At 37.8% G+C, this 121,896-nt stretch overlaps 9 protein-coding genes across 12 annotated transcripts; 8 read left to right on the top strand and 1 right to left on the bottom strand.

Annotated features, from left to right (window-relative positions):
- The first annotated feature begins 2,837 nt into the window (after nucleotides 1-2,837).
- Nucleotides 2,838-10,764, top strand: LOC143890967 (uncharacterized). Its single transcript, XM_077395633.1, has 7 exons — nucleotides 2,838-2,905; nucleotides 6,719-6,898; nucleotides 7,422-7,489; nucleotides 7,658-7,734; nucleotides 8,345-8,948; nucleotides 9,894-10,026; nucleotides 10,279-10,764. The coding sequence occupies exons 1-5, from the start codon at nucleotides 2,838-2,840 to the stop codon at nucleotides 8,426-8,428; spliced, it is 477 nt and encodes a 158-aa protein (XP_077251748.1). The 3' UTR covers nucleotides 8,429-8,948; nucleotides 9,894-10,026; nucleotides 10,279-10,764.
- A 1,849-nt stretch (nucleotides 10,765-12,613) lies between these two features.
- On the top strand, nucleotides 12,614-17,123 carry LOC143890810 (protein FAR1-RELATED SEQUENCE 5-like). The gene is made up of 4 exons (XM_077395490.1): nucleotides 12,614-14,977; nucleotides 15,071-15,147; nucleotides 15,264-15,318; nucleotides 16,677-17,123. Exons 1-3 carry the CDS (start codon nucleotides 13,640-13,642, stop codon nucleotides 15,265-15,267), a joined length of 1,419 nt encoding a protein of 472 aa, XP_077251605.1. The 5' UTR covers nucleotides 12,614-13,639; the 3' UTR covers nucleotides 15,268-15,318; nucleotides 16,677-17,123.
- Nucleotides 13,028-13,573, top strand: LOC143890966 (protein FAR1-RELATED SEQUENCE 5-like). The gene has a single exon (XM_077395632.1). It carries the CDS (start codon nucleotides 13,028-13,030, stop codon nucleotides 13,571-13,573), a length of 546 nt encoding a protein of 181 aa, XP_077251747.1.
- A 7,646-nt stretch (nucleotides 17,124-24,769) lies between the features above and the next one.
- Nucleotides 24,770-38,597, top strand: LOC143890809 (wound-induced basic protein-like). The gene is made up of 2 exons (XM_077395489.1): nucleotides 24,770-24,936; nucleotides 38,296-38,597. Exons 1-2 carry the CDS (start codon nucleotides 24,866-24,868, stop codon nucleotides 38,366-38,368), a joined length of 144 nt encoding a protein of 47 aa, XP_077251604.1. The 5' UTR covers nucleotides 24,770-24,865; the 3' UTR covers nucleotides 38,369-38,597.
- A 3,678-nt stretch (nucleotides 38,598-42,275) lies between these two features.
- Nucleotides 42,276-45,350, top strand: LOC143889793 (galacturonosyltransferase 8-like). Its single transcript, XM_077394145.1, has 4 exons — nucleotides 42,276-42,536; nucleotides 42,879-43,420; nucleotides 43,579-44,287; nucleotides 44,914-45,350. Exons 1-4 carry the CDS (start codon nucleotides 42,351-42,353, stop codon nucleotides 45,187-45,189), a joined length of 1,713 nt encoding a protein of 570 aa, XP_077250260.1. The 5' UTR covers nucleotides 42,276-42,350; the 3' UTR covers nucleotides 45,190-45,350.
- Nucleotides 45,351-53,158: 7,808 nt separating this feature from the next.
- Nucleotides 53,159-70,411, bottom strand: LOC143890808 (putative magnesium transporter NIPA2). The gene is made up of 9 exons (XM_077395488.1): nucleotides 70,341-70,411; nucleotides 69,885-70,016; nucleotides 69,235-69,291; nucleotides 65,878-65,968; nucleotides 65,646-65,806; nucleotides 62,164-62,291; nucleotides 61,931-62,068; nucleotides 56,504-56,596; nucleotides 53,159-53,865 (listed from the first exon to the last, which is right to left on the bottom strand). Exons 2-9 carry the CDS (start codon nucleotides 70,009-70,011, stop codon nucleotides 53,707-53,709), a joined length of 954 nt encoding a protein of 317 aa, XP_077251603.1. The 5' UTR covers nucleotides 70,012-70,016; nucleotides 70,341-70,411; the 3' UTR covers nucleotides 53,159-53,706.
- Nucleotides 70,412-73,010: 2,599 nt separating this feature from the next.
- Nucleotides 73,011-88,524, top strand: LOC143889791 (nuclear transport factor 2-like). 3 transcript variants are annotated; one of them, XM_077394142.1, is made up of 10 exons: nucleotides 73,011-73,211; nucleotides 74,123-74,183; nucleotides 74,299-74,436; nucleotides 75,241-75,529; nucleotides 75,621-75,853; nucleotides 76,305-76,467; nucleotides 76,567-76,688; nucleotides 76,778-76,843; nucleotides 86,806-86,875; nucleotides 87,924-88,524. In XM_077394142.1, the coding sequence occupies exons 2-10, from the start codon at nucleotides 74,136-74,138 to the stop codon at nucleotides 88,211-88,213; spliced, it is 1,419 nt and encodes a 472-aa protein (XP_077250257.1). In that variant the 5' UTR covers nucleotides 73,011-73,211; nucleotides 74,123-74,135; the 3' UTR covers nucleotides 88,214-88,524. The 3 variants fall into 3 exon arrangements, with proteins under 3 accessions (XP_077250257.1, XP_077250256.1, XP_077250258.1); XM_077394141.1 differs by having other exon boundaries at nucleotides 73,012-73,211; nucleotides 76,299-76,467; XM_077394143.1 differs by lacking the exon at nucleotides 87,924-88,524 and adding an exon at nucleotides 87,134-87,373 and having other exon boundaries at nucleotides 73,012-73,211; nucleotides 76,299-76,467.
- Nucleotides 88,525-103,557: 15,033 nt separating this feature from the next.
- On the top strand, nucleotides 103,558-115,468 carry LOC143889790 (cyclin-C1-1-like). The gene is made up of 9 exons (XM_077394140.1): nucleotides 103,558-103,715; nucleotides 103,833-103,939; nucleotides 106,125-106,164; nucleotides 110,883-110,927; nucleotides 112,189-112,307; nucleotides 112,410-112,527; nucleotides 113,419-113,463; nucleotides 114,873-115,020; nucleotides 115,122-115,468. Exons 1-9 carry the CDS (start codon nucleotides 103,684-103,686, stop codon nucleotides 115,224-115,226), a joined length of 759 nt encoding a protein of 252 aa, XP_077250255.1. The 5' UTR covers nucleotides 103,558-103,683; the 3' UTR covers nucleotides 115,227-115,468.
- Nucleotides 115,469-117,636: 2,168 nt separating this feature from the next.
- On the top strand, nucleotides 117,637-121,486 carry LOC143889789 (glycine-rich RNA-binding protein 4, mitochondrial-like). 2 transcript variants are annotated; one of them, XM_077394139.1, is made up of 5 exons: nucleotides 117,637-117,765; nucleotides 120,004-120,156; nucleotides 120,335-120,403; nucleotides 120,850-120,956; nucleotides 121,094-121,486. In XM_077394139.1, the coding sequence occupies exons 2-5, from the start codon at nucleotides 120,021-120,023 to the stop codon at nucleotides 121,250-121,252; spliced, it is 471 nt and encodes a 156-aa protein (XP_077250254.1). In that variant the 5' UTR covers nucleotides 117,637-117,765; nucleotides 120,004-120,020; the 3' UTR covers nucleotides 121,253-121,486. The 2 variants fall into 2 exon arrangements, with proteins under 2 accessions (XP_077250254.1, XP_077250253.1); XM_077394138.1 differs by having other exon boundaries at nucleotides 117,642-117,765; nucleotides 119,996-120,156.
- The last annotated feature ends 410 nt before the right edge of the window (nucleotides 121,487-121,896 follow it).

The following is a 121,896-nucleotide window of genomic DNA, read 5'->3' as shown; positions in this document are numbered from 1 at the left end:
TGCACTACGTACCTCGGAAGAGGATCAAGCCAACGTAGTTCGAAACGAACTCTCCTAATTGCTACCTCTAAAACATTCAACACTTTAGATATTTGATATTTTTTTTAATGTTTTGATGTTTTTAAAGTTTTTCAAATGTTTTTGAATTTCAAATTTCTAATGTTTTTGGGTTTTAAAGCTTTTCAAATGTTTTTTTTTTAAGTTTAAAGAGTTTTCACCCTTTTGGTCAAAGACCTAAGGGAAAATACAAAGCAAAACCCTAGGGCAAAACCTTAGGGCTAACAGGGGAAACCCCTAAACCAAGTAAACTAATGCCAAAGACAAGGGAATGGTCTAAGACCACAAAAAGAAAAGCTCTAATGAAACTGTGCTAGTCTCTAACAAAGAAGAACGACGACAACACTAAGGAGAAACTCCTAACAGATAATACCAAGGAAGGAGCACAACTGAGACCAAGGCTCTCCAACAATACCACGAAAAGATGAATGAGTCAAAGACTCTCCGATAATACCAACTAAGAGACGAAAGCGTCAAAGACGAATGAGTTAAAGACTCTCTAATAATATTGCTAAAAGAATAATGAGTCAAAGACTCTCTAATAACCATCTAAAGACAACTGAGTCAAAGACTCTCTAACAACATTACGTGAAGGACGAGGGAGTCAACGACTCTCTAACAAAGCTATCCAAAGGACGAGTGAGTCAACGACTCTTTAATAAAAACCACTAACGAAAACAAATGAGCCAAAGGCTCTCTAATACTACAACTTAAAGGAGGAATGAGTCAAAGACTCTTTAAAAGGGTGCTCTAATATAAGGCTGGGTAAGCCTCCTAACAAGAGAACTTCCTAAATGAGACAAGGCTTGTCTCAAAATAGAGGCTCTATAAATGAGGCAAGGCATGCCTCCTATGGGTATACTTCCTACCAAACTAAGTCAACCTCCCTAAGGGTAGGTCCAAAATGAGACTTGTCTTCAAAAGAGAACTACCTCAATGAGACAGAGTGTGTCTCCTAGCACGGAACTCGCTAATAAGACCACAATGGTTTCCTAAATGAGGAAGAGAAACTACCACTTAAAGGTTTCTAAAAGACTAGAGAAGTCTCTAAATAAAAGAGAGGAAGCTCTACTAAGACTGAGCAAGTCCCTTGAGGCCGGGCTTAGGCTAGCGCCTTCATCGCCCTGCAATAATATGAGGAATAAGATACTCCAAAGATTTAACAAGTCTTCTAATAAATGGAACAAGAATTCCTCTTGCAGGAGAAAAACCGACACTCTTCTCTCCTGGCTCTCAACCATACAAACCTGAACAAATTCATATTTTCTCTCAAAATGATCGGATAACCTCTAAAAGAACAAAAATATACGACATCCTAGTAAATGCGATGAACTTCCATTTATCAAATGATATAAAGTCTAAGTGATTTAAATATTTCCTTAATGCACAGGTTAATGAGGTTCTCATAACCATATTCCAACATGAATGACTCTAACCTGTCTTTTCCTTTAGCGGGATCCGCTGAAATCGCTCCCAATTATAAGTAACACCAAAAGATAAATGCAGAAGATAGGTGTGACCAAAAGATTACGATAATTTGTGAACTCCAATAATAGAAAATAAAATGCCCTATCTGCCAAGTTCAAGATGACCATCAAATGGGAGAATTTCAACAAAACCGAAATTAAATCTTGCAAACGATCACATCAATACCAGCAATGAACATAGATTGAAATAACTAAAGCTAAAACATAATGAGCTCAATTATGCTACTGCTCAAATACCCAACAGAGTAAACTTGTGATGCTTGGAGAGTAACCAATCATAATTCCATCCCCTTGAATGATTTCGCACAGTAGGCTCACACCTTTTCAATGGCCAATACAAAGACACAAATATATATATATATATATATATATATATATATATATATATATATATATATATATATGAGGAAACTGTTGGTGAGCTTAAGCTCACCAAACTTATGGTGAGCTAGCTTGCCCAATCACATGGGTCCCACATTTTGGGGAGTGATCCAAACCATTCATTTGCAAGGCCTTATCATAGATAGGGGGTGTACCAAAAATCAGCTCCATAGGATCATCCTAACCTCTCCATTTGTGGAGGACAAAAATGGGGCAGATTTGTGTCTGTCCATTTTTGTCCTCCACAAATGGAGAGGTTAGGATGATCCTATGGAGCTGATTTTTGGTACACCCCCCATCTATGTAAGGGACTTTCAAATGAATGGTTTGGATCATCCTAGCAAAGTGGGCCCCCATGTGATTGGGCAAGCTAGCTCACCATAAGTTTAGTGAGCTTAAGCTCACCAACAGTTTCCTCTATATATATATATATATATATATATATATATATATAATCAGAGAGCAAAGCATCCAACCCATGCTCTTGAGATTTCTAAAACCAAATACTCCTTATGCCCCCTTTGGAAAATCACAAAGAAAACTATCATATGATTTCAAAATGGGAGCAAGATACTCTTATACAAAGAGATCTTAAACATTCAACTGAGAAACCATTGGCAAAATAAAGAAGAGATTCATGCACAGGACTCGCTGAACTGCAAGAACATTATCAAATCAATTAGTGCTAAGCCGAATCAAGCAGTTCCAACCGATGATCACATAGACAAAACAATGAGCACAATTCGGTGAATATTTACCCCTCAATCAATTTCGCACAAATTTTTAGAGCAGAAATCAAACACAAACCACGGGCACTCATTAAACATGAATTTAAAGAGAGGAAAAATAAATTACCTGAGGTTTCCTTGAAGATTAAGCTCAAATTGGGTTTCTCTGTTGGTGTCGGATTTAATGGAGTTCTCGATTGGAGCTTCAGGGGGTTTGCCAGAAACAATGGAGGGAATGGGTATTACGGCTAGGTTCTAGAATAGAGGGAAATTGAGGTGCCGGTTATGAAATAAAGGAGAAGAAGAAGGTTTTGGTTGGATCTGAGATGGAGATGGAGATGTAGAAATAAAATGGGTTTGGGTGGTGGAGAGGCCGGAAGAAATGGTAAACTTCGAGGTGAGATTCGCCGGAGAAGAAGGGTTGGAAAAGGGAAAATGAGTCAAGGTTTGGGTAAAGAAAGGAAGACAAGTTTGTTGAGGCTGTTGTTGTAGTGGATGCCAAGATGATGTGATGGAAACCATGAAATTGATGGAGATTCCGACCGGATTCAAACAAAATCCCGCCGGAGAAGATGACCGGAATCCGGCATAATCCTACGAAGAAGATAATCGGATAAGAGAGGAGGGAAGCTAACTTGGCCTTGCTTTTCTCTCTCCCTCTCTTGCTCTCTCTCTCTCTCTCTCTTTCTCCCTCTTCTCTCAGATCTGAGATTTCAGATCTCAGATCTGAGATTTCAGATCTTAGATCTTGGATCTGGCAATGATCGACCGGCTTGGAGATGGGAGAGATGGCGGTGGAGGAAATAGAAGAAGAAGAAGAAGTGGAGGTGGTGGTGGGATTTGAAACGGAGCTCCAGCAAGGAGATCGGAGAAGAAAAAAATGGAAAACCCCTTTTCCAATGACTCTTTCGCTCTTCCTCTCTCTCTAAATTTACAACGAAAATGGGAAATCCTTCCTCTTCTTGATTTTTTTCATTTTCTTTTTTTTTATAATCTTGAAAAGACCACTGATATTGGTACTGGGCGCACCAATAGTGATGGGCGCGCCAAATAGTTGCGTAGAAAACGAGCTATATCAACCTCCTTTTGTAAAAAGAATAGATTTGTCTCATTTTATTCTCACAGACAGCCCTTCCCTTGATTAATTCAACCCCCTTTCTACTTGTACTGCGCTTCTTGCATCGCTCGTCTTATTTGACAAATATGCTTGGATTTTGATGAGATTTGACAGGGCCCTCGATGGGACCCTAACCCAACTTAGGATAGAATTCGGGACCTTAACTCACTAATTTGACGAGGACTCGCACAAACACTACCAACCTGGGTCCGGTCAAAATGGGGTGTCTACAATCGCCAACCATAATCAGTCTATTAGTGTCAATATCATCAATTGGTAAACCAAAATCTATATAGTAGTCTCTATCATCCATTAACTCGAGTACACTTCTCCAATCCCTTCACTTCAAGACAATCAAATAAAACAAAAAACATGTAAGCCAAATCAATGTCAATTACATAATATTAAACCAAAGCATAAGCATAAGCACAATTCTATAGAAATGCTTGGTCTATCCAAATCACCAAATAACCAACAGGAACAACAGAAAAACCCATGAACTCCAAATCTTTTTAAATACAAAAAATCACCACATCCAGATACATTACTCTATCATAGCATCGACATCCAAGTCACCAACAAAAGCCATTAAAACACAAAAAACCCCTCAAAATAAGTTAAAAACCCCACCAAAAATATGTTAAAATGAAACGGATATTTTCCCACACCATGAAAAAACAGATACACCAGTTATTTTTCTAGAGGAATCTACACAAACTTGGAACAAAATTTGATGAAATTGCAAGAACAATGAGTTAGAGGCAAAAATCACAAAGAAAACAGGGAAGTAAAACTACAAATAGCATACTAAAAAAAATCAACTGCAAATACCTTCAAAACATAAATTGATCTACCTGAAAGGCTCTAAAAAAATCAAAAATATTTTCAAATGGTGCCTTACAGAAGAAAATGTGTATTCTATAAATATGAGAAAGAGATCTCACATTTATAGAATCCAATAACATTATGTATTGAACTCACAATAAAAAAAAATTAAAATCCACGCCCTCTACGAATTTCAGCAATAAAATGTGCTGGTCTCCAAGGACCCAAGAAACCAAAAAAGCGTAAATGAAATCCTAGAAAAGGGGAAAAAGACAAAAAATGAAAAATAGAAATTACCTTGGGAGGAGAACGACGTCTGGTTCGTTGGAGGAGAAAACACTGTGCGGAGATGGCAGATTTTGTCGTTGGAGGGGAAAAAAACAAAAAATGAAATTATATATATAACCTGGGAAGAGAAAAAGGGAAAAAAACAAAAAAAGAAATTACAAACTAACCTAGGAGGAGAACGGCGGGCGTCTGCTCCTTCGTTGGAGGAGGAAAACCGGCGGAGATGAGGGTTTCTCTTTGGAAAATCTGAAACCCTCGTCGAAAGAGAGACGATCGGCTCTCTTCTTTGGAAAATCTGAAACCCTCGTCGATCGGTTTAATCTGTGACGAGAAAGAGAGACGATCGGCTTTTTTTTAACGATCGTGGATTTTCACAGGCGAGAAGAAATGGCAGAAGGGATTTTGGGCGCCCGTCGAGAAACACAGAGATCCGATCGTCTCACTTTTTCTCAGCCGGATTCTCGACTTTGTTTTCTTTACATTTTGAAAAGGGCAAGGAATGGCCACGATCATTTGAGCTCGACGGCTCTGAAGCTGCTGCGCATATAACCTTATATGAGCGACCGCGCATAGTCTTTCCCCATATATATATATATATATATATATATATATATATATATATATATATATATATATATATATATATATAGAGAGAGAGAGAGAGAGAGAGAGAGGAAAGTGAAAAGTGAAGCTACACCGCCGGTGTAGCTAACTTAACTACACCGCTAGCTTAAAATACAATGGGCCCACATTGTTTTGGTGATTCAAACCATTCATTTGATTGGCCCTCACATAGATAGGGTGTCCACCAAAAATCAGCTCCATAGGATCATCCCAACCCTTCAAACTGTGGAGGCAAAACTGGACAAATTTGTGAAGGTTTTTACACGTTCATTTTTGCCTCCACAAATCGTAGGGTTGGGATGATCCTATGTAGCTGATTTTTGGTGGACACCCTATCTATGTGAGGGCCAATCAAATGAATTCTTTGGATCACCAAAACAATGTGGGCCCATTGTATTTTAAGCCGGCGGTGTAGCTAAGTTAGCTACACCGGCGGTGTAGCTTCACTTTCCTCTCTCTCTCTCTCTCTCTCTCTCTCTCTCTATATATATATATATATATATATATATATATATATATATGAGAAAACGGTTCCTACACATATGTGTAGAGAGTTCTCTACACACTAGCTTAAAATACAGTGGGGGCCCACATTGTTTGAGTGATCCAAGCCATCCATTTTAAAGGCCCTCACATAGATAGGGTGTTTACAAAAAATCAGATCCATAGGATCATCCCAACCCTACGATTTGTGGAGGTAAAATGGATGTCTTTAAACCTTCACAAATTAGTCCATTTTTGCCTCCACAGTTCGAATGGTTAGGATGATCCTATGGATCTGATTTTTTGTGGACACCCTATCTATGTGAGGGCCTTAAAAATGAATGGTTTGGATCATCCAAATAATGTGGCCCCCACTGTATTTTAAGCTAGTGTGTAGATAACTTATCTACACATGTGTGTAGGAACCGTTTTTTCTATATATATCCTTACTATTCTAAAAGCGTAAACCAAGGAAAATTCGTCAACCAACTTTTGCACAAATCCCATTTAAGTCCCACTTCTGATTTCCTACAACTTCCGGATATATCCCCTTTCCTTAGGGCCTTATCGTCGTTTCAGTCTGTGCTTTTACCCCTAGAATACGTCCAAAAATCCTGCCAGTTGTCTCTCCTTTTGCTACACTGCTACGGGTATTTGCTAGGTGTCTCGCATGCATAAATCCTGCCAGATGTCTCTCCTTTTTTGTTTCTGCTCTGGGTATTTGCTAGGTGTCTCTCATGCATTTTCATCTTCTCGCCAGGTGACTCGCATGCATATTTCAACTACAGCTTTACTTCTTTATCGAAACAGCAGACTTCTCTAGGGCTTTTTTTGGGTATCAAAACGCATCTCTACTCTCGGGTTTCCTCTGTCGCGAGTCCGGCAATTTTTACCAGCGATTTTTCCAGGTATTCTCGCTCTCAATCTATCTCTATATCTGTCTTTCTCAATCTCCCCTCTCTCAGTCTCTCAATTTCTCTCTCTTTCAATCTCTCTTCAAGGGTTTTCTTTTTCTTTCTTTTTTGTTTCAGAACAAATTCTTTGAAATCTCTGCTACCTCTTTTAAAAATATAATTGTTTAAAATCTATAAAAATCTAATACTTTAAAATATCTCTTAATCAGAACTTCAAAATCCATCCTCAGATCTTTACTTGGTTGGAACAACTTCCTCTGAATATTCCTGTTTTGTAATGGAAATGCTTTATCTTATAAATAACATTTGGGTATATTACTAAATGATTTTTTTCCATTTCTTTTCCCATGCTCATTTCATGGCACTTTATTGCTAGCGTTATGCAAAATTGACAAGATATAAATAACATTTGGGTATATTACTAAATAATTTTTTTTCCATTTCTTTTCCCATGCTCATTTCATGGCACTTTACTGGTAGCTTTATGCAAAATTGACAAGAAATGTACGCTTTGTAGAGAATGTATTCATGGAAATGATTGCGAGAAGTACGTGGAGCTAAGGCCTATTAAAGATCACTTCATCTGTAAGTAGTCCAACAGAAAATAAAATTATTGGATCACTAAATATCTAGACATAGTATCTCTTTGAGCGATAGTGGTAATTATATTTTATGTGTAATTAAATTACGTTGCAGAAAAATGCAACTATGTAATGAAGCATACTAAGAAGGAACATCTGTTACATTTGGCAGGTTCAATGGGTGAGGATTTGGAAGAGGAGGCAATGTTTTTGGACCTATCAGTTTCAGATCATTTCATTGCTTTTTGGGTAATTTGTTTGGTTTCAGATCGTTTCTTCTTTTGTTTTACTACATTTTGGTTTCACATCACTAAATATTTATTGTTTTGGGCAATGGCTTTGGGTTTGGGTTTATAGCATATTTGACCATAAACTGCATTTTCTGTAGCCATGTAATGATCTATTCACAAGGTCTTTTATCTCATGCGTGGCCAATAAGTTCTGTAAATTTCATTCTCTTAGGCTTGTGTTTCATTTTATTGCAACAAATCTTACTCTTCTATATGTTTCAGTTTTTAATATCTCTCGTGTTTGTAGGTTTCATTTTTGAATCTCTCTTGTTTGTAGGTTTTATTCTTCTTCTTCTCCGTATTCTTTTCATTTTGTTACAACAAATCTGAAGCTTTCTTGTGATTAAAAAAATCTGATTCTTTCTTGTAGTTATTTCTTGATATATCAAGAGTTTGGTATTGCTATGCTCCATAGTCCATTCAGTAGTGTTTTATTCACATAAGTATCTTTTTTATATTTACTATTAAATAAAGTTGATTTACTTCAACTTAACGAAAATATTATTGTTGGTTAGTTCATGATCGAATATCATACTTTTAACTAATTTGCTATCTCTCTTTTTTCCCAGATTCTGAATTGTATCTGTAGCTACTTAGAAAATTCTCAGACGGTAGAGTGGTTCATGAGTGCCTTCACACTATTCAAGGGCTAATCACAGATAACGAGTCAAGAATTTAAGGAATCGGTCTTGGGCCATTTTACTAGATCTGGATGCTTGAGCTCATGCAATAGAACGAGTCATTCCAGCGTGGATAGCTTTGAAACTGAGTTAGAGTCTGTTCTTCCCAAAAGAGTGTTGGTTTTGTTGAAAGGGATATGTGATGGAGAGGTTGCACCTTTTGTGAGGAAGATTTGTACAAGCCTTGGCAAGAAGCAGCAGCTCAAGCTTCAATACATCATACAAAAACCTCTGAATCTCTCTGTTTGATCCATCAGGGATGTGATGTGGAAAGAAATCAGCTGGACCTTGTTCTTTTATATATATTTTGAGGGATATAAGTGCTTTGAAATTCAGAGAATGGGAGGCTATTGGGCTAATCTTATTGATAAAATTGGTTGTGACACTAAATATTTAAAAAGTTCTACCTCAGAAATCAAATGAACCAGATCCGTGGTGAAATATTGCCGGAAATTTTCATCAATTCATATTTTTTGGCTATCATCTTTCCTCGGTGAGTAATTGAACTCAGCCCCATCCATTATTCAACTCACATTCAAGAATTGTCTTTTCCTGATCATTATTTTTAGCTAATAATGATCATTGGACGTGGCAACATACAAGATCAAGGGTTTTACTTTTATCACGGGTGACTTTTGTGAGAAGCATTATCTTGGTTAATTTTTTTTTGGGATTGATGTGTGAATACTATTGTTTGCATCCCTCTGTGAATGGGTCTGAAATTTGGATTTTGGATGGCCCTTATGTCTCCTCTCTTGTTTTCTGTACATGGTTATCCAAGTATCTTACTATCTCATTTTTTATTTGGTTATCTTGATATAACAATGTATATATAGGTTCATAGTATCCTGAAACTCTATTCTTTTCATTTCCTTTTAATCTGTTTTAGTTTTATTCAACAATCATATCCATTTTTATAGGTGTAAATTTTAACTTGTAATTTGGCCGTTTTAAAAATTATTGATTTATTTCTTACATTAGTTCATAGAATGTATGTTGTAAACTTCTATCTAATTTTATTACTCATTTACTGTAAGTGTATTGGGCTGGAGCCTATGTATTTTGGATGGGGACACCTTGTCCCCTCTTCGCTTTCTATATATTAATAAAAGCCAATTTTCAAAAAAAAAAATCTTCTATCTAATTTTATTTAGATAAATTTGCTATTGCTCATTTTTTGTATTAGATCTTTGTCATTTTTGCTATACTTTTTATATTAAACCTTGGTAGCATAGATATGGGCTTTGGTTTTAGCTGTTTCCGATTATGGGAACGGATACATCCAAAAGTAGTGATGGCCTCAAAAATGTGTAAACTGGAACCTTACAGCATAGCACTGGACAGGATAAAGTCATAATCCATGTTTTCTTTTTCCTATGTTTGGTTTGCCTTTACACATTTTTAGTGGATTTAACTGATGAGCCAACGAACATATTAGGCAGCAGAGGAATGTACATCGGTGCTTGAGCTGGATCAGAAGCACACTGGAGCCTTGATGCTACAGGCACAAACATTGGTCACCCTTTAGGAGTGTCAGTCAGCACCTACAAACGTGACTCAGGACACAACTGGTATGTGTCTCACCTGCTTTATTCCCCAATAGTTTGATACCTTAAATGGCCAATTTGCATGGAGACTTGCATAACATTAACTACATGACACTGGCATGTCAACGATGTATCCAATAGGATGAATGTGAGCAATATAATGAAATGATGATATAATAAAAATACAATGAGATGTTGTTGTCTGTTTCATTTTTATTTTCATTTTCATGAGGAGCTTGTAGGGGAATTGGGGATTTATTTCTTGTTGTTCGACAGATCTGGAGTGGTATGGTGAAATCAATCGGTGAAGGGTGAAGGGTGAAGGCCAAAGTTTTCGATATTCAAGAAGTGGCAAACCAGCTGGAGATGGGATCAGGTTTTATTTGATCATAATTTCTATGGGTGGTTGCTCTATTGCCTACCGCACATGCATGATAATCGTACTGCTTTCTTTTGTTAATGTTGAACTGAAGGTGCCCTTGCAAAAAGCCAGTGACGCCTTTGCTGTCATTAGCAGTGACCCAGACAGTCTTTAACGATTCCAGAGAATTCATTGACAAAATTTGTACATAAATGGATGCCTACTGACGAGTAGAATCTTCGCCATGGATAAGATTAGTACATAAATGGATCGTGCCAACTGAAGAGTAGAATCTATTCGTTTACTAGGATGCTTCTTATTTGAATTGTGATGTTATTAATATAACTGTGAAGCAAGTCTTTACTAAATTTTATTATTTAATACCTTAGTTTCACGTGCAACGCACGTGCACTTTTACTAGTATATATATATATATATATATATATGAGGAAAAAGATTATACGCTTGAAGCGCATTTCGTTAATTACGCTTGAAGAGAGAGAAGTCGTTTGATTGGCTGAAATGGTGGGCCCGATTTCATTTTTTTTTAAAAGAAAGCGGCGTTACGGAGGGTGCGTCTTCGACGTACCCTCGAAAAAAAAAGAAACTTCATCTCTCTCGGTCGTTCTCTCTCTCTTCACTGTGTTTATTTTCTAAAAAAAAACCCAAACCCATATGGGTTAATTTCTTCCCCTCTCTCTCTCTCTGTCTCAACCATATGAGAAAACCCATCGGCTCTTCATCTCTCTCACTCGTTCGTTATCTCTCTCACTGTGTGTTTTTTTTTTTTAAAAAACCCAAACCCATCGGTTGCTGCTACCCCAATCTCTCACTGTGTGTGTTTTTTTTTAAAAAAAACCCAAACCCATCAGTTGATGCTACCCCAATCTCTCAGTGTGTGTGTGTGTTTTTTTTTAAAAAAAACCCAAACCCATCGGTTGCTGCTACCCCAATCTCTCACTCTGTGTGTTTTTTTTTAAAAAAAACCCAAACCCATCGGTTGCTGCTACCCCAATCTCTCACGGTGTGTGTTTTTTTTAAAAAAAAAACCCAAACCCATCGGTTGCTGCTACCCCGATCGTGTTTTTAAAAAAAAACAAAACCCAAACCCTCGAAAGAAAAAAAAAGAACAAAATTATTTCATCTCTCTCACGGTTTGGGTGTTTGGGTTTTGGCTCTCCATCTTCATCTCTCTCACGAAGTTCTCTCTCTATCTCTCACTGCGTTTTTTTTTAAAAACAAAACCCAAACCCTCAAAAGAAAAAAAAAGGAACAAAATTATCTTCATCTCTCTCACGGTTTGGGTGTTTGGGTTTTGGCTCTCCATCTTCATCTCTCTCACGGAGTACTGTGTTCGGGTGAAAAAAAACCCCAAATCGCACAGGTACGCTCTCCTCTCTCTCTCTCTCTCTTTGTAAAAGAAGAAGGGGTTTTTTTTTTTATGGGTTGAAGCTTAAGAATCTCGATCTGAAACTCCCTTTTGTTTTTCCTTTTACGAGTATTTTCCCATGATTTTTGTGGGTTTCTGAGATGGAGGGTTGATCAATCTGTGTTTTCACATTTTAGGGTTGATCATAAAATTAGACAAGTAACGATCAATCTGTGTTTTTTGTTTTTCACATTTTAGGGTTCATCAATCTGTGCATTGGGGGATGAATCTGTTTTTGTATGAAATTGGTTTTTAGGTGGGATGGGTTCCATATCTGTGGCTATTTGGAAATTGTGTAGATTTCTTTTTCTTTTTTAGATAATAAAATTAGACAATTGGGCATGACTGGGAGTAACATTTGGTGAGAATACTCCCTTTTTTTTTAATTACTTTTCTGGGATATTTTATATATTTTTATCTTGGAATATTGGTTGTTGGATTGTAGACTTCTCATGGCCATAGTTTATGTCAGGTACATGTTTTACAGGATTACCCTGTCTTTAGACTTTTATCCATTTGTTCTCATGGGGATACATATTTTGAGTCTTATAACAATTGCCCTGTTCAGAGTTTCTTGAAAAATATGTAATCTGATTCTTTTGTGTGGTGTCAATAGATGGATCCATTTTTTTGGTTTTATTGTTGGCAATGTGGAAAAAAAATGTCATTATCTTTATCATCTATTCTTGTCTCTGATTTTCTTAGCTGTACATTTAACCATTTCTAATTATGATGATGGGTCATGTCTACGTTGTATTTTTTAGGTATAAAAAATGGATCCATCTATTGACGAAGTAGATGCAAATGGTTTAATTGAGTTTGGCGATGGATTTGATCTCTGTGATGATAATTTAGTATGGGAAGGGTCTACGGTTGAGGTTAATGATGGGGTGAATCTCAATGATGATGAGCTAGTATCGGAGGGTAATGATGGGAAAGACGGAGATGAGGGTTGTAGTCACGAAATTAGTAGTCCCAACGAGGTTGCCAGTCAGAAAAGTGTTATGAATAAGCCGTTTGTGGATCAAGTTTTTGAAACTTGGGAAGCTGCATATGAGTTCTATAATAATTATGCGTACGCTTCTGGTTTTGGACTACGAATATCTAGTACAATGAAGTGAAATATAACGAAGGAGGTGATATCGAGACAATATGTATGTGACAAAGAGGGACAGAAAAGAGTTAAGGAGAAGAGAGATGATGTGAAGGAGTTGAGGGAGCGTCGCCTTACCAGAATGAATTGTAAAGCGAAGATAATCATCAAGTTGAGAGATAATCAGTGGAAAATTACAACTTTCGACGACATTCATTCTCATGAGCTTACTTCTCCAGTTAAAAGGCAAATGCATCATTCACATAGTCAGTTCCGTAATAACAAAAGTTGTAAGAATTTGATTGAACAGCTCGGTGGAAGTAATTTCAAGCCTGCTCAGATAAAAAACGCCATTAACTCTACTTCCAATGCTCCCGTGGTCTCAACAAATCAAGTTATTGCCCATTTGAGAGCACTGAGGGAGAACAATATAGGTAAAGAAGCGGTGACAGTGACAAACCATTTCCAAAAGAGAAAGTCTGAAGACCCGAACTTCTATTTCGAGTTGGAGTTAGACGCGAATGGGACTTTGCGTTCGATGTTCTGGGCCGATTCAAGAGCGAGAGAAGCATACCTTACCTTTAGTGACGTGATCATATTTGATGTCACTTACAAAACGAACAGGTTTAAAATGCCGTTCGCACCGTTCACTGGAGTTAACCATCATAGGCAGTCGACTCTATTTTGATGTGCACTTCTTGCAGACGAGAGAGAGGAGACTTTCACCTGGTTATTTGAACAGTGGCTCACGTGTATGTTTGGTAAAGCTCCAGGTGCTACAATAACTGATATGGACGGAGCTATGCGAAATGCAATTAGGAAAGTGTTTCCACAGACCATACATCGATTTTGTTCGTGGCACATAAAGAAGCATCTCCTTGAGCATGTTGCAGACATGAGAGATGCCGACAGTAATTTCTACAAGGATTACAATCATTGGTTTTTTAGGAGGAAAATAGAGGATTCTGAGACAGAATGGAAAACTATGGTTTATAAATATGGTATTGATGAAAGTCATTGGTTAGGGAAAATGTGGGATCTCCGTGAGCATTGGATCCCCGCCTATTGGAGAGACACATTCACAGCAGGAATGACATCTAGTCAACGGAGTGAAAGTATAAATTCATTCTTTGATGGTTATGTTAACCAGAACACCTCTTTAGTTGAATTCTTGAGTCAATACGATAAGGCACTAGTTGAGCGGCGTAAAGCTGAATCCGAAGAAGATTTTAAGTCTAAAAATACAATTGCCAAATTGAACACAACCAGCCCATTGGAACAAAAGGCTGGGGAATTCTATACGAAGAAGATGTTCACCATATTTCAAGATGAGATGATGGGTAATTTTGCCTTATGGAAAGATAAGTTGGGAAAGAACGGTAATGTTGTGGAATACAGTGTAGGAATTAGGACAGATGACAAGAAGAAATACGTCAGGGTTCTGTTTGACATTTCTAACGATGCAACTGCGACATGTGAATGTGCTAAGTTTGAGAGGGAAGGAATATTATGCAGACATGTCACTCACGTTATGGATAGAAAGCAAGTACCTACTATCCCCAAACGCTATTTATTAAAGAGATGGTCAATTGATGCAAGGTATCGAGCTGGGGGCACAACATCTGTAACCCAAGGAGATACTAGTGGCGTGAATGGACTGAAGAGGTGGTGTCTAATGTCAACATGGCAGCAACCGATTGAAAAGGTTGGTAATGACGAGATTCTCTTCAAGAAGATGACTGATTTTTGTACAGAGCTTGCTATAGAAGTTGAAAAGAAGGAGAAGGAGATTGTCTCTCCGCAGAGTGACTTGGTAACAGTTGGTAGCCAAGTGCAGTCAAACATTGGTCCTAGTCAAATACCTCAGTCAAACATTGGTCCCAGTCAAATACATCTGTCAAACATTGATTCCAGTCAAATACTTAGGTTTACAATTCACGACCCCGAAGTTGTAAGGACGAAGGGCAGGCCAAAGCGTGCAACGCGTCATGTATCTGGCATAGAGGCCACTCAAGCAAAAAAACAGCAACGCCAGTGCAAAAACTGTGGGGAATATGGACATTACAGAACAAGCTGTCAAAAGAGGGCTAAGGTGAAACAAAATATGGTTATTACTCGTCATTTTTATTATGCCCCGCATTTTTTTCTTTTTTGTTTAAATATCTACTATTGTGCTTGCTAATAGGTGGCTGCAAATGAGAAGAAAAATGATGATAAGGGAGAAGAAGTTGAGGGGGACCAAAATGTTGAAAGCATTGCCATGTTTGTGCTCTCATTTACTTTGATATTAAGTTCATAAAATTGTTCTTGACTTTCTTTGCAGCCATCATAAGTATATTATGCGTTGTAAGTTTAAAACAACTGCCTTTATTTTTCAGGTGAAAATGAGCATTTCAATGGAGAAAATAAAGGTGGAGAAGCATCACATTTGAGGTAAGTGTTAATATTCTTCAAATTACTGTCAATTCTAATGGGGTATTATGGGGACCATCCTAAGGTCCAAGTTTTAACTTTTTAGGTGTCTTTTAAGTTCCTTTAGTTATATTAGGGGTACCTTCTCTTGTATTGTTCTTTAGTAAAATTTTCCTCAACATTAATGACATTTTTGTTGGGGATTTTCAGTAGTATTACCTTGATCTTTGTCTTTCTTCTTTATATTCATCAATTGGTGTCAAAATTTTATTATTCAAGATTGGGTAGCCTTCCTTTTCCTTAACATCAATGCTATTTTTGTTAGTAGAGTATATCAGATAGTTCTGGGTTTTACCTTCTGGAGACGTTTGGACGCTTAAAATTCAAATCCCAAGACCTTTTTTTTCATTTTTAGGTGTTTTGGTGTTCTGGGTTTTACCTTGTAGAGGGTTTGGAGACTGAAAATTCAAATCCGAGAACCTTTTTTTTTTTTTTTTGCATTTCAGTTTTTTTAATCTTCTGGATTTTACCTTGGAGATGGTTTTGACACTGAAAATTCGAAACCAAGAACTCTCTGTCTCTCTCTCATTGTAACATTGGAGTACAGTTTGGTCAGAATTTTCGAAGGAAATTAAAACTTGCAATGCATGCAAAACTACAGCATTTCAGTGCACATATGTCCTCACTAAGAAAAAAAGAGCCCTCCATCTCCATGTCCGTCTCTCTAGGACTCAGCTTTTCAGTTTCACAGTCCTTGTATGTAACCTTCTGGACTTGCGAGAGGGAGAAATGTATGTGTGTTAAGTGCAAGGAATTGAATGAATGCACTTTCTCTTTCTGTTCTTTAAGACTCCCAGACCTATTTATTCTTTTTGGGTTGCATTTATTCTTCTTCTTATGAGTTGCAATGGTTGCACCTTCTTCTTATCCTTTTTTCTGTTTTAATGTTTTCGAGGAAATGAAGGAGGATGCAATATCAGTTGTGTTATTTTAGTCTGTTATGAACTGAACTTCTTGGTAGATGCTCAACAAACTAATGATGGCATGTTGGTTTTCTTTGCAGAGATGCAATCATCCAAAGAAACTCTTTTTCAGATATGTATATGATAATGGCTACTGAGATTTTTAAAATGGCCATCTTTTAATTATTTTTTCCCATCTTCTGAACTGATATTTTCTATGCTAACGATTTCAAATCTCACCACTTCAGCTACCCAAATTTCATTTTATCTCCTCAAGGCCTTTGCTGAAGTACCTGTGCTAGAAACTATCATAAAATTGTTGCGTGATACGACCTTTTCGTATATAGGCCTCCAACTTCCAAATTAACTTTTCATAACTGCTATTAATTTTATTTTATTTTTGCCTCTGGTGTGCAGTGATGCTGGGTGTGCGCAAAATGGAAGGAGTAATGATACTTTGGAGCTGATTTTCGAGCTTAGATGATTAGGAACGGTGCCAAGAACCTTTCATGATACAGAGACTGTTCTGGATGGGATCAAGACCACTTCTACAAGATCAACTGTCTTAATTACACGCACAAGATCAACAACGACCAAGCAAATAACGTAAAAATGCTCACCTTGCTAAGGAAGCTGTTGGGTCTCCCTTAGAGATTTAGATATTTGTTCAGAGAGATTTTTGACATGTTGAGGGACGTGGATTGTATATTCTCCCATATTCGTATAGAAGGCAATACCACTGTTGATCACCTTGCTAACTATGGTGTTTTGATTTCAATGTTGAAGTGGTGGCAAGGTTTTCCTGTTTTGTATTGGACACTTATATGTGCAGTCTCTGATATATCTGTGGTGTGCACATGGCTCCATATTTTCCACAAAGAAATATCCCTCCACCCATTCCTCTCCTTTTCCTGTGAGGTTGACCAATTTTGATTACTTGTGCTAAAAATATACACGCAATATGTACTTTAAAATTTTAAATACATGCATGCATGCTTCCCTCAGATCACACTCCAAAACAAATAAGTAAAGTATGTTGAGGACATGTAGTCGCACAAACCCTAGGACTGTTTTACCTCATAAATATGGCCAATGGCAACAGTCAGCAATACCAACAGAATACCCTCTAACGTGCTTGTTCTCTTGCAGTGTGGAAATGCTACAAGGCGATGTTGAGGCTTCAAAGAATTAAAGTTTGGTAATTAGAACAAACAACAAGGGAAAATATATTTTGTTATCTTTTTATGACATGGTGGACATTGGTTCATCACTCATGTGGTCAAAATGAGACTTTGGATCAGCTGGTTAGTAATTGGTCTCTGTGGGCCAATGCCTCAATTAGAAAGGGCCGGAGATAGATCTGAACCGATGGTTGCAGAGAATAGGTACAATGGGAAATCATTGGAATAATGACAAGGTATATAGGGAACATGGATGACCAATAGTTTCCAATTTAACAATAGCTTCGGCCGGCCCTACTTACTAATATGTGTCTCAGAAATGTCTCAAGAAGGGTGAATCTCAAGATATTTTAGTTTTTTTTTTGTTGGTGTCTGATTTAAATCGGAAACACTCAAAATTTGGGCATCTGTTGAGCAAATCTACCGTGCGAATCCGATCCAATCGTGCACAAATTAAATTGAAAGTAGAAAATAATAAAACAAGCCACAATATGAACACCAAGATTTTTTCATTTCTCGTGAACCATAAGTTATACAATCAGAGTTCGATGTCACTTCATACAATTACTTGATACTACTACAACTTACCTAACGGTAGAACCATACAAAAAGATACTACTACTACTACTACCTAAAGGTAAAAAGGCACACGAAAAACACAAACATAAACCCCATAATTACAAACATAAACCCCATAATTACAAACCCTTTAAACATGTTAAATTCATTCTTCCGCATGATATTCTCATTCTCGAGTGCTGTTATGCGGTCTTCGATCCCTCTATTTTCGCCAATACTTTCTCGTCGATTGTGAATCCTTGGGTAAGTGGGTGACTCAGTACCGTCGAAATCAAGGTCAGCCCATTCGAAAAACTCACACCTGTAGCCCTGCATGTCGTTTCCAACATTAAAATTTATACATGTTAAGAATTAAATAGATAAAAAACTACCAAATAACATACTCACTTTCATTCCAGCGCATTTGTAATATGGTCGGCCTCTATTGTTGTTTGTGTTACTGCGAGTAATTTTGCGAACTGCCATCTCTTTACAATCACATTCGGGTGGTCGCATGCCCCGTGAATTAGCACTGTAGTTGCTTGAGGATGCCATTTAATACGCTTCTCTAAATAGAATATACAGTCGTGAGTTACTTCTTCTTTCGAAATAGGCAATGGCATAATCAGATTACATATTTTTCAAGAAACTCTTAACAGGGCAATTGTTATAAGACTCAAAATATGTATCCCCATGAGAACAAATGGATAAAAGTCTAAAGACAGGGTAATCCTGTAAAACATGTACCTGACAGAAACTATGGCCATGAGAAGTCTACAATCCAACAGCCAATATTCCAAGATAGAAATATATAAAATATCCCAGAAAAGTAATTTTAAAAAAAGGGAGTATTCTCACCAAATGTTACTCCCAATCATGCCCAATTGTCTAATTTTATTATCTAAAAAAGAAAAAGAAATCTACACAATTTCCAAATAGCCACAGATATGGAACCCATCCCACCTAAAAACCAATTTCATACAAAAACAGATTCATCCCCCAATACACAGATTGATGAACCCTAAAATGTGAAAAACAAAAAACACAGATTGATCGTTACTTGTCTAATTTTATGATCAACCCTAAAATGTGAAAACACAGATTGATCAACCCTCCATCTCAGAAACCCACAAAAATCATGGGAAAATACTCGTAAAAGGAAAAACAAAAGGGGGTTTCAGATCGAGATTCTTAAGCTTCAACCCATAAAAAAAAAACCCCTTCTTCTTTTACAAAGAGAGAGAGAGAGAGGAGAGCGTACCTGTGCGATTTGGGGGTTTTTTTCACCCGAACACAGTACTCCGTGAGAGAGATGAAGATGGAGAGCCAAAACCCAAACACCCAAAGCGTGAGAGAGATGAAGATAATTTTGTTCTTTTTTTTTCTTTCGAGGGTTTGGGTTTTGTTTTTAAAAAAAAACACAGTGAGAGATAGAGAGAGAACTCCGTGAGAGAGATGAAGATGGAGAGCCAAAACCCAAACACCCAAACCGTGAGAGAGATGAAATAATTTTGTTCTTTTTTTTTCTTTCGAGGGTTTGGGTTTTGTTTTTTTTTTTAAAACACGGTCGGGGTAGCAGCAACCGATGGGTTTGGGTTTTTTTTAAAAAAAACACACACACACAGTGAGAGATTGGGGTAGCAGCAACCGATGGGTTTGGGTTTTTTTTTTTAAAAATCACACACAGTGAGAGATTGGGGTAGCAGCAACCGATGGGTTTGGGTTTTAAAAAAAAAACACACACACACACTGAGAGATTGGGGTAGCATCAACCGATGGGTTTGGGTTTTTTAAAAAAAAAACACACACAGTGAGAGATTGGGGTAGCAGCAACCGATGGGTTTGGGTTTTTTAAAAAAAAAAAACACACAGTGAGAGAGATAGAGAACGAGTGAGAGAGATGAAGAGCCGATGGGTTTTCTCATATGGTTGAGAGAGAGAGAGAGAGGGGAAGAAATTAACCCATATGGGTTTGGGTTTTTTTTTTAGAAAATAAACACAGTGAAGAGAGAGAGAGAACGACTGAGAGAGATGAAGTTTCTTTTTTTTTCGAGGGTACGTCGAAGACGCACCCTCCGTAACGCCGCATCTTTTTGTTTTAATTTTTTTTCGAGGGTACGTCGAAGACGCACCCTCCGTAACGCCGCTTTCTTTTTAAAAAAAAATGAAATCGGGCCCACCATTTCAGCCAATCAAACGACTTCTCTCTCTTCAAGCGTAATTAACGAAATGCGCTTCAAGCGTATAATCTTTTTCCTCATATATATATATATGAGGAAAGTGAAGCTACACCGCCGGCTTAAAATACAATGGGCCCACATTGTTTTGGTGATCCAAACCATTCATTTGATTGGCCCTCACATAGATAGGGTGTCCACCAAAAATCAGCTCCATAGGATCATCCCAACACTTCAAACTGTGGAGGCAAAAATGGACAAATTTGTGAAGGTTTTTACACGTTCATTTTTCCCTCCACAAATCGTAGGGTTGGGATGATCATATGGAGCTGATTTTTGGTGGACACCCTATCTATGTGAGGGCCAATCAAATGAATTCTTTGCATCACCAAAACAATGTGGGCCCATTGTATTTTAAGCCGGCGATGTAGCTAAGTTAGCTACACCGGCGGTGTAGCTAAGTTAGCTACACCGGCGGTGTAGCTTCACTTTCCTCTCTCTCTCTCTCTCTCTCTCTCTCTCTCTCTCTATATATATATATATATATATATATATATATATATGAGTTAAGTGAAGTTACACATACGTGTAGCTAACTTAGCTACACCAACGGTTTAAAATACAGTGGGCCCACATTGTTTGGGTGATCCAAACCATTCATTTGATAGACCCTCACATTGATAGGGTGTGCCCAAAAAATCAGCTCCATAGGATCATCCCCACCCTTCAAACTGTGGAGGCAAAAATGGACAGATTTGTGAAGGTTTTTATGCGTCCATTTTTGCCTCCACAAATCGTAGGGTTGGGATGATCCTATGTAGCTGATTTTTTGGGCACACCCTATCTATGTGAGGGCCCATCAAATGAATGGTTTGCATCACCCAAACAATGTGGGGCCCACTGTATTTTAAGCCGTCGGTGAAGCTAAGTTAGCTACACGTCACTTTTCTATATATATATAGGGAAAGTGATTGTGAGCGGCCCCTCATATAAGCTTATATGATGTGACTGCTAAAAACATGGTGGGCTCATATTTTTGGGGTGATCCAAGCCGGTCATTTGATAGGCCCTGACGTAGATAGAGGGTGCCCAAAAAATCAGCTCCATAGGATCATCCCAACCCTACTAACTGTGGAGGTGAAAGAGGGGGAAATGGGTGGGTATAAATTTGCCCACTTACCCGTCCATTTTCCCCTCTTCCACCTTCACAGTACGAAGGGTTGGGATGATCCTATGGAACTGATTTTTTGGGCACCCCTTATCTACGTCAGGGCCTATCAAATGACCGGTTCGGATCACCCCAAAAATGTGTGCTCACCATGTTTTTAGCCGTCACCTCATATAAGCTTATATGAGGGGCCGCTCACAATCACTTTCCCCTATATATATATATATATATATATATATATATATATATATATATATGAGAAAACATTTCCTACACACTTGCGTAGGTAAGTTACCTACACACTAGCTTAAAATACATTGGGGGCCCACATTGTTTGGGTGATCCAAACCATTCATTTGAATGGTCCTCACATAGATAGAGTGTCCACAAAAAATCAGATCCATAGGATCATCCCAACCATTCAAACTATGGAGGCAAAAAATGGACTAATTTGTGAAGGTTTATACACGTCAATTTTACCTCCACAAATCGTAGGGTTGGGATGATCCTATGGATCTGATTTTTTGTGGACACCATATCTCTGTGAGGACCATTCAAATGAATGGTTTGGATCACCCAAACAATGTGGGCCCCCACTGTATTTTAAGGTAGTGTGTAGGTAACTTACCTACACAAGTGTGTAGGAAATGTTTTCTCTCTCTCTCTCTCTCTCTCTCTCTCTCTTTATATATATATATATATATATATATATATATATATATATATAGAAAGAGAGAGAGAGAAAACGATTCCTACACATATGTGTAGAGAGTTCTCTACACACTAGCTTAAAATACAGTGGGGGCCCACATTGTTTGAGTGATCCAAGCCATCCATTTTAAAGGCCCTCACATAGATAGGGTGTTTACAAAAAATCAGATCCATAGGATCATCCCAACCCTACGATTTGTGGAGGTAAAATGGATGTCTTTAAACCTTCACAAATTAGTCCATTTTTTGCCTCCACAGTTCGAATGGTTAGGATGATCCTATGGGTCTGATTTTTTGTGGACACCCTATCTATGTGAGGGCCTTAAAAATGAATGGTTTGGATCACCCAAATAATGTGGCCCCTACTGTATTTTAAGCTAGTGTGTAGATAACTTATCTACACATATGTGTAGGAACCTTTCTCTCATATGTGTATATATATATATATATATATATATATATATATATGAGGAAAGTGAAGCTACACCGCCGGTTAGGGCTGCAACTCGAGCCGGGTTTTACCCGACCCGCATTGACCCGACCCGAAAATAGCTTGGGTCGGGTTCAGGTTTCATGGGTTTCGGGTCGAGCCGGGTTCAACATTCAAAAGCCCGCATGAATCTCGGGTCGAGCCAGGTTTGAAGGGGCCCGACCCGACCCGACCCGAGTTACATAAGTTACAGTATGTACATTTTTTTCTATTGTTAGTTAAAAGTTAAAGGGATAATTACATTTACACCCCCTCTAGTTTCTGACACGTCCACTTCCACCCCTATAGTTTAAAACGTGACAAATACACCCTTGTAGTTTCAATTTGTTTAAGGTAGGCCCCCTCAGCTGAAGGTTTGTCCATAGATTGAAGGGTTAGGATGATCCGATGGAGCTGATTTTTTGGGCACACCCTATCTATGTCAGGACCCATCAAATGAACGCTTTGGATCATCCAAACAATGTGGGCCCACATTATTTGGATGATTTTTTGGTAGTGTTTGGATTCAGGTAGGGGCCCACATTATTTGGATGATCCAAAGCGTTCATTTGATGGGTCCTGACATAGATATGGTGTGCCCAAAAAATCAGCTCCATCGGATCATCCTAACCCTTCAATCTATGGATGAACCTTCAGCTGAGGGGGCAAACCTTAAACAAATTGAAACTACAGGGGTGTATTTGTCACGTTTTAAACTATAGGGGTAGAAGTGGATGTGTCAGAAACTAGAGGGGGTGTAAATGTAATTATCCCAAAGTTAAAAGTGAAAACCCACGCACCCACTGTTACCGTTTGTGAGTGTAATTTCTGCTTCTATGAGTTGAGTTGATTAAAGTGTTTGATTCAGCATTGTTTGATTGTAATTACAACATTGTTTGATTACAGCATTGTTTGATTCAAGTGTGATGTGAGTGTAATTACATCATTGTTTGATTCAAGTGTAATGTGAGTGTAATTTCTGCTACTATGAGTTGAGTTGCTTTGCCAAACAAGAATTTTCCTTAAAAATTTGCGTCAACGTGAAAAAACCCGACCCGACCCGAACCGACCCTAGATTTATCATGGGTAGGGCCGGGTTTGGGAATCGTGGGTTTTTCGGAAAAAAACCCAACCCGACCCGAGTTGCAGCCCTACCGCCGGTGTAGCTAACTTAGCTACACCGCCGGCTTAAAATACAATGGGCCCACATTCTTTTGGTGATCCAAAGAATTCATTTGATTGGCCCTCACATAGATAGGGTGTCCACTGTATTTTAAGCCGGCGGTGTAGCTTCACTTTCCTCTCTCTCTCTCTCTCTCTCTCTCTCTATATATATATATATATATATATATATATATATATATATATATATATATATATATATATATATATAGAGAGAGAGAGAGAGAGAGAGAGAGAAAACGGTTCCTACACATATGTGTAGAGAGTTCTCTACACACTAGCTTAAAATACAGTGGGGGCCCACATTGTTTGGGTGATCCAAGCCATCAATTTTAAGGGCCCTCACATAGATAGGGTGTCTACAAAAAATCAGATCCATAGGATTATCCCAACCCTACGATTTGTGGAGGTAAAATGGATGTCTTTAAACCTTCACAAATTAGTCCATTTTTTGCCTCCACAGTTCGAATGGTTAGGATGATCCTACGGATCTGATTTTTTGTGGACACCCTATCTATGTGAGGGCCTTAAAAATGAATGGTTTGGATCACCCAAATAATATGGCCCCTACTGTATTTTAAGCTAGTGTGTAGATAACGTGTAGGAACCGTTTTCTCATATATATATATATATATATATATGAGAGAACATTTCCTACACACTTGTGTAGGTAAGTTACCTACACACTACCTTAAAATACAGTGGGGGCCCACATTGTTTGGGTGATCCAAACCATTCATTTGAACGATCCTCACATAGATAGGGTGTCCACAAAAAATCAGATCCATAGGATCATCCTAACCATTCAAACTATGGAGGCAAAAATGGACTAATTTGTGAAGGTTTATACACGTCCATTTTACCTCCACAAATCGTAGGGTTGTGATGATCCTACGGATCTGATTTTTTGTGGACACCCTATCTATGTGAGGGCCTTAAAAATGAATGGTTTGGATCACCCAAATAATATGGCCCCTACTGTATTTTAAGCTAGTGTGTAGATAACGTGTAGGAACCGTTTTCTCATATATATATATATATATATATATATATATAAAGCATGTTATTCAGTTAGAATTTTGAACTGAAATCTCACTCTAGGGTTTTGAAAGCCTTTCAGACAGGATCCCTTTTACGTTTCTGGAACCCTAGCAGCCACCATGATTTACGACGTGAATTCCTCCCTCTTCAGATCTTTCCTCAGCCAGAAAGGCGGTGCCTCCGATAAGAGGTTTTTTTTCTCTCCCCATTAAATTCAATTGTTTCTCTTTTATTGCTTCCTTATTTCCACGGATTAGAAATACCTCGAATCTCAATCTCTATATACTTTTCCTTTTTCTGTTTCCTTGGTATTTGATTGTCTTCATCACAGTATTTTCAGTTTCGATCAGTTTCAACTGTTATTTTTGGGTTCTTGGAAGTTATCTTCATCCAGATGAATTACCTCTTGATTGAAATTGGGTTTTTCTTTTTCCCTTGAGCTTTCGTTTGATTTTTTTTCACCCAGTAAGGAATCTCAATAAGGATTTTGATGGGTTACCTGCATTTCGCATCGTCAGGGTTACAGAGCCCCCTAAATAGATTCATTCCGCAGGGAAAAAAAGCCATCACTACGCTAGCCTTGATTGCACGTAAATAGTTGGTAGAGCTGACCAAGGTGGTCAGAAATTAGACAGAATAACAGAAGGAAAATCGATACAATGAATAATATGCCTCCTGCCTTTAGTTACAAAACCCTCTTTAAACACAAGCGATTCATGAGTCATGACCAATTCCATCTATGGCCAAGGAATCTGCCCTAGAATTGGCTGTTCTAGAAATGTGAATGAGAATTGCATCAATGAGCAGATCTAGGGTCTTCTCTACTGGGTTGGTCAACCTTCAAGGGAAAGTTTTATTTGACACCCATTCAATTATGTTGCTCGAGTCACCTTACACAATATAAGGGCTAGTGCTACCTCACTGGAATCAATTAACTCCTAAGTTATAATAGTCCAAAGAAGTGTGGTAATCGCTCAATCTCACTGTAAACTTTTGATCTCTCATAAAGAAACACCCCACCCCCCCCCCCCCCCAAATACCTGTTGGTCCAGAGCTGCATAAATTCGGGCTGTTGACATTGTGTTTTAGCATTCCAAAATGGTGTGGCTTTCACATGAGTCCTCTAATGATGAGACCAACTACTCATTATATCCTTCCCAGCATCTTCTAAAATTTTGAATCTAAACTCCTTGGCTTTGCCTAGGACCCACTAAGGCCTCTTTTTTTTCTATCTGTGCTTGGAACGATCTCTTTCTAATGTTGAAAAATCTTGCGATTGTGCTCCTTCTAGAATTGTTTAAAGTTAGCCAGTGAGCTTAACTTCCACATGGTAAGAAAAAAACCAATTACTCTTGGTTTAAGGCTCTCTGTGAGCCATTGAGGATGATACCTTTGATAACTATCCTTAGATCAGACTATGCACTAACTTCTTTTATTTGGGATCATGCTTAGGTAGATGCCCTCAAGGGTATAAGGGACCCTAAGTAAGTCATTTTCTCATTTTTCCAGTTGGACAGAGACCTCGTGCACCTAAAAAAAAGAGATATCCTCTGGTATGTTAGCATGGGTGTTCTGTAATCCTAGAAGGAATGGCCATTCTTGTTTTGGTTACAGTGACAAATTTTGTTCTCATGATTTCTCAGTCAAGGAAAGTCTCCCTAGGTTTTAAACCTTTTGAATTTCTAAGTTTTTTATCGAGAAAAATAATACAAAGGAACAGTAACCTAAAATTTATGTCAGAAAACAAAAAGACCTAATATTAAAAATTCATGAGAGGTTGAAAATGTAGCGGTATCTCCAAATATTATTACGATATTCTTGTGTTTTTTTTTACAAATAATCTTGTGATAATATCACATGAATCAATTTATCATGATGGTTTTTTTTCAGAATCACATGAAAATTTAACTTCTTTTTTTCTCTGATTTGGGAGAAAGTGTGAATGCACTCTGGAGATTTGAAGCTCACCAGAATATCTCTAGGTTGCAACCAGATATGATGGAGGAAGAAAAATTTCCAGCGAAATAATGTTGGACCATGAAGTAATTTCCTACTGTAATATAGTAGAATAAATTTCTTTATAATCTTCGTATCAAAACTAGAAACAAAGGCCATTGCTTTCCAGCATTTTGTTTCCAAGTAGTTGAAATCACTCCGCAACCATCATACTTAGTAGAACTCAGGAATAAAGTCAGAAAGGCGTAGAGAAACACACTTGATGAGAACCATTACACCGACCTAAAGTTGTGTAGCACCACACCACACAAATTTGAGAACCACTCGCAAAGGAAACTAAAATATCAAAATTGTTATCAAGTACAACAAAAAATAAAGTTTATGTTTCAACTCAAACCTTATCCAAAGTCCCAACCAACTAACTAATAGCCTTTTGTCTAATAGCCACTCAATGTAGAGTCCAAAAATCTCCTCGTGTGGTCTGTGTAGAAACCCAATGAAACTACTCTCTCGTGTTTTTACAACTTAAAAACTGCTAGGGCTCTTAACATCCTTTCGTTTGTATGACTTCTAAAAGTCCCAAAACCCTTTTGAGAAGGTTGAAAATCCTCCACTTTCAACTCATAGGAATTGCATTAGATTGGGCCACTTGTATGTAAACCTAGAATAGCTTAAGTTACACTTTTGAGAATACATTAACTACCCGTATTCCAGATAAGCCCATTTGAAACCTGCAACCTAACACAAATGTGGGCTATGAACTTTGATTCTTAACTACTTTTAAAGGCCCATACCATGTCTGACATGCCACAATGCCCAGGTACTCTACAAATATTTAATGGATAGTTCTGTTGATCAAATAATTGTCCTATTACAAATACACGTCTCTCTATTTGAATTAGCTATCATGTTTTTTGCTTGTTTGTCTTATATTTGCAATTATAACTTTAGTATGTGTCTTACAAATGCTACTTTAAATTAAATGCTACTTTAAATTTATTATACCTCAATCATCTAAGTTAAATCTAGTTAAGTTTTATGATATTTTACTTATAGATGCCTTTTTTTGTCTTATCTCATAGCATGGGGCAACCTTATCTGTATGTGTCCTACATTTTGAAAAATGCTGAGTCATATTTCTATTATTGTTTTCACGTCAACATCTGTATCCATATATGGGTTTCATAGGCTATTACACAATTTATAATTTTAAGACTCAACTATAAAACAAAGTGATCAGATATGGTGAGCTTGTTGAAAAACCTTGGCACTTCGTCCAATTTTCTTATTTCAAATGATGGTTTCTCCCGCTATCTAGCAGTATAGTCAATGCCATTTGCCTAGGTGCTTGGGTGTCGGTGATTGCCTGGACCATTAATTTTTTTGAAATGGTGCCTAGACTATTAATTGAGTCAAATAATTTGCCAAATGTCAACATCAATGAATTGAGTTGAACTTGTTACACATGTATAGATATTCATTTTTCCTAATGACCAAGGGAGAAACCATTAAATAATAAATTAATCAACTTTGTATGCTTGTCCTATTGTAGAATTTTAATGTAGAATTTTAAATAGGTAAAAAGGGATGTATTTGTTCCACCATTGTGCTTAAAATTCTTTTTTACTTCTAGGCTTGCCCATTGGGCTATTACCTTGGTGTCCGGTTGATTGCCTAGGTGTTGGGACTTGGTATTGTGAACACCAATGATGCTTTTTTGGTTCCCCGACTACCTTGGTTGCTAGCGGAAGAAAAAGAATTATGGAGCAATTTTCCAGTTAATATGACAGTGGAGAGTTTAGGGACTTGTATGGGCCAAATCAGGAACATCTAGCACCTCACCTTATATGGGGCGATCCTTACTTCCCGAAGTGCACTCGTAATCCTTTCTTTTTAATGAAGTGTATATATTTATAAAAAAGGTTTAGGGACTTGTAAGATGTTAGAAGATTCTAATACGTTTATGGAGATGCTAACTTGGAGGTTGATTTGGTTCCAAGGAGTGAGTAAATGTACCTGGGTTGTGTCAAACTTTGGATCTTGCATCTTTCTAGAAGCCCCGAAAATCGACAATGTAGGTTTGTTTGTTCTGAGAAGGAGCTCCCTTGGGCTTTTGTTGATATTCCCTCTAAAGACCAATCGAAAATCGACGATGTAGGTGTCCTAGATCTAAATGACATCAACATCAGAGAAGTCCTTTTACCTTGGTCGAGTCCTCCGAGTTTTGCCATACGAAGTCAATCAAAACTCCTTTGACCCGCCCTAGTTATTGAAACATTTACTGTGTCAATCATTGACTCAGTCGACTCTTCTTTACCTTGGCTGAGTTCTCATCCGAGTTTTGAAACACTGGAATGTGGAGCAAGATTTGACCTTGGAAAAGCGTAGAGGGGCTTCTGTAGATTTAATTTTTGTCATGCATGACGATGTTTCCAATTCTTGCATTGTTGCATGCAAGATGCAACTAGAGGATCATTACAATCCAGCTTGGCTCCCTCTCTCTATTTTTTAAAGTTTTAGACTGCATGGGAATGAGGATTTAATGAAGAATAACTTGAAGTATATGGCCTCTGGCTGTGAAGCTGAAGATAGAGGTCCCTAAGGAGCGTGGGAGTGAGGATGTGATCCTTAAGAGTTTGGTAAGCAGTGCAAATGGGGATTTAATGAAGAATAATTTGAAGTGTATGGCCTCTGGCTGTGAAGCTGTAAATAGAAATCCCTAACGAGAGTGGGAATGAGTATGTGTGCAAACACATATAGAAATGATCAAACGAATCCAGAGAAAAAGCTATCTCTTTTCCCTGGTCAATTAAAACAATTGCATCCGTTTTTCTTTTGTTAGCAGTGGGAGTGAGGATACAGTCCTTAGGAGTTTGGTCAGTAGTGCAGCAATATAGAAGAAAAAATCAAAAGGATCCAAAGAGCAAACTATCTTTCCTCCTTGGTAAATTATCACAATTGCTGATATTGTTATTCTTTTGGTAGCCTTGCTGATTTTGTTTTTCTTCTGGTAGCCTTGCTGATTTTGTTTTTCTTCTGGTAGTACCTAGACTTGCCGCTACTGTTTTTCTTTTGTTTTTATCCTTTCGCTGATCACCTTGATTGGGTCTTATATATCTTTTGGTTTTTTACTATTGATGAAGATTTTGTTGCCATTCTGCTACTGTTTTTCTTTTCTTTTTATCCTTTCGCTGATCACCTTGATTGGGTCTTATATATCTTTTGGTTTTTTACTATTGATGAAGATTTTGTTGCCATTCAAAAAAAATAAAAATCACAACTACATCTGGCTGGTTAAGCATCCTCCCTTAGGTAGGTCTTTATCTCACTGTGGGGAATAATGTGAGTTTGAGATAGGAAGATATTGCATCAGTCTTCTGCTGGAAGACTGATAAGATTATGGTGGGGAAAGGGGCCAGGAGTAAAGCATGAGAAGCAACCATGCTTGTCAATGGTCATATCAACCTCTAGCAATTGATAAAATTGTTTTACAAAGAAGGGATCTAACTAGGCCAATCCTAGCACAGTTCACTACTTCTCTTGTGATAACCAAAAAAATATAGCTTAAAGGCTATGTATACTTTAGATGACTATGATAAGCTAATTAATGAAGCATCTCGAGAGGATGAATTATGAGCCATGGACCATTTTGAAACATAGTGCTCGAATCTTTCCTACGATCTTTAGGCACGGCGCAAGTATCTCTCAATGACTCATTCCAGCCCTGTGCTCAAATCCCAAACTTCAAGGGAAGTTCAAGGTATTTGAGGTGAAAGATTTCCTTTTGGTTTTGATTCTGAGAACTAAATAGTTTCGAAAATCAAAACTTGTCTCGTGATGTCAATGACAAAGAACAAGAAAAAGGGACGGTCAACATGCTCTAATGATGTTTCGATTAAGCGTGCATAATCAACGCATTGTAGGTGAGATGTAGATGAACTGTTGTTATGAGGCTTTCAGTAGGCTGCAATTTGTTTCCACATGAAAAATAAAAATGTAGCTAATAGTTTCAGTTGTAGGGTGGGTTAACAAGAGAGGGGAAAGGGGTCCCTTTCTCAACCTTTGAGGCAGTCTTAAGGAATCCAACCTTTTGCTCTCATTGGTCATGGTTCGAAACCTGATTGTAGATATACAGTACCTGACACATTCTCTCCAATTGATATTAAAATTCATTCTTTTGAGGGTCTCTTCAGAAGGGACTACTTGAGTGTGGGAGTGTAAGAATGATATACACTACCGGACTGCCATGTTTAGTGATTGATGTTCTAGTTCTTTGGTAGCTTTCTAATAATATAGAGAACCTAACTCTCCTAAACCGGGGGTGCTTGTTTATTACATGAAAGCATGAAAGAGATAAGAGAGGCTGCTAGAACACTCTTGATAAGGAGAGCATAGAGAGTGATTCCTATTCATTGGAGATGGTGAAGTGAAGGGTTAAAACGAAGAGGAAAATTAGTTTGGGAGTGTAAGGTTGATAACCTTAATGGGCATCAACTTCCCGTCGATGATTTGGTGATTGGCAACAAACCCGGTCTAGTTATGGGCCATTAGGAGGGCAACAATGCATTTATTTGAAGGGAAATTGATCTTACGCTTGCCCTTAAGGAGGCTAATGATAAAATAACTGTTGTGGAATCCAACCCCATGATACGGGCCTTACACCCACTACAGGAGTCCTTTTATAATAGAAAATGAAATGGCTAGTTGGGTGAGTGAAAAATGAAAAAAATACAAGAAAGGGAGAGGAGAGAGAGAAGGAACAGAAAACAAGGGTTTTTTGTGTGGGTTTGTAGGATTTGTTTTGGGGTTAAAAACCTAAGGGCTTTGGGCACACTTCTTGGAGATTTTTGCCGCCTTTGAAATCTCTTAATGTACGGAGACTTCAGGAGGATTTGGTTTCTCCTATTTGAAGATCAAAATGCGTATTTTCAGTGAGAAATTGGGATTTGTCATTTTCTAAGAAGGTAACCCTTGTATCACTCTAATTTCTTGTATTTCCTCAAGTTTTGGGTGAAAACTTGAGAGAGATGTTGTATTTACCCATTTTAATTAATGGAGATTTCTTCGGATTTGTCCCGTGGTTTTTCCTTCTTCATTGGAGGGTTTTCCACGTAAATCGTTTTTTGATGTGTGATTGCTCTCTGTGTTTCATTCGTTAATTCACACATTGACTTGCTTTGGAAATTTTATTGGTTTTTCTTCGGCAAAAAACGTAGAAGTGGTATTAGAGCTTTGGTTTTTTTGAAGCGTAGTTGTTTTATGGATTGGAATGGAGAGTTCTACAAGAATCATGATCAAGCTTATGTATAAAATTGGATGATTTAGAAACTGAAAATGGAGGATATCCTTTACTGCAAGGATTTGTAAGAACCCATTGAAGGTGATGAGGCTAAGCCGATTAACATGACTGATAGGGATTGGAAAAACCTGAATAGAAAGGCAATCAAACATATTAGGCAATGGTTGGATGATAGCTCGTTCCACCATGTGTCTAATGAAACATCTGCACGGTTTCTTTAGAAGAAGCTAGAGACCCTTTATGAGGGAAAGACCGTCGGGAACAAAACTTTCCTAATTAGAAAGCTTGTGAACATGAAGTTCAGAGAAGATGGTTCGATTGCAGAACATTAGAATGAAGTTCAGAGCTTAGTTAACCAATTGTCCTTAATGAATATGGTGCTAGATGGTGAGTTGTAGGCTTTGTTGCTTGTTGGGAGTTTCAAGCGAAAACAAAAGATCACACATCGAAAAAGTGAGAGATGTGAATTGGTTGATAAGGGCTTGGGCACCCTCGACTTAACTGCTAGCTTTTAAGGGTGAGTTCTACCCGAGTCTGAACAAGAAAAATGAATCAAATAAACAAAGCTATCACACAAGAGAAGACAGAGATTTATGTGGAAAACCCTCCAATGAAGAAGAAGAAACTATGGGATGAATCCGACGAAATCTCCACTAAATAAAACGGGTAATACGTTTCTCTTAAGTTTTTCACCCAAAACTTGAGGAAATACAAGAAATTAGAGAGATACAAAAGTTGCCTTCTTAGGAAACGACATATCCCAATTTTTCACCGCAAATATGCATTTTTTTTTTTGAAATACAGAGAAAAAATGCATTATGATCTTCAAATATGCATTTCGATCTTCAAATATGAAAACCATATCCTTGCGAAGTCTCCATAATTTGTACAGCAAGAGGATTCCATTGTCAAAGAAAATCTCTAAGAGGTGTGTCAAACCCTAAGGTTTTTAGCCCCAAAGCAAAACCTACTAACCCACACAAAACCCTTATTTTCCCTTTAGTTCTCTCTTTCTCTCCCTTTTCTCGTCTTTTTTTTTTTTTTTCCGTTTTTCACTTACCCCACTAGCTCACGATTTCATTTTCTATTATAATAGGACTTTTGTAGTGGTGTGGGGCTCATATCATGGGGTTGGAGTGTTGGACCCCACAATAAACTCCCCCTAGGCTCGTGAGGGAACACCAACCTTAACCCCTCACTTGGAGTCCATACCGGCTATATTTATTTCTATTGGAACAACCTCAGTTATCATATCAGTCGAGTTCCTGTCGGTATGAATTTTCTTCAACTGCATCAACCGCTTCTCGATCACATCACAAATCCAGTGGTATCTAACATCAATGTGCTTGGTACGGGAGTGGTATGTAGCATTCTTTCTCAAGTAAATGGCACTCTGTCATAGTAAGTCATGTGCTCTTCTTGCTTCAAACCCAGTTATTCGAGAAATCTTTTCACCCATAGCATCTCTTTCCCTGCTTCGGTAATAGCGATGTATTCTATCTCTGTCGTAGATAAGGCAACACTCTTCTGGAGTTTCGACCACCAAGAAACGACTCCCCATAAAAAAGTGAACAAATACCCAAAGTTGATTTTCTACGATCAAAGTCACTTGCCATATCAGGCATCTGTAAAGCCTTCCAATACTAGGTTTGAACCACCAAAATTCAAGCACAATTTGAAAGTTTCCCTCAAGTGCCTCATTATCCATTTCACTGCTTCTCAATGTTCTCTTCCAGGATTAGAAAGAAATTTGCTCACTACACCTACTGCATGAGCAATATTAGGTCATTTACAAACCAATGCATGTATAAGACTCCGTAGTCCCTAACAGAGTAGTAATGAATCTTTAACATCTCTTCCTTAGTAGTAAGACATGAGTTTTTACTCAACTTGAAATGATTGGAAAGTGATGTACAAACTGGCTTGTTCAACTTGAGGAAGACGGTCTTGACATCTAACTATTCAAGCTTAAGGTTTAAGCTAGCTGCCAAACTTAAAATCACTCGAATGGAGGTCATTTTCACAACTGGAGAGAGATCTCGTCAAAATCAATCTATTTCTTCTGCCCAAAGATTTTAATCACCAAACGAGCTTACTACTTCACTAGCTTCTTTTTTTTGTTGAAAGATTACTTCACTAGATTTTCACTGCCGTCCTTTTTCAACTTGAATATCCATTTGTTTTTCAAAAATTCTTTTTGCCCTTTGAAAGTTCAACTAACTCTTAAATATCATTCTTTTGCAAAGAATTCATCTCATCCTGCATAGTAGTCATCCAACTGTCTTTGCCTTGATGAGATTGTGCCTCCTGGAAACTTTCTGGCTTCCCCTCATCCGTAATTAATACATAACAAGGTGGGGTATCTCGATGATGGTCTATGCTCCCTAGTAGATCTTTTCCCAACTATCGAATAACCCTTTCTTTACCTGAGAAACACCCATTGCATCATTCTTTGCCTAACCAACCGAGAAGACAACCTCCATCTCACCCGTAAGCATCCCAATAACCTATCTTTATTGCCTAGCCTAGAACACCCAAACTACCCTATCTTGATAACGTATTTACCTTTTCCCCTCTTAACAACCCTTCTCACTTCCTAACCATTCTTTGTAACTAAATCCTCCTTCCTTCTTAAATCTTTTTAACATCTTCTTGATCAACTTTCTTCATTTCTTACTACACAAGAATGACCACGCTGTTTATTCTTTTGCAACCAAGATCCTTAAAGAACCTTTCTTGAATATTTAAACTCCCTAACTTCCACTTTAAACCATTCCAACAACTAGAGCATTTTCTTCTTTTCTTTAAGCACCCTAGCAACCTTGAAACCCATCAAGATGACCTCCATTAGATTACTCATAGAATTCCCTATACAACCACCTTCTTTTCAGGAATGATTTCCACTAGTTTCATGTCCTTTTAGTTCTTTTAGTGCCATTTCCAACTTTTCCGCATCCTTTTCCCCTTTTCTCTTCCTTTCCCTTTCCCTATAATTAACCTAATACCTTACCCTAACCTATAGTGCTTCCGCATCCAATACTGTGCATCAGGTATCAGAACTTCCACTATCAGCCGCTACGTCAGGTGTATAATACAATTTCATCAAGGCAATGTGCAAGCATGGTGTATAATACAATTTCTTTCTTGTCTCCATTAACTTTGCCATACCTTACACATAAGCAACAGAATTGTTCGTAACAATTCCGACAACATATTCTTGACCGATCACTTCATCCACATTATCAATATCAGCTTGACTAAAACCTTGAACTCGCCCAAGGCTCCCAGTTCAATATACACGAAAATAAGAACCATCCTCTCTGGTTCTACAATTTATCTCTTCACACTTAACATGTCTTGGGAATTGATAGGTAAGCTGGGTTCGAACCTCCAACATCAAGGTTGAAGGCCAAAGCCTTCACCATTGAGCTAGAGGCTCAATCCCATGTGCCCCTAGCTAGAGGCCCTATCTTTATTATGAAATCACTTAAGTGACTTAAAAGTGATTTAGGTGATTAAAGTCATTAAACTACCCTTAATGTCTTAAATAACTTAAAATGTATATAATATATTGCACTAATGATGGGCCTCAACATCATTTCTTGTTTTCTTGACATTCTTTGTGAAGGATGGTTCCCATCATTTAGGAAACCTAGAAGTAGGTAGCTCTACTCTAGTTGTGGGATTTTCTTTTTTATTTTATTTTATTTTCCGCACGTGACCTTTTAAACATTGCCCCAGCCAAAACCTCTTCCAATTTTTATTTTATTACTAGTATTAACACTATTATATTTTTGGTGGGATGGGGGCAGATGGGGAATGCAGTTATGGTTTTTTAGGAACTTGGAAGCTGTATGTCACAAGGAGTTTGTCTTTGGAATTTGGATACAATGCGCTTACTTATTTAAGAGCTCTGAACATATCACCATCTTTTGGGGATGGTTATTACTCGTTCTTACCATAAATGGGGGACACATTTGGTGATTGGAACCATTAATCTGATGTACCGTCACTGGTGACAATGGGTCTTGGTCCTATATCGGAGATCCCGCTCTTTGGATCCAGGCTACAAACTCTTAACAACTAACTTTTCATGGTAAAACCTCAAACGACACTTTTTGATAAGGGGTTCGCAGTGGAACAACTGTGGTGGACCACATTTGTGATAGCCAGCATGTCAACAGTCCCAAATCATAATCACTGTACCCATGTGCCCTGTTGGATGGTGGGGCATCCTAGTTGACATGGATGGTGACTGTTCCAATACATTATTGTTATTTAAATTTGTTGGTCCTCGGATGATCTCAGTTAAGTCTGATCTGAAATCTTTTATTTGTCTAATTGGATAGTTTGCGGGAGAATTATGTTATTGATTCTTGCTTTCTTGTAATAAAAGGAGAGCTTGGGGATCAATGTCACATGCTTCCATATACCCTCTATGAGGCAGTCATATTCTTCTGCTGAATAGATGTATGCTTGTGCAATCTATTTGAGCTTTATCTACTAATGCAATCCCAAAAGTTTCTGCTGGGCTTATCTTTACACAGAGTTTTAAGGGCTGTTTGGATTCGTGGATTTTAGAATCCAGGTTTTAGTTTGAAACCAATGTAAAACAGGGGCGAGAAATCAGAAAACGACGGAGGTCTGCTTCTTGAAAATCTTGGATATCAATTGTTCTCTTGGATTTTAAGTACAGAAATCTCTTCCCCACGCTGAGATTTCTAAAACTTGGAAACACAGGATGATCTCCTACTCTCTCTATCGACGAAAAGAGGGGCGAGAAATCAGAAAACGACGGATGGGCTGCTTCTCTCGTCTCCCATCCAGGATTTTGAGGAAATCCAGGATTTTAAAATCCTTGTATCCAAACAGCCCCTTAATGTTAGAGGGAGTAAATCAAGTGAAGAGTATGAATATTTGTTTATAGGGACTAGCTCGACTGCGATGAAGCGGGTGCAAGGCTTCGGAGTATATTGGGCAAAAATGATGTTAAAGATGAAGGTAATTTTCTGGAATACTAGGGGATTGGGTTTGGAAAGAAAGAAGCTGGCCGTAAAAGATACGTGCAAAGCCCTGGCATAGCTGCGATAATTGAGGCTATAATGGACACGGTAACGGAGAGCACTATTAATATTATTTGGGGAGGAAACTGAACTTTGATGCTAGTGCCTTGGGAAACCCGGGGAGGGCGAATGTTGATGACCTTTACGGGCCTGCTGGCATGTGATGCGAATGAGGCTGAAGCGAGGGGTTTACTACTTGGTCTCAAATGGTATGCTGCAAACAATATCGAAGGGGATTCTTCTATGGGTAATGTACTGGGAATGGGGATGGGTAGCATATAACGGATACGTAAGCTACTTCTACTCTATGTAGAGGGCGATATGGTTGTAGCCTGTTAGGGTACAACTTGTCCCTTATTTGGCACCTTTTGGAATAATAAATGTCAATTTATTTTAAAAAAAAATTTGTTTAATTTGGAATCTTTATTCCAGCGTGCTCCTCATCATGCAGGAAGCTTGCATGAACTGGAACCCAGAATCGCTTATGAGTCCTCTTTTGGGTTAACACTAATGTCAATCCCTGACGTCTGAACACAAGGTTCAAGACTTGTACAACTGTAATTGATAAAAACAGGCACACCAACATTTTCTATCTGCCAGTTAAAACTGGCCCAGAAATTGTAAAGTCATAAATGTCCAATCACTGTCCTTGATCGTTTTGAGCAGCTCTCTAAGGGCATGGTAACTATTAGCTTTGTCAACTCAAAAATCATGTTTTTTGTTTTATTTTGTTTCTATTGATGTGAAATATAACTGAAAATATGGTAAAAGCTATCCAGAATTACATTTTTTATGCATCTGTTGTGAAATGTAAGTATTGTGCTGGGCGCGTGAGTCTCTCATTTACTCTTCTGGCTTGTTACATAAATGGATCTTGACGATAAGTATTTTCAGCAGAAATCGAGTTTCTGACATTTGGTAACCCCTTTTTAGGTAAAAGTTTTCTTGTTCTTTTTTCTTGAATGGAAGGTAAAAGTTTTTTTCCCAGGTAAAAGCTTTTCATCGTAAAACTTAGGGAGAAAAAAAAGCATGCTAATAGCTGTGTTTTGTTTTTTGTGGGGAAAGTTTTTCACTATTTTTTTTCAATGAAATATTTTTTTGAGTTTATGGAAATGCATAAAATTCTTTACTAAATGGCCACAGTACCTAATATGTGCAGTATGGATTCTGACTGTAGTGACTTTTTTTTGCCGTATTTGATTGTTTCATGTGGTTTTGTTGGGTCTTCCAGGAAAACAGAGGAGCAAAAGCCCAGGGAGCATAAGCCAAAAGCGAGCGAGAACAAGCCAATAATGACAGAATGACAGCTATAGCATAAGCATTGAGCTTTAGTATCTGTATGCAGTGATGTGAACTCCAATAAGTACTCTCTTAGTTGGGTAAGCAACTCTTCTGGTTATGAATCTGTATACTGTTAAAACTTGATTTTGATTTTGTGTTTTGCATTGCTTTCGTCACACTGTCTTCAAACCAGCACATTTAGTTAAACAGTTCTGCATCCTTTTACAGATAACCATATATGGTTTTATTTGATTTGTGGTTTGATTGGATGGTTGTCATGTGTGGGATCACCACTCCATATGTTTGTGGGACCCACATCTGATCAGCTTCTGGTATCACGCAAATGACAACCCTCTGTTTTACCACTTATACTCTATCGTTACTGTTATTATTTCTTAGATGCATTGCCAATATTGTTATTTAATCAGCCACTTATTCGATGCCCTTCGTTCTATACCGCCGGTGTATATATATAAATGAGTCTGAAGTACCTAACAGAGACTGAAGTAGAGGAAAACATGTATGTTGTGGAGAACCAATGTACCATTGTTATAGAAAGGACCAGACTCAGTCCGGCCGAACTGGGTTCAATAGGGGCCGGTCATTACAGTGGTTTGGTCTAGTTAAATATTCGAAAATCAGCAAAAACTTCTAAAAAAAAGGGTTGGAACTGGTTACGACAGTTCTGCGTCTTTTCTTCACCCATATTTTTATTTTCTTGTATGATGTGGATACATTTTAGATGTGTTTTTTTTCCCTAAACTGGTGTGTGAATGTTTTGCTCTGGTTATGAAATCTGTGTTTCAAACTAAAGAGCCTTCTTTTTTAATTTTTTTGGCTATTGATATTCACACTACCATTGATTGCACACCTCAGTTTGTGTTTTCTGTTTTAATTGGCTTCTGTTATCTGTATGAGAACTGTAAAACTCTGCCAGCTGTTTAAATAATAAAAGACGATGAAATAGTGCAATTATCAAAACATGGTAGTGCTAATATTAGTATCCATTTTTTTTTCTTTATGGGGCCGTTTGGATATTCGGATTTTAGAATTCAGGATTTCTTCAAAATTGTAGCTAAGAGACGAGAAGAAGCGGACCAGCCATCGTTTTTTACTCGTGTTTGACTTCTCGCCCTTTTTTCCGTCAGAGTAGCAGATCCTCTCATATTTCCAGGTATTAGAAATCTCAGGATGCAGGACAGATTTTCAAAACCTGAATTTCTCACTTAAAATCCAAGAAATGCTGCCGGGACAGCATGCATTAGCTTGATCATGAACCTCTTTTACACTGTTTTCAAACTAAAAACCTGGATTCTAAAATCGGCGTATCCAAACGGGGCTGTTTGGATATGCGGATTTTAGAATTTGGGATTTCTTCAAAATTGTAGTTAAGAGACAAGAGAAGAAGAGGACCAGCCGACGTTTTTTACTTCTCGGCCTTCTTTTCGTCGGCAAGAGAGTAGCAGATTCTCCCATATTTCCAGGTTTTAGAAATTGCAGGATGCGGGAGAGATTTTGAAAACATGAATTTCTCACTCAAAATCCAAGAAACGATGCCAGGACAGCATACAGCAGCTTGATCACGAGCCCTCTTTTACACTGTTTTCAAACTAAAAACCTGGATTCTAAAATCAGCATATCCAAACGGCTCCTAACTGTTTTTGAAATGATCTAGAGTTCTTTTTGCCTTTTATTTGGAGAAACATAGGTTTGTGTTCTTTGTAGAGATAGATTACTGTTGGTTTTCAACTTTTGAGACAGGGAAAGATCATTTTGAAAAGATGGAACTGTTCATAGTTTCGGAAGAGGGCTGATGTTGTCGCCCCCATAACTTAATTGTTACAACCCCTATTGATTATTTTGTGAAGCTTGTAATTACCCAAACTTGTAGTTTAGTAGCCAAAAAAAAAAAAAGAAGGGATTGAAGCAGGCTGTTATAAAAAGTATTATAACAAAGTGAGTAGTTCCATCATCAAAATATTTTTGTAGTATTTAACCCATGGTTTTACATTTCGTCTGAAATCCGATTCGCTAACCCAAATTTCCCGAAATTTCGAGAAATTCAATTTTTTAAAAAATAAATTAATATTTTTTACTATATTTTGGACATAATTTCGGCCGAAATTTTGTAAAAATTAATTAATTCCTTTTTTGTACCGGATTTCAGCTGAAATTTTGGGATTTCGGGCAAGGCCGAAATTTAAATCGAAACCGAAATTTAAATCAAAATTATGACACGAGTTGTTTTTCAAGATGAGGTGAAGACCATGTGGGTCTCCTACAAGATCAATGTTCTTGATCTCTTGATCTCATGGCCATGCCCCTTTGTGAGACTCAGAAATTGCCTTTTTCTATGTGTTGTTAACTGAGGATGACCACACAGAAAGTCACTTTTATGATAAATGGAAAATGACAATTTGCGAATGCTATAAGAGGGCATAGGAGAGCATGTATGCAAAATCAAGACCGTAGATCTTGTAGACGGAGAAAGATACTTTTATGATAACTGGAAAAAGACAATTTGCGAGTCTTATCCAAGGTTTTAAATTTCGGTTTTGGAGGTAATTTCGGTCCAATACGAAACCGAAATTCGGCAACGGGTGCTCGAAATGTCATTTTTTGGGCCGAAATTTGGTACGTTTTGAGAATTTCAGTTTAGAACGTTTCGGTTTTTGTGGCTGTAATTTTGGATTTCGGTCAAAATTGAAAACCTTGGCCCTATCAGAGGGCATAGGAGAGAGAGCATGTGCAAAATCAAGACTGTTGGGCGTTTGGATTTTGGAAAATATTATGAATTTTTCCAATGGAAAAAACTTTTCAGTCCAGTAATTTTGTGAGCAGGGAAAATTGTCAGTTTTGGAAAATAAAATTCATGGAAAAGGCCCATTTTAAGTGTGATAGGCCCACATGAAATATTTGCCGTGGGTAGAGGTGTAAACGGATCGAATTCGGAGCGGATATGGCTATATCCGAATTCGATTACAATATACACTATCCGAATTCGAATTCGGATTCGACGGATATTTAATATTTATTACCGAATTCGTATCCGCCGGATACTGTTCGAATTCGGATATTATCCGTATCCATTTATCCGGTAAATTCGACCATTTTATTGCAGCACTTCCTATTTTTTCTCCTTCTTACTCGAATGAATTTTTCAAACCCTAAAACTAGACCTCTACATTCTCTTCACAAAATTAACTCTCAAACCCTAAAATATATGAGATCCTCTTCTTCCTTTTAAAACAAAGGCAGAGAGAGAGAGAGAGGCGGTGGGGATGGATGATAGTGGTCTTTGGATTTTTCCTTTTTTTTTTTTTTTTGTATATGATGGAATGGGTTTGACCTATTTTGATGGAATGAGTTTAGGCTATTTTTCTTTTCTTTTAGAAACAAAAGGTAGTGTTTCATTACTAAAAATAAATATTAATGATATTATTAATAATAAATAAAAAGGATTTACTTCTCGGATTCGGATGTTAAACGGATCGGATATACTATTTACTAGATTCGCATCCGTTAAGAGGCGGATATCTCATAAACGGATTCAGATAATATCCGCTTGAAACAGATTCGGATAATATTCACTTTAAACGGATTCGGATGCGGATGGTAATAGAATTTCCGAATATCCATTTACACTCCTGGCCGTGGGGCCCACATGAACTATTGACTGTGGATCATCCGATTGAGGTGCTATGGACGGTTGGATCCTCACAAAAACAAGGAAGAAATGTGGCCAGTAACTGGGGTTGGTATGTTCGCACTCCGTAGGCGTGGGTTGGGTTTACGACTTTACGTGTAGGTTGACAGAAAAGATGGGGTCTACATAAAGTATTCACTGTGGGGCCCACTTGTGAATTATTGACTGTGGGGCAGGATAGAAAACGACCTCTCCAGGTAAAACACCCGAGTTAGCTCCTTTCCGTTTACATCACTCCGTCTCTCTCTCCACTCTCCAGCTTTTAAAACGCGAAACTAGAGAGATCTCTGTAACTCCAAATGGCGAATCCCATTCGAAGCTCTCGATCTCTAATCCCGGAGAGAAATGGCGGAATTCGAAGCTTTATCTCTTCCTACAGGCTCTTCGTCTCTACAGTCGCCATCTCCCTCTCTCTCGCTACTCTCTTCCTTTTCTCCGATTCAAACCCTAGAACAACAACAACAACAACAACAGATCTAGACTCAGTAAGCTCAATCTCTCTTCTAAACTTCCTTTTTCTCACTTGATCTCTCATTTTTTCTTGTTTTCTACTCTTCTTTTTCTCGTGAATCTGGTCTAGATGCGGTATGCCCTTTCCTTTTTCTCATCTGCATCTCTCATTTTGCTCGCTTTCTACTCTTCGTTTTTTTTTTTTTTTTTTTTGAAAGGCAAATTTATAAGTTTCTCTGCAATTTTAGCTGGATATCTCTTTTTTCTCGCTTTCTAATCTTCGTTTTTTTTTAAAGGCAAAATTATAAGCTTCTCTGCAATTTCAGCTGGATCTCTCATTTTTCTCGCTTTCTACTCTTCGTTTTCCCGTGAATCAGGTATTGTTCTCTGCTTTGGATGGCCGATCATCCGATGGCGCTCGCCGATCTGTCCTCGCTCTCAAATCCGACCCTCTGAAAGCTAGATTTGACCAGATCTACAAGCAGGCCAATGATCACAAATCTCTCGTGGGCGCCTATGCCGCCTACGCTCGCAAACTCAAGCTCGAGAACTCAAAACAGGTCCGGATCTTCGCAGATCTCGCTCGGAATTACTCAGATCTGATGTCAAAAACCTCCTACCGTTCTCTCTTAGACCTAGACGATCCTTCAATCGATGAATCTATCCTTCGCCAGTTTGAAAAAGAGGTAAAGGATCGGATCAAGGTCACACGGCAACTCATCTCTGAAGCAAAAGAATCCTTCGATAATCAACTCAAGATCCAGAAGCTTAAAGACACGATTTTTTCAGTAAACGAACAGCTAACCAAGGCGAAGAAGCAAGGGGCTTTCTCAAGCTTGATTGCCGCGAAATCAATTCCTAAAAGCTTGCATTGCCTCGCAATGCGACTTATGGAGGAACGGATTGCGCATCCAGATAGGTATGCTAAAATTAGATATTTCACAAAAACTTTGATGATTACAAAGAACCTAATAAGTATTTATGTAGAACACTCAAAAGGATAAAGCATAGAAAGATTAGCATGTATTGTAGAATGAGATAAAGATAGAAACATTCTAATTTACATTTTCTTACAAGGTACTCTGAGGATGGATCGTTGCCGCCAGAATTGGAGGATCCAAAGCTCTATCACTATGCAATTTTCTCAGATAATGTGATCGCGGCTTCAGTTGTGGTGAATTCGGCTGTGAAGAATTCGAAAGAGCCTTGGAAGCATGTCTTCCATGTAGTCACTGATAAGATGAATCTCGGCGCAATGCAGGTCCTGTTTAAGATGAGGGATTACAATGGAGCTCATGTTGAGGTGAAGGCAGTGGAAGATTACAAGTTCTTGAATTCTTCTTATGTTCCGGTGCTTCGGCAGCTCGAATCTGCGAATCTTCAGAGGTTTTATTTTGAGAATAAGCTTGAGAATGCGACTAAGGATACGACTAACATGAAGTTTAGGAACCCTAAGTATTTGTCAATGCTTAATCATCTGAGGTTTTATTTGCCGGAGATGTATCCGAAATTACACCGAATTTTGTTTCTTGATGATGATGTTGTTGTTCAGAGGGATCTTACGGGGTTGTGGAAGATTGATATGGATGGGAAGGTTAATGGGGCGGTGGAGACGTGTTTTGGGTCGTTCCATCGCTATGCTCAGTACATGAATTTCTCGCACCCTCTTATCAGACAGAAGTTCAATCCAAAGGCATGTGGATGGGCGTATGGGATGAATTTCTTTGATCTTGATGCTTGGAGGAGGGAGAAGTGTACGGAACAGTACCATTACTGGCAAAACCTGGTAAGATTGAGCCCTATACAACTTCTTTAACTAGGTATATTTTAATTGAATTAGGGCTTTGCTATACATATGTCTGTGGTAGCCTCAGGTGCTTAACTGAAACTAGTGTGTTTGAGCAATGGGATTCATGGATGGTCATCGCTATGCAATTGCAAAACATGGTTGCAGTTGCAGAGCATGATGCACCTGGGCTCATGGGAAATGAATTTTAGCCAGTGGGTCCAGTAATACACAAAACTCTTACTAGTGCAGGTGAGATATTCTCAGATTAGAAAGGAATGACTTTAAGGCCATAGCACTATTATTCTAACGCTCCAAGGGGTAGGTGAAGTGCCATCTATGTGGAATTACAACCCACTTGCCAATAACATGGATGACCACAATGCATGCTTGCATGAGCCTAAACATCTCTAATTTTTGTTGGCATTAGGAAGTTTATGTCTTACTGTGGATGTGTTTTCTATCATTATATTTTGTTCTACTTCTACCTTCTTGTTAATCAAGGTAAATAATGCAGAATGTGGACAAGACCTTGTGGAAATTATAATGTATAGTCTATGAAATTTCTTTATAAGGTGCTTAGTAGTGTTTTTTCTTACACCATCTGTTACATTGTTTTCTTGCAGAATGAGAATAGGACCTTGTGGAAATTGGGAACCCTACCGCCGGGCCTTATCACATTTTACTCCACAACAAAGCCTTTGGACAAATCTTGGCATGTGCTTGGACTGGGTTATAATCCAAGCATAAGCCTAGATGAGATTCGGAATGCTGCAGTTGTGCATTTCAATGGGAACATGAAGCCATGGCTTGATATTGCCATGAATCAGTTTCGACCCCTTTGGACAAAGTATGTTGACTATGAAATGGAATTCGTTCAGATGTGCAATTTTGGTCTTTAGAGGATTATGTTAACCGTTCAAGCCTCTGTTTGGATCCAGAGAAGCATAACCGTCTGCACCCAGTAATTATTTTGTGAGGTCTGTTACAATTGTAAACAAATTCTGATACTCTTATTCATTGTGATAGATATTTAAATGCTGTGTCCAACTGTAAAATTCCATTACGTTGTCTTAAAATATCTTGTGTATATGTTTAGCATTTAGCTTAGTTTTGCAGAGGATTGACTAGTTGGAGGGTACTAGTTTGGCATATAGCATGGTTCGCCTCCACCAGTGTGTTGGTCCTTCTACGAATGGATACATTTTTCAGAATCTTCAAATGGAATTTTTGATGAAATTATGGACAAATGACAGTACCTTTAAGATAAATTGTCGTGCGTTCTTCCCTTTTCTGGTTATATTTTTGGTTCCAGAGACACCATGTGTATTCCTTATGGTAGTTATTACATCTAAAGAAGCTTCAGTTACTTTATGTCTTGAACTCTACCAATTCACCTCACCTCCATTTTCAGCCAAGCCATCTTTCTCAAACCGTCTCCCTCTCTCTACGGTGTCCTAACTACTCTCCTAACTGCGAGAATTTCGGCATCACCAATAACCATGCCATAGTAGACACCTTCTGCTTCTACATCAACACCATATCATCATATACTTCTTCTTCATTCTTCAACAACATTGTAAGAGTGTAAAGGTGGAAAGACGCGGAGCCATTTTCGTTGTCAAGAAACAAATTTTTAGTGATTGCCTCAGAGAGCCGGGTTTTAAGGTTGATTGTGAGCAATGGTTTTCTATTTCTTGGTTTTATTATTGTGATAATTAATTTATGTGTGCTTACCATATTCACTTGTCTTAATTATTTGGTCGAAATAGAGTTGAGTACTTAATCATTCCCAACTCAACTAATTAACTTGTGTTGTTAAGTCACTATTTGTGTTTATCAATATAACTTGATTAATAACACTAGGTAGCTATAGGTAAAGAAGCAAAATTTTAAAAATGTTAAAATTGTTTAAAGAGAACCAATTCACCCCCTTCTTGGTTGCAGAACCGGTATTTCAAAGACTTATGAGCACGTTGAGGGGAGTTCAAAGACTTGTGTTGTTAAGTCACTATTTGCAGGATGTACTTTGACTCAAGATGGTGACTTTGCCTCTTTCTTTATTATTATTAATGGCAGCTCCGAGGGACATTTTTAAGCGTTACAAAGGCCTGAGTCAAGGTGTGTCCCCTCTTTCTCGCATCCTTTTCACTGCGGTCGGGCAGAAGGTATTGATAGAATGTGGACTGAAGGCTTGGAAAAGGGCCTTATTGAGCCGCACAGCCGGCACTGGTCTTATTTTAAAACCCTTAAAATAAGAAAGGGCTTTGGTAGCTTTCATTAAAGAAGAGGCCATCATGTCAACAGAGTTTCCTCAGATTTAGTGAAGAGTTAGTCTCCATACCAAAAGTAGTTTTCCCTGGAACCTTGGCACTGTAGTTTAACATTGAATTTTAATAAAAAAGGGGACTGATTTTCCCCCTGTGACGGATAAAATCACCCCTCTAACGTTATCCGTTAAGTTTTAAATGCAAAGAAAAACTCTATTGTGGTGACTAAATAATCGAAAAACAGAGATTTTGTTACGTGCATTTATGGGTCCCACTTGGATGAAATAAATTAGTTTAGATTTTGTTGCTTTTGTAGTTTGCTCTCTTAGTTGTTTGGAATTGCTAGGCCTCACTCCGTTTGGTTGCCAGTAAAAATTTTGTCCTAGGAAGTTTTAGTAAAATTTTGGTCAATTCCCATGTTTGGTTGCCTTTTAGCACTAGAATTTTTTTAATCTCACTCTTGTGATGATTGCCTTTTCATCCAATCCCAAAATAATCCCAGGAACCAAAAATAAGCTCGAGAAGATTTTTTTTCTTCCCAACAGTTCAAGCAACCAAACAAGACGTAATCCGGTCAACCAAACATGGGTTTTTTATTTTACCAGAATACTTCTAGGACTTTTTTTTCCCACCAATCTCCTTGGATTTTTTTTCTCCCACATAAATCGCAGGAACCAAAAAAAACCCGGCAACCTAGAGATAAGGATTTTGTAGAGTAAGGATTTTCTATAAATAACATGTATGCCTTTCTTAGATCAATGAAGAAAATAGTTTCTGAAAGTGTGTCTTATGCACAAAGGAGGACTGATTCTTCCCTCGAAGTGAATCAAGAGGCCAATCTTCCCTCTAAGAATATCAAAACCGTTGCGAACCGATTTCGGTTCGTAACAGATTTTGGCTTTTGAAGCTGTACAATCGTCTGAGGATTGTATAATCTACATTTATATGGGGTTCGATTTAAGAGATATATGGGGGTCGAATTATCACTCCCCTAAATTTTTCTTCTGACTTGGTGGAATAAGTTCTGGAAATTTTACTTCCATTTTTACGTGGGAAGGAACGGATCCTTAAATATAAAAAAACCCGAAAATACCAGTTAGATTTGTTTTTGTGTTAAATGACAAGAGGGGTGTGTCATACTAGAAAAAGACTCAAATACCCTTGCTTTTTTAATCTGACTTTTCTTCTTCTTCGTTCTTTCTTGGAAAAATCATTAAAAAAATGCAAAGTTTATGCGAAATTGTGAACAAAGGGTTTTGAATTGAAATTTATAAAAAAGGTGTTGTGAGGTGAGAAAAGATGGCTTTTAGGACAAATATACCCCTCCTACCGCTCCACCTTTTTGCACCTATCCCTATGCACTTATTACCTTCTCACCTACCACCTTCTTCTTCCTCAAGACTTTTCTAAGGTGGAAAACTCCATGGAAGGGTTTTGAAGGTTGCCATTTACAACAGAGTTTGGTAATCATGAGGGTTTATTCATGATAAACTTATCGAAGCAGTGTTACAAAATGCAAAGAAAATGAATTTTGAGCTTAAAACTGAATTTTGTTATTTTTCCCATTTCCAAGATAAATCCATTTTCTTTGCATTTTTTTATTCTAAAACATCAAAATCAAGCTTCAATTTATGGTTGCCTCCATGACACTAAGATCACAATGTATATCCCTATTATCCTTCGAATTTTTACTCAATTTGAAAATAAAAATCTTTGGAATTATCCCTATTCTACTGGCTTCCGTCGGAAGACAGTCAAACTTTGTAGTTCGGTAATTGTTATATGTTAGTGCATCGTTTTGGTATTTTTTTCTTAATTTTAATACTTTGCTTCCATTTTTTCGTAATTTTTCATTTAAAACTTAGCATTCAGCCACAAATCCGTAATGATTACTATTTTTTGCAAGTAAGGATTACTATTTTTTACAATTATGCTTTTGCTAGCCACCTTTGCACCCATATTACTTCTGCCAATCTTTACATCAAAGGATGGGTCACAAGACGAGAAGTTGCCTCGGCAAAGGTGGCTAGCAAATTCCCATACAAAAAAGGGAAATGTTATCCACACTACTGTATTTTGATTAGGGCACTCCTCATTTAATTAAAAGTACGGTATGGCCCCCCATAGGATGATCCAAAGCGTCAATTAGATGGGCCACAACCTAAATTGGTTGTGTCCCAAAAATCATTTCCATAGGTTGATCCTAACCCTCCGATCTATAGAGGGTTAGGACCGACCCTCTAACATTCTGATAAGAGGGTTAGGATAAACCTACGGAAATGCTTTTTGGGGCACAACCTATTTAGGCTGTGGCCCATCTAATGGACGGTTTGGATCATCCTATGGTGCGGGCCATACCGTACTTTTAATAAAGTGAGGAGTGTCCTCATCAAAATACGATAGTGCGGATAACATTTCCCAAAAACATCTTAAAAAATACGGCAAAAATCCAGGTGACACGCGGGTCGACCCGGCCCGTACGGGGCCGGCGTGGGAACCACATTTTCTACCCCAGAACCACTGGGGAACCAAATTTTATACCTCGAAACTACTAGGGAACCACATTTTATACCCCGGAACCACTAGGAAACCACATTTTCTACCCCGGAACCACCAGAGAACCACATTTTATACGCCGGAACCACTATGAAACCACATTTTATACCTCGGAACCACTATGGAACCACATTTTATACCCCATAACCATTACAGAACCACATTTTTTACCTCAGAATCACTATGGAACCACATTTTATACTCCCCAAAACCACTAGGGAACCACATTTTATACCCTCGAACCACTACTGAACCACATTTTATGCCTCGGAACCACTAGGGAACCACATTTTCTACCCCGGAATCACTAGGGAAACACATTTTATACCTCGGAACCACTAAGGAACCACATGTTCTACTCCGGAACTACTAGGGAACCACATTTTCTACCCCGGAACCACTAGGGAACCACATTTTATACCCCGGAACCACTAGGGAACCACATTTTATACTTCGGAACCACTACGGAACCACATTCTATACTCCAGAACCACTACAGAACCACATTTTATACCCCGGAACCACTACGGAACCACATTTTATACCTCAGAACTATTAGGGAACCACATTTTATACCCCGAAACCACTAGGGAACCACATTTTCTACTCCGGAACCACTAGGGAACCACATTTTATACCCCGGAACCACTAGGGAACCACATTTTATACCCCGGAACCCCTAGGGAACTACATTTTCTACCTTGGAACCACTAGGGAACCACATTTTATACCCTGGAACTACTAGGGAACCACATTTTCTACCCCGGAACCACTACGGAACCACATTTTATACCTCGGAACCCTAGGAAACCACATTTTATACCCCGGAATCATTAGGGAACCACATTTTATACCCCGGAACCATTAGGAGGGGTATATTTGTCCTGAAAGACATCTTCTCTCACCTGACAACACCTTTTTTATAATTTTCAAATCACTACCCTTTATTCACAATTTAGACAAAACTTTGTATTTTTTTAATGATTTTCCCTTCTTTCTTTCATTTTCTCAATTTACTCCTATTTTTCCTACATAGAATTTTAAAGAGAGATAAAACTTAGTGGGGTGAAAATGATTAAGAGTGGTAAAACTTATGTAAGAGAGAAAAACAATGTAGCGCGGTAAAAAAAAGTTTTTAAGAGCTGTAATATGGTCATGAGACGCCATTATCATATTTCCCTCTGTGAAGACTTAAATGAATGTAGTTCATAAAAGAAGAGGAAGGTGATTTTGGAGGGTTAGGATCATCTTATAGAGACGATTTTGGAGCACGGACTATTTAAGGGCCCAACAAATGAACGGTTTGGATTGTCCAACCATGTGGGCCCATGATACTTTTGAAAAAAATCCGTGCAAGTGTGTACGGACTGGATCAAGAATCATTATTATTTTGATAGCTTTCTCGGCTCTATTTCATTAGGCTCTGTTCTAATGAGGGTAAATTCGAGCGCTTATCCCATTTCCGCGTAAACTATTTTGGAAATAGGCATATTTGATTTCCCCTGTTACACTAACCACATATTATAGAGGTAAATATATAACTTTTCTTAGTCATCCATTTTATACCAAGTAAATCAGTGGGCTAGGAGCCTAGGATCATGGCGAGACCACTAAGTGAATGGTTTAGATCATCAAAATAAGCAGGCAGGGCCCCATTGCATGATCCATTACTAAGCATAAGCTTGGCTGGAGAGAGAGAGAGAGAGAGAGACTTACTCTGTTTCTAATTACTATCTCTGTTTGGTTGCTTGTTTTGGGGGGATTGTAGGAGTTTCAAATGCATGAGATCTCCCCAAAGCATGTTTGGTTGTCATTTACACTTTTGACCACTAGACAACTTCTAGACATCATTATTGGTTTTTATCCTAGGTGGCGCCTACGTGGCGGAGATGCCCCCCCCCTCCCAATAATCTTCTCCCCTTTTTTCACCAAAATGAAACTTGTTGGGGGAATTAGGAGAAATTCTTGTCTTATTCTCTCTCTTTCTCTCTCTTCCACCTATATTTTGATAATGACACCCTACATCTTCCGCTAATTTCTCGCGCAACCAAACACTACTCGCAAATCTCCCTCCCAATATTCTCCCCATCTTCCATTCTTGTCTAATTCTCTTTGACTTATTTTTCTCCTATTCTCCCAGCCATCTACAAGCCAACCAAACAGAGCAGACCCCTCATGAGGGTTAAGTTGTATGAAGTATGGCCACTGAAACAACTACCAGTTTTCATAGGGGTAAATGAATTTTTTACCCCTCATTTACTACCACTATAACATACCCTATTCGCACCCTATTTTGCAAATAGGGTTTCCTTGATAATTGTAGCATTCTTAGCTATATTTAGTTTCTTATGGGTATTGAGTTTGCCCTAGAAAAAACTATAGCTTAGAAATTTGTTGCATTTTTATTCCCACCAACTAGACACTGAAAATTTCCTCTCTCCATTTAAAAAAAAAACTTCTATAAGTTCTATTTGATCAACGAGTCACTTCATCCCATTGTTTTGGTTTGTCCACTCCTGCTTATGAATCTAAAGAAACAATCTTAATATACATTTGAATTAAGTTTAGATTATCCCGTTGTTTTAAGATATTTGTGATGGTTTTTCAGATCTTTTTTTTAGATTTATTGAGAAAGAAAAACGAGCAACATTTTACATTCAATTGGCAATAATAATGACTAAATGGTTGGCACCATTTGGTTGTGTGATTTTTGGACGATCTAATGTGGGGTCCACCAAATGGACGGTTTGGATTTATAATAGTAGGACCCGCCTATAGATTGGGTGATTAAGGCCATTTCCCTTGCTTTGATATTGGCAATCCTCTTTTTATTTTACTTTTTTTCCTTCTCATTAGCTGTTTAAAATTCAAAAAAGAATAAGATAAAAACTATAAATAGCCAGTTAATGGACATGAGGAATGCTAGATTCACAGGCGCCCTTGCAAAATAGGGGCAAAGGGTGCTCCCATTGATCAAATGGCATTAAAGGTGGCGCAGAAAATCACAATCATAACTGCCTTTAATGGTTTTTGACCAATAGGAACGCCATTTGCCCCTTCTTTTGCAAGGGCGCCTGTGAATCTAGCATTCCTCGAAATTGAGGTTAATAAAAGATTAGAGAAGTGCCAATATCAAAACAAGGGCATGTGAATATCATCTCCCCAAAGGGCAGTAGGAGGAAAGTGTTGTGAAAAACCCCCAATAGCAATATGGAATTTCAATGACAAAGCAAAACGAAAGAACGAAACACAAGCAAGCACACAAAGATAAAACAATTTACGTGGTTCGGCGAAGCCTACATCCATGGCGAGGTGACTAGAAAATTCACTATAAAGCAGAAGATTACAAGAGAAGATCAGTCTCCCTAACCAAAACCGCGAGAAACCCTAGTACACCCTTCCCTCCCCCCTTTTTGCTCTCAACCATAGCAAAGAACAAGAGAACCAACATAAACCCTAAAGCCTCTTTATATTTTTATAAAGCGGACCGAAACTTACTCGAATTGGGCCGAAATCACTTAAAATGTGCCTGGCTGAGTGGGCAAAGCCCACGCATTGCCCAATAAATGGGCTGCATCCAGGTCACACACTATATTTCGGATCCCACAGGGTTAAACTCAAGTCATCCAACTCAACAGAAAGTAAAATGACATCATAGTAAAAACAAAGTACAAGTAAAAATGCTATTTACTTTCCCTTTCTTCTTGATTTAGGAGGAAGCTCAAAAGGCTATTATTTGAAAAAAAATCCTTGCAGACAAGGGAAGCAGAATGAACAGTGTATGACAATCAAATGCCTCAGGGAAAGATAAAATGAGGTCATTTTAATTTACTCCCCGAGACAAGCACTATTTCAGTGGCAACCAAATGGAGAGAGGTTCTCTGATTGGGCAAGCCCCACCCATATGGCATCTGCTCTTCATTTTGTTTGTGTATGGGCCCCACTGTCATGCTATCATGAACACATCATTTTTTAGCAAGATCGATCCAAGCGATCACGAAATACGAACCATAACACATTAAGTCCAATATCTAATGTTCTTCAGGCACAATATCTAGTAATCTTCAGTTAAATTAGCATATGATATGATCATGGTATGATACGATCATGGTAAATAGAACAACAACACTTACTCTTAACTCTTTTCAAACTGGTCAGTAAATGTCTTTTTCTGTATCTAAAATGAAGTTAAACAGATGAGTGCCTAAGCAAACATTTCAAATGAACAGGCCTTTCGGTATTTCTTTCTTCAAAGAACCTTTCCTTTAAAACACCATCTAGTCTTGAAGAATGTACTACTAACCTGTCAAATTCCGCGAACAAGTTGCCACATTATCTATCAGTTGAATAAAAACCCATGTACATGAGTGTCAAAGATGTGAATCTCCAACAGCTTTTGTTCTTGTGGATGTTTCGAACTCCTGGAACCTGAAAATTATGGTGAGTGTCATACTTAGGGTCATAAACTTCCTCTGCAACAATCTCTCGGGCTGGTGAGGAAGATGGTTGAAATTGCAATTGGAGTAGTCGTCGCCTTGGAGGGAGGAGCTCAAAAATGGTAAAAAGAATTTCCTAAGTATGATACAGTGAGATCTATGTTGATGCAGTGTTTGTATTTGTCAACGTGACTGGTTCTGTAGGCTCACTACCACCCATATCTTTAGTCTTGTGAAGAAGAAAAGTTCCAGAGAGAATTGTTACAAAGCCACACAATTGAGTTACTATCTGTGATGCATTTTGTGTGTCCCAGTCCTGGATCAGAAATGAGGAAAATATATCAAAACCTTGACAATGTGGTAATCAAATTTAGAGCAACGCAATTTCTCGCTAATTCAAATTTCATAAGCATGCAAACGAGCATGGAAGTGTGGTGAGCCAGGGCGTATATGTTGATTGTCAATTGTTGATCAGGAATGAGACTGTATATCAAATATTATACAAAACAGCATGAAAATGTGGTTTGACATTGTGTTGAAGCTGATTTCAATTTTAATCAAGAATCAGATTGTATATCAAACAATAGAAGGGATTTATAGTGGTTAGCCATAATGGAAACCATGAAAGAAAATCTTCATAGTTTATGGTTTAATTGTCTATCACAGGGAAAAGATAATATGGAATTTGGTCAGTGACCTGTTAAACTAAAATTTGCAGCAGTTGGCAAGATTTACTGATGTAAGAAAGGGGAGAAAAGAGGAGAAGAGGAAGAGAATAAGAATAGAAGAAGATATCAGGGGAAGAAAGGGAAGAGGGAAGAAGGAAGAAGAAATCTGGGGGAGAAATCTCAATCAATCTTTAATAATAAAAAACTAATAATCCCTAATACATGAAGCCTATATATAGGCAATTGAAATCAAATTCCATGGAAAATAAATACATTTCCTAATTTTAAATAACATGAAAAATAAAAGCCCTGGAACTAAAGACCATGGATTTGTGGAAATAAAATTTTTAAATAACATGGAAATAAATTCCTAAAAGTCGTAATGGACAAATATGCCACTTATTGGGCCCACAATCCGTATCATTTACACGGGATGAATGGACAAATATGCCACTTATTGGGCCCACAATCCGTATCATTTACACGGGATGATTGGACATACACATGGTAGATAATTCAACCTTGAACTGGGTTTTGGTACAAATTTTCAACTCAATCAAATTTCCTCTCGAGATTATATATTGTGTGTGTACAAAAGTAGTGGCACTGCACACTTTGTTTTAGACTTTTTAATTAGCTTTTCACGAATGCACACTTTGTTTTGCGTGTAGTTATTAGTGAAATTTAGTGCTGACAATGGGGCAAGATGGCCCAACGGATCGAAGCAGTCATTAGTCAGCTCTGGTCACAAAATCCCAACGGATCATTCACAAATCCAATTGCAAGGTTTGATTAAATAATCAGGCTCAGGTCATATTCAGCTCTGTGTCGGTGATAATTGTTGCCTCTGATATAATGTAAAACAAAATCTCTCCCTTACAACACCATTCAGCCAGAGAATGCTTCTCTCTCTCTCTCTCTCTCTCCAAACATGGAACTTAAACCCAAGACCTCTCTTGACCTCAATCTATCTAACCTAGAGTAGTCACTGAGTCCTCTTCTCCAAGTGCTGAGCCTCAAGTTTTCTCAAGTAATACCTTTAAAACAAAATTCTAAAGCTATAAGGTTTTGGGTGACCACCAAATTGTGCACATGTTCAAGTCCACATAGCTAAAAGAAGCCAGGTTGTGAGCTTATCCATCAAACTAGATGGGAATCCACCAATTAAAGGGTTCAAGCAAACATGAGAGGATGTGGGTAGATATTGTAGGACAGAAAGGTTTAATTTTGGCAGAAAGGGAGGTGTCTTAACCGGAAAGTTTCATGTGAGGATCTCAACCAACTCGACTTATCAAAAAAGGCTTTGAATTATTAGCTCTTTTTAATTTTCCCTTTGGTATATTTTCTCAATTGAAAATGTATGATATGAAATGATATTTTATGGGCATTCAGATCTGTGATTGAAATGCTGGATATCAATTGATTTCCGGTAGGGATTTGAATGTGATTTGGATCAGTCTTAGATCGGAATCAAATTCGATCAGATCCAACATGGTCCGTAGCAAAGGTCAGATTGGATCCAAACATCTTAGGTGGGATATAATGAGGATTTAATTCCAGACCAATGAGGATCTAATCCAATCGTTACACAAACATTCCTAGATATGGCCCTAACCAGCTCGTTGACATCCCTAGTGAAAGAGTGACTTAATATCCATCAAAGCTCAGTGTTTTTTATTAGCCCTGCTTAAGTCTTCCAACATTGGAATTGCAAAAAAAAAAAAAAAAGTTTAGTGTTCCATCTTGCTCATTTATTAGTCTATTCGTAGTATTTATTACACAGGTTTTTAAGATTTATATATGTCATATTTCGCGTTAAAGACATATTGTAGTTCCTCTTTATTTTTGTTAGTCATGCATTTAAGCAATTTATGCTTTCTTTTGGTCACTGAATCATACATATCAACACCCACAAGCCCATGAAACAGTCTGGTTGAAAATCATTTATGTTTAAGACATCATGATAATACAGGATCCACATGATGCATCAAGGGAGAAGCATATCTAATGTTGATATATACAATAAACAATCATGTGAATCTTTTCAAGACTAATATCAATATGAAACAAATCAAAAGGGACGGAATATTAGCAGAACTAGAAGCATTTTGGAGTATAATTTCTTGAAAAGATTAGGGTAACATAGTGCCTAATTTATATACACAGCTGACGGGCAGATATTTCAATTCATATTATCAATGGGTGTCAACCCCTTGAACATAAGATATAGTTCAATTATTAAGCTTCACAAAGAAGATCCAAGCAATTTCTATGTATTGAAATTACCTTAAACATGATCATGCTAGCAAGGATGGTGAAAGAAGTGAACATTACATAGTAGACAGGAGATATCACTGCAGTGTTAAAGGTGTCCAATGCCTGCATATATGAATCCAACCATTAAGAGTAGACAAGCATTTCCCTGTCTAAAAATAAAAATTAAGTATAGCCTCACGAGAACTTGCAAAATGTAAAAACCTTAGTAAAAAGTTAATGGTTACAAGTAATTCTCCACGATATTTTGAGATGCAATGGGAAATTCCGCCTATGTTGACTATCAAAAGAAAAGTTGACAGAACCTTTTCTCCTGAACCCAGTAAGACTCAATTCCCAATTGATCCTTGAGCAGAACACAATTGACAATTGCTTTATAGTATTTAACTTTCACAAATCCTTTGAATACTTATATATATGTGTGTGTGTGTGTGTGTGTGTGTGTGTGTGTGTGTGTGTGTGCGTTTTTACACAATTCTCGTGAAGAACTTTTGTAGGCTGCCGAGTGGAGTGAAATTCTTCAAAGCGGGCAGTTAAATCTGATCATTTTATCCTACCCAAAGAAGTATTGGTTGAATATTTGAGCATATAGTGATGCTAATTAGGCAGGTCATCCAGACATTAGAAGATTAATATCCAGGCCTTGTGTTTTGGTGGTGGTGGTTGATTAATATTATCAATAGCAAGATACAACGGACAGTGCATATTAAGGGCAAAAGAAGAATTCGGTAAATGGTCATTTCATTTGATGAATTATCTTAAATTCGAGACATGGAGCAATAGTTGTGCATACTCCTTACCATAATAATTAGAGTGCAGTCAAACTGTCTCATAATCTAGATTTTTTACCAGGGCCAAGCATAATGAAATTGACTAGCAATTTGTATGAGAAATGGTAGAAGATGGTGACTTCAAACCAGCTTACAATATGCCCCTTGGGGGGCGAAGAAAAAAAAAACTCAAGGTGCCCTCTGGCTACACCTTCTCTAGCTAACCTATCCGCTTATCCATTAGTTAATCTTCTATCATGTTGAAAGGAGATAGAAGAGCCTGCCACTCGCTCCTGAATCCTGTCTATCCAGGGAGTGAGTCTCTATGAGAAAATGTGATTTCCCTTCAACCATATGATGATGTTGAGGGAATCAACATCCAGTATTGTTCTATCAGGGAGGCTCCTATCGATCATCCTGATCCCTAGGAGAGCTACTCTGGTGCCCGCTTCATTTGAATCTGTCCTCCCATTGGGACCCGAGAAGGCCCAAGGAGGCCACCGACTCTTGTAGGACCAGAATTCCCCATGCTGGAACCATTAGCTTGAAGGTACCTGGGCCAGGTGGGGCCCCAGCCTGGGATGGAGTGACACCAGGTCGCCACTATTGCACATTTCTCACCTCCCAACCCTTGCCACAAGTCGTAGGCAGAGACAAACTTGAAGCTTGGAAGGATCTTTACCCAGGATATAGTTAGCACAATCACTTTTAAGAAAAGAAAGAGAGGGCTTTTAACCAATTCTCTGAAAATCCCAGCATTCATTTCCTTCCATATAGCCCATATCGTGGCTAATAGTGAAACGTTCCATAGAATCCTTCGTCTCCTGTGCCAAGGTGCGGAAGACCGTCACTAAAATAGATCAGTAAGTCTCGTGGGGAAAGCCCAAGAGATGTCAAATCTATTCAAGATTCGGGTCCATGTTTCTCTGGCTAGCCTGCAATGGAGGAACATATGGTCTATTGACTCCGCTGCCTCCACACATAGTGAACAATGGTCGACGATCAACATTTGCCGATTTCGCAGGTGGTCCACTGTAAGTATTTATCTTGGCACGTTGTCCATCCGAATGCGCATACTCTGGGCAAAGCTGGAATGCTCCACACTCTATCAAGAAGCAGGACTGGAGGAGGACTCAGGTACTAAGAAAATGATTTGGCGCTAAATACCCCAGATGAATTTCAGGTCTAAACCCTTTTGTCTTCACCAGTCTTCTTGATGTAACAGGCCTCCAACTCTTTTATTAATCTCGCCACCCTATCAAGTTCTCTATCAAAGAAGTTTCTTCTGAAGTCAATTTCCCATGATATCTCGTATTTTGTCCACTCAAAACAATCTTTAACAAATACCTCCTTATCAGCTACCACTGCGAATGAATCCGAAAAGTCTCCTTGAAAAGGACGTCTTGACACCAATTGTCATGCCAAAACTTGATCCTATTTCCTGAATAACCTTTGAATCTGATCCCTTTCATAAATTTCTATTTTTGCCTTAAGATTCCCCTCCATACATTCAAAGTACTGTATCTAGGAATATCATCTGAAATCCAATGTCCCGGCCTCGGACCATACTTGATTTCGATAACTTGAGTCCATAGTTGATGACTTCCCTCTCCATATCTCCAAAGCCTGTTTCCTGTGTTTACACTTCTTAGACTTCTGATACCCAGGCCCCAAGCTTTAAACGGTTCGTAAACTTCCTCCCAGCTCACTAGATGCATTTTGTCTGTCTTTTGATCCCCCTGACAAGAATCTCCTCTGGATTTCTTCAATTCTTTTTACCACACTCGTAAAAGATCTAAAGATCGGCGAATCTTTCCTACTTTTATAAACAATCTCAAATCGGATCCCAACAATTTCGTAAGCCATTTCTATTGGGCTACCGATGTGATCCATTTTTATAGGAAATACTTAAGACTGGGGTGATCAGTGTCGATCTGAAAATGATGACCAACCAAATAGGGGTGCCACTTCCCCATGGCATACACAATAGCCTACATCTCCATTTTATAAGTAGAGAGGCCTAAATTTTCCATTGAGAGAGCCTTGCTAAGGAATGCAATGGGCCGTCCTTTCTGCATCAAAATGACTTTAATTCCTGATTACTAAATCCACTTCAGCGCATCCTTCTTGAGCATATGAGTAATTGGGCGACTAATTTTCCCATACTCACGTACAAATCAACGAGAACAACCAGTTAAACTGAAAAACTCATACATGCTTTTTTGGAGTCTTGGATTTCAGCCAGTTCACCATGCTTTCAATCTTTGAAAAATCGGTTGCCACCCCGCAATTTGAAATCATGTTATCCAATTCATGGTGACAAAATATGCACAGCTTGGCATAGAGCTGATGTTGTCGGAGGAGCGTCAAGGTAGGTGTTGTAGATGTTCTTGCCAACTTTTGCCATACACCAAAATATCATTAAAAAAATCAATATATACTTGCGCAGATAGGGCAAAATATCTCGTTCTGTAGGCTCTGAAATGTCAAGAAGCCATTTGTCAAGCCAAAGGGCATAACTAGAAACTCGAAATGCCCTTCATGAGTTCATAAAACTGTTTTTTGCACATTGGAAGGTTGCACCAGAATTTGATGATATCCGAAGCGTAGATCTAGTTTTGAAAAAACTAGGCTCCATCTAATTCATCAAGTTCATGGTGGATCGCCAGTATGGGCAATTTGTCCTTTATAGTATCATAATTCAAGGCCCGATAATCCACACACATTCGCAACAAGTGAAAGCCCCCACAAAGTAAAAACCTCCATAGAGTGGGCCACCGAGGACGGCGGATGCAGAAGCATGGTGGAATGTTACGGTCCTGAGCGGAGGCCTGCCTAGGAATGGGATTGATTAGGTGAGACCTAGAATGATATGGGACAAGTTTAAAGGGCCTAGCCTAACGTTTTCCATCTGCTCTACAGCTTTTGGCGTACTGGTTGGGTACCTAACAGAAAAGAAATAGTTGGGAATCTATCAGGCTCAAGAAGGTAATTCATTGATCAAAATAATTCACTTTTCTGTTTTGAAAAGTTTGGTGATGTTTTGTTGTAAAACTGTTCATCTTATTCATTTTTCTAGAAGCATAAGGATGGAGTAACAACAATACTAGTTTATTACATTGATGTTATTCTTACCAGGAGATAAAAGAAAATTTCTTTGGAAGAGACAAAAGGGAGCAATTGAGCACGGCAATGATACTAAGGAGCTTGAGCCTCTCAAGTCTTGGAACAGAGTTAGCTATCCAAGAACATAATACTTTTCTTATAGTGGAAATATACCTTAAACACCCCAAGGAAACCGATAAACTTCAGTCAAAACATATTTTACACACCCATTGAGCAAAATATACCTTAAACACCTTGTTAACTTACCAACTTCTCCAAAAGCTTAAGCTGTTGGAGAAAGGCGTTATTCATCTTTTATACTTTAACACTCCCCCGCACGTGTGGCCCACTTGGCAAACACGTGGCACATGTGGTCCCACTTTGGGCCGACCATCGCATGTGGATTTTTGCTATCCGGGAGGTTTGAACTCGAGACCTTTGTCTCTGATACCATGTTAACTTACCAACTTCTCCAAAAGCTTAAGCTGTTGGAGAGAGGCGTTATTCATCTTTTATACTTTAACACACCCTAAGGAAACTGATAAACTTCAGTCAAAACATATTTTACACATCTATTGAGCGAACTCGTCACCTTACTCTAGATGATGGTGCCTTGTTGGAAAACACAAGGTTATATCTGAAGCTAGTAATATTATCAATCTCACCATTACCAATGACACCATTCATATGGAGTCAGCTCATGCATCTGCTGTGCATTTCCCACCTAGAGGCAGTTTATCGAATTTTGAGATATTTGAAAATGTCTTCAACCAAGGTATTTACTATGCATTTCATAGTTGCTTCCATATATCGGCCTTCTCTAATGCTGATCAGTAGGATCACCAACAAATAGGCATTTTACCATTGGTAACTATACATTTGTGAGAAAAAATCTAGTTACATGGAAGAGCAAAAAACAGATTGTTGTTGCTAGATCGAGTGTAAACCTGAGTATAGAACCCTGGAACTGATATCTATGAGCAAATCCAGACCTCTATGAAGATTTTCTATGACAACCACATCGCAATTTAAATGCATCTCCCAACCTAGATTTGAAGAGAGAACAAAAGAGGGGAATACATACATACATTTATGTACACACACATACGTATGTAGGTATGTATAGGGGGATTATCATTATGTGAGGGAAAGAGTAACAAGGAGATGCAACTCCCTATACCAAAATTTCAATTGTCGGGCATTTAATAAGAGATTGGGAAGAAAAGTTGAGTGTAATAGTTGAAAGGCTAGGCATGACGGACGGACATCAATGATTGAGCTTGAGGGTGAGTGTTGAGAGTATGAGGTTAGAGTTGTAATTTATTATAGTTTCCTGGTTTTTCTCTTTTCTTCCTCAGGTTATTTTAGTATAAGGACATTCTTGAAATGATGTATTTTGGCATCTCTTAATAGAAGATCGTCAGAATGAAAAATTAACTCTTTCTATTTTGCCCTGTACTTTCCAACTCTTTCTCAACACCTTTTAATATTGAATTGACATAATCTGCAAGGCACTTACTAGTTTCATTTTTTTCATGCATTGCAAAACAAGTTTGTGAGTTACCTTGTTCAAATAGTTCATCTGCAGAAGACAACAAATCACAACAACAAGTGTAAAAAACCAAGTCTGGAGATAGACAAATTGATTCATTCCCGAAAATGTTAGCTTTAAAGCAATCCCCAATGCCTTCACACTCATAACCTACACTCAAAACGTGTGAAAGAAGAAAATTAGAAATATGATGAGCAAAAACGATGAGCCAATTTATATTATGAAGTAAATGGTAGTAAACATACCGTAAGAGAACCCATAAGTGAGCAAATTCCGATGTATACCAGCATATGTGTATGGCCATAACGTGGAACAAACACGAAAATGAGGACAAGAACTAATACCAAAATTATGAAGGAGTAAACAATGAAACCTGTAGGAACCAAGGAAGGGTTTATCAGCTTTGAATAATTCTAAGCATAAGTTGCACAGAAATTTATAGCATGCATGTGAACTACTGTATCAAAGAATAGACTGCATGTGAACAATTGTATCAAGCAACAAATCTATCGAAAAAAATCCTTGGAGATCTCCAACTTTACCCATTATGAAAAAACCAAGAAATAGCAAAAATGTTGTGACAGTTGTATCCAAAACAAGAATGTATGTGTATTGTATATATACATATGTGGGATTTGCTAGGGACCATCGTAGAAGGCATTTCACTTTTCAACAGATTTTGTCTTATTCATTCAATTCATCTGAGGTGGCTGCTCTCTCATGCAACAGACGGCCCACGAAATGCCTTTTGCTATGGTCCCTAGCAAATCCTTACATACATACATGCATATATATATATATATATATATATATATATGAGAAAAGTGTAGCTACACATACGTGTAGCTAACTTAGCTACACCAACGGCTTAAAATACAGTGGGCCCCACATTGTTTGGGTGATGCAAACCATTCATTTGATGGGCCCTCACATAGATAGGGTGTGCCCAAAAAATCAGCTCCATAGGATCATCCCAACCCTACGATTTGTGGAGGCAAAATTGGACGTGTAAAAACCTTCACAAATCTATCAATTTTTGCCTTCACAGTTTGAAGGGTTGGGATGATCCTATGGAGCTGATTTTTTGGGCACACCCTATCAATGTGAGGGCCTATCCAATGAATGGTTTGGATCATCCAAATAATGTGGGCCCACTGTATTTTAAGCCGTCGGTGTAGCTAAGTTAGCTACACGTACGTGTAGCTTCACTTAACTCATATATATATATATATATATATATATATATATATATATATATATATATATATATATATATTGTTAGACTATATGCCCTGAAAAGCCAGCAGAATGACATTTATAAATTAATAAAGGTTTATTTCATGACATGAATGGGTAATTATAATAATGAATGTGTGTGATGTGCTTGTTTATTGACACATGTTCGTCCTTAGGTAGCATAGTAGAAATGTCATGCTCAAAGGATTCACAGATCCAAGGGAGCAAGGAGATATGGCATCTCGGTTCTTTGCAAGCCTTAATAGTTCCTAGTTGGGAAAGAGACTGGGCATCTCTTTCTGTATGCAACTAGTACCAGTCTTGCCTACATGCACGTGAAGTGACTTATCTTGGTCATCTGGGCAGTGGACCCTATGCAGGAAGAGTGGGTGCGACGATTGGATCGCGTAACCGAACCGGATAAAAAAAAGAACAACTTGTGGACAAGAAAGTATAAAGTTGTTCTTCCAGACAGGACCCTTCACAAGTCCTTAAACCTGAGGGTTCTTATTGGTCTGCCGGTCCGTTATAGGGTCTTAGTCTATCTTATAGTGATTCTGTTTTTAGAGTCACATTCGGATGGAGCTATATCCTAGAGCAAACCCTCGAGACCAATAGTGATACTCAACAAGGGATTCTTCACCCTAAAATTTAGGGATTGACACCTACAATTTTGTCAGAGCGGTAAGCCTATTAAATAGCCTGACCAGGCGGATTTGATAAAACGTTTATCAAAAAGTTTTATGAAACATTGAATTGTTTTCAAAGGATTTTACAAATGCATTTGGAGGCCGAACACCGCTTGACCAAAATGGTATACCAAGAGTGGGCCAAGGGGGTAAATGGTGTCCACCTCCCATATGACTTAACTCAGTAGATGTGGTTACGAAGAAATGACTTGCACATACGTGATGTGATTAGGGGTAAGATGATCTAACGGTCATCTTCAGGTTTACTTTTCAATGGAGGCCACTGACCTAATGCGAGTGTAGTTTAACTACAGAGCGAGATCGCAATGGGGCCCACCATAGGGTTCTGCAGGATTGACTGTCGGATCCCTACGACGATCCCACTCACAACTCGAATGACCCGGTAACATCCAAATGGATCAGGGTTCCACATTTTTTGTAATTGCACGGAAGGATATGATCTGTTAGATTAATGTGGATATTAATTTTATATATATATATATATATATATATATATTGATATATGTATATATACATGTCTTTGTTAAGTAAGTAATAAGAGACAATAAAAGAATTTTCGAAGACAAATTAGAGCCGAAATAACTCCCATTGGATGTGAGTCATTAATCAATTAAATTATTAATTAATTTATTATTTATTTATTTAATTATTATACATTATTATGTATTATTAATTTAATTAATAATTAGCATAATAATGTGTAATTCAAATGAGGATAGTTATTCCCAAACCGGTTTTGCAAAAGTTGCAGAATTGGAACGGAATTGAGAATTGGGATAGGACTACACATTTGGATAAGGTTTGTGGGGCCCACAACACTCCTAAATCAGTTGGAGAGCTTGGGAAAAAAGTCTCAATTGCTCAAGGACTTTGAGTTGCACTCAAACTCCTTGTTGGATAAGAATTGCTAAATTGTAGGATCTACAAAGCAGGCAATTTGTTTCCAACACCAATTCTTATGAGATAAGGCCACAAGGGCTGGAGGGAGGCCTCCATACACATTCTCCCATGTATCTTTAGTGTCCCCACATAGCCTTGGAGGTTTAGGAGAGTCTCATTCACTCGAGGAGTCTCTATTCAAGTTGGTTTCTCAATTGGATTGGAATTGGGAGAGAGAAACAATGATTTATCAAACCAAAACTCTACTTTATATAAAGGAGAGAGGGGAGAACGAAATTTCAAGTGTAGAATACTCAAAAATTCGTTCTCCCTTGTTCCCACTTTGGAAAAATAGTTTTCCATCTCTCTCTCTCTTTATTTCTCTTCCAATTGAACTAGTTTCAAAGCGAAAGGCTTCCAATCAAATTTTCTATTCTCTACAACAAAGGTACTGATTAGATCAGACCTTAAATAGGTGAATGACAGTTATTCACATCCACAATAGTCCGAGCAAAGAAAAAGAATCCATCGGTTCAACTTACGGGGTCCGCGGCGTTTAGAACGATCGCAACCGTTCGAGGAGTAGATCAAGTAGCGTGGTTACTTGATTTCTTCTTTAAAGAGGTATTTATTAATGTTTGATTAAAATAATTAACTAATCTAGACTCTAGGATCTTGGGCAAAAGCAAGATCGAAAAGAAAATTTTAAAGTTCTATGCGATTTTTGTTCCACTGCGCATAGCGATCTTGCCAGAAGGGGATAACCTTCCTATATATATATAATACTTGTGCATGCAAACTGCAGAATTAATTTGAAGAATCTAACAAAGAATAAGAGATAGAGTTCAAAACACAAATATGACCAGATGTAAATGCGTTAGGCTTTAACTTGTGAAAATTACCTGGCTCAGTAGCAAGGTGCCATACTTCCTTAACTGATTCAATAACTTTCTCTCGTGGAGCGTGTAAAACAATAGTGGTAGAACCCACTACACAAAGAATGCAGCCGAGGACACCAAAAATGTGCAATTTCTCTTTCAAAATAAAATGAGCTAGCACTGCACTGCATGAAAGTATTTTAGGGTAAAATTCACTGCTCTGAACCTAATTTCACAATGCTTCCCCATACAATACCTGACAATGATACTCAGAGCTCCCAAGGGAGTAACAAGAATTGCAGGAGCAAACGCATAAGCCGCAAAGTTAGCTATTTCACCAACAATCACTAGAAAAACAAATGTAATAAGCATTTGAACAAGGCCAAAATCACTGGAAAGACAAAGCTAACAAACAGTGTTGTGAAAGCAAGAAACAAATACTATTGGTTCCATAGAAAAATCTAATTTGTTGTAGGAGAGTGACAATTACAAAAACACACCACAAATTTATGATTTGTGGACACGGCAGATTATCGGACACGGCAAACCCCCAAATGTAGAAACGGGGACACGGCTAAAACAGAAAGTATATATAATCATGATTTGTGAACATGGATTCTCGTGTCGAGTTTCGACACGAATATGAGGTGTCTGACATGACAACCCCTAAAAATCTAGAAATAGTGTCACGCTCACGCCCACACATACATACATATAAAATTGCTGATTACTATCATAATTTGCAACAATATAGATACAATATTCATTTAACAAACTAATAAATCTTAGGATTAATCAACTATAATTTAAAACAAACATGAGATAATGAAATAACAAAGCATTCATCAATTTAATATAGTTCTCTTTAGTCTCCAATACACACAATAAGAAAGGGAGGCTAATAGAATATAATGAATATAATATTGGAATAAGAGTTTGTTTAGGTTTTAGGTTTGGGTGGGGGGGGGGGGAGATATAACAACAGATGTTAGATAAAGAAGAGGTAAAAGAAGAGTTTATGATAAAAGAAGTGTTAATGATAAAAGAGGTAAACATAACCTTCAATAATAAAACAGAATGCCACACTTGTAATGGTACAAAAACATGTAGATACGCCCACATTAAGTCTAACACTTCTAGCAATACATTTAGAAGTGTTGAAAGGGGTGTCGACATGCGTGGACATGCATGTTGGCAATAAATTCAAAGTGTCAGCTAAATCATAGTCACAGACAATGGTCATAAAGCAAGAAAACGGTATTATAAGATCCACAAAAATTTAGGGAAATGATATATCCGTCCCTTTTTTATACTAGGGACAGCCACCTCTAGTATACAAGAGTAGACATAAATACACTAGAGGGGGCTGTCCCAAGTAAAAAAGGGGCGAATATATCACTTCCCAAAATTTAAGCCATTTTAAAAGTGAGAGTATACTGCACTAAATGTAAGAAAAAAATCTCCACAGCCTTATGCAAGAATCTGACTAAAGAATTCTCTCAAAATGAAATAGCTGCACAAATTCTAGAAAAATAACACAAAGCAAGCTTCAGAGAACTACTAGCCACGGAAGCTGTAATAAAAGAAATGGTGTTACCAACATTCTATACAAATAAAAATACGCAAACTATGATCAATGATATAAGGATGAATCACTCTGCTATGAAGTGCTTCTACCAACCATTCCTAGTTGACATATACTGACAAGAAAAACATCGACATAGACCATGCTCTTGAAGATAACATGGAAAGTTCTTATGAATACTCTTTTAAACCTACTAGCTAGCAACCTTCATTTTCACCCATGTAACTTTTTTTGTATAAATGACTAGTTATTAAAGCATGGTAAATATCTTTTTTATGCTCCAGGAGATGAAAAAGAAAAAATATATAATAGTTGCAATCATCTGGAAGTATCACATAATCACTAGAATTGACCCAGTGGGGATAGATAAAGCACTCATCCTTTATTGTGAATAAATTATGATGGGCAAACAATTAGCCTTCATTTTATCCGTGCAACAAGTTGTCGTGTATGGATGCCCAACTACCTCCACTTGTTTACACCTATTTTTTAATTTGGAATCGGTCACCTGAGACCGAGCCATCGACTGATGACCTATCCTTTGAAGTCAAGGTAGTTGCATGCCAAGTGTCATTTTCTTAGAAGATGGAGGCAAGAGTTATCCTCAAATAAAGGGCCATGCAAAATTCAAAATGAGAAGTGGACGGTTAGATCAACTTCCCTCTCAAAACACAGGACAGTAGTGATTAGTTACAGATGAGGCTATAAAAGAGATGATTGCATCAGGAGAAGAGGTACCAGAACCATCAAACATGTCTTAACATTTTTCTTTACTTTTTCGCATTGTACCTTTACTTTTCAGTAGCTGTAGCTTATCCCCAAGAATTAAAGACACAACAGTCTGGATTCATCCTCTCATGTGAGCATTTCTCTTTAATTCCCTATCACTCGCACTAGCATTTGTTTGAGTTGATTTATTAAGACCCTAATCGAGCACCTATTGATCTCTAGTCGCTTGCATTCTGTGTGCATCGATGTCGTCATTTGCGTTCTGCCCGCATAGACGTTCAATGTGGGCCGTTCACATTCTGCATGTGTCGACATGTTGTTCCCATTCTGCATGTGTCGACGTGTCGTTCCCATTCTGCATGTGTCAACATTCAAAGCTACCATTTTGGCATCATGTCGTTCTGGAAAAGTTCTTTTTTTATAAAGTCACTAGAGCCCAAGGAAGAAGTGGTGTTCCCCTCTTCTACTCAATTGCGTGAAATCCAATCTCAGGGGCGAAAATCGGTTGACTACCCCTAGAATTGAATTTTGGAATCCTTACAAAATTGGCACATCCACGCATTCATCTCTCTCTCTCTCTCTCTCTCTCTCTCTCTCTCTCTCTCTCTCACACACACACACACACACACACACACACACACCACTCGCACTGACCGACCATGGCAGTCACCTGGCAACTGAAGAAACACCAGTGGATGTGGAGAGATCCATCTACGAAATGAAAGATAGTTGCCCAGTATTAAGAAATGATGTCACTTGCCAAAGCTGCATATTGAACTAGTTGGAGAATGTGCAGTAATGTTCACATTTTTGCTGTGATGGTGTCGGGTTAGCTGATTGATTTGTGCTCAGTTGATATGGTTAAAATTGATCCACTCCAGACTTACCAAACTTGAACCACCTAGCTCAAATTAATGTGAAAAGACAAGAAATAAATTAAATCTATTTCACTGTTGAAATGCAATGAGCCCTATAGAAGATCACACATGGCAAGGAAATGAACAAAAAGAGAAACAAGCACGGTTGATTGATTTCCCTCATGTATCACTTGATAACTTGTCCTTCTGTTAGATGTAAGGTTTAAACAGGAGTTGATACAATTTCATTGTGACAGATTAAAAATGCATACATGTTGCTCTTCGAACTGTTGTTATGTGACTAACTAAAACCTATATGTGATTTGGGACAGTGATGTATTAACAATTGAAAACAATGTTTCTACTGGTTTTCTTGTGATAAAAACAATACATATCCACCCCTCAGCCATGCGAAAGAACTACAATCCAGCATTATACTTACTAGTCACCATTCCAAGCCACCATAAAGGCTCGCACAAGTAAGAGTAACCACCTGAACCTGAAAATGAACAAGCCAACAAAGTATCAAAATCATTTCAATTATTACTTAAGAATAACCACATGATCCTCAAAATAAACAAACCAACAAAGTATCAGAATCATTTCAAGTATTACTTCCTCCATGATTGTAACTTGCAACAACCACAAACCATCAAAACAGCAAGTGAACAAGATGCAACTTCATAGAGAAAAACCCCTTCCTGGGCAACAAACAAAACCGCAATACTTGATTCTCTAGGGCTCCGTTTCTTTCAACGTAAAATGGGCGTAAAACAAATTTTACGCCTAATTTTGAACGTAAAGTTGAGCTTAAAATTTGTTTTACGCCCATTTTACGTCAAAAGAAACAGAGCCTAGATGAAAAAATGGAACCCAAATTCTAATAGAACAAATGAAAACTTCTATTACATATACCAGCTATTGTGTATACACATACATTTGCACATATTTTCAATTGGAAGACAAATTGTTTAGTCTCTAACCAGAATCAAATCACATTGTTGAGAAAATTTCATGACTAAATCAACAAAACCCAGATAGTAAAAACCAAAAAAAAATAATAAAAAAAAAAAGAAAAAAAAAAGGACTAACCTGCTCTGACTCCATAAGCCCCTGCTCTTTTCAACCCTTTTTTCTTGACAATAAAACTCGACCCAATGAAGATGCTCGATGAGAGAGCCAAAATAAGCCCATGAACATTATCAGTTGATATTGCCATTAAAACTAACAAATCAAAAAAGAAAAAATAAATAAAAAATCTTGCAATAGCAAAGCTCCTAAAACCCAAATCCTGCAAACCCAGATGAGAAAAACATGGAAAATCTCCCTGGGCTAACAAGGAAGAAAGAAAAGGGGGAAATGAATCATTTGCCTTGGATCTCTAGGATTCAAAATCTTTCATCCTCATTGAAATACAAAGGGGAAAAATAATTAAAATGTTGATGAAATGATGGATTGAGGATGATGAATGAAATGATGATGGATGATGGGTCATGTTCATCTCAGCTATGCAGAGAGAGAGAGAGAGAGAGAGAGAGAGAGAGAGACCGTTACGTTTGAGTCCTAAACGAATAGAAACTCCACCACAATTTATGCAGGGCTCCGAATCTCACGTTGAGTTCCAAAACAGCTGTGCATGCATTCACTGTTTGATTCTATAACGCCTTATTATCAAGGGATCTTAGGAGAACACTTTGAAAACGGGATTCCGTTTGGGAAATAAGAACGGTACTGAAATGACCGTTGATTTGACCCATTTAAATGTGCATTTAATTATTTATTGCTTTTATGGACGTGGCTCAAATGGTTGATGCCTGTTTTTTTTTCAAAACGGAATCCCGTTTTCCTAGCAGTGGCATTTTTAAAAAAAGTACTTTGACATTTTATGTTGTGTGGGGCCGAGTCCAGTATTTTAAAAAATAAACACTGTAGGGTCCACTTTAAAGGGATACAAGCAGGCCGTGCCACATCATAAATAGGTTGTGCACCCAAAAATAAACATTTCCATGGGATGATTCTAACCCTCCGATCATTTCCAACGTAAATAGTTTGTGCCCCGAAAACCTCTAAAGATTGGAAGGTTATGATGATCCTCCTGTCCATAGGATGATCCTAACCCAATCTATAGGTTTTGAGAGATCTTTTAGAAGGTTATGATGATCCTCCTATCCATATGACGATCCTAACCATATCTATAGGTTTAGGGGGATCAATAGAGGTTTTCCTGCAAAATCTTAAGTGGGCAATCATTGATCTAAGATCGACGGTCTAGATTGAAGAATGAGATTAAGTGTGAAATTACTGAAGTTATCCTTTTCCACAGTGATCAGTAAAAGGTATAAGGGTAATAAGTGCATCTCATCCCTATCGAGACATTGATGATTAATGTAGCTCTGGATTCGATTGTATCCGTTGGTTAAAAAGATTAAGTCGGCTAGAAAAAGATTAAGTCAGCTAGAGTTCTATTGTGAGTGTGACTCTAGGAGGTGTTGATCTATAAATAAAGGGGTTGGTCTCTGCTGCCGTCTAACCTAGACAAAAGAGATCTCCCCCACGAGATATCAGCCATAACAGAAAGGCAGTAGAAGATTCATCCTAATTGATCTCCCCCACGAGAGATCAGGCATAATAGAAAGGCAGTAGAAGACCCAGCCTAATCGATCACGCCATGGCCGATTGAGGTTAGCCTTTCAATCCTTCTTTTTTATTCAAGTACTTTGCATGGGTCAATGGGAAGATTCTTTACATAATTTATATTGTTAATTTGTAATCATGGCATATAGATTGAACACCATGATCCTTAAGTATTACATTTTCGGCACAAATTATATACGTTGGAAATTATCGTAGAGTTACTATACATCCACACACAATATAAAATCTCAGAAGTTATTGTATGGGGGCCATTGGGTAACAGGTGTTGCCCTTAAGATCTTTTCCGTAGGATGATCCTAACCCTCCGATCTATTGAGAGACTGCACATTAAGGAAACATCAATAGATCAGAGGGTTGGGATCATCCTACAAAAAAGATTTTCATGGCAGTCTCTCAATAGATCGGAGGGTTAGGATCATCCTAAGGAAAAGATTTTCACGGCACAACCTATTTACATTGTGGCTCAACAGATGAACTAGTTGGATCATCCAGTGAAGTAGGCATACAATACTTTTCGAAAAAATACTGGATTATACAGCCACACAGCATAAAAAAAATAAAAATCTCCCACTTTCAGTATCTATTTCAAAATCTGCAGAAGTGTCACCTATGAAGGTGGATGACAACTGTTGATCTGGGTTGATGAGTGGGCCATAGCCCAAAAATACATCAATCCAGCCAGCCATCTGCTGCCACTTTTGACCTAAGAGGCAAGAAAACAATGTTTTGCAAGAGATCACAACAGCAATGAAGTGGTTGGGATTGCATCCCAGATAAAGAGAAAGAATGGGTGGACCCACATTGTTCAAAATATAAAAGCATCCATACTCGTGCTTAACCACATTTTAAACGTAGATAGATGTATTTAGACCTTAATTAAGGAGATTTGAAGCTTAAAAGGTGATGCAAATGTGATTGATGGTCATATTTTGGAGAATTTATATGATGGGTGGCCGTGGAAAACATGTGAAGTCTAAAAAAGTAGGTACGGCCCACTTTTTTTTGATGATCCAAACCGTTCATCTGTTTGGGCACAACTTAGGTGCCCCAAAAATCAGTTCCATAGGATGATCCTAACCCTCCGATCTGAACTGATCTGAATATGGAGATTTCCAAAATTCATATTTTGAGGCGGGCAAATAACAATGTTTTACAAATCATGAGATCACAAAAGCGATCGACGGTCAGGGTTGTATCCAGAATAAAGGGAAAAACAGGTGGACCCACATTGTTCAATATATAGAATGATGGCCCCACCACTAAAAGCATACCTTAGTCATGCTTATTTGCTTAACCACTTTTAATCATTAGATAACCCACATATAGACCTTATAATTAAGGAGATTTTGAATTTTAAAATATGATGAAAATGTGATTAATGGTCATATTTTGGGAGTTCTACATGGAATTGGAGAAGATAAAGAAAAAGGTTGGAGCATGGCCCACCTGAATAGATGATCTAAACCATTCATTTTTTGGGCCCATATAAATCATCATAACATCAAACGACCCAGGTCTCACCTCCAATCGCTCTCCATCTTCCACTTTTAAAAACCCTCTCTCCCTCTCAAAACTAAAAGCATCATATTCCTATTCCCCCCCGCCTCTTTAAGATCCGAAAGCAAAACCCTAGAAAAGAAAAAGGCTAAACCCCTCGTCTCTCTTTCCCCTTTCGTTGAGATACGAAAGCAAAAAGCCCTAGAAAAGGCGAAGGGAGAAAGAGAGCGAGCCCGATCAAAACCTTAATTTCTCCGATCGAGACAGGTACGGATATCTCCCTCCCCCTCTCTCTCTCTCTCGATGATCGAAAATCTTTATCTGTCCCTGATTATGCTATTTCCATTCATCTGTCTTAGATCACCCGCCTCTAGCCTGTGGGGAATTTGGCTTTGTTCTGCCAATCTGAAACTCTTGATCGATCGCTTTCTAGGGTTTAGAGTTTTGGTCATCTTTCTCAGTAGATTAGATGCTATTTTAATTTTAAGGATCTATCGACCGCTTTCTAGGGTTCTGGGTTTTGGTCATCATTCTCAGTAGTTTTTTTTTTTTTTTTCAGGGTTTTTATTGAAAGCTTTCTAGGGTTTAGGGTTTTGGTCATCATTCTCAGTAGATAAGCTGTTTTTTAGTTTTCAGGATTTATATCGATCGCTCTCTAGGATTTAGGATTTTGGTCATCATTCTCAGTAGATTAGCTGTTTTTTTTTCTCAGGATTTTCATCTAGTTTGGGACAAAGGCTTTGTTGAGTTGAGTTGAGTTGAGTTGAGTTGAGGATTTTCATCGATTGCTTTCTAGGGTTTAGGGTTTTGGTCATCATTCTCAGTAGTAGTTTTTATTTTATTTTATTTTTATTTTTTTATTTTTCAGGGTTTTTATTGGTCGTTTTCTAGGGTTTAGGGTTTTGATCATCATTGTCAGTAGATTATCTGTTTTTTAATTTTCAGGATTTATATCGATCGCTTTCTAGGGTTTAGGGTTTTGGTCGTCATTCTTAGTAGATTAGCTGTTTTTTTCAGGATTTTCATCGATTGCTTTCTAAGGTTTAGGGTCTTGGCCGTCATTCTCAGTAGATTAGCTGTTTTTTTTTAAAAAATTTTCAGGAGTTTTACTGATTGCTTTCTAGGGTTTAGGGTTTTGGTCATCATTCTCAGTAGATCAGTTGTTTTTTAATTTTCAGGATTTTTTTACAAATGGCATCGCAACAAGCTGTCGCTAGATCTCCCCCGCCTGCTCACGTGGTGCGTATCACTGTTTGAATGACGTCTCCGCGCGTAATTCTCATTTATTTTTCTAGGTCTTTTTATCTGAGTTAGTTTTGTGTTTTTCTTGAAAATTGTGTTCTGAATTGGTTAGGTTGGGAATGCTTTTGTTCATCAATATTACCATATCCTGCATCAATCGCCCAATCTTGTTTACCGGTTCTACCAAGAGAGTAGCAAGCTCGGCCGCCCCGAGGCCCTGGGTGTGATGAGTTCAATTACAACCATGCAAGTAAGTTAGATTTATCATGTATTTACTTCAATTTCGTTTATCAAGTATCTGGTTTGAGTTCAAGCGGGTAAAGTATCTTGAGCTGTGAAATAGCCAATTACTCCTGTTAACTTACCAACTTCTCCAAAAACTTAAGCTGTTGGACAAAGGCGTTATTTATCTTTTTATACTTTAACACTCCCCTGCACGTGTGTCTTACTTGGCAAACACGGGGAACATGTGGTCCCACTCTGGGCCGACCATTGCATGTGGATTTTTGCTATCCAGGAGGTTTGAACTTGAGACCTTTGGCTTTGGTACCATGTTAACTTACCAACTTCCTCGAGACCTTTGGCTTTGGTACCATGCTAACTTACCAACTTCTCCAAAAGCTTAAGCTGTTGGACAAAGGCTTTATTTATCTTTTTATACTTTAACAACTCCAAAAGCTTAAGCTGTTAGAGTTGTCATTTAACCCATTTTCAAACAAAGAAGAAAAAGATTTGTCTTTGAATCATTTATACTTCAACTCCCCTAACGTGTGGCCCCTCTTTAATGGGTTTGCCAAACACGTTGATTTTTAATATCAAGGAGTTGTTGGGTTTTGAACCTAGGACCTGCCGTGAGGCAATAGCTCTAATACCATGGAAACAACCAATAACTCCAAAAGCTTAAGCTGTCAGAGTTGCTATTTAATCATTTATACTTCAGCATGAGTCTTACCTTATATCGTGGAAGTCGCAGATTGGGCTACGAATTCAAATGTCCTTCTTGATATAGTGAATCGGTATTTTTTATTGAATGTTATATTTTTTGTCTATACAGGCTATCAATGAGAAGATACTGTCTCTTGATTACGGCACATTTATAGCTGAGATTAAGACAGTGGATGCGCAGGAATCATTCAATGATGGAGTTCTTGTCCTCGTGACGGGATATCTGACTGGAAAGGACAGCGTAAAGAGAAATTTTACGCAGTCTTTCTTCCTCGCCCCTCAAGACAAAGGGTACTTTGTTTTAAATGACATGTTTAGATACACGGAAGAGGTTGAACATCACAAGGAGGACCAGGGACATGTTAACATCACGAGCGCACCTCTTCCACCTGACCAGGGTATTGACGGATGATTTTTTACATGTTTATAAATTGCTGCTCTTTTTTATTTTTTATTTTTATATGTTGGGTGTGGTGTTTTATTTCGCAGATCCAGTCCCAGTTCAGGAGCATCAGGTTTTTGAACAAACAGATTCTTTGTCAGAGGAAGAAGTTCCTGTTGAAGAAGTGTATAATCCTTCTGACAATGATGATGATTTGGTCATGGAAGAGGAATCACTAGTAGTTGAGGCGGTTGAAGAAACTCATAATGATTCACAGATGATGACTGATTCTGGTTCTAGCATCCAAGAAGAAGCGCCTAAAAAGTCATATGCTTCTATTGTAAGTGGCCTATCTAGCAGGACATGGCTCTCTTTTCTTTTTCTTTTTTTTAATACTATTTTAACCCGGAATTTATTGAGGAACCCGGGGCGGCACCTTAAATTTTATAAATAAGAAAAAAAACGGCTCTCTTTTCTTCCCTTTTATTCCTATCCTGTTTCTTCATGCTCCAAATTGTAACTTGGTTGTTGATCCTGATGTGCTCATTCATGATGTATATGTACATGCAACTTTTTCATGCAGTGATGCAATCACTTGATACCTTTGTACTATCATCTTTTTCATGCAGTGCATGTGCTAGGGTCAGTCGTTGGGTTTTGATTGGTGGTTTATATCCGCCTTGGATTTAGAGTTGCATAAATATTTACCTTAATGTCAAGCTATTCAAGTTCTAGGTGATTATGAATTTGGTATATTTAGTGGTTATAACATTTTCTCTGGATAGTTGAAGGTTACGAAAGAGAGTGCACCACCTCTATCAGTTCCTGCACCAGCACCTCCAAACCCAGAAAGACAGGTTGTTCCCCCTCCAGCACCCTCTTCGGCACCTGAGGTACCCGTTTCCAGTTCTGGTTCGAATGCTATTGAGAGTGGAAATGTCCAAGAGGCAGAAGGTTTCACTATTATCATGACTAATCTTTGTTATATGAATTTATATGTAAAAAGTTTGTCCCCTCTCCTCTTTATGGTGTTCATTTATCTGCTTGTTGCAGCAACTGGCTACTCGATTTACATCAGGAATCTGCCGATGAATGCCGAAGCCGTGCAAATTGAGGAAGAGTTCAAGAGGTTTGGACCCATTAAGAGTGGTGGTGTTCAAGTCAGAAGTAACAAGGTTCCTTTTAATTCAATATTGTACCTCGTTTTCTTTCAAATGCCTTCTTATCTGCCCCTTTTGGATAATTTTTATCTTTGATGGTGCAGCACCAAGCATTTTGTTTCGGTTTTGTGGAATTCGAGGTAGCAAGTGCTATTCAAAGTGCAATAGAGGTATCCCTGCATACATCTTCTGTGCCTTGAAACCATTTTCTCGGTTTCTTTGATCGGTTTTCAGTTGATTGACATAATGAATTTATGGTAATCCAGTTGTTTGCTTTTACTTGTGATTATGTTTTTTCCTCCGTGGAAAAAGTAAAATACTTCTAGCGCTGAGCCAAAATGTTTCATGTTGTCTCGTTTTCTCTCTTGACCTTTATTGTCTCCTCATAACACATTACTTAAGCACTGGTCGCTTGTACTTAGTTATTTTGCAATTTGTGGGGTCTTGGCTGATTCCAGTTATTATTCTAGCCGATTGATAGAAAGCAATTGCTATTTTCTCATATTAGCTTACAAAGAAAAGGCCATTTTCCATTTGTCCATAAGTAATCCCTAAACTTATCCGTGAGGTTTTCTCCTTCTCAATGAGGGGAAGATTCTTACTTCACTTACCAACCTTGTTCTCTACTTCGTTTCTAAGTTCTTTGAACTTTCAAAGATCTTCAACTTGCGTTGCTTCAGGTATAGTGAGCTATACCCAGAATTATTTGTAAAAACTATGAAGTAGACGAACCCACCTCTAGACGAATAAGAAGAGTCTACACACGACAGTGCAAATCCTCTAAACTTCCACTCTTGCCCCAATGCGAATCGTTGTCATCTTAACCTTTAGACATGGTTCACAGATTGGATAGAGTTCCAGATGATTAGATCCAATGGAACCTCCAAAACCAATTAGTGATCCGTTCTAGGTTACTAAGACCTCAATCGAAGGAATCAATGATAGTTGGCTTTACAGCGTCTCGCCTTTTCAATGCGACTCACACTGGTTAACGGCTACTCTCTCAGTAATACCAACCTTATTTGAGCAGGGTTGGACCATTTATCAAAGTATCCCTCACCTTCAAAATTTCCTTTGTTTTATAAAAACAATTTATATCAAAAGCAATCTTGTATTCAAATATTTTGGAAAATAGAAATCCAATTTCTTATTTTTGAGGGTACTAATAAATGTCCTCTCATTTTTAATAATTCCTTACCTCTAAAACAAGTTAACCTATACTATCATATAGTCTTCACTGCAACCATTGCGTCGTTCCGACTTATCAGAAAAGCTTTCATTTGATCAATCTTCTAGTTTTCTTGAATCCTTGCACACTTGCAAGTGTGGGATTGTTTAAGTATCCACACTAAGGAAAGTAGTACCAATTGTATTGGTTTCCATAATGAAACACTTTTAATTTCTTATGAGTGACTCTCGCCATTGTTCTCTACAACATTTTGAATGTCTCTTGGAGTCACCTAGTAGTTTGACTCCATCCTCAAAAACATTTCCTAGACATTGGCTAGTATATCTAGGGCTGTCGTTAAACCCTAACACTGCTTCCGCAGCACTCGTACCATTGACTACGAAGATATTACATTTGCCATGTCTTTTTCTTTATGCCACTTTACGAAGCAATTCTCATCAGTGGCATTTGGACCTGGCACTCTTAGCACCTCTATGGTTAAAATGTAGTTGACCCTAATCTTGCTGTGATTATTCTAGTTTAGTTCTCTAACTAGTTTATGAATCATTGGATCACACCGTTCTACCTTATTTGGGCATTTAGCTAAAGAGTCGAAGGAAATCTTATGCAAAGGAAAATGAGGCTAACTCAAGCAAGTATCCACTTTTTAGTGATATAAATTTCATGACATATCCATCGGATCTGGGTTTTCGATCTTTGATGGTACCGCCCATTGAATGTCTCATTCACGGGCCCCTCAACCTTGTGAATCAAGAGAAATGTAAAGATTTCTCCAATGAGCATCGGAAACTCATTTATGCAGCCATGGCCATAGGCTTTGGGCATAAACCATTTTTGCCTTGAATAAGCGGATTCATCTAATCCGTCATGTCCAACACAACATTCGATTTAATTTGGCCTCCAAGCATTGCCTTGTGTATCCTTTGGGCATCAACACTCTTTGCTTGGACCGCCTCAGAAATGTTCACAAAACACAATGGCTTCTGCTTTGGCATATGACCAAAGCATTTTGCAGACTTCCCTTATCCTAATAGGATTCTGTCAGTTGCTCTAGCCAAAGAAATAATATCGGTTTCTGCCTTGGCATATGACCGTCTTACTCTCTAAACTAGCCAACTAACAGATGGGTATGGAACGCCATGACGATCAATCCTTTCGATCAAATCCCCATTTAACAACTTAATATTAATACAGAAGGAATTACATGTTGGAGTACAATAATCATATTAGCTATGTTTTTAAACTAACTATTCCATGGAAAAATAAAAACATAAACATGCCATCAATCATCAATAACATGGGAAATGTAAACAAACCATTCATCATATGGATAAAAAAATAAACACACCATGGAAACACAAATAGAAAATATCCATGTATCCAATTTGGTATCTTGGATTATAGGGATCCTTCCACTGACCTTATTTGAATGAGGGAATCCCTACAACATCATATTACCAAATTGAGAGTGGAGTATGGGCAACAAAGTGTTTTCGCATTAGGAAAAATCCGCTGACCTCAAGGCAAATTTTCCAAAGGGTTTTATCTCAGATTTGCATCATCAAATGAAGCTAAGAGTATATGTAATATCAGCGTGCATGTCCGTCCTCGGTTGGATCGAATTCTGCCACCATCCGCCAGACTGTTTGGAGCATCGCGATGACGCGATTCCCACGATCCATCCGTCAATCTTCAAGAAAGCGGTATCATCCTCAGTTAGTCTTGGACAATATAAAATAATCTATCAAAGTGTCCTACCCTAGCCTATGTAATCTATACATCAGTAATAATCTCCATAGGAAACCAGCCGTTCGCACAACTGCCTAGAGGAAGTACATAAATTGAATTAAATTAAATTAATTACATTGCAGACTTAAAAATATATAAACCATGAATAATAAATCTGATATGAAAACACATCAGAACATCCATCACATGAATATCCATTCATCATATGCACGAATTAAGGTCTGTCATCACCAATATTGATAAATTCGCATAAAAAATAAGTTAATTAATTTTTTTAATTAATCATCCTAGTTTCTGATTTCAAAGAGAACATGGTGAAAAATATTTTTAACAATATAGAAATCCACACAAAATTTCGTGCCAAAAAAAGATCCTTTGGTTAAGAAAACTAAAAAAATAGTCCTGTATCAGGGACTAGTTCGGATAGCATGACCATCAGAACAATCTAAGTAGGAATTAATTGTTCTGACTCCTAATAAAGGTTCTAATCATGCTACAAACATCCAAAATCAGTGTTTGAAAGGTTTATACCTAGGTTATAAACTTTTCAACCATTTTGGGATCGAACAAAAAATACCCGTTAATTCCGCAGCGAAAAATTGCATTTTTGGTACAACTTGAAAAATTCATCTCACAATCCGCTTGTCGGATTTCGATGATTCTTGATGCGTTGAACTCGTATTCGAGTGTACTTTCCGACCACGTAGAGAAATCAACATGAAAATTCTAGCAGGTAGATCGTTTCCGCTGATCTTTGCGCAATCATCCATATGTCTATTAAATCACACAACAAGCTAGGAACTTCGGATATCCGTGATAAACGTCCGCGCTCACAACGGATAGTTGCATGATCTATCTTTGGTTCGTTAGCCCCCAATCTACCCTAATTAGCTCTGATATAACTAGTTGGAAGGGTTTTCACCCCAGGCGAAATCGTTACGCGCAACAAAACTAGAAACCGTGTAGAACAAAACTTTTCTCATCGATTTCGCCTGTTAATCCAGGAACCTAGGGTCTAGATGATCTTATGGTGATTTAAATAAAAATATAAGACATAAAATACCTTTGTGACTGACCGTAATGTCAGCCTCTGTTCGATCTACTCAAATGGCCACGATCGATCTCATTGCCGTAGACCCGCAAGTTGAATCGATGGATTACTTCAAAGCAAAGAGAAGTTGAAGAACTTCTCTTCAAACATGTACTGATCAATATCAGTACCTTTGGATGGGAATTTGAATTTTTTTGATGTAGCTTTAGGTTTTCTCAAAACAATTTGAACTATAATTGAAAAACTAAGAGATAAAGATAGAAAACTTGTGAGTAGAAGAGAGAGATAGTCTTGGATATTATTCCAAGGAGAGTGCACGAATTTTCCACCCTTGATTAGCCTCTAAAAACGTGCTATGATGGTTTATATTGTTGGTTGATTAGCCTCTAAAAACGTGCACGAATTTTCCACCCTTGATTAGCCTCTAATAAATTCTAAAGTTTCTCACAATTCGACTCAAATTGGAAAAACTAGTTAAGTTGACTTTGAATATTGGAAACCAACACAAACTGGGAACCTTTGGAGGTTTCCTACTAGCATTGGGCATGTTCCCAACCTTGGAAAAATGTAGCTTGCTTTGGGTTTTTTTTGCATGTGGGGCTCGTTCCGATGCACGTGCATTTCCGCTACAAAGCTGCTAGCTAATTTTCAATTTCGTTTTGGACAATTAGATTAAAGAATCTAGAAAAGTCATAAACAGGAAGTTGTTACCCTTTTAAAGATCTTTTCAATGAGTATTTACACTCAATTTCACCAAGTGATTAGTGAGTTATAATTGTTTGAGTAAAACGAGTCTATAAGCTAAATACACACTTGTTATTTAATTTTCCTAATTAAATAAACTTATTTTCTCCCATCCAATGGGATAAAAGATCCATTCATAATATTCTATAATTCCCAAAATACTCCTAAGTTAACAATTAATTCTTTGGGTATTCCAAATGCATCATACGGTGTGTATATACACCAAAGGAACTACGTAAATCTTTTCGCTCGCATCAAATGCGATGAATCTAGTCCGTCCGTGCAATCTAGTAAATGTGGGACCCTTATCCAAAGGATATAAATGAGACATTTGAGTTATGAGTGTGATCGTTGCAGGGATCCGATGGTCGATTCTGTAGATCTAATAATGGGCCCCACTGCGATTTTGCTCAATAGTCAACTATTATAATCGCATTGTATCAGTGGCCTCCATCGTGACGTAACCCTGAAAATAATCGTCAAATCATTATACCCCTAGTCACATCTAAGGTTTAAAATTTCGATTTCGGTAACGATTTCGGACTGTGAAATTTCGGTCAAAATCTGGCACTCGACCCGAAACTAATATTTTATTCAATATTAAATTTCGGCCGAAATTACCGGAAGGCCGAAATTTCTGTGAAATATTAAATTAATATTAAAAAAACATATTTTGTGTCAAATTTCGGAAAAACCGAAATTTCGACCGAAATTCTGAAATTTCGATCGAAATAAATGACCGTTTCGGTTTTGATGCATTTCGGTGTCGGTCTCCACCGAAATCCGAAATTTTGGTCCGAATTTTAAAACCATGGTCACATCTTAAATGTGCAAGTCCCTTCTCCATTCCACGTCTCACTGAGTTGAGTCTTATGGAGGGTGGACAATTACTGCCCCATGGGCCCACTCATGGTATACCTTTCAGTCAAGCAGTTAGGGCCGCAAATGCATTTGCAAAATCATTTCAAAAGCATGCAAGTGTTTTAATAGAATATTTGATAAACCATTGAATATGTGTGATGTACTCGGTAATCGACACATATTCGTCCTCAGGTAGTTAAGTAAGAATACCATCCTCGAGGATTCACAGATCCTAGGGAGCAGGGTGATATGATATCATAGTTTTTTGCAGACCTTAAAGGTTCTTGGTTGGGGTCGATATTGGACATCTCGTCCCTCTCACAACCGGCACCAGTCTTTCCTACATGCACGTGTCGTGGAGTACTTATCTCAGTCACTTGGGTACTGGACCTCAAGCAAGATGAGTGGGTGCGACAATGAGATTGTGCACTGAACAGGATCACACTAGAATAGCTCGATTACAGGAGTTAGTAAGGCTATTCTACATGACATGACCCTTTACATGTCCTTAGATCTTAGGGGTCATATTGGTCCGTGGGCCCAACCTAGATTCTTGGTCTATCCAACCGTGGTCCTTCTATAGATCACCAGAGGGTAGTACTGGAGTCTTGGACAAACCCACGAGGCTAATAGGGATACCCAACATGGAATTCTTCGCCCCTATATTAGAGGGAGATCATCTACAGTTTCGATCAGAGCAGTAGGCATATAACATAGCTTGCCCAAGCGGATTGAATAAATGGTTTATCAAATGTTTTATTAAAACACTTGTATGTTTTTGAAATAGTTTTTGCAAATACATTTGCGGCCCTAACTGTTTGACTGGAAGGTATACCACAAGTGGATCCGGGAGTAGTAGATGCCCACTTCCTGTAGGATCCAACTCAGTAGATGTGGGATGGGGAAAGGACTTCCGCATATTAGATGTGATTAGGGCTATGATAATTTGATGGTCATTTTCAGGGTAACGTCTCGATGGAGGCCACTGATCTAATGCGATTATAGTAGTTGACTACCGAGCAAAATTGCAGTGGGGCCCATTATTAGGTTTTGCAGGATCGACCGTCAAATCCCTGCATTGATCCCACTCACAATTTGAACGACCCATTTATATCCTTTAGATAAGCGTCTTCCATTTACTAGATTGCACATACAGATTAGGTTCGTTGCGTTTGATGCAAGGGAAAAGATTTATGTAGTTCCTTTGGTGTATAAACATCGTAGGACGCATTTGGAATACCCAAAGAGTTAATTGTTAACTCAGGGGTATTTTGAGAATTATAGAATATGATGGATGGAGCGTTTATCCCATTGGATGGGAGGAAATAAGTTTATTTAATTATAAAATTTAATAACAATAGTGTATTTTGCTTATAGTCACATTTTACTAAAACAGTCATAACTTTCTAACCTCTTGGACAAAATGGCTGTGTAAGTACTTGTTTTGAACAACTTTAAAAGGGCTACAACTTTGTAGCGTATGAATTTTCGATTCTTCTGTCTAATAGTCCAAAAATGGGCTTGAAAATCGGTCAACAACTTTATAGCGGGAATGCACTTGGATCTGGGTGGGCCCCACATGCAAAAATGCCCAGCCTAAGCAAACCACGTTTTTCCAAGGTTTAGAATATGCCAAATCCTAATAGGAAATATTCATATGTTCCTACTTTGTGTTGGTTTCTAATATTCACAGTCTCATGATCTTGTTTTCCTAATTTTTGTCAAATTGTGAGAGAAACTTCTGGAATTTTTAAAAGTTGGAAACCAACTCTATATAAACCATCATAGCACGTTTTTGAAGGCTGATCAAGGCTGGAAAATTCGTGCTCCCTCCTTAGAAAAACATGCAACACTATCTATTTCTTCTACTCTTAAGTTTTCTCTCTTTATCTCCTAGTTTTTCAATTCTAGTTCAAATTGCTTTGAGAAAACCTAAATTTCCAAGATGATTCAAATTCCCATCCAAAGGTAATGATATAGATCCGTACATACGTTTGAAGAAAAGTTTTTCAACTTCCTTTCTCGCAATTTGAAAATCCATTGGTTCAACTTGCGGGTTCGCGGCGATGAGATTGACCGTGGCCGTTCGAGGAGTAGATAAAGCAGAGGCTGATTTACGATCAGTCGCAAATGTATTTTTGTGTCTTTTTTTTTATTTGAATCACCATCCGATCATCTAGACCCTAGGTTCCTGGGTTAACGGGCGAAATCAATTAGAAATTTTTTATTCTATGCGATTTCTAGTTCCGTTGCACATAGCGATTTCACCTGGGGGTTAAAATCCTTCCAACAAGTGGTATCAGAGCTGACTAGGGAATAGATTAGGGGGCTAACGAACCAAAGATAGATCATGCGGTTACTTACTGTGAGCCCGGACGTTTGTCCCGGCTATCCGAGGTTTCTAGCCTGTCGTGCGATTTAATAGACATAAGGACTGTTGTGCAAAGATCATCAGAAACGATCTTCTTATTGGAATTTTCGTGTTGATTTCTCTACATGGTTGGAAAGTAAACTCGAATACGAGTCCAACGCATCAAAATCCAACAAGTGGATTGTGAGATATGATTTTTTCAAGTTGTACAAATAACATAGTTTTTCGCTGCGGGAATTAACGGGTTTTTTCCTTAGAAGCACGAAGCGGGTGCGGGAGCGGGGGCGGAGGCGGGGGCGGAGGCGGGAGCGGGGGCGGGGAAGCGTGGGGTCTAGAAGAGTCTAAGTTTGGGAGCGCCATGGGAGCGTGTATGCAATATTTTCTTAATATATCTTTAAAAATTCAAGTACATCAAAAAATAATATTTTCTAACCATTTTCATATGTATCTTTCAAAATGTAAATACATCTAAAAGCTAATTTCTAACCATCTTCATTTGTGTGCACTCGTTCATCGTGCATTCTGAAGATGCATAAGCCTTTGTGCTTGCTCCAATAAAGTACTTTGAAGAGTTAGAGTTTGATGTAAGGAAGTTGGTGATGGTGGGACTTATAGAGTAATAGAAGTAGGCTGGGGTGTCATTAGAACGGTTCCCGTCTCTCTCAGGTCGCGGTCCCTGGAAGCTCCTTCCTAAGGAGCGCCGAATCGAGGTTCTGAGGTGGGAGCGGCACCCCGAGAGAAGGTTCCTGCTTCTAAGGTTTTTTCCATGGAGTTTCCTTTCAACTAAGCAGCAATTCAGAAAATTTTGATGGAACGACCCAAGATATGCCAAACCTCAATAAAATGCAACCCCAAACCACAGTGGCTACCTCACAATGCATAAAAATGCGGTCTATGGATTCACCAGTCTGAACGCAGAGAGAACAATCTATCAACCACATACTCCTGTTGGGTAAGAAGTCAATCGTCTGAATATCTGGCCTCTGCAAACCGCCCAACAAAATAGGCACACTCGTAACAGATAGATCTGGGCCCTTTCAAATCCTTTCTAACCACAGTTGTTTGAAATAAAAACCCTTAACAGATACATTTGGTGCCCATTAAGCATTCTGCATGACTTCTATAACAGCATCCCATCCTGACCTTCTGATAGCTTGCTAAATGATTCTTTCATGCATTTCCTTCGGGATAGAATTGTAAGAAAGCATTGGTCCATCCAGCAGAACTCTGCTTGTTCCAATAATCTTCCAACTCCTCTACAAACTTCAAATTAGTCGAAAGAGAACCCCATTCAAATCGTGCATAAGTGAATGTTAACCATGTAACTTTCCTCTACAAATCTAAATTAGTCGAAAGATCACCCCACTTATCATTATCATGGATTTTTAGCTCACAGGGTGTGGGGTTTCTTGAATGCTATATGAATTTGATAATTAGTGCATCCACATTCTAAGGATTTTGATGTGATAAATGGATTTCCTTGCATTCTATGAGAAAGCTACAATATCGAATTATCAGTTGGTATTCTCACACGAATAAACAAGCAGAAACGGATTAATGAAAATCTGAGGAAGCATGTCTTGAGTCTCTCCACAGAATCCCATCTTTTAATCACTCAAAACGAAGAAAACTGGTAAACGGGCTCTGTGGGTCGTGGATGTTGAACAAGATTTTCAGGATTCTCCATCCTTCGCACCTAAAATGTGCAGGAATTATTATTACAATGGTTGCTGAACACTCCGTTGTAGAGTTGGAGGCCTCAAACAATTAAATTGTAGAGACTATTTTTCTTCATTCAACTGTTCTCAGCCCCTGGAATGCTTTGTCAAAATTTTACTTCTTTTGGAATTCCTTTGTTTTCCTGCTTGATGATTGCTTCACATGTTTCAGTAACCCCAATGTTTTCTGGGTGTCTAGTTTGGCATTCCTACTGGCGAGTATACTATTAAACTTGAGAATGCACAGGACAAAGAGTTCAAAATGCAAGGGAATATTTATTATTTAGATGTCGCTGAAATTCTAAAACTTTTAATAAGATAAGAAGCTGGGTTACTTCTGAAACTAATGTGATAGCTGGACTCCTGCTTGTATGAATTTCTCATGTTCAAAAAAAATTGTCAACGTTTTGATATATTTCATTGTTTATGTGTTTGATTCTTTATTTCAGGCTTCACCTATTATGATTGGTGGTCGTCAAGTTTATGTTGAGGAAAAGCGAACGACTTCTACTTCTCGAGGTAAGTCGTGCAAGAAACCTGGTTCATTGTGGACTAAAATGTTATCCGAGGTTTCAATTTGCAATGGATGGACATTTTTTTTGGCAATGTAAAGATCTATATTAAAACCATAAAAAAATGGAAAGACCTATATTTTTTTATTATAGAAAACATTGGTGCTTCTGTCAATGGCATGCATATGCATACACAAACACAGATTTATGAGCACTGCTAATCCCATCTATTCGCTTCTATCCTTTTGTTGCTCATGGGTCACAGTGTAGATGTGGCATGCGTCCCTAGTAATTGTGGCTGTTGGTCTGATGGGTCCATTAGACTAAAGGTATTGGGGGGTCACTGGGCAAAAGGGATAATCCTGAGTCCTAACCACTGGATGATGGCCTGCAAACAGAACAGCAACATTTGGTAGGAAAAACCAAATATGAAATATCCCTTTTTGATCGAGGGTGTAGCATCCTCCTCTTTCTGTGGAATCTGGACCCACGTATGATCTTCTAGTGGTTTTCCTCAGTATCAGTTGCCCTGATTCCTACACGTGCTGCATGTATGGTGGGCCTGTGAGGGGAAAGATGATAGGTGCGAAGATTATAAGTATTCTATATTCCCATGTTTATATAACCCATTTCAGTATTTCAGGATGTGTTCAAACTGGTTGGTATCTCAAGTTATAAAATTGGAATTCAGCTCTTCAAATTCAGAATTGTGCACATTTTCTGAAAGGAAATGATATAAGAACAAACATGTTTTGATATTTGCACTAACACGTCTTGTCTTTTATTATTTAAAGAGCTGTCAAAGGCTATTAGAGTTCCCCAAAAGCTCTCGCAAGCCAAGTAAAATAGAAAAAGACGAGCTAGGTTTTGTGCAATTATTTAAACATGGTTGTGCTGATATTATTTCCCTTTACGAATTGTAAAAGCAGATCATGTAGTACCATGTCATTTGAAAAGGACATTTGTTTGCCAAAGTTGATAGACAGGGATGCCCCCATTTTTTTTTTTTTTTTTGGAGTTATGAGACAATGAAATGATTTGTTTTCTCTCTGCAGTTAACAACAGAGGACGGTTTCTACCTGGGAGGGGAGGAGGGGGGTTCAGGCATGATGGAGGGAGAGGGAGAGGGAACTATACGAGTGCTCGGTATTACAGCAGAGGGGATTTCAATAACAGGTCCGACTTTGTGAACCGGGGTGCCAGCAGGGGAGGATCTTCTAGCCGTGGAGGTGATGGAGGATATCAGAGGTTTGATGACATGGGTAATAACAGTGGCCGCATGAACCGCCCTAATGGGTTTGCTGCGCCAAAATCGGTCGCACCACGGGTTTCTGCTTCTGCTTGAAGACTGGATATTAGAGGTGTGGTGAGGAATGTGATTTATCCGGATGGATGGTTGACGTTTTCAGAAGCTAACTAAAGATCTTTAAGGATTTCGTTTTTGATTTTTTTCTATTTTGCCACCCTTTTTTTGGGTTTAAGCTGGTGGTATTACATGCTTACTTGGTAGTTGTGTTGTGTTAGCATATTGTTATCAAACTCCAGGTTAACTTTTCTTTTCTTTTCCCCCTAAATTTTTTTCTTAAATACTGGCTGTCATTTTTAGAAATTTTCTTTTCTGTGCTGGAAAAAAAGAGAGCAGATGGTTAGTTGGTCTGGGTTTTTTTTTTTTTCTTTCTGAGATTGGTTGGCCGATTGGTTATTAGCGTTCACTTTGCCTATTGTTTCTATTGAAGAACTGTAAAAAAATGATTTATATGTTTCCTTCGAACCTTAAATCGTCTTGTTTCCATTGCTGGTCCTGAATGGATTTGGAGTGATTCCTCGGGCTTTCTTCATCAGTGATCTTGTTTGTTTACATTGGTGTTAAAATATCAGCAGTCCTTGCTTGCATATATCTTGTATGAACAGATTTTCCGAGGCTTAGACTATTACATTTCTTAGTTACTGACTTTTCTTTTCTTATTTTTTTGGAGGGTGGGGGTTGGTCATTTTATTAGGTTTTGTTCGGCTTGGGCTGGAAATTTCAAGATTATAGAACCTTGGGTGTATGTGTTTCCTTGCATTGTGTTTGTGTGACCTGCTTCTCAAAGTATTACCAGTCATGTGTGGTACAGGTATCCTGAATTCTGATATTTCTCAGACTTGTTTTTTCATTGGTTACAGCCCAATGGAAGCAGCATTCAATTACTGTGCTGTATTTTCTTGAAGAGGCTAACAAATATGGGATTTGCTAGCGTCCAACTCAGATTGTCTGTTGCATGTCACACCAACCACACAGGCTCACTTTACAGCAGCTTTTGTCTTCATTCAGGAGGGGGCTCATCTGACATGCAACTGACCATCTGCGATTGACGCTAGCAAATCCCAACAAATATATGATGGATCAAAAGCTGGTGAATGTATGGTTAAAAGATAGTGGCCCAGAAATTTGAATTGGGTAGCAAATTCTTCATCCAAATCAAAAAGTTAAATTGGTTTCCCAAGGTGAATTCTTATGTTTACAAATTGCGGAAGAGACCAAAAACAGAAAAGAAAAAACATGGTTCATGAAGCTAATCTAATAAAGCTTTGGGGCCTCTTCGGTTTCATGCTTTTCTGATCTAACATTACTAATAGAACCATTCGATCGATGTGGCTTTTGAATAATAAAATTATATTTTGATGTGGTAATTTGAGCAACTAACTTTGTGGGTCACCGCCTTTCCTATTATCAATTTCCAACTAATTCAGTCGGGTCCTGTTAGCCTATTGGAAAACGTGTCCTCTGTGTACTCTTAAATAGTGTTTTGAAACTTCGGACTTGGTGAGAACGAGTTCGACCAGAGTGGATTAAAGATGGTGGCCAACAGTTTTTCATTAACTCAGATGTGTCAAACGAGCTTTGATCGACTTAGAACTAATAATTTATAACTTTCAAGGAAAAATATCTGTAGCAATAGCACATGTGGGGTTCACTGGTTTAATCTAAATCATTATTTCTCCTGCATCAAAGTATCAAACAATCCCAATCTTCCATTTAGAGAGATTTTCACGAAATAGACATCTGATAGAGGACCAGGATTGTCCAATGGGGAAGATATATTGACATGGTTGATCCAACGTACATGGCATGGGGTGGTGCCATTATATAATGGTGCGAGATTAGTGTGATTTTTGTTTGGAAAAGTTTGGAAAGGTAAGTTCCTACCTTTTCTTATACTCAAAAAAGAAAATTGGAACTGACCCTATTCAAATTTTATTTGGAGAGACTTACAATTTGTGATAATATCCGTCCAAATTAACCATGATAGTATCATTTCCCTTGGAAGGAAATTTTTTTGATTTTTTTCCATCAAAAATGTTTTTCTTGCAATCAACAGGGCCAGAGAGCCTTCTTTCTGTCATGTCCCCATGTTATTAAAAGATGAGAGAGAGAGAGAGAGAGAGAGAGAGAGAGAGAGAGAGCAGGATTGATCTCATTAACCATTGATTAGTGTAAGGTTAAAAAACAAAATAGAATCTCCTCTTGCAATTTGCTAAGAAGAGTTCACGTACAGTTTTGATGATACAATGCTAACCTCTGTTTTGGTGTACCTATACAAGAACCCAGTTATGGTTTTCCCATTCGAGCCATTCCCAGTGGTTGAAACGCATGGCATTTTGGGTAGGGATTGTGGGCAGGGCTGAGATTTATTGTCTGCATTCTGGGTTGTTTATAGTTGAGACTGGTTCCTCTGGTCTTCTTGGGCTAGATGTTGCAGTGTTTGATTGCATTTTAAATTCTACAGGTACTTGGGTAGATTTTATCTGGTTATTTGATGGGCTGTGCTTTAATTGGGTTCCCGCCCGGGAGCTGAGGTTGCTGTAATGGAGACTGACTTGAATGGCTTCTGGTTTTGCTGTTGCTGCTCTCTCCTGAAATGATGAACACAGTTTGATTTTAGATGACATTTTGTAGATTGAATTCTTGTAAGAGCAAATACATGAAGAAAAAGAATACAGTATTTCTGTATCTGATTGAACCCAATTGATGTTGTTTTTTATAGCCTTTGTTGATTCTTGATGACTAAAAAGGTTGATGAAACTACGAAAAACCAAAAACCAGACATTGTGATTTGTATACGTCTTTAATCAAATCCATCTTCTTCCCAAGAAGACGTGTTTCCATTTTCATGTTAGGTTATAATTTTCATGTAAAACTCTATCCCCTGCAATGCTGGATTCAGTTGCTCTAGCATTGCATAATCTCATCTCCATCTATGGAGCTTCAAAACTAAAACTTGATAACCCAATGAAGAGATTCAAATCGGTTTTCTTAGAACAAATTTGATGACCCAAAATACAGATATGCAAGCTCTAAAAGAAAACTGTTTCTAATTTGATAGCAGAGGACAATGACGGAGAGGGCCCAGAACTGGAGGAATCAAATATTGTTAAATTTTGGAGAGAAGATTTCACTAATCTTGAATTCTCTACAGAGAGCCCAATGAGTTATTATATAGAACACTCAAAAGATAAGCATAACCAAGGCAAGAGATAAATATAAAATTCCTACCTACTAAGATTGGCCTAATTGCTAATTTAATTAAGCTACCTAATCTAGCTAGCTTTCCCATTCAACCCACTTGCCTAATCCCATTCAACCCACTTGCCTAATCTACACCAAGATAATCCAACGGTCTGATCTGACAAATCTTAACACGCCCCCTCAAACGTATATTGATTGAAAATCAATAAATGTTTGCTGACAATAAAATTTTCCACATTGATTACAATAAAATGTCCCCAACACACTTAGCGGTGCAATGCAGTCCAAGCAGATGAAGAAGGTCTTGATTGATGCTTCTTGCCAAATGTACGCCAAAGCCCGTTGCCGAAAGGAAGCCACAATAGACTAGATGAGACTCAAGGCCCCTATGGACGAGTCTACATGAAATGGGTCACTGTGAACTGTACCAATGCCAAAATTGGCAAAATTCCTCTATGGGCAAAAAACCCTCTCAGGCGCACACACTCCAAGGGTCCGAGAATACGCCTCAACGGACTGAAGCACCTCAACTGAGTAGAGTAGCTACTATTTTAGGCACGTACCCCAAGGGTCCGAGGCATATACCTTAATGGACCAAAGCGAGTAGAGTAGCTACTATTTCAGGCACGTACCCCAAGGGTCCGAGGCATATACCTTAATGGACCAAAGCACCTCAACTGAAATAGTTTGGAGAATGAAGAATTAGAAGAAAAAGAAGATAAAAAGGAACGGCAACTAAGCGGCTTAAGGAAACAATTATTGGCAAACATCAAAGTCATATGAAACCTTTTAAAAAGAAATGAGATAGTGTGTCCACAAAGAGGGGTGCAAATATCAAATTGGGTGAAAGATAGATAAGGACTTGAAGAAGGGATTTATGGATCAAAAGAAGATGATGCAAATCCAAGGGGTGCTGATATTAATGTTGGCATGTATTTGTTTTTAAAGAACAGAAGCAAGAGGTGTGGTCATATAAAAGTTGGATATAGACACTATCTTTTGCAAACCCAAGAGAAGGAAATGAGAGTACATCCACACAAGACAAAGGCAACATGGTGGCTGTTGAATAATATTACTTAGCTTGCTTCCCTTGTATCTTCAAGGTCTCCAACCCATCAATTTTTCATTGATTAGAGAGCTTCATCCGTGTCTTGTCCCATCCAAAATAAAATATCACAACCTTCCTCATCAAATAAGAAACCAATATCACCCCCTTTGCAAAAAATGGGATGACAGGAAACAACACAAGTTTTTTTTTTTTTTTTGGCTGGGCAACGTCCTCGCATCAATGGAAGGCTAACATGCTCGGCGTAGGTGCTTAATAAAAAGTAACAGCCACAAGCCCACAACACCGATGGAGTGGGAGTAGGAAGGGGACAAGCAAGAAAGAGGTAATAAGCAAAAGCCATATGAAGAAGGCAGAGATATACGTTTAGAGTTGCAGCGGTAGCGGTCCGGCGGACAGCCGGTCTAGCTGTCTGCCGAAGAGAGCGGTGCTTCTAGGGTTGCGGTCAGCACATGAACGGTTGCTTTGATACCATGTTAAATTTTGGAGAGAAGTTTCACTAATCTTGAATACTTTACAGAGAGCCCAATGAGTTATATATAGAACACTCAAAGGGTTAAACAAAGTAAGAGATAAGCGTAACCAAGGCAAGAGATAAATATAAAATTGCTACCTACTAAGATTGGCCTAATTGCTAATTTAATTAAGCTACGTAATCTAGCTAGCTTTCCCATTCAACCCACTTGCCTAATCTACACCATGATAATCCAACGGTTTGATCTGACAAATCTTAACAAATATATCACACACAGAATTACAAGGGCAAGGAAAGGATAGGAGGAGCGGAGTATCCCTCCGAAGCCGGCCTAGAACGGAAAACTAAGGCGAGAGAAGCCCTAGAAGACGAATTATTGAGGAACCATGACAACTCCTAATGTGAACCATGGTAGAAGGTCCCAAAGAAAAATTGTGTAAGACAACTAGCCGATTATGTAATTCAAGTTTGAACTCTTAGATTTAGTGTTTTGTTTTTGTCTATCCTGACCTTTTGGATCTGAAATTAACAAGAGGGGGGTGAATTGGTTTTAACACTAATTTATACCTTTTTTTAAATTAAGTATTAAACCTAAATTAATTTTTCTTCTCTTGATTAGAATTTTGGTTAGTGCAAATAAGATTAAAAAACAAAATGAAGTGCCAAACCAAATAAGAATGAAAGTGCAAGATAATGGAAGGAACACACCGATGTATAGTGGTTCGGGCAAAGCCCTACTCCACTCTTTTTAAGATCGTCCTTAAGGATTTCCACTATGCGAGACCTCCACGATGCCCGGCTCCGAGGCCATTACACTTCTAAGGGATATTAAATAAGGATGCCCTTACACCTTTACACCGACTCTCCTTCTTCGCCGAGTTCTAAGCGATTGCTCTCTAGGGTATTAAGATAGGATGCCCTAGCCACCTTTACAATAATAAAAGATGAATAGCTTGGCTTCTCTTGAAAGCTTGATGCTCTTTGTTGTCCCTTTGATTGCTCTCCAATAGTGGTTGCAAGTGAAAGCTATAAATCAAAACTCAATAGATTTGCAAGTGCAAGGCAAGTTTGGGAGAAAAATAAAATCTTAAGCTCAAATGGGTTGCAAGTTTGTTTGAATGCTTAAGGAGGTTTTTCAAAGATTCAAGAGAGGAAAATAATTCTCTTGAATGTGTTTATATAACATCTTAACAAAATATGACCGTTTGGGGGTGTTGTTATCAAAAACAAAAATTCAATTCAAACCCCAACGGCTATTTTCTAAGCTGTCGCGACGTTATTGGAGCTCCGAGAAATTCTCGGAGTTCCGAGAGAACGGCCAGAAGATGGAAAATTCTACTAGACCATTTCTCGGAGTTCCGAGAAAATGATCAGATACTACTAGACCATTTCTCGGAGTTCCGAGAAGCCTAAAATAAGCAGATTTTTTTAGTTTTTATTGCTTATTTGATTTTGGGCTTCTGGAACTCAACTCCTATGATAATTTTGGAATGTTTATAAGGGTCCCAACATGTTGGTCCACCACATAACCATTCACTTAACCATTTTACTTCTTAAGTGGTTTTTAGAAACTATTTTAAAAACATTGCCTTGACATAGAAATCTAAAGAGAAAAGATGTACATTGAATTCTAGGTAAACCTCAACTTCTCTTTAGCATTGGTCTTCAATTGGTCTTCCATCTTGTGTATGCTTGCTTGAGAGATGATGTGAGCTCCACTTAGCTCATTTGACTCTTGTGTGGTACATCTTCAAGCAGGACCATGTAGTGTGTTGGTTTCTTCAATGATCAATCCTATCTTAAACACAACACTTCAAGGCAAATTGATTAGTATTCAATAACATAATCAATTATGTTTAGAATCATCAAAACAAGATAGGAGAGCAGACCCTTGGACTTACAATCTTCCCCTTTTTTATGATGACAAACAAAATTGATTATGAGGAGTGTGTGGAGTGACATAGTAGGCAAGTGAATGCAGGAACTCCCCCTCAATATATGCACAATGATAAATGATAACAATTAAAAGCATATGGTGCATATGGGCAATTTGAATAGATAATTAATTTCAAACTTCTCCGCCTTTTGTCATCGACAGAAAGGGTGAACTAAAATGTAAAGTAATTTAGGAGTGTATGAAGATTGAGCTAGGTACTCTCCCTAAATCAATGCTTATGGTATAAAAATATGTAGCCAAGTAATGCACATATACCTGTTCATGATCGAGATGTTGACACATTGTCAAAATGTTAGGTATTTTAATTAAGGTGAAGGTACCTCTCCATCTTAGAGAACTAAGAAGGCTAAGAGTACCAATTGAGTGATTTTTAAAATTAATATTTGACATCTCATTCATGCAGATACTACCAAGCAAGGATGATATGTATATACTTTATAGATAAGCTGTTGAAAGGCACAAAGTATTTATTTGGCAATTTCTTTGACTTGATCCGCACTCCAAATGTTCAAGACACTTCGGATATAACATATTCTATCATCACTAAGGGGTTTTGTAAGGATATCTGCCAATTGATCCTTAGTATTGATATATTTTAAGCAAATATCCCCTTTTTGTGAGTGATCTCTAATGAAGTGGTGCCTAATCTCAATATGTTTTGTTCTAGAGTGTTGTATGGGGTTTTTTGTCGAGTTTATAGCACTAGTATTGTCACATTGGATGAGAATATTTTCCATTTTAATTCCATAGTCCATCAATGTGCTTTTCATCCATAGGACTTGTGCACAGCAAGCTCCAGCTGCCACATATTCTGCTTCTGTTGTGGATAGAGCTACTGAATTTTGTTTCTTGCTAAACCAAGAGACAAGTGATTTTCCCAAGAATTGACAAGTCCCACTAGTGCTTTTTCTATCCACTCTACATCCAGCGAAGTCTGCATCTGAATATCCAATGAGAGTGAAGGCAGTAGATCTTTCATACCATAGTCCCAGACTTTGGGTTCCTTTTAAGTACTTGAAGATCTTCTTGACTGACGATAGGTGAGACTCCTTTGGATCCGATTGAAATCGAGCACAGAGACAGACAGTAAACATAATGTCTGGTCTGCTGGTTGTCAAATAGAGTAAGCTACCTATCATACCCCTATACATCTTTTGGTCCACGGATTTGCCAAATTCATCATTTTCTAGCTTAGCAGTTGTACTCATGGGAATTCTTGATGTCTTACTGCTATCCATGCCATACTTCTTTAATAACTCATTTGTATATTTTTCTTGATTTATAAATATCCCATTTTGGTATTGTTTAATTTGGAGTCCTAAGAAGTAGGTTAACTCACCCATCATGCTCGTTTCAAATTTATTTTTCATTAGATTTGCAAATTCATCACACATTTTTTGATTAATTGAGCCACAGATGGTGTCATCCACATAAATCTGGACAAGGAGGATATCTTGATTTTCTCTTTTGATAAATAATGTTTTATCCACCTTTTCCATCTCAAATCCTTTTTCCACTAGGAAAGTGCAAAGCCTCTCATACCAAGCTCTAGGAGTTTGCTTTAATCCATATAAAGTTTTATCAAGCCTGAAGACATGATTTGGATGTTTGTAGTCCTCAAAACCTGGAGGTTGCTCAACATATACTTCTTCTTGGATATAGCCATTTAGGAAGGCACTTTTGACATCCATTTGATATAGTTTAAATTCTTTGTGAGATGCATATGCCAAGAGTATCCTAATAGCTTCCATACGGGCAACATGAGCAAATGTCTAATAATAGTCTATTCCTTCCTCCTGATTGTACCCTTGGGCTACAAGCCTAGCTTTATTTCTAGTGATAATTCCATTTTCATCCATTTTGTTTCTAAACACCCATCTCGCGCCAATGACTGGATGATCACTAGGCCTAGGCACTAGCCTCCACACCTTATTCCTTTCGAATTGATTCAGGATGATCTATCAATATTCTCTTATCCCTAGGCAATGAGTCATCATCTACATTCTCAACTTCCTCATTAGGTAGTGTATTACTTGTAGATGCAAGGGGAGGAGCAATTGTCTTAGGTAAGAGATGTTCAATAGGTTTATCCTCATCATGTGGCATTTCTTGAGGTGTTGGCTCTCTCTCATCAAATGTCACATGCATGGATTCTTCTACAACTAGGGTTCTTCTATTAAATACTCTATATGCCTTGCTATGTGTAGAATATCATAAGAATATGCCATCATCCGACTTCTTATCAAATTTGTGTAGGTTATCTTTAATGTTCAAGATGTAGCATTTACAACCAAACACTCTAAAGTAGCTTATATTTGGTTTCAAGTTTTTCCAAAGCTCATAAGGTGTTTTCTTAGCAATTGGCCTCATATATACCCTATTTATGATATAGTAAGCGGTGCTAACCGCCTTTGCCCAAAAATATCTAGGGAGATCATTGTCATGCAACATAGTTCTAGCCATTTCTTGGAGGGTTCGGTTCTTTCTTTCTACAACCCCATTTTGTTGAGGTGTCCTAGGTGCAGAAAAATTGTGTTTGATGCCATGTTCATTACAGTAAGTGTCAAATTGTACATTTTCAAATTCCGTTCCATGATCACTCCTAATGTAAGATATGAAAATACTTTTTTCATTTTGGACTTTATTACACAATTTAAGAAAGTTTTCATAGGTTTCATCTTTATGTGCTAAAAATATGACTCATGTATATCGTGAGTAGTCATCCACAATGACAAACACGTACCTCTTTCTACCAAGGCTACTTGTCTTCATTGGTCCAAAAAGATCTATACGAAGTAGTTGCAATGGGTAAGTGGTAGAGATCATATTTTTAGGGGCAAATGAGCTCTTCAATTGTTTGCCTAATTGACAAGTTCTACAAATGTGATCTTTGGTGTATTTGAACTTAGGCAATCCTCTAACAATGTCTTTTGAGGAGAGGGTTGAAATGAGATCCATTCCGGCATGACCCAATCTCCTATGCCATAACCAAGAATCTTCACCAATGGCATTAAGACATGTTACATTTTGGAGTCTAAGATCATCTAACCCAATAGTGTAAATGTTATTGTCTCTAGAACCTATGAATTGTACTTTTCCATCTATCTTATTTTTAACAATGCATTTGTTGGGGTTGAAGACTACTTCAAAACCATTGTCACACAATTGACTAATGCTAATAAGATTATGGGATAAGCCATCAACATAAAGTACATCATGTATGGGAGAGGTAGAGTTACCTATGGTGCCTTCTCCTTTGACTTTTTCTTTCCTATCATCCCCAAAGGTAACATCTCCACCATCCTTGAGTGATAGGGATGCAAATTGAGTGAAATTTCCGGTCATGTGTCTAGAGCATCCACTATCAAGGTACCATGTGTTCTTCTTGTTATGGCTTTTAGGGCATACCTACACATGAATAGGCAAGTGAGATCCCTTTGGTACCCAAATCTTCATAATCTTGCTAAGTTCATTTATTTTCACTTTAGAGTTGAATTTGATTTTATCTTGTTTAGCATACATGCAAACAACTTTATAATGTCCTTCTAGACCACAATAAAAATAAGTTTTGGTACTACTAGAAGAAGCTTTTACAAGTTTGTTTTTATAGTTTGATGTTGTAGTATTCCATTTATGTCCAAGTCCACTTTTATCATGTGACAATCTTTGAATATTAACAAGCCTATCCAATTTTAGTGAACTATGTTCAAATTTTTCAAAAAGTTTCTTTAGTTCATCACATTCATGAGATAGTTTACTATTTTTATGCATTAGCTTGTTGTTTTCAATAGATAGTTCTTGTCGGTTTTCATTTAAGATTTTGATGGTAGCATTCAAATCTTGAATTTCAACTTTATATTTTTCATTTTCATCATCTAAAAATTCATGGTCTTTCTTTAACCAACCAAATTCTTTTGTCATGTTAGAAAGAGAATTTTCAAGTGATGCATTTTTATCAAGTTCTATTACAAGTTCATCATGTGCACTTTGAAAGGAATCAAGAACTTCTTTTAAAATAATGACATCATTTAAAGTATTTACCTCTTGATTGTCATTTGTTGAGGCCATGAAGCAAACATTCTTTGCTATCAAGCAATCTTCTCCATCATTTGGTTCGCCTTCACTTTCATTGTCCTCATCCCATGTGGCGGTCATTCCTTTCTTGCCTTCTCTTCTCTTGAAGCGATTGTTTGAGGTAGGCTCATTGTTGAGTGGACAATCCGGGCGAATGTGTCCAAGTTTTTTGCATCCATAGCATCGGGGTTGAGACGGTCCGTCACCGAGCTCATCTTTCTTCTTGAATGGAAGATTGGTCCTTCTATTTCTCATGCCTCCCATGTTCCTTTGCAAGAACTTGATCCTTCTAGTTAGGAGGGCTACTTCATCTTCCATGACTTCCTTTGCCTCTTCATTATCACCTATATTGCAAGCAAAAGCAATACTTTTTCCTTTTTCCATTTTAGTTTCAATTTCGGGTGCTTTTGTTTTGAAAATCATCTCATGGGTTATCAAGGACCATATTAGTTCATCTAGGTTTAAAGTGTTCATGTCTTTGGCTTCGGTGATTGCGGAGGTTTTGGATTCCCATGATAAAGGTAGGGATCTAAGGATTTTGGTCACTAAATCTCTATTTGAAAATTATTTTCCAAGTCCCCTTAGTCCATTTACAAGGTTAGTGAATCTAGTGTACATGTCGGCAATAGTTTCATCGGGTGTCATTTGAAAGAGTTCATATTGCTTAAATAGATTATTCATTTTAGATTCTTTAACTTGATTGGTTCCCTCATGGGTGACTTCTAAGGTGCCCCAAATTTCCTTAGCCGAATTCAAATTTGACACTCCATTGAATTCACCGGGTGACAAAGCACAAATTAGGGAATTCATGGCTTTGGCATTGTAATTTGAAGCTCGTTGTTCGGCTTCGGTCCAATCGTTTAGATTTTTAGTGGGTAATGTATATTCATTATTAATGGCTCTCCACATTTGGTAATCTTGGGTTAAAAAGATTTTCATTTTGGTTTTCCAAAATCCATAATTTGTTCCATCAAAATATGGTGGCCTAGTGTTTGAGTAACCTTCATGGTGTTGAGGATAGTTTGCCATTTTTAGAATCTTTTCTCTACACCGGTTAGGGTTTTAAAATAAAGTAGAGACGAAGCTTTGATACCAATTGAAATTAACAAGAGGGGGGGTGAATTGGTTTTAACACTAATTTATACTTTTTTTAAAATTAAGTATTAAACCTAAATTAATTTTTCTTCTCTTGATTAGAATTTTGGTTAGTGCAAATAAGATTAAAAAACAAAATGAAGTGCCAAACCAAATAAGAATGAAAGTGCAGGATAATGGAAGGAACACACCGATGTATAGTGGTTCGGGCAAAGCCCTACTCCACTCTTCTTAAGATCGTCCTTAAGGATTTCCACTATGCGAGACCTCCACGATGCTTGGATCCGAGGCCATTACACTTCTAAGGGATATTAAATAAGGATGCCCTTACACCTTTACACCGACTCTCCTTCTTCGCCAAGTTCTAAGCGATTGCTCTCTAGGGTATTAAGATAGGATGCCCTAGCCACCTTTACAATAATAGAAGATGAATAGCTTGGCTTCTCTTGAAAGCTTGATGCTCTTTGTTGTCCCTTTGATTGCTCTCCAATAGTGGTTGCAAGTGAAAGCTCTAAATCCAAACTCAACAGATTTGCAAGTGCAAGGCAAGTTTGGGAGAAAAATAAAATCTTAAGCTCAAATGGGTTGCAAGTTTGTTTGAATGCTTAAGTAGGTTTTTCAAAGATTCAAGAGAGGAAAATAATCCTCTTGAATGTGTTTATATAACCTCTTGACAAAATATGACCGTTTGGGGGTGTTGTTTTCAAAAACAAAAATTCAATTCAAATCCCAACGGCTATTTTCTAAGATGTCGCGACGTTCTCGGAGTTCCGAGACAAATTCTCGGAGTTCTGAGAGAACGCCAGAAGATGGAAAATTCTACTGGACCATTTCTCGGAGTTCCGAGAAAAATCTCGGAGTTCCGAGAAGCCTAAAATAAGCAGATTTTTTTAGTTTTTATTGCTTATTTGATTTTGGGCTTTTGGAACTTAACTCCTATGATAATTTTGGAATGTTTATGAGGGTCCCAACATGTTGGTCCACCACATAACCATTCACTTAACCATTTTAGTTCTTAAGTGGTTTTTAGAAACTATTTTGAAAACGTTGCCTTGACATAGAAATCTAAAGAGAAAAGATGTACATTGAATTCTAGGTAAACCTCAACTTCTCTTTAGCATTGGTCTTCAATTGGTCTTCCATCTTGTGTATGCTTGCTTGAGAGATGATGTGAGCTCCACTTAGCTCCTTTGACTCTTGTGTGGTACATCTTCAAGCATGACCATGCAGTGTGTTGGTTTCTTCAATGATCAATCCTATCTTAAACACAACACTTCAAGGCAAATTGATTAGTATTCAATAACATAATCAATTATATTTAGAATCATCAAAACAAGATAGGAGAGTAGACCCTTAGGCTTACAGGATCTCACTCTCTCGTGTATCGAGTTAGGGAAGGTGTGTTTTGTACCCATGAATGTAACATATTTCTCTTTATCTCATAGACCCATAGGGCTCCCCGTCAAAACCCGAGCTTACGTATAAAAAAAAAGAAGAAAATCACAAATAAGCAACTCTGATTATAGCTGCTACCCTAAGACCCAGACGAATCCAGTTATAAGGAATACTTAGGGTTAGGTTTAGGACTGGGATTTGGATTCAATGTTTGGTTAGGTGTTACGGATAGGGTAGCATTATGTTCTCCGTTACTAGGGGAATCCTTGTGAGTTTCTTGTTCTCCGTTAAAATGGCCATGGTGGGACCCACGATAGCCTCTGCTCTAAATTTTGAAGGCGTGGGTGTCCCTGCTAAATAAACGGGGTCTTTTACTCATTTCCCAATTTTGTATAGCGACTTTTACCACAAGGGATCCAAACCGTTGGTATGACATAGACATGGGCGATGATGACAGACAGATTAGGTAATCTTAACCATCCGATTGATGTACAAGGTGATCCTATGGTCCATCTAGCACATGAGGAAAAAAAGGTGTGAATGGGTCCATTTCAATGCGGGGAAAAGTAAGGGGTAAAATATTTGTTTACCCCTTGTACCAAAAGGGTGTTTGTTCCAATTTTTAAACATGGCCAAGTACCCATATCTCATAGAAAATGACCAGATACCCAAAGTATTCGGATCTCATGGAAATAATCAAAATACCCCTATCTTAAGAAAAACATCTGATATACCATGTCTCTTAAAAATGACAAAAATACCGAATTCTAATGGAAAATGACCAAAGTACCCAGATATCATGAAAAATGACCAAAGCACCTCTATCTCAAAGAAAATGAAAGAAAGAAAAAAAGTCTCAATGAACATGACCAAAGTTCCATGTCTATAGGAAAGTGAGATAGGAGTACTTAGGTCATTTTCCATAAGATATGAGGATTTTTGTCTGTTTACATAAGGCAGGGGTATTTTCATGAGAGAGGTGGCCATTTTCCATTTTTAACCCCCTCTTGGGTTGTCATACCTGAGTCCACGGAGTAGTTTTAGTTTTTTTTTTTTCTTTGTTTTTTAGACTTCCGATGAATTTCTTCGAGAATCATGGGGGTGATTACAAGCATGAATGCAGTTTATTTGCCTCTTGGTTGATTTCAGAGAGCATCTTTTTTTAAGCTAACTACGATGAGCATTTCTCTTTGATTATCTATCCTTCGCACGGGCACTTGTTTGTTAATTTGTGTATTTTTATTAAGAAGTTAATCAGATTCTTGTCGATCTCATGTCGTTTGCATTTTGCGTGCATCAACATCATCGTTTACATTCTGCATGCACTGACATCCTCGTTTACATTTTATATATATCTACATTAATAGCCATCATGTTGGCACAACATCATTTAAAAGTCCTTTTGTCTAAAAAGGCATTAGAGCCCAAGGAACAGGTGCATGGTGTTCCCCTCGAGCCCTCACCAGAATCCACAATGGCGGGAGCCTCATGCACCGGGCCGCCCTTTTAGTTTTGAACCCAGGGCAATTGGTCTGATACCACGTGAAACAAGTTTCACATGTAGAGTCATCCAATAAGGGTTGGATGAAGGGCACTAAGTTTGGACTTGTAACTGCCAACAATAATCATAGACCTGATGACCTTGTACATGTAGCAATGGGGTCCAATACAATCGTTGTTTCCCTAAGCTCTGTTTCTTTCAACGTAAAACGAGTTTAAAACAAATTTTACGCCCAAGCATATAATTTGCACCAAAAGAAACAGATCGTCGTGTAAAATGGGGCATAAAACAAATTTTAAAGTGAAAAATGGGCGGAAATTTTGTTTTACGCCCATTTTATAGAAAGAAGAAGACCCTCAAAGAAAATAATGATCATTCAAAACATAAAACTAAAGTGGAAAAGAAGAAATGAAAAACTTTTCCAACATTTCCTCCTTTTGTTTGATTACACATGAGAAAAATAACTTCAACAAGCCATTCAAGTTTTATTTAGAGGAACCTTATTGAATTTATGATGATATCCCTTTGAATAACCTATAATCTAATAATCATATCATTTTCCTATAAATCAAGGAAAGGTAAACAAATTTCCTGAGAAAAATTTTCCGCCAGAAATAATTTTCCTGAAATCCAAACATGACCTAAAAATCAAAAATTAGATAAAGGGCAGACCAAAAGACTGCTCTTGTTATCTGATCCCTCTCGTGAAATCTAGGGTTCCTTTTTGCACTCCAGAGTAACAATGGCAGCTAATTTCTGGACTTCTTCTCACTTGTAATTCATCTAATCTCGTCTAGGGTTCCTTTTGTTTTATCTTCTCTCTAACCCATTTGTTTTGGCTCTGAAATCCGCTGTTTTATTTTTCCCCAATTCTAATTTTTCTTTCTGTAGCAAACAACTTTTGGATCAGGAAGAGGTGGATGTGGTGCATCAAACTGACAAGGAAAAGGGCTTGACTCTAGAAGAATTCAAGCTCATCAAGATTCACATGAGTAATTGTAAGTTTTCTGGTTCCTTTTGGGATTTCTTATCTGGGTTCCATTGATTTTTCCGAATTGTTTGGGATTTTTAAATTCTCTGATGGATGGGTTTCAATATTATTTCACAATTTTGGGATTTCTTATCTGGGTTTCATTAATTTTTCCGAATTGTCTGGGCAGAAGGCTACATTTGACCAAAATCTAGAATCAAACAGTAATGTGGCGCTAGCCTTTATACCCTCAACTTTCTTAACCTAAGCTGTTACGAACCCGAATCGGTTCGCAACGCGATTGATCTTCTTAGAGGGAAGATCGACCTCTTGATCCACTTCGAGGGAAGGATCAGTCCTCCTTTGTGCTCAAAAACACAATTTCTGGAATAAAATTCTTCATTAATTTGAAAAAAAGACTAGTTACATGTTATTTATAAAACACCCACTTGACCACTTCATCTAAAACTCCTACCCAATCCAATCTAGAAATCCTAACCTTTGTCTGTAAAGTTACACATACCAAACAACAACAAAGCAAATTCTACCAATTGCTAAAATCTAAGGCCACGTTTGGATACCTCATGTATTTGTATTTGGATTTGGATTTGAGTTTTGGATACAAAATACATCAATTATCCGCATGCTCATGTTGTACGAGAGGGAGAGAGGGCGGGAGGGAGGGAGGGGCGTCTGGCTGCTGCTGAAGCAAGGTCGAGGAGCAGCGAGGGTGAAGGTAATTGCCACAAATATTGATTTCCAAATAATGTCTCAACTGCAAATGTGAGAAATCCAAATCTGAATCTTGTGGGTATCCAAACGTGGCCTAAACTAATTTATTCTAGCCCAAGTGGGACCCATATAAGCATGTAACATAAGCATTGATACTAAAAGCCTCAGAGGGAAACAAGGCTATGAGATGTCGCTTCTGCTTATACACGTTTTGTGACATGAGACACGCACTGAAAAATTCTAGTAATTGCGGACTGTTCTTTGTAGAGTTCTCATCAAGCTAAGAGACCATGCATGCGCATTATAAACTTCTTGATTTGTTTAGCCTTTTCAGTGGTACAGAAAGCCCAATACTATTTCACCGCTCCCTTCTCTATTAACTTCTTACCTGAACTAATATAGCTAGAATGATTATCAATGGTAACCTGCACTACTTTATCCGCTCCAAGGCGAAACATCAAATCTCCATCCTTTATGGAGCCCAAAGCACCAACTGGTTTTAAAAACAATGTCCTTCCTGGACTATTAAGAAGAAGATTAATCAACCATATATCCTTCCCATATTTCTACCCATCCGACATGATACTACACCCATAAATGGCCCATGCCTCGTGCTCTTCCATCATGCCATTAATATTCTTAACTTCCTCCTGGAGGATCAATGTGGACCTCATCTCATGCATGGAAGGAAGGGGGTTTTAGGCCAACTCCAAATGTCACTGTTGTCTCAACCATAGCTGCAAAAATATGGGCTATTAACAATATTAAAAAGAAAGGCATTTGCAAAAGACAAATTGCCCTATTTTCTTGCAACCTTTGATATTTTTATCCTTCTTCCATCTTGAGTTTGTGGTGGTTTTCAGTTTTTCTAGCTCCAATAGTGAAAAATTGTTCAATGGGACGCCTTGACCTAGGTGGTTGAGAAGGACCAGCACCAGCACCAACATGAGTCCTCAAATCAATCCCCAGTTCACCACACCAGAATTATCACTCCTAAATCCCATTCCAATGTCCACTAGAAGCTCGTTTCTCCTCAGGGTGCCTTTTTGCACCTTAGCCCCTTGAACCTACACACCTTTGAGGTCACGAGTCTATATGTATATAGCTGCCTTGATTTTGAACACGTTATTTCGTACAGTTCTGATGCAAAACTAAATACCTTATTAGAATTGTATCCTCGAGTGACTCTAAGGGGATTCTAGTCCTTCATGACTTGTTCCGCAACAACGAAGTCATTCCATGGATTCTTCCCGGGCCTCACTGGTGAACTCGAGGAGCTGCTAGCATTAGTACACGCGCACTTATACACACATGTGTGTGTGTATATATATACTCAGATACACATACATATACACCTATCTATGCGTGTATATGGATGATACACACACTTGCACACATATGCTCACATATTTTGCTGCATAATGCAGACCTGTCAAGGTCAACTGTTTGGTCCATTTACTAACTTCAAAAGATTATTCCAGATATTTGGAAGCTGGCTCAACTTATTAAATTGAGGCAAAGGTAAGAGTCCTTTTGATGGTATTTCAGCCATGGTTCCTTAATACTAAAACTGTGACCATTTGCTTTATTATGATTAAATCATTGTTTGCTGTACGTTCCTTGCTTGTCTTTATCAAGGTAGGTTGTGTTTCGATTTTTGATCACCTAAGTCATTCTTTTTTTTTGTTCTTCTTATTTTGAATTGACCACCTAACTCATTATATTAATGCATATTGCAAAACTGGAGCAGTATAGTTGTCACGAATATATCTCCAGTGTTTCTTAAAATAACAGTCTCAAAGCTAAATTGGACTGAAGAAGCCTCGTAATTTTTTTTAGAAACACGAACTTTCAAGGAAAAAAAAAAGACGCACATGCTCGAAAATAAGTCTTCCAAAAAAAAAAAAAAAAAAAAAAACAAACTTCAAAGAGAATAATTGGTTAAAATGAGGATGCCAAGCTTTTTTAAATCTCGAATCCCTCTATCACTGAGAAAATGTAATAGTAATACTCCCTTTAAGAAGAACTAAGAATATATCACCTCCCTCAGAAAGAAAGAACCGACCAGAATGCTAGGGGCCTCCACTGATTTGTATCAGGGAGAACGGTGCACACTATTTAGTACTACATTGACAATTCTTTGTGGTCCTTTTCTTATAGAACAAATGCTTGTTGGTCCTTGGATGACATTAGTACTACATTGACATTAGTTGTATGCTATAGTATCCACCACAGACGTTACCTATGTCTGTATTGCAAATTAAGATTCTTGTAGGATAAAGAAGTAAAAGATGAAGAGAAATCATAAAAAAGGTGATCTATGTGATCAACAATGAAACATAAGCTCTCAAATTTTCATATACATAACAAAACATCCATTATTCTGTTGATAAGCCTCACAAAACTGCATCTTTATTCCCAAATTAACCTAAAATCTTTCTTTTAATCTGAACATACGTATCTTTTTTTGTTTTTGAAACACTTCTGTTGGGTTTTTAAAGGACAGAGATGGATTTGTAGCAAGAGAGGAAATGAAATTATACAGCATAATCTGAACGTACATCTTAGACTAATCTTAGCCCTTTGATGGCTTAAGGAGGTTAGAGTAGAAAATAGAGACATATAGTTGGCAAGTTACTATTCATGTTTTTCTATGAATTTCTTGAGCAGTTTTTCAAGAGACCAAAAAAGGCCTAGGAGATATTTTCTGGTCCAATAATCAGGCTCTTTTGCTCACCATTCAAAAATAAATAAATTTTACATGAAGAGTGCTGCTATGGAGACCGAGAGTGGAACCGAGAGTGTAACCTAACAAATCCCCACATGCCACATGGCATGGGAGGGGTAGTTTTGCCATTTTCATGGAGAAAAAAGCCAAAAATCAAGGGAAAGATTGCTTTGTTCAGTTCCACTCTTGGTCCCCAAACCTAGATTTTGAATTGCATCATGTCATGCCTATTGGCAAGAAATCGACGTCTCAAGTTCCTCAACATCATCTTTTATGATCTCTACTTCTTTACGACAGGGTTCTTCCTTTTTGACATAATCTTTGGGAATAAAAACCTATATCTGTCACATATTTATCAAACATAAAAATTGGAAAATGATGTTCTATCTTACATTTGGATATTTGATGCGTATTGCAGGCCCAATAAGTGGCATATTTGCCCATTAGAGCTTTTAGAATTTTTATTTCCATGTCATTGAGTTTCTAGAATTTTTATTTTCAGGTTTTAGTTTCTAGGGATTTTATTTTCCATGTTATTTTATTTCGAAGTTATTTCAATGGCCTATATAAGGACCTCATGTATTAGGGTTTTTTTAGAGTTTTGATGATGGATGAATGAATTGAGAACATAGATTCTCCCCTATCCCTCTCTTCTTCCCTTTCTCTTCTTCTCTTATTCTTCTTCCCCTATTTCCCCCTCTAATTTCTTATCTCCCCTCTTCTTTCTTCCAATCTCCTACACTTCCCTTCTTCTACTGTTATTCTCTTCCCCAATTTCTTTTACTTCTCCTCCCTTGGGACACATCAATATTAATCTGCTCCATAACAAACTTAAGATGAACACATGCTACTCCCTTGATCCCGTTCAAGGGCCGGAATATTATCTATACCACAATGTTCAACTTGACAATATTGAGCACCCATACCTCTTCTGCCAGGTCATCATGCCGAGCACAAACATGGAAATGTGCTTCCATCATCACCTCACTGCAGATACCCCACATTTTCAATTCACAATATCTTGTTTAATTGGTCCTTCTGTCTAGGCAGCCATGGGGTCCACAAAATACGGGACCTCCAAGGATTAGAACCTGTTCTAATACCAAATTATGGAAATTGAGATGCTTATAGATGGAATGTAAGCAAAGGACCAACATAAATCAGCAAAAATGTCATCTTTATGATCTCTATGGAGCATAAGCCCTCATAATTTCATAAACACAACAAGCATCCATTATTCCCGTGCCGTGAGAAACTCTGTACCCCAAGTCAACCGTAAATCTCATGGTCAGTTCCTCACTCTTAAGCTACTAATTGGGCTTTATACCACTCGCGTGCACGAGTGAGACCTAACCTTATAGATCCACTTCAACTAGTAGCACTCCTCCCAACTGTAGGGTTTGACCATGTACCTCTATTGGATAATGCTTTTATCCTTAATTGTGATGTGGCAATTTCAATCTCTTTCCTGCAAAAAGAACAAAAAAGTCTTCCTTACTTGTAGCGGTTAGAGGTCCCAATTTCTAGAGCTAACATCTCCTCGAGTTTTTGCTATTGCCTGCGACCAGTGAGGGATATGGAGGCCTCATGACAATTGAGGCTCATTGGAGGACAATTGCAAAAGAGGAATGATATTAGGAAGAAAAAACAAGAAAATAATTAATCCATATTAGGTAGGAGGGTAATGCTCCACCCCCGCTCTCCCTCCCTCCGTATGTGTCTCTCTCTCTCTCTCTCTCTCTATATATATATATATATATATATATATATATATATATATATATATATATATATATATACATACTTGTGAGGAAAGGGTTCCTGCTAACGTTAGCAGCTAAGCTTAAAACAAGGGTGGGCCACATTGTTGGGCTGATCCTCAGCATTCATTTGAAAGGCCCCATCATCGATGGGGTGTGTACCAAAAATCAGCTTCATTGGATCATCATAGGATGTCCATTTGTGGAGGTGAAAATGGACAGATGTTTGTCTACTAATCTGCCCATTTTTTCACCCCACAAATGGACACCCTAAAAGATGATTTAATGGAGGTGATTTTTTGTGGACACCCTATCCATGAAAGGTCCTTCCTAATGAATGCTTTGGATCCCCCCAACAATGTGGGCCCACCTTGTTTTACGCTAACGTTAGCAGGTAAGCTTACCTGCTAACGTTGGCAGGAACCCTTTCCTCATATATATATATATATATATATATATATATGAGGAAACTGTTGGTGAGCTTAAGCTTGCCCCATTTTTGTCCTCCACAAATGGAGGGGTTAGGATGATCCTATGGAGCTGATTTTTGGTACACCCCCTATCTATGATAAGGCCTTGCAAATGAATGGTTTGGATCACTCCCCAAAATGTGGGACCCATGTGATTGGGCAAGCTAGCTCACCAACAGTTTCCTCTATATATATATATATATATATATATATATATATATATATACTGCCAATGGTGCCTAACTGGCATCTAGAAATGTAGATCTGAAGCAAGATCAGTAGGGATAGTAGAACTAGAAGTAATAGTTACATCGAAGGTACGTGGTTTCCTTGGGTAGGCATTGTTGATTGTAGGCTAGTGGATAGGAGAATTAGCAGTAGCTGGAACCGAAACACGAGAATTAAAAGGGATAAGGGTATCTGAAGGGGATGTTGTGAGGAAAATCACAAGAGAATAAAGGTAGCTACATCGTCAACATGCGAGAAGAGGAAGATGTGGGAAGTAAAACAGAAATCTAAAAAAAGACATGAGAAATACAAAGATGACAGACAATAGGAACATAGCACGATTATACTTTTTGAGTTTCACCAGGCCAAACAGCTTATTAGCATCTGCTCGGGACTGTTCGTCTGCTTTAGGTTATTTTGTCCTCTTCTAATGGTATTCTGTCATTTATCTGTTTTTATTCCTTTTTTTGGTTTCCTTTCACTAGGGAAGCTGCGATTGAACTCCAACGCCAAGGCTGCACTAGGCCTCATCCAACTGAGCTACAGCTTCAACCTCTCCTTTCTTTGTTTTACCCCCATTTTGTTGTCCAAGTAGGGCAATTATTATGATCGATTGTAGCCACACGCTTTGACTTTTAGTAAAACTTACTGTGTGAGAGCTTGCGACCCTTATGATTCTTATCCAGATTCTCCATTCTTTGTTTACAACGTTGATTTCACTAATTTAAGAATTCCACTAGTAAAATGCTTTGTCTTAGATGATGCTATCATAGCATGAGTGGAAAAGAATTCTGTTGGAGATAACAGTAGCTTTAAAAAAAAAACTACCAAGACTTAATCTTGCTTCAAATTCATCAAAATTTGAAAATATCTGAAGGCCCTAGCTACTAAAAATCAGCTAATTCTAATTTTTGGGTATAGATATCTTCTGCATGTTTCCTTTGCTACTGATAAGTATGTTTAGTTCAGTACATCTGCCTTTTGTTATATGTTTTTTATTGCATCACTTTTTATTCTTTCAAGTGATTCCTAATGCAATAATTGATCTTTCAGGGTGGTAGCTACGGCAGTAACTTATTTCAGGCGCGTGTATACAAGGTGAGTCATAGGGGAGAGACAATGGAGTATTACTCCACTATCTACTCCTCTCCTCGTGCAGAAACCATTACTGAACTATAATGGTTCTTTGATCACAAACTTTTCCTTTGAATTTGCATGTTTTCCATATGTCCATTGAATCACGCTGATCCATCTTTTCTTTGAATTGAAGAAAATTGAAAGGCTTTTTGAAAGGCTTTTCTTCTTCTGTTACCAAAAATATCTATATACACAAAATATTGGTACTGGAATGTGTTATTTTGAAGATGTTTACATTTTAGACTCAAAATAATGGAATCATGGATGGCAATCATGGTGCACAAAAGGAACTTAATATCCCTTGATTGATTTAAATTTCAGTATGTTGTAAATCACTATAATATGGACACTTTTAGTTTTTCTTAGCCCAATGACATGCCTCTTTATATAGGCTTGTGAGTGGTTTATGGATGGTTTTGAAGAGCCCAAAAGCTCTATGTGAAGCAATAGTTAGTTTTTAGCTGGAATTTCTCATGGTGTTTGTTTGAAAACGGATTCTTTAATGTTTCAATTTTACAGTTTACAACAATAGGTTTGATGGGATGATGCATATAAATGAAAGTTCATTTTACTCTCTCAAACTTGAGTTGGGTGTATATGCATCTCCCTCGCGTGTGTATGCTCACGTGTTCTAAGATTGATGGTCCTGTTTGATTACTCCAAATTGAACCCGGTGCTTTGTTTTGGACTGTCACAAAAAAATCTCCGATATTTTCAAAATATCGCGTTTTTATCGTAACATTTTGATAAAATGACAAAATCCGAAATAATCCCGAGATTTTTAAAATATAGCGATATTTCCATTTTTATCGTCAAATATCGCGATAATATCATGATATTATCACAATATTTTTACGATATTTTTATTTTATATATTTTTTCTTAAATTTTATATATTTATATATTTTTTTAAATAATTTCAGTTTTACCATTTTTTCCCAATATAAACCCGAAAAAATAAAAAACATTTGATATATCCCTAAAATTTCCCTTGCCGAGAAATTACCGAGATGTAACATAGGTTTTGGAGAACCCAAGACCTAGCCTGATTTCTGAGCCTGGGGAACTGATTTTTGAATGTTGCAGTTGTAACTGGAGTATATTAGGCTATTTTCTTATGTATGTCTGCACAAATAGACTTTTTTAGGACACTTTAAAATGAGATAGGGCTTATCTTAGTTGTGAATAGGGACATCTTGTAAACTTGAATTTATGGTTTCAGGAAGAGTATGACAGAATATGATCCACGTCTAGTAGCTCCAACCTGCTTGTACCTGGCATCGAAAGCAGAAGAAAGCACAGTGCAAGCTAGACTTCTTGTGTTTTATATTAAGAAGATATGTAGGCATCTATCATCACTTCTCTTTTGGATCGCTTCTTATTCCATTTTTACCATTTAAGCTGAAAAACTGCTTGGAGTCTCATTTTGGCGTTGTTCTACAGATACAACAGATGAAAAATATCGGTTTGAGATCAAAGATATTCTTGAGATGGAAATGAAGCTTCTAGAGGCTCTTGATTATTATTTGGTCGTTTTCCATCCTTACCGTTCATTATCTCAGTAAGTTTTTCTTTTAGGGAAGCATACACAGTTCTTTCGTTATGTGTGTTGGAATGATATGGTATCGGTCTTTATTCTATGCACATTTAAATTTCAAGTGTGTTTAATTGATAATTAACTTATGCGATTTGATTGCTTTTGGTACCATTTCAAAAAAAAAAAAAAAACCAGTGATTGCTTTTGGTTCTCTGCATTGATTTCTGCGGAAAGACCCTTTTTTTGCTGGCTGTGGTTTGTAAATGATTTCAAATTGTATCTTGTCTGGGTTCAAGATTATTTTTCTTATAAGCAAGGGACAAAGTGTTGAGTTTTTATCTTCCATGCTCTTAATGGAGCTTCTCAATCTATTGGCTAGTTGTACCTCATTCAGTTGACAGAAGTCATCACAATCTCCAACTGCATGTCTGCTGTTGTGTTTCACTGGATACTTATGAATTGTGATACACTAATACTTGATGTGGAGAAGTCAATCCAGCGAATGACCTTCTCTGTGATTTAACTTACTTTTTCCTCTTTTTTGAACAGTAATTACCTTTGACTAATAAAATAAAAGGTACACAAAAGGAAATTTCATCAAAACCAGGGACTTCTCTTTTAGCCTGTGGGAAAAATGATCGAGGAACTCTATATATTACTTTCGGTTAAACCTATATTCTTTATTACTAAAACCAAATCAAATAGCAATTGATTTGAGTTTCATAGCTTGTGTCTTTCTAAATTTGGCTATTGAATTGCATATGCTTTTTGCCCATTTTCCATTGGTTTTATATTTCTTCGAGCATGTATTCTACCATCCTTTTCTTTGATTTTCCTCTCTGTACATTTTGTTTGTGTTTTTAGCATAGAAATATCTGATCTAAGGTTCTTCTTCTTCTTTTTCTCTTAAAACAGTTTATTACAGGATGCAGGTATGACCGATTTGACTCACTTATCATGGTAAGAATTAAATCTCATTATTTCTGGAATGACATGATCGAGTGCCTTGTTGGACTATCAAGATTTCTTTATATTTATGGGTCCTAAGGCCAATTATGCAAGCTATGTATGACATCTGCCAATTTAATTGGTTAATGTATCAATTTAGTCCTAGAAAATATTGACCGTGTTAACCTGTCATGATTGAATCTGGGTTCAATGCTCAATTAGAATGCTGATGTGGAAATAAATCAAAGGGTCATAAGAACCTATTCTAAGAGAAAAGACAAAGAAAAGAGGACCTTGAACTGGTTATGTCATGCCGACATCAGCACAGGCCATTACTTATGTTAGCAGAGGACCCACATCCACATGTGGCCAAAGCTGAGTGGAATCCCCCCATGCCCCTACCTTGTTTGAGCCAAAATATTTTGGGCATTTTTCTAAATTTTTTAAAGTTTGTTAGGATGGATTTTAGAGGTTTCCTTTTTGGGATGAAAATCTCGCTTTTGTGCCTTTGGTTGCTTTCATGAAAGTTTGGCGACAAATTTTGAGTGGATTTTAAGAGTTTTAGATTTATTTCTTATTAGGTGATAGTTTAGTTTTTTTTTTTTGTCAATATAAATAAAGGTTATTTTGTTGGTTATGATCTGAATTGGGATTGAGACTTATTTTTGGGGACCACATTCTTTCAACTCTGTGTTGTAAACCAGCCCTTTTGGAAATAGTGGCCTTTTCTCTAGACTTCTTGTTAATAGCGTTGTCATCCCTTGCAATCCTTGCCTTTCAGGCAATAGTTCCGTGTTATAAAATATGAAAGATCTATGATTTATTGTGCAGACCTTGATTTTAGAGGGAACTTTTCAAAACTGCACCCGGATCGATGGATCGGGTGTTGAAATTGTTACATCGAAATCCATGGGAAGACCTAAATCATGGATTTTTGTTTTAGGGACAGATCTCGATCTGAAATAAACCAGAATCCAGAATTTCCAGCAAATTAACTTATGAATCCTTGCACCCATGTTAGAATTAGATGGGAAGGCCCAACAAATCTACAGGAACGCCCAAATTATCGAAATCCATTAATCTTTTTTCTTTAGGTTTGTGAATTCAACCCAGTACCTGTGTTAGATTGCGACACTCCTAACCATACCCATGCAGCATAGCTAATCACCCGCATATTATGTGGTTTTCATTCCCTTTTTTCGATGTTTGAACCTGGGAAGAGAATGTTATGCGATTTTCATTCCCTTCTTTTGGTGGTTCGAATCTGGGAAGAGAATATTATGTCCCTCATGCCCAAACCACTGGGGAACTTGGTACTTGGTAGGATTCATTCTGTAATTCTATTCATTCCATGCTCCGTATGCATCTTCAGTTGAGGGAAGTATTTCCCGTTTGCTAAGTGGGCATTTTGAAACATGCAGGAGTCTCATCAATGACACCTACAGGATGGATCTCATCCTCATGCATCCTCCATATATGATCGCATTAGCCTGCATATACATCGCAAGTGTACTCAGAGAAAAAGACACCACGGCATGGTTTGAGGAGCTCCGTGTTGATATGAATGTGGTAAGAATTTTTGGCGAAACCCATTTCATTTCTGTTTTAAACTTGACTCCTTATCTTTCTTATAGCCAACAATTGTTTCCTTCAATTGCTTTGTTTTCCAGATCAAGAACATCTCAATGGAAATACTGGACTTCTATGATGCTTATAAAATTGCACCTGAGGATAGGATAAATGCTGCTCTAAGCAAGATAGCTTCTAAGCCCTGAGCAAGGCTTTAGATTCTTTGAAACCTGTTAGTTTCCAAGGATTAAATCTGGAAGTCAAATTGTGTCTTGTTTAGAGGTGGGCATGATTTGTAATGTAATTGTTGTTTCAGTTATTTTGCGCTTGATACATAGCGATACATATCGATGTCTGCAAGTGTAATTTGTGAGTTCTGTAATGGAAATGGCCGGAAAAATGATACTTTTCACCATGACTTCTTCAATGAAGACAGGCATTCCTACCAGGATTAAATATAACCAACATTATATATAACACATTGTACACATGATTAACAGGAGGACATTTTGTGGGGAAACAAATGTACTGTTTACCAGTTGATATAAAGTAGGATTTGCTAGGCAATTCCGGTGAGAGCCATTTCGCGGCTCCCCGCCTTACTGATAAAACCAATTGTTTTTGTCAATGCCCATCTCTATATATTCACAGTTGCTTCTCTTCTTTGTCATCTTCATTTTCCTCTTCCTGGTATTATACCTTCAATTTTATCTCCTTGCCCTCGCTTGTTCCTCCCAATGTTCCCACCTCCAGAGCCATCTACTTTCATTTCCTTAGTCCAAATTTCCTCCATTTTGAAACATTCAGGGAGTTTGGATCTCCAATTTCTTACCCAAATTCATGCTATGGTGATTTGCAGATTTCAGTTGTGGTGTGGTGAATGACATCTCTCTTATTGTCCACAAAACTCGATTGTGACATCTCCATCTTCATTTGATACAAGAATTTTGCTAGAATTTGTGCGAACATGACTTGCAAATTTTGGGAAGTGCGCTTGGAAATCCACAGGAGATGCTGGTTCAAACCCAGCTTGTGAATCAAAGAAAACAGAAGGCGGAGGCGCACACAAGTTCGTCTGTACAAAATGCCTACGCAAGTTCGTACAAAGTGCTACACAAGTTCGTCTGTACGAACTTTTTACACAAGTTCATACGATGTCAAACTTGTGTACGAAGTTGTGTACTTAATGAGAGTTTGCTTGTTTATTAAGCCAAAATGTCAAAAAGGACGACTTAGGCAAAAGTTAGGGTCATTAGTATGCTACGATGCCATATTCTTATGAATCATGATGGATCTAATAAATTTTTACTAAAGAAATTTTGATAAATGAGCTAACATGTGGAAACTACCATGAAGAGGATAATTCATTTGATTTGTTCATGGAACCTTAATATCAAATGAATTCTCCATAGCCTAGGTCTGAACTATCTTGATCTAGAGATTGATTTCATGGCATGGATCTAGCATTCAGATGTCTAGCTAAGAATACGACATATCAACATTTGAGCCAAGGAAGCAACAAAACAGTAACCTACATGAATTCTACCCTACAACATTTATGCGTGAGCTTCCTCTATTGGGAGAATTTCACACACTTTCTCTTAGAGGACAGATGAATTTGAATTCCAGTCTCTCTTGAAACATTGGTTTAAACTTTTACAAAGGCCTCAAATTTTGGTATGGGGAGGGTTTTTGTGGATGTGGAACTAAACATCCTACATAGATTTTGAAGATCAAGAGATTTGAAATAGCTTTGGCGCAATTCTAATCAATTTTTGAAAATTTGCAGTTTACAAGGACTTGTGAGCACATAATGTCGCCGTCTGGCGAACACACAATGACACAAGATTGGAAATGCCGCTGCACTTGAAAATTGAATATTTTTTGTTATTTGAAAATGGCGGGAAGTCTTAAGATTTTGTGCATATCTAAATCTACTTTTGATTCCGCGATATTTTCTTTATTAATAACTTCGGATTCTTTCATTTCCATATAAAGATCATTTCCTTACGGGTACGTTTCGTGTACGGAATGATTTTGAAATTCGCACATTTTTTTTTTCTCAACCGACGCATCGATTAATTTTACATTTTTTGCACATATCTTAATCTACTTTTGATTCTACAATATTTTCTTCATTAATAACTCCGGATTCTTTCTTATCCATGTAAAGATCACTTCCTTCACGAGTACGTTTTCTTATGAAATGATTTTGAATTTTGCGTATTTTATCTTATTCTATCAAACCTACCAATTTTATCCTTAGCAACACTAATTTGAAAATTAATTTTGTATAAAATTGGATAATTTGTTGAAAAAAAATAAGAATTTTGCAGATGTTAACTTATTACCCAAATCTGCCGTGCGCGTGCGGACTAAATGATCCTAACCATGAAAAATCATTTCCATCGGATGATCCTAACCGTCCGATCCATAGACGGAATGTACATTATAGAAACCTCTATAAATCGGATTTATGGAGATCAATTACAGGATCCCAACAAATGAACGGTTTGGATCATCCTATGTAGTGGGCCCCAAAGTACTTTACAGTAACCCACAATAGTTTTGTGTAGTTATTAAAATAATAGTTGTGCCGATATCATTCCCAATATTTAAGGCGCAAGATATTTCTTGCGAGGGAGTCTTAAACCCTAGCCGGCCACTCCTCATTTCTTCCCTATAAATTCTCAACCCATCGTTTCATTTTTTTTCACTCCTCTCCCCAGCTTCAAAATCTCTTAGGTAAGATCCTGTAAACCCTATGTTCTTCCTCTAAACCCTTCTCTCTCTCTCTCTCTCTCTCTCTCTCTCTCTCTCTCTCTCTCTGTTATGTTGATCGTATGTTATTCTTTATAATCTCGAAGCGTTTTGGTTCGTTTCCTTTTATTCTGATGCCCTTAGGGTTCATTTTTCTGATTGATATTTTGTAGGTTTTCGTTCTGTGTTGATTATGAGTTTCAATATTCGTTAGTTTTTTTTTTCTTTTGAATGGATGCTGAAGTCTGTGCCATGAAATTAAAATTGTTCTCCTTCTTGTGTTGTTGTTTTATTGAATGCTTACAAAGCGGAAATGGCAATGCGTTGCTAAGATTGTTTTACGGATTTTGCTTAATATGTTTGGAGAGACATGGATTTTATAATCTAGTATTGTAAAATCCAGGTATTTTACAAGCTAAAACGTGGATTTTTGTACATTTTCACGATTGTAAAATCCTGGTTTTAGCTTATAAAATTCAGGTTTTAACTTGTAAAATCTAGGATTTTACAATCCTAAATTATAAAATCTATGTATCCAAACAGCCAGTTATGGTGGTGGAATTGATGTAGGTTTCTGCTGTTTGTCTTGCCTGTACTTTTTTCAGAGTTTGGGTAAATGTAATAAGTTGTTATTTTGTTATACTAATCTATCAAAAAATGTGCATTTATTGTTTTTTTTTTTATAAATTCTATTCCCTTTTTCCATTTTTTAATCTCTTACGACGGAGATCAGGATGTTTTTGGGGCGTATCACCCCTTTGACCTTTTTAACCCATTTTTACATGGATGAATTATCAGCAAGCAAAACCAAATCTGGCTTGGGTTTGATTGAACTTGGCTTTGGTGCCTCTGTGGGCTAGGTACTCAGTTGGGTTGGTCAATTGTGTATGGTGTGTGTACTCTAGAGTTCTCTACCCTACCTTCCTGGCATAGAAGACTTGTTCCTATGTATCATTGCATATTTGCTTATTGGACCATACTGTTCCATATGCAGTGTCTTGGACGAGATCCTGTATATTAAGTTATAAACACAATACGGTGTTTACATCATGGTATCAGTTGATTGATCAATGTCTTTGAACAAAAAGAAAATACTGCATTGATTATTGAACCTTGTCTAAGCCTATGTTACAAATTTCATTGACATTTTCAAAATATAGTGATTTTATAATGACATTTTGATAAAACGACAAAATCCCAAAATAATCCTAAGAATTTAAAAAATATGGCGATATTTTCATTTACCGCAATAATATCGAGATAATATCACGATATTTATATTTTTTAATAATTTTTTATTGTTTTTTCCCGATATAAACCCGAAAAAATTTAAAAAATATATATCCTGAGATTTTCCACCCCCGAGAAATTTCCGGGAACGATATTTCTGACTTAGGTCTAGGCGCCCACAGATGCATAACAAGGCTTTTTCGATAAAAAACATGAATGTGCTCCCTTATTGTGTTTCCCAGGTCTACATGCCTTTTAAGCAATTAGGCATGATTATTTGCCTGGCTTGTGGCCCTGAAAATACTGGCAAATGCTTGAATCCCATTCATTGTTATTGATCCGTGTTGCATGGATTCTTTGCCCCCCTTATGCCAAATCCGTGTCGACATGTCTCCGCACCCAAATCGGACTTGGATTCACGCGGGACACACCCGGATTCTTGTCGTAGCTGTGTCCCACACGATTCCTCTTTTTCTTCAGGCGAATCCGACTTATTGTTGCCTCTTTTAAAATGCGAATCCTATATATTTCCCCTTTAAGTTTGTTTTCTTCTGAACTTTTTTATATTAAAGCACAAGCTATACTCTTTTAATAAAAACCCTGGCGCCTAGGCTCTCTTTCTCCTTCTTCAACTCTCTTAATAAAACTCTAACGCCTTAACCCTCTACGCTCAATTTTTTCACGAATATATATACATATATTATTTTTAATTTTTAAAATTTTATTTTATTTAGAAATTACCGAACCTGAATCCTACTTTTTGGGGTTTTCTGAATCTGACACTTTGAATCCGTGTCGGATCCCGACACACGAATCTGAATCCATGCAACACAGTTATTGATTGTTGGTATTCTCCACAATCTAATGTGGATATGTTGTATTTGCTTGTCCTGTAATGCTTTTGTACTTTGACCATCTCGGTCTTTTGTAATAAACTTTGCTATCATTCAAAAAAATGTCATGTTTCCTTGAACTTGTTGAAAAGATTGTCAGGTAACCGAGGGATCAATATGGCATTTCGAAATGGATTTGGGAGCCTTATCAGGCAGAGCCTATCCAGAAGTGGTGTATCTAATGGGCCAGTTCCCACGATGTCTATGCTTAATGCTATTCGCAATATGTCATCTTCAAAGCTTTTCATTGGAGGTATGTGTCCATTTCTTGTGTTGAATTTAGCTTAGAAGCCGATTATAATGCAAATTTGATATGTTATTACGTTTGTAACTATGTTATGTGATTCCATTTCCCAAAAAAAAAAAAAAAAAAAAAAAAAAACCTATGTTATGTGATTACTCATTTGGTATTTTGTAACTTTTATACGTAGGTCTTTCCTACTCGACGGATGATCAGTCACTTAGAGATGCATTTACCAGCTTTGGTGATGTTGTTGAAGGTGAGTTACAATCTTCATTGGTAGTTTTGAAGTTGTTTATGAATAGCAATGAAATAAACTAATAAAGAACCTCGACGATAGAAAATTGCATAAAGAGTACATAATCAAAAAATAAAAGGGCAAGTAGAATGTTGGGTCAATTGGTTAAGGCTTTGGTTTTCAACCTTGAGTTCGAAGGATCAATCCCAGCTTACCTATAAAAAAGGGCAAGTAGAATGTCACTCCTAGTAGGTTTTAGAATTATTTCTCTGTAGTCATAATGAATCATTGTAAATGGTGGATCAAGTACTTATAATACTGGGTTTTATGATGTTGACGAGTCAGGTGAGTAGTATCTCTCCATATAATCTATATGGTGCTTACTTAATGAGGTGTGTATCTTAACATGAATGAAGAGTTCCTCTGCATACAATATTTTAATCAAATTGTCCTTGGTTATGATGCAGCTAGGGTAATCGTCGACAGAGAGACAGGAAGGTCAAGGGGTTTTGGGTTTGTTAATTTTGATAGCGATGAATCTGCCACAACTGCCTTGTCTAGCATGGATGGCCAGGTTTGTAACTTTTTGTTTTGTTGGAAATGAATTACCGATGGAAAAATTCTCTGCATGCTTACAAACGAGCACACTTGTCTTAAAACTTCAAATACATGCATGAATGATTTTACTGAATGTTCTTTTTGACATTCCAGGATCTCAATGGACGTAGTATTCGTGTGAGTTATGCTAATGAGAGACCTAGTGGTGGTGGGTTCCGTGGCGGTGGTGGTTATGGTGGTGGTAGTGGTGGTGGAGGTGGAGGTTATGGTGGTGGCGGTGGAGGTTATGGTGGTGGTGGTGAAGGTTACTAAGCTTTTGATGGGGACTATTTAGGAGTGCTGTGTTCTTTAATTTCTAGTTCTGCGGCTACAAGTATCTTATTTCCATTTTGTATTGGCACTCCGGTGTACTTTTGAGGCTTTATATGCTTTATTAGTACTTGCATTCATGGCTTTCCAAATGAGGGGAAAGATACCATATTGTGATGTTTGGTCTTTCGCATTTTTGTTGTTAGAAATAGATTAGTGTAGTTTTTGCTCCCTTAAGTTCTAGAGTTGCGTATCCTAAAGCTCATGAAAAAATGAATCATGGTCTGGCAATGGGAAAATAGATAAAAATGTTACAGCCTTTCAATGGTCGCCCTCTTTGTTGTGATCAAGGCTTCAGATCCTAAGGCAGGGTGTATTGTTACTATGAAAACTTTTCCGTTGTTTATTTTTTATCTCCCCTTTGTGGAGGATGTGCATTTAGATTTCTATTGAATGAAAAATTTTTAGTCCTGACATTTCGAAAAGGAGAAAATTTTCAGTCAATGGCACCATACCCCAGGGGAACTTGGTAATATCCTATGTTTGAGGAATGCTAACCCAAAGTTTCAAAATTCCTCTAGATCATTGTGGGACTCCTTTTTACCTTAGCTTGGTTTTTGTTCTAAGAGTAAACAAACAAGTAGGAA

The sequence above is a fragment of the Tasmannia lanceolata genome, unplaced genomic scaffold (genome assembly GCF_043159265.1).
Source record: "Tasmannia lanceolata isolate RefF3 unplaced genomic scaffold, GAP_Taslan_0.1 ptg000013l, whole genome shotgun sequence".
NCBI classification, from domain to species: domain Eukaryota; kingdom Viridiplantae; phylum Streptophyta; class Magnoliopsida; order Canellales; family Winteraceae; genus Tasmannia; species Tasmannia lanceolata.
Note: the sequence above shows the minus strand (reverse complement) of the source record. Positions and strands in the feature narration are given on the sequence as shown.

Bases quoted from the DNA above. Each gene is read 5' to 3' on its own strand.
- LOC143890967 (XM_077395633.1), top strand. From the start codon at position 2,838: ATGGAGTTCTCGATTGGAGCTTCAGGGGGTTTGCCAGAAACAATGGAG. The intron at 2,906-6,718 runs GTTCTAGAATAG...GGTATTTGCTAG, and splicing joins GGAATGGGTATTACGGCTAG to GTGTCTCTCATGCATTTTCA. The intron at 6,899-7,421 runs GTATTCTCGCTC...TACGCTTTGTAG, and splicing joins TTTACCAGCGATTTTTCCAG to AGAATGTATTCATGGAAATG.
- LOC143890966 (XM_077395632.1), top strand. From the start codon at position 13,028: ATGAATTGTAAAGCGAAGATAATCATCAAGTTGAGAGATAATCAGTGG.
- LOC143890810 (XM_077395490.1), top strand. From the start codon at position 13,640: ATGTTTGGTAAAGCTCCAGGTGCTACAATAACTGATATGGACGGAGCT. The intron at 14,978-15,070 runs GTGAAACAAAAT...GCTTGCTAATAG, and splicing joins GCTGTCAAAAGAGGGCTAAG to GTGGCTGCAAATGAGAAGAA.
- LOC143890809 (XM_077395489.1), top strand. From the start codon at position 24,866: ATGATTTACGACGTGAATTCCTCCCTCTTCAGATCTTTCCTCAGCCAG. The intron at 24,937-38,295 runs GTTTTTTTTCTC...TGGGTCTTCCAG, and splicing joins GGCGGTGCCTCCGATAAGAG to GAAAACAGAGGAGCAAAAGC.
- LOC143889793 (XM_077394145.1), top strand. From the start codon at position 42,351: ATGGCGAATCCCATTCGAAGCTCTCGATCTCTAATCCCGGAGAGAAAT. The intron at 42,537-42,878 runs GTAAGCTCAATC...CCCGTGAATCAG, and splicing joins CAACAACAGATCTAGACTCA to GTATTGTTCTCTGCTTTGGA. The intron at 44,288-44,913 runs GTAAGATTGAGC...GTTTTCTTGCAG, and splicing joins ACCATTACTGGCAAAACCTG to AATGAGAATAGGACCTTGTG.
- LOC143890808 (XM_077395488.1), bottom strand. From the start codon at position 70,011: ATGGCAATATCAACTGATAATGTTCATGGGCTTATTTTGGCTCTCTCA. The intron at 69,292-69,884 runs GTTAGTCCTTTT...GTTCATTTTCAG, and splicing joins GGCTTATGGAGTCAGAGCAG to GTTCAGGTGGTTACTCTTAC. The intron at 65,807-65,877 runs GTATTGTATGGG...ACTTTCATGCAG, and splicing joins GCTCTGAGTATCATTGTCAG to TGCAGTGCTAGCTCATTTTA.
- LOC143889791 (XM_077394141.1), top strand. From the start codon at position 74,136: ATGGCATCGCAACAAGCTGTCGCTAGATCTCCCCCGCCTGCTCACGTG. The intron at 74,437-75,240 runs GTAAGTTAGATT...TTGTCTATACAG, and splicing joins GTTCAATTACAACCATGCAA to GCTATCAATGAGAAGATACT. The intron at 75,530-75,620 runs GTATTGACGGAT...TTTATTTCGCAG, and splicing joins ACCTCTTCCACCTGACCAGG to ATCCAGTCCCAGTTCAGGAG.
- LOC143889790 (XM_077394140.1), top strand. From the start codon at position 103,684: ATGGCAGCTAATTTCTGGACTTCTTCTCACTT. The intron at 112,308-112,409 runs GTAGGCATCTAT...GTTGTTCTACAG, and splicing joins GTTTTATATTAAGAAGATAT to ATACAACAGATGAAAAATAT. The intron at 113,464-114,872 runs GTAAGAATTAAA...TGAAACATGCAG, and splicing joins GATTTGACTCACTTATCATG to GAGTCTCATCAATGACACCT.
- LOC143889789 (XM_077394139.1), top strand. From the start codon at position 120,021: ATGGCATTTCGAAATGGATTTGGGAGCCTTATCAGGCAGAGCCTATCC. The intron at 120,157-120,334 runs GTATGTGTCCAT...TTTTATACGTAG, and splicing joins TTCAAAGCTTTTCATTGGAG to GTCTTTCCTACTCGACGGAT. The intron at 120,404-120,849 runs GTGAGTTACAAT...GTTATGATGCAG, and splicing joins CTTTGGTGATGTTGTTGAAG to CTAGGGTAATCGTCGACAGA.